The sequence below is a fragment of the Mesoplodon densirostris genome, chromosome 1 (genome assembly GCF_025265405.1).
Source record: "Mesoplodon densirostris isolate mMesDen1 chromosome 1, mMesDen1 primary haplotype, whole genome shotgun sequence".
Taxonomy (NCBI): Eukaryota; Metazoa; Chordata; class Mammalia; order Artiodactyla; family Ziphiidae; genus Mesoplodon; species Mesoplodon densirostris.
The window spans coordinates 37,207,067-37,351,245 of record NC_082661.1 but is presented as its reverse complement, the minus strand read 5'-3'; the positions used below and the strand labels follow the sequence as shown (position 1 = coordinate 37,351,245).

At 39.6% G+C, this 144,179-nt stretch overlaps 1 protein-coding gene and 1 pseudogene across 2 annotated transcripts; both read right to left on the bottom strand.

Annotated features, from left to right (window-relative positions):
* Window positions 1-28,208: 28,208 nt before the first annotated feature.
* Window positions 28,209-133,318, bottom strand: HTR7 (5-hydroxytryptamine receptor 7). Of its 2 annotated transcripts, XM_060114939.1 has the most exons (3): window positions 132,774-133,318; window positions 36,251-37,009; window positions 28,209-28,440 (listed from the first exon to the last, which is right to left on the bottom strand). In XM_060114939.1, exons 1-3 carry the CDS (start codon window positions 133,316-133,318, stop codon window positions 28,398-28,400), a joined length of 1,347 nt encoding a protein of 448 aa, XP_059970922.1. In that variant the 3' UTR covers window positions 28,209-28,397. The 2 variants fall into 2 exon arrangements, with proteins under 2 accessions (XP_059970922.1, XP_059970998.1); XM_060115015.1 differs by lacking the exon at window positions 28,209-28,440 and having other exon boundaries at window positions 36,247-37,009.
* Window positions 104,317-105,369, bottom strand: LOC132500008 (heterogeneous nuclear ribonucleoprotein A1-like; annotated as a pseudogene).
* Window positions 133,319-144,179: the final 10,861 nt, after the last annotated feature.

The window sequence follows — 144,179 nt, the reverse complement described above, 5'->3', positions numbered from 1 at the left end:
GTGTTAAAGTTAGGTTGATGAATCTAATCATAAGTGAGGAAATCCTTCCAGAAACTTTAGATACAGCATGAGTTTTCTAGAACACTGTGTCCTCAGTTGCAATAGGATGGCAAGAAAAGTTGTGTCGTATTCTTAGTGAGCCTTCAGTCGCTTATTTGCTTTTGGTCATGGTCAATTCAGATCTCAGTTTCAGTGGAAGCCATTCTTGGCCCCCTCTCTTTTATTTTTGTCTCTTTTCCTCCACACTGGGACGTCTCTTAACCTCCATGAAGCACCAGGCCACTAAGTTCTGCCCACATAAGTCAGTCAGGTCTTTATGAAATTGCCCATGGGGTTTTGCTGTTGCATGAAGACAAATTCTTTCATAGAGGGTTGGTTTGTCTTCTTGGTTTAGGAAAGAAAATGGGAAAATCTGGCATACAGATATTCATGTATCCCAAAAAGAAAGATAAAGACAATTTTTCTTTTTAATTTCCAAAAAGAGGAAAAGCTTTTTTGAACCCTGCATACCTTGGGCAATTCTTTTTTTTTTTTTCATCTACAGCATTACAGTTTATTGACCTATAATAACCAACTTTTAATAACACTTTATTTATTTATTTTTTATTTTTTTTATTTTTTTTTTTTTTGTAGAAATAAACATTTATTAAAAGAATACATGAATAAATGGGTGAATAAAACTACTATCAAATATGTGTCTAGTTTCCAGGAAATTCCCAACTCTACAGATTAAGCATATCTATGATCCCCAAGACCATAATCCAAAAACTGCCTGATGCTGATTCCTATTTACATTCTTTTTTTTTTTTTTTTTTTTTTTTTTTTATTAGTTTCTGCTTTATAACAAAGTGAATCAGTCATACATATACATCTGTTCCCACATCCCCTCCCTCATGCATCTCCCTCCCTCCCACCCTCCCTATCCCTCCCCTCCAGGCAGTCACAAAGCACCGAGCTGATCTCCCTGTGCTCTGCGGCTGCTTCCCACTATCTTTCTAGCCTACGTTTGGTAGTGTATATATGTCCATGCCTCTCTTTCGCTTTGTCACAGCTTACCCTTCCCCCTCCCCATAACCTCAAGTCCATTCTCAAGTAGGTCTGTGTCTTTATTCCCGTTTTACCCCTAGGTTCTTCATGACATTTTTTTTCTTATATTCCATATATATGTGTTAGCATACGGTATTTGTCTTTCTCTTTCTGACTTACTTCACTCTGTATGACAGACTCTAGGTCTATCCACCTCATTACAAAAAGCTCAGTTTCGTTTCTTTTTATGGCTGAGTAATATTCCATTGTATATATGTGCCACATCTTCTTTATCCATTCATCCGATGATGGACACTTAGGTTGTTTCCAGCTCCGGGCTATTGTGAATAGAGCTGCAATGAACATTTTGGTACATGTCTCTTTTTGAATTATGGTTTTCTCTGGGTATATGCCTAGTAGTGGGATTGCTGGATCATATGGTAGTTCTATTTTTAGTTTTTTAAGGAACCTCCATACTGTTCTCCATAGTGGCTGTACCAATTCACATTCCCACCAGCAGTGCAAGAGTGTTCCCTTTTCTCCACACCCTCTCCAGCATTTATTGTTTAATAACACTTTATCATTGTAAAGATCTCGCCCTTTTTTTTTTAACCATCTTTATTAGAGTATAATTGCTTTACAATGGTGTGTTAGTTTCTGCTTTATAACAAAGTGAATCAGTTATACATATACATATGTTCCCGTATCTCTTCCCTCTTGCATCTCCCTCCCTCCCACCCTCCCTATCCCACCCTTCTAGGTGGTCACAAAGCACGGAGCTGATCTCCCTGTGCTATGCAGCTGCTTCCCACTAGCTATCTATTTTACGTTTGGTAGTGTATATATGTCCATGCCACTCTCTCACTTTGTCACAGCTTACCCTTCCCCCTCCCCATGTCCGCAGGTCCATTCTCTAGTAGGTTTGTGTCTTTATTCCCATCTTGCCCCTAGGTTCTTTATGACCTTTTTTTTTTTTCTTAGATTCCATATATATGTGTTGGCATACGGTATTTGCTTTTCTCTTTCTGACATACTTCACTCTGTATGACAGACTCTAAATCCATCCACCTCACTACAAATAACTCAATTTAGTTTCTTTTCATGGCTGAGTAATATTCCATTGTATATATGTGCCACATCTTCTTTATCCATTCATCTGTCGATGGACACTTAGGTTGCTTCCATGTCCTGGCTATTGTAAATAGTGCTGCAATGAACATTGTGGTACATGACTCTTTTTGAATTATGGTTTCCTCAGGGTATATGCCCAGTAGTGGGACTGCTGGGTCGTATGGTAGTTATATTTTTAGTTTTTTAAGGAACCTCGTCTCATAGCGTTGTGGTCGGAAAAGATACTTGATAAGATTTCAATATTCTTAAATTTACCAAGGCTTCATTTGTGACCCAAGATATGATCTATCCTGGAGAATGTTCCATGAGCACTTGAGAAGAATGTGTATTCTGTTGTTTTTGGATGGAATGTCCTACAAATATCAATTAAGTCCATCTTGTTTAATGTATCATTTAAAGCTTGTGTTTCCTTATTTATTTTCATTTTGGATGATCTGTCCATTGGTGAAAGTGGGGTGTTAAAATCCCCTACTGTGATTGTATTACTGTTGATTTCCCCTTTTATGGCTGTTAGTATTTGCCTTATGTATTGAAGTGCTCCTATGTTGGGTGCATAAGTATTTACAATTGTTATATCTTCTTGGATCGATCCCTTGATCATTATGTAGTGTCCTTCTTTGTCTCTTGTAATAGTCTTTATTTTAAAGTCTATTTTATCTGATATGAGAATTGCTACTCCAGCTTTCTTTTGATTTCCATTTGCATGGAATATCTTTTTCCATCCCCTCACTTTTCAGTCTTTATATGTCCCTAGGTCTGAAGTGGGTCTCTTGTAGACAGCATATATATGGGTCTTGTTTTTGTATCCATTCAGCCAGTCTATGTCTTTTGGTTGGAGCATTTAATCCATTTACATTTAAGGTAATTATCAATATGTATGTTCCTATTACCATTTTCTTAATTGTTTTTGGTTTGTTATTGTAGGTCTTTTCCTTCTCTTGTGTTTCCTGCCTAGAGAAGGTCCTTTAGCATTTGTTGTAAAGCTGGTTTGGTGGTGCTGAATTCTCTTAGCTTTTGCTTGTCTGTAAAGGTTTTAATTTCTCCATCAAATCCGAATGAGATCTTTGCTGGATATAGTAATCTTGGTTGTAGGTTTTTCTCCATCACTTTAAATATGTCCTGCCACTCCCTTCTGGCTTGCAGAGTTTCTGCTGAAAGATCAGCTGTTAACCTTATGGGGATTCCCTTGTGTGTTATTTGTTGTTTTTCCCTTCCATTGGCAATTCTTATACAATAATATACAACTGTGAAATTGGAATAACTGTCACTGGGTAAAATTTACCTCAGGTGTGGCCAACTCAGCCAAGTATTTTGTTATTGTTGTCCAACTTGTGCTGTTTGAAATACATTCTTTATCAAAATGTTAGCATAAAATGTTTAATTAGTATTCAACCCAAAATATAATATAATATAAAATATATTTAAAGAAAAAGAGGCACAAAATTAACTAATGATAGAAAATTTTAACAAAGCAATACAAAAGTAAGAGTAAACACTTTTAATAAAATTAGACTGAAACAAGTCTTTCTTAACTTGAAACCAAAGCCAGAAGAAAATGAAAAAGATTTTAAAAGCCACTTATCAAAAAGATCTGGTAGAATAATTTTGTGAGCAAATTTTAAACATCTATACAGAATAAATTTTGTTACTGAGCCCTGGAACAGTTTAAAGAAAAAGGAAATATTCCAAATACATGGTACAAACAACATTACACTATTGCCAAATCTTACTAAACTAAAAGAAAGCTACTGACCAACCTCGCTTATGAATGTCAACCAAAAAATATCCTAAACAAAATGTTAGTAAATAGAATTGGATAAGACACTGAAAGGATAGTAGATCATGAATAAGTGTAATTCATTCTAGATTGCAAGGATAATTTGATATAAATAAATAAGTTAACATACTATTTTAGCTGCCAAAAACATTTAATTCCAAATCTTTTCCTGATTTTTTAAAAAATTTGTGAAGTAGGATGGAATGGATATTGCCTGAATATATAAGATAAATACATATTGAAAATTTAAGGCCAGTATTTAGTGGATAAATATTGGAAATGTTTCCATTAAAGTCAGAGATAAGGATTTCTTAGATCATCACAATTATTTAGTACTATTCTGAACATTTGAGATAATGCAATTAATCAAGGAAATGAAATAAGAGGTATACATCCTTGAAGGGAGGATGCAAAATTATCATAATTTCCAGCTAATATAATTTTATACTCATAAATGCCAGGAAAAGAAACTGTACAACTTTTGGAACTATTAAGAGTATCAGTAATGTAGCTAGTTTTAAAATAAATATACAAAAATGCAGTCAGTCTTTTCGTTTACCAGTGATAACTAGTGAGAAAACTACCACATTTACAACAACTAAAAACAAAGAAAATCAAATAGAAAAATAATTAAAAAGAAATATATAGTAATACAAGTTATAAAACTCTACCAGTGTACAAAAATTAACTCAAAGTGGATTGAAGACTTGAACATAAGACCTGAAACCATAAAGCTTCTAGAATAAAACATAGTCAGTAAGCTTCTTGAAATACATAGGTCTTGGCAATGACTTTTAAATCTCATACTAAAAGCAAGAGTAACAAAAGCAAAAATAAACTGGGACTACATTAAATTACAAAGCTTCCTCACAACAAATGCAGCAATCAACAAAATAAAAAGGCAACATACTGCATAAGAGAAAATATTTGCAAATCACACATCTGATAAGGGTTTAATATCCAAAATATATAAAGAATTCATACAACTGTGGTGATCATTTCACAATGTATACAAATATCAAATCATTATGTTGTACACCTGAAACTAATATAATGCTTTATCAATTATACCTCTATAAAATGAATTTAAAGACATACCTTGCTTCTGGACAAAAAGATTTGGTGTTGTAAAGATGTCAATTCTCTTTAAAATAGACTCCAAATTATATGAAATTTCAATAAAAATCCAACAGGATTATTTTACAACATGACAAAAATTACTTTCAAGTTCATCTGCAAAGACTGTAACAAAGGAGAGGTAGGGAGGGGACACGCACTTTCCGTATTAGATAGTAACATCTTGTATTTAGCAGTAATAGTAATAACAACAACAGCAACAACATGGATGGTATTGGCATAGGAAAATATAGACTGTGAAGTGATGGGGTGAGAGGGTAGAAAATCACAGAAACAGACTCAAGTATTATGAAAGCTTAGTGTTTTTGGTTTGCAAACTCAGGAATTTCCTGGGTGACATCTGAAACTGTCCCCCCCACCCCTCCATGCGGAGACAAGCCACTCCCTATTGGTGGGTGGCAGGTTTAATAAGGAAGGGAACTTAATGATGCTTGCCATGGGTGGATGCAAGATGAGTAGCTCTCTGCACCTGCCCCCCAGTTTATACAGAGTTTAAAAGTTTATACAGAGGCCTTAACTGGGTTCAGTCATGCATACAGTCCAAATGGTCTCAGCAACACAATACTCTCTCAAAGCTGTGTCCTTGAAGCACTTCTAGGTAGGCAGAGTAGGTGGTACATACATTCCGAGGATAGGGGAGGGGGCGAAGTCTCTGATTGCCCGGGGTCCAGCTTGCAGGTCAACTAGTAGTCATGTCCTCACTGTGACCTCCTCCAACAAGTGTATGATAAATGTGTTATTTCAAATCACAGGGGGAAGATTTGCTATTCACTAAATAATTTGGGGCAACTGGCACCTTAAGGGAAAAATTACATGTCATGAATTCAATTCCAGGTAGATTAAAATTTTTAATAAATGTCAAAAGTGAAACAAAAGTCTGAGTACACACTTTTAATAACAATAAAGTGGAACAAGTCTTTCCTAACTTGACACCAAAGCCAGAAACCATAAAAGAAAATGCACTTACATAGAAATTAAGTACTTCCTGGCAGCAAAAACAAAAACAAAATAACACAATTATAGAAGTGTAAAAAACTTAGAAAAAACTAGTAACACACAGGATGGACAAAGAATTACTACTACAGGATGAAGAGCTCTTACAAATCAACTGTAAAAAGAAAAATGGTCAAAGACTATGAATAATCAATTCATGAAAGAACAAATTAAAATGGATGAAAAGTATGAAAAGATGTTCAGTTTCATTATTTTCTAAAACAAACAAACAAAAAAATAATAAAAAACAAATCTTTTTAAACCATAAGATTGGCATCAGGTGAATCAAATGTTGGTGTAGAGGAGGCAAATTTTTACCTCCACCCTCTTACTATTGTTGGCTGGGCCTGAGGATTAAACTGACATAGACAGATTAACAGGAGAAAAGTATACACATTTAAATTAAGTTTTACATGACACAGCAGCCCTCATAAGGAATGAAGACCCAAAGAAATGGCAGAACCTACATGCTTTTATATTAGGTTGAAAAAAAGAAGCACTTGTGGAAAAGTAACTAAACACTGTAGAGAGGCTAAAGGAAGGTAAGAATTATTTGAAGAAGGTCTGTTTGTACAGAGTTCTTTCTGCCTCAGTTCCGTGTCTCTGGTGATAAGAACGTCTTCCTTTTTCCTGGCAGAGAGATCACACCTTTCACATGGGAGTTTTATCTCCTGCTTTCAGGAATAAAAAGGAGGGTCTGAATGCCCATCTTGCCTCTGCTGCTTCTCAAGTGTGTTTAATGCAAAATAAGCAATATGCCAAATCTGCGTATTTTGGGGTGACATGCTCTGAACTCCTTCACTGGCAAAGGAGAAAAAAACTGGCATTTTTCCAAAACTTTTGATAGGGGGTATGAATGGATACCTTTCTGGAAGGCGTTTTTATCAATCCATATAGCAATTATAATGGCACATCACATTCAATCCAAGATCTCATATGTAGAAATTCTCCAAAAAGACATAGTTATAGCATAGGGGGGAAAATGCGTAAATATGCCCGTTGTTTTAATAATGATAAAAGCAAAACTGAAAAAACAAAATACGACAAAATGTCCATCAGTAGGTGATTGGTCAAGTAAATGAGACACGTGGCTACCATTAAAATTTAAGGCTGTAGTTTTTTATCTTTTGAGGTGGAAACACGAAATCAGCACATTTCTGAGTGGGAAAAAATAGGCTGCAGTAAAGGATGAATTCACTTATAAAGCATATGTCCACATATCTATACATGTTTCCATGTACATTTAGAAATCTGGAAGTTTATCTCTGGCTGGTGAGATTTGGTGATTTTATGGTCTTAATTGGTTTTTTCTCATTTGATTTTTATTTATTTATTTACTTGCTAAATGAGCGTGTACCCTCTTAACTATAAAATATTAAGCTTTTCCAAAATAAGTCAGCTTGCCAACCAGTTCCCCAACCCTTTTGGTTCTGTCCCTCCCTCTACACCAACAGTACCACATTTCTTCAGTACTAAACTGCACATTTTTTTCTCACTAGGAGCCATCTTAAAGTATATGGCATCTCACAATTGCTGTTGGCCAGGAGGCTGACATGACATAGCTGTCAGTGCCTGTGTATGTGCAAACTTGGTTATAGTTATTCACATTGTCATCACTTCAGTTAATTGCAGACATCACTGGTACTACATCTGTTGAGTATAACTGGCATTTAAAATTGCTTTGGTTACTGTTGCTACATAACTAATCACGTCAAGACTTAATGGCTTAAAACAACCATCATTTTATTATCTCTCACAGCTTCTGTGGGCCAGGAATTCAGGAAGAACTTGACCGGATGCTTCTGGTTAAGAAATCTCTCATGAGACTGCAGTCCCATAGCGGCTGGAATCAGAACAGCAGAGGCTGAGGGTGCAGGAGCACCTGGAAACTGGCAAAGCATCTTTCTCTCTTTGCTAGTCTCAGGGCTTCTCCATGTGATCCTTCTGAGTTAGAATAGTTTGGGCTTCCTTGCAGCATGGCGGCCACAGACCAGCCAGACTGCTAACATGGAAGCTCTGGGCTCTAGAGCAAATATTCCAGCAAACAAGGTGGAATTTTTGTTGTTGTTGATGGGGGTAGGAGTTTATTAATTAATTAATTTATTTTTGGCTGTGTTGGGTCTTCGTTTCTGTGCGAGGGCTTTCTCTAGTTGTGGCAAGCGGGGACCACTCTTCATCACCATGCGCGGGCCTCTCACTATCGCGGCCTCTCTTGTTGTGGAGCACAGGCTCCAGACGCGCAGGCTCAGTAGTTGTGGCTCATGGGCCCAGTTACTCCGCGGCATGTGGGGATACTCCCAGACCAGGGCTCGAACCCGTGTCTCCTGCATTAGCAGGCAGATTCTCAACCACTGCGCCACCAGGGAAGGCCCAAGGTGGAATTTGTATCATCTTTTTCAGACCTGGCTTCAGAAGTCATGCAGTGCCACATCGGATGCTTTCCACTGGTTACACGCAAGTCACAAACTAGCCTAGATTCAAGGAATGAGAAACTAGACTTCCCCTCTTAATGCGGCAGTAGTAAGCTTCTAGAAGCACATGTGGGACAAGAGCTATTATTATGATCACCTTTGGGGAAAAAAATATCTGCCACAAAATGTTCTCAAAAAGATTATACTTGCGTTTAGCATTAAAACGTAAAGTTATCTTAAATCCAGAAAAGTACTACATGATAAAAACAAATCCCTTTCTTTATGTCTAACAGAACTCTTTCAATAGGTGTAAAATAAAACTTTCAAATGATAAGGGAGCAGTGTCTCATAGTTTAATTGGCAGAATTTATTCTGTTTTGGTGTCCATTGCAGAGATGTCTTCCATTTGCCCGTTCAGGTCTACTTCCCACACTTCTCCTTGTGAGGCGGATGGATGTGCTCCTGTGCCCACTGGCTTCAGGTTGGGTTGGACCAGTGGAGAGGCCCGGCAGGAGATGGGAGGGTGGGAGGGTGGGCAGGCAGACGGAGCATTCACTTACCTGTTCTCTGCCTGTGAGCTCCTGACTCAGGTTGTCTCTGTACAATTCGTTCCCCTTCCAGGTTTATGTAACATCCCCCATCCCTCTTTCTTTTATACTAAGGTAGTGACAGTTCCTCAGATGTTAGCCCTAGGTTTCTACACTTTCCTTTCTGGTTTCCCTACACCTTTGTAATTAGTGCCTTTGTAAATAAGTCCCTGACTGGTCAAGAGGTGTATAGAATAATGCTGCGTTTTACAACTAATGGCATCTTAGAATAGATTAAACACAGCCTTAGAAGTGACTTCACTTTACATGTTAACAGGATGAACAGAGACTGGCCTGTCCAAGGCCTTCCCACTGTGGGGAGGTAGGCTGGTGAAGCTGGAAGCTAAGGGGAGAGACATCAGGAAAATTCCCTCCTGTAAAGAGGCATGGCCACTGGGCTGTATGGGCGTGATCCACTGTAATATCTTCTGTTGTAATGCCCTCGTGCTACAAACACACTTTCAGTTATGTTTGCTTGGTGTTACAGCCTGATCTCATCTATGACGTAGGCAAGGCCCAAACCTACCCTTGTTGTGTAGCAGAAATACAAGAGCAGCAGGAAGGAGAGACTGTTGCCAAAGCAAGAAATGACCTAAGAAGGATGGAGAATGCTCACATAGAAACAGCTGACTGAAGGGATAAGTAAGAATCAGAATGGTTAGGACGTGGATGATTTCTTCGTGGAGTCTCAGATACCTGGGGAACCTCTGCTGCCGTATGTGACTCAGGGACTCAAAGGAGAGGGGAGCTCCCTGAAGTCTGGGGACACCTAGGTTTCATAGTTTTAAACCTATTTAGGTGAGCCTATTTGTTGAACACTTTTAGGCGTGAGCCCACTCTTAGCCATATCTCTGTGTCTTACTGGTGAGAAGCAAGCCAGAACCTCCTAAATCACCTTGAAATCTGCTTAAAAATTTTAGCCATTTCAATTCTGCCAGATACACCAGTGGTACACTGCACTGAAAATAAGGCATATTCTTTGCGAGTAGAAATGGGTAAAGGGACATGTGCTTGCTTTCATCTGACACATTACTGATTCTTCTGAAACTTACCAAAATAGAGCATGCAGACTCTAATTGGTTGTGGAAACTGCCTTATAAAAAATTCAGTTAACACTTTTTTGAGTAAAAAATTATTTCAAAGGTGACTGTCAAGTTAATTTCAACAATTACGAATCCTGTTTTTTCAATAATTCTAATTATTGAAATGTCAAGGAAAAATAGATTATATTCCCAAGAAAGGGATTAAAAGGATCATTAGGAGAGCCAGAGCTTTGGTGCACCACGTACTGTTTATACTGAAAGAGCTCTTGCAACTCCCTCTTTCTCCACTAACTTGTCTCTTTCCCATATTATAAGAATCCGCTATGTGCAGAGATCTCTGTTTCCACAACTGCAGCAGTTGTTACTTAACTTTCTTCCCTCAGGGTATTTATAGTGTCTCCTAAAGATTAGCTGTGATGTTCCATTTTGCCAAAGGTGCCCACCTCCCTCGAACAAGACCTCCTCCAGCAAGATAATTCTTTAACGTTTCAGAGTTTAAAAGAAAGTGTACTGAAAATGAGAATTATCTGTAAAACAATCCCATTCTGAGAGTTGTCTACTTTCATTTGTGAATGGATTAATAAACATGGAAGATTAAAAAATAGGTTTATCTTTATATCATTTGGCCCTGACTTAAGATCATTCAGGTCTAGAAAGCCTATCTGCAACAGTAACCCTGGGCAAATAGTCCCAGGAATTCCAATTGTCCACATATGCCATGTTTGATACATACATTCTATGTCATAATTAGTAGGTAGAGAAATATAAAATATTATACAATGTGGCTGGTGAGGCAAAATGTTTGCTTTCAAAAATCTGAACTTTGAGACCCTAGAAATAGACTGGGAGAGCCTCTGCAATATTCTTTCAGCAGAGGTTCTCTATAAGGCAGGATTATTCTAGGTGCTCATGTCAGAAACCCAATTCAAACTAACTTCTTTCAGAAACTCAAACTTGTCTAATAAGATCGTTCTAAAACTCTGGTTAAGATATTTTTCAAGAAAACATGTCTTTTTCTCAGCTGTCCTCACCAATGGTAGATAAATTAAATAAATTAGTGCCCTTTTTTATCTTTGCTGTGGTGAAATGGAAATGAAAACGTTTTACCTCAGCCTATATTAGGTTGTGTTTCTATAAAAGCTCACGCTCCACTACAGTTCATGTTATAATGTTGAAGAGATAGTTTACATCCAAAAGATCTGTGCTTTGCATGATCCAAATGGATGATTGGGAATTAGGCCAAATTTTCCCTTAATTGATTTAATTTACTAAATTTTTTACTTTTGCAGATAAGTTAAAAGCCAATATTTAAAAGCTTGCTACAATTAAATTTCTAAGAGCCAAGCAAACAAGTAAAAAGAGTAATCTTTGACTATGCACCCAGAAATAGTTTCAGGTGTTAATTTTATCTCCACGTCTAAAATATATTCTAACATTCCATTCAGAGCCATTGATGAGAAAGTCGATGGAGTAATGGGAATAAGAGGCAACATTCCTCACTGGAATTGCTCTCTTGAGCCAGAAAAAGGCAGTCAAAGGTGTCTCACAGGAGCAGATCTCCCAAAGACCAGGACTGGGGGCAACTGGCCAAATCTTCCTGACAAACCTCAGCTATTACCTAATTACCCTCATTTGTCTTTGCTTTAAAAAGCTAGGGAATTCCCTCAGTTCTCAGCTCCAATAGAGCGGGAGAGAGACCTAGCCCATGGCATAGGTGAATTTGGTTAACAGCTAGCTTTCAGCTGCAAGGGACCCTGGGGGGTCTGTAAGTAACTGAACAAGGTCAGAGTTGAGCTACTATTGCCAACACTGTCTGAAATTTCTATAAACACTCTCTCAGGTTCAGACATTGATCCAAGGAATGTATCCTGTAAGAAGGGGACATTGCCTCTGAATAATGGATTAGTGTATTTGATCAACTGGCTGACCATAAAGAGATGGCAAAAGATGAGAGAATGGGACATAGGTGAGTTAAGTTTTAATAAGGACACTATAGAAGGGCACACATTAAAGGGCAATAGCAGTTAGGACAGTGTATTAGGGTTCTCCAGAGAAACAGAACCAGTGTTATTTTATGTATATTATATATAGGTTTTTAATATACATACATCATATATATATATTTGCATACATATCAACCAATAGTCTATTGAGATATATATGTGCATATATATAGATATCTATGTCAATATCTATACATATATAGAGACAGTTTTATACATATACATATATAAAGAGATTTATTATAAGGAATTGCTCACGTGATTACGGAGGTGGAGAAGTCCCTCGATCTACCATCTGCAAGCTGGAAACCCAGAAAAGCTGGTGATGCAGTTCAGTCTGAGTCCAAAGGCCTGAAAACCAGAGGGCTGATGGTCCCATTTCAAATGCAGGAGAAGACTGATGTCTCAGCTCAAGTAGTCAGGCAGAGAGTGAATTTTCCCACCCACCATCTTTTTGTTCTATTTAGGCCCTCAATGGATTGGATGAAGCCCACCCACATTGGGGAGGGCAATCTGCTTTACTCAATCTATGGCTTCAAATTTCATCCAGAAACACCCTTACAGAAACACCCAGAAAAAACGTTCAGCCAAATATAGGGACACCCCGTGATCCAGTCAAATTAATACACAAAATTAACCATCACAGGCAGGCTGCAATAGAAAGGGATAACCAGAAGAAAGCACTGAGATACTAGGTACTTAGAAATGCAGGAATCCAAGAAAAGGATTTGGAAGCAGGAATCAGAACCTTTGTTCCCTTCACCATGATCTGGGATTTAACCTTGAACAACTGCTTTTGGGTATTCAGTGTAAGACGAAGTATTTGGAGAAGCAAGAGTGAGTCCCCTCTGAGTTCAGATGCATATTTCCAGGCCCACAAAAACAGTCAGTAACCAGTGAGATGCATTTTGTGGAAGGGAGAATGTCAGGAAAAGTACACATCAGCTGGAAAGCTCACATTTATTACTTACAAGTTAATGTCCTTGAGCTCCGTAAATCTCAGTCCCCTTACCCAAAAAATGGAGATAAGACCTTTTAGGTTGTTTTGAGGATTAGCAGAATGACTGGTGAGTAAAAAACACTCAATTAATGTAAGCTGTATCAATCGCTGCCATAACACACACACACACACACACACACACACACACACACACACACACATATGATGGTGAAAGCCTGGATCTTGGCCAAGGTCAACATCTCATTCTCAATGGCTAATATTCAACACATATTTGACAAAGATCAACTCTTTGTTTTGTTGACAACATTCTGATCAGCTGCTTGGCCATGGGGACAGAAATATGATGCACTGATTCTTAGCCGACCCTGTGCTAGCACCAATATTAATTAGTTTATGCCAGGAATTCCTCAATAATGTAGGAATTAGCCAGGTCTGCACTTAAACTTAAAACCCATATGTCTTTAAATATAACTGAAAACTATCTAAGATGACCTGTGGGTTATTTCCTTCCACAAGCTTGCTGGATTTTTGGTACCAACAGTAGCATGGAATCCTAAAGGGTACTTACAAGAGAGTTTGTGAGAATCTTGTGTATTCCTCTGACAAGATTCTGTAACCATATACAAATGATTTAAATATTATTTCACACTAATCATGCTTTCCATACTAATTGCACACAGAATCAGCTAGATGATTCAGTTTTCCAGCAGCTGTGGGAACAGCGATTCTCAACATCTGGAACCCGGCTGAGCTGTACCAGAATCACCTGTTAGGCACCCTCCACTGCATTCCAGGGCATAATGAATCAGAATTTCTGTAAATGGGGCCCAGGAATCTTTATGTTTAATAAGCTCCCTGGATCATTCTTATTCAGAGCGAAGTAAAGAAAACACTAGGTTTAAGATATAAGGTGGTATGGCTAATGTTAGAATTAACATTTCTAATATCAGAGCCCTTTGCCTTCAAACTCTGTGGCTGACATCCTATCAAAATTCAGTCTCTTTCTTTGCCTTATTTAAGAACAATTCAGTTAACAGAATCATTCAAAAAATTAAACACTTTTCTGTGCCTTTGGGTCAGCATTCTGGATTCAATTTAATTGTAGATAATTAAAGAGCAGAAACACGGGTGGTGGGGGGAAGTTCAGTTGTTTAAAGGCTGTGATTTGTGACCGTGGGTAACTTCTCTGCACTTCTACTACCCCAGGGGTAGTTCTCAGGGGTGAGCTGTTCCTCACCCGCCCCATCAGTACACTCTCCCTATATCATGCTCATCACATGTGCTGTGTCCTGCCTTGCATAGGTGCCTTGCACACTTGGTGTTCTGCACATGTCATGGTTATGCTACAGTCATTTCTCAGCTGGGGAAGTGCTAGGCTTTCCCTAACTGAGTAACTGCACACTCTCAGTGGATGATGGTCAGTTTTTGTGATTCATTTCTTTTCCTCCATGTGATGTTTGCTCTGACCATATTTATTGAAATGCAGTTTTACATCTATTGAACTTAATAAGGAAAAAATTGAACTTATATTTTGTAGGTTTTTTTCACTTCACTTTTCTTGTAATAATCATTTTTATTATATTTTTAAATGCATAGCTGTGTCACAGATTTAAAAAACATTCCTTCACCAAAGATAGTTTGCAAAGCACTGCTCTATATCACATTTTGTAAACAACTTCAGACAAAACAGCTCTAATTTACCATGTTCTCACTTGCTAACCAGGAGGGAGTTGTACTAGATCAGCCATGAGATTCTCTAGGTCTGTAATTCTCTGTGTATACAGTATATCTCATTTTCCTATGAGTGGATTATTCACTTATTCCATGACAAACTTTTATATCTACACTGACGTTTTGCTGCCTCTCCTCATAGCTCTGCACCATGTCTCCCACTGTGAGACTGTGTAGGTCTAAAGAATAAAGAACATTTAAATAATAGCCCAATCAAAATGTAATTAAGAAAGGTAATTTGGCACCAAAAATATCATATAATACATATCAAAAATGAATTCTAGGTAGTTCTTGCTATCTGCTATTTTGAATTACCACTTCTCTCCTCCACTGAGATTTAAATATTTATATCAATGTATTGAAGTATGCATTTCTTTTTGAACTCCCTGCATGTGCCTTATCATAGTAGACATCACATTTTATTATAATCATTTGTGTAACATTTCAGCTTCCTTGCTAAACATTTAGCTTCACAAGAATGGAATGCATTTCTGTCTTACTCACCACTTAGTTCTACTGTTTAGATAGCCTCTGACATATTAATAAATATTTATGTGATTGAAGGAGTGAATGGATGAATAAATGAATTTCATAGAGGAAGAAATATGGATTAGTCTTTCATTTCTTTATTGTCTCCTGAGCATTTCTTGTCCATTACCTTCCTTTTGTTCCATAATCTCTGAGCACAAATTATATAGTTTGAATAGAATCTAAGATTTCATGTGTCTGTTCAGGGAGCCATAGTTACAAGATGTCTTAATTCCTTCTCAGGTTTTTGTAAAGTGCCAAATGCCCAGAATAACTGTTATCTGTTAAGTCTACTTCTGATAAGTTATCAACCTCTCTCCCTTTCTGTTTTGGATTAGACATCATAAATTTTGCTTTTAGATTTTTATTGATGATCACATCACATCTCTCTTGCTTGCACTGCATAAGCAGGGCTTTGGTTTTGTCTTCCTTTTTTAATGTATTTAGCCAGCAGGAGCTTAAAAAGCAAAGTGTTTTAAGTTAAGAAATTACTTTTTTTCTCCAGAGAAAGTGTAGACAAAGCAAGTTGAAAGAGAGACCCAATTAAATAAACTTCTGTCTCTGGTCATGAGATCCCAAGGTCTGCATGCTTCACATGTAATACTAACAAGGTCTTCCTTTTTGGATTTACTCTGCTTAGAGTAAGGAACGACATCACAATATGCATTACTCCCAGTGCTTTCAAAATGTGCTGACTTGCTGAAAGTTTCCAAATGGCTTCTTTGTAAGCTGTTAGGGACCATCTGGCTAGCTGTAGATAGACAAGTTTCAACATATGGACCATAACACATACATGGCACTGCTTCACAAGTGCAGAAAATTAAGAAAAGGTCGCTCTCCTGACACGAGAAACTCATGCTAAAGATGCAGCACCATGTAGCGGAGGGCCTGCCCTAAGTTGCACATAGGAAAGCTTAATTCCACTTCCTGCCCACTCACTGCACGTGTCACTTGATCACACCAAGTCTCCTGGATTTCCTCATCTGAAAATTAAAAAGAATGCCAAGTCAACGTTGGCTTTCCTCCTTCTCTTTCCCTCCTTCTTTCCCTCTCTCCTTTTTTTCCTTCCTTCCTATTAAGAAATATTTATCAATGTTTTATAGTTCTCAGCACATGGGTCTTTTACCTCCTTTTTTAGGTTTATTCCTCGGTATTTTATTGTTTTTGAAGTGATTTTAAACAAGATTGTTTTTTACTTTCTGATATTTCATTGTTAGTGTAAAGAAATGCAACAGATTTCTGTATATTAATCTTGTATCCTGCTACCTTGCTGAATTCATTTATTATTTCTAATAGTTTTGTCCGGAGTCTTTAGGGTTTTCTCTATACAGTATCATGTCATCTTCAGATAATGACAACTTACCTCTTCCCTTCCAATTTGGATACCTTTGATTTCTTTTTCTTGCCTTATTGCTGTCACTAGCACTTCCAATACTATGTTGAATAGAAGTGGTAAGAGTGGACAGCCTTGTATTGTTTCAGATTTTAGCAGGAATGCTTTCAGCTTTTCACTGTTGAGTATTATGTTGCCTGTGAGTTTGCCATAAATAGCTTTTATTATGTTGAGATATGTTCCCTCTATACCTATTTTGGTGAGACTTTTTGTCATGAATAGATGTTGAATTTTATCAAATGCTTTTCCTGCATCTATTGAAATGATCATGTGGTTTTGTCTTTTTTTTGTTAATGTGATGTATCACACTGATTGATCTGTATATGTTGAACCATCCTTGCTGCCCTGAAATGAATCCAACTTGATAATGGTGTATGATCCTTTTTATGTATTGTTGGATTCGGTTTGCTAAAATTTTGTTGAGGATATTTACATCTATATTCATCAAACATATTGGCCTGTAATTTTCCTTTTTTGTAGTGTCTGTCTGGTTTTGGTATCAGGGTGATGGTGGCTTCATAAAATGACTTTGGAAGTGTTTCCTCCACTTCAATCTTTTGGAATAGTTTGAGAAGGATAAGTATAAGTTCTTCCATTGAAAAAGGAAACATTGATAAAGGAAGTTGAAGATGATTCAAAGAAATGGAAAGATATCCCATTCCCTTGGATTGAAAAATTTATATTGTTTAAATGGTCATACTACGGAAAGCAACCTATGGATTTAATGCAGTCCCTATCAAATCATCCATGACGTTTTTCACAAAACTAGAACAAATAATCCTAAAATTTATATGGAACCACAAAAGACCCAGAATTGCCAAAGCAATCCTGAGGGGGTGGGGAACAAAGCTAGAGCCATAACCCTCCCAGGCTTCAGACAATACTACAAAGCTACAGTAATCAAAGCAGTGTGGTACTAAAGGGCATATACTTAGAGAAAACAGTAATTCAAAAAGACACATGCACCCCAATGTTCATTGCAGCACTATTTGCAATAGCCAGGTCATGGAAGCAACCTAAATGCCCATCAACAGACAAATGGATAAAGAAGATGTGGTACATATATATAATGGAATATTACTCAGCCATAAAAAGGAACAAAATTGGGTCATTTGTAAAGACATGGATGGACCTAGAGACTGTCATACAGAGTGAAGTAAATCAGAAAGAGAAAAACAAATATGCTATATTAACACATATATGTGGAATCTAGAAAAATGGTACAGATGAACCAGTTTGCAAGGCAGAAATAGAGACACAGATGTAGAGAACAACTGTATGGACACCAAGGGGGGAAAGGGTGGGGTGGGATGAATTGGGAGATTGGGATTGACATATATGTACTAATATGTATAAAACAGATAACTAATGAGAACCTGCTGTATAGCACAGTGAACTCTACTTCATTTCGCTGTACACCAGAAACTAACACAACACTGTGAAACAACTATAACCCAATTAAAAAAAAAAAAAAAAACAGTGTGGTATTGGCACAAAAAAAAAGACATATATATTCAACAGAACAGAATAGAGAGCCCAGAAAGAAACCTATAAACCTATGGTCAATCAATCTTAGACAAAGAAGGCAAGAATATACAATAGAGAAAAGACTGTCTCTTCAGCAAGTGGTATTGGCAAAGCTGGAGAGCCACATGTAACTCAATGAAGTTAGTGCACACCCTCACACCATACACAAAAATAAACTCAAAATGGTTTAAAGACCTAAATATAATACATGATACCATAAAACTCCTAGAAGAGAATATAGGCAAAACTTTCTTGGACATAAATCATAGCAATATTTTCTTAGATCAGTCTCCAAGGAAAAGAAATAAAAACAAAAAAAAATACATGGTACCTATTCAAACTTAAAAGCTTTTGCACAGCAAAGAAAACTATCAACAAAAAGAAAAAACAACCTACAGAATGGGAGAAAGTACTTGCAAACAATACAACTGACAAGGGGTTAATTTCCAAAATATACTAATAACTTACACAACTCAATGTAAAAAAAAAAAAAAAAAAAACCCAAACAGCCCAGTCAAAAAATGGGCAGAAGACCTAACTAGACATTTCTCCAAGGAAGACATACAGATGGCCAGCAAGCACATGAAAAGATGCTCAACATTGCTAATTATTAGAGAAATGCAAATCAAAACCACAATGAGGTATCATCTCACACCAGTCAGAACGGCCATCATCAAAAAGTCTACAAAGAGGGACTTCCCTGGTGGCACAGCGGTTGAGAGTCCGCCTGCTGATGCAGGGGACACGGGTTCATGCCCCGGTCCGGGAAGATCCCACATGCCGCAGAGCGGCTAGGCCCGTGAGCGATGGCCACTGAGACTGTGCGTCCGGAGCCTGTACTCCGCAACGGGAGAGGCCACAACAGTGAGAGGCCCGCGTACTGAAAAAAAAAAAAAAAAAAAAAGAATCCGCCTGCCAATGCAGGGGACACAAGTTCGAGCCCACCCTGGTCCAAGAAGATCCCACATGTCACGGAGTAACTAAGCCCATGAGGCACAACTACTGAGCCTGCACTCTAGAGCTCACGAACCACAACTACTGAGCCTGTGTGCCACAACTGCTGAAGCCCAGACACCTAGAGCCCGTGTTCTGCAACAAGAGAAGCCACCACAGTCAGAAGCCAGTGCACAACAAAGAGTAGCCCCCACTCGCTGCAACTAGAGAAAGCCCACATGCAGCAATGAAGACCCGATGCAGCCAAAAATAAATAAATAAAATACATTAATTTAAAAAAAAGTCTACAAAGAATAAATGCTGGAGAGGGTGTGGAGAAAAGGAAATTCTCCTACACTGCTGGTGGAAATGTAAATTGATATAACCACTATGGAAAACAGTATGGAGATCCCTTAGGAAAGTAAAAATATAGCTACCAAAGTAAAAATAGAGCTACTATATGATCCACAAATCCCACTCCTAAGCACATAACTGGAAAAGACAAAAACTCTAATTTGAAAAGATACATCCACCCCAACGTTCACAGCAGCACTATTTAAAATAGCCAAGACATGGAAGCAACCTAAGTGTGCACCAACAAATGAATGTATAAAGATGTGATACACACCCACACACACTAGAATATTACTCAACCATAAAAAAGAATGAGATAATGCCATTTGCAGAGATTGGTTCAAGATGGCGGAGTAGAAGGATGTGTTCTCACTCCCTCTTGTGAGAGCACCGGAATCACAGCTAACTGCTGAACAATCATAGACAGGAAGATGCTGGAACTCACCAAAAAAGATAACCCACGCCCAAAGCCAAATGAGAATCCGCAATGAGATGGTAGCAGAGGCGCAATCACAATAAAATCAAATCCCATAACTGCCAGGTGGGTGACTCACAAACTGGAGAACACTTATACCACAGAAGTCCACCCACTGGAGTGAAGGTTCTGAGCCCTGCGTCAGGCTTCCCAACCTGGGGGTCCAGCAACGGGAGGAGGAATTCCTAGAGAATCAGACTTTGAAGGCTAGCGGGATTTGATTGCAGGACTTCGACAGGACTGAGGGAAACAGAGACTCCACTCTTGGAGGGCACACACAAAGTAGTGTGTGCATCGGGACCCAGAGGAAGGAGCAGTGACCCAATAGGAGACTGAACCAGACCTACCTGCTAGTGTTGGAGGGTCTCCTGCAGAGACAGGGGGTGGCTGTGTCTCATTGTGAGGACAAGGACACTGGCAGGAGAAGTTTTGGGAAGTACTCCTTGGTGTGAGCCCTCCCAGAGTCTGCCATTAGCCCCATCAAAGAGCCCAGGTAGGCTCCAGTGTTGGGTTGCCTCAGGCCAAAGAACCAAAAGAGAGGGAACCCAGCCCAACCCATCATCAGGCAAGAGGATTAAAGTTTTACTGAGCTCTGGCTACCAGAGCAACAGCCAGCTCTACCCACCACCAGTCCCTCCCATCAGGAAACCTGCACAAGGCTCTTAGATAGCCTAATCCACCAGAGGGCAGACAGCAGAAGCAAGAAGAACTACAATCCTGCAGCCTGTGGAACAATAGCCACATTCACAGAAACATAGACAAGATGAAAAGGCAAAGGGCTATGTACCAGATGGAGGAACAAGATAAAACCCCAGAAAAACAACTAAATGAAGTGGAGATAGGCAAACTTCCAGAAAAAGAATTCAGAATATGATAATGAAGATGATCCAGGACCTCGGAAAAAGAATGGAGGCAAAGATTGGGAAAATGCAAGAAATGTTTAACAAGGACCTAGAAGATTAAAGAACAAACAAACAGAGCTGAACAATACAATAACTGAAATGAAAAATACACTAGAGGGAATCAATAGCAGAATAACTGAGGCAGAAGAACGGATAAGTGACTTGGAATACAGAAAGGTGGAATTCACTGCCATGGAACAGAATAAAGAAAAAAGAATGGAAAGAAATGAAGACAGCCTAAGAGACCTCTGGGACAACACTAAATGCAACAAAATTCGCATTATAGGGGACCCAGAAGGAGAGGAGAGAGAGAAAGGACCCAAGAAAACATTTGAAGAGATTATAGACGAAAACTTCCCTAACATGGGAAAGGAAATAGCCACCCAAGTCCAGGAAGTGCAGAGAGTTCCAGGAAGGATAAACACAAGGAGAAACATGCCGAGACACATAGTAATCAAATTCACAAAAATTAAAGACCAAGAAAAATTATTGAAAGCAGCAAGGGAAAAATGACAAATAACATACAAGGGAACTCCCATAAGGTTAACAGCTTATTTCTCAGAAAAAAAGTCTACAGGCCAGAAGGGAGTGGCATGACATATTTAAAGTGATGAAAGGGAAGAACCTACAACCAAGATTACTCTAACCTGCAAGGATCTCATTAAGATTCGATGGAGAAATCAAAATCTTTACAGACAAGCAAAAGCTAAGAGAATTCAGCACCACCAAACCAGCTCTACAACAAATGCTAAAGGAACTTCTCTAAGTGGGTAACACAAGAGAAGAAAAGGACCTACAAAAACAACCCAAAACAATTAAGAAAATGGTAATAGGAACATACATATCGGTAATTACCTTAAACATGAATGGATTAAATGCTCCAACCAAAAGACACAGGCTTGCTGAATGGCTACAAAAACAAGACCCATCTATATGCTGTCTATAAGAGACCCACTTCAGACCTAGGGACACATACAGACTGAAAGTGAGGGGATGGAAAAGGATATTCCATGAAAATGGAAATCAAAAGAAAGCTGGAGTAGCCATACTCATATCAGATAAAATAGACTTTAAAATAAAAAATGTTACAAGAGACAAGGAAGGACACTACACAATGATCAAGGGATCAATCCAAGAAGAAAATGTAACAATTATAAATATATATGCACACAATATAGGAGCACCTCAATACATAAGGCAACTGCTAACAGCTATAAAAGAGGAAATCGACAGTAACACAATAATAGTGGGGGACCTTAACACCTCACCTACACCAATGGACAGATTATCCAAAAAGAAAATTAAGAAGCAAACACAAGCTTTAAATGACACAATGGACCAGATAGATTTAATGGATATTTATAGGACATTCCATCCAAAAAGAGCAGATTACACTTTCTTCTCAAGTGCGCAAGGAACATTCTCCAGGATAGATCACATCTTGGGTCACAAATCAAGCCTGAGTAAATTTAAGAAAATTGAAATCATATCAAGCATCTTTTCTGACCACAATGCTATGAGATTAGAAATCAATTACAGGGAAAAAAATGTAAAAAAACACAAACACACGGAGGCTAAGCAATACGATACTAAATAACCAAGAGATAACTGAAGAAATCAAAGGGAAATCAAAAGATACCTAGAGACAAATGACAATGAAAACCTGATGATCCAAAACCTATGGGACACAGCAAAAGCAGATCTAAGAGGGAAGTTTATAGCAATACAAGCCTACCTCAAGAAACAAGAAAAATTTCAAATAAACAATCTAACCTTACACCAAAAGGAACTAGAGAAAGAAGAACAAACAAAACCCAAAGTTAGCAGAAGGAAAGAAATCATGAATATCAGAGCAGAAATAAATGAAATAGAAACAAAGAAAACAATAGCAAAGATCAATAAAACTAAAAGCTGGTTCTTTGAGAAGATAAACAAAATTCATAAACCATTTACCAGACTCATAAAGAAAAAGAGGGAGAGGACTCAAATCAATAAAATTAGAAATGGAAAAGGAGAAGTTACAACAGACACCACAGAAATATAAAGCATCCTAAGAGACTACTACAAGCAACTCTATGCCAATAAAATGGACAACGTGGAAGAAATGGACAAATTCTTAGAAAACACAACCTTCTGAGACTGAACCAGGAAGAAATAGAAAATATAAACAGACCAATCACAAGCACTGAAATTGAAACTGTGATTAAAAATCTTCCAACAAACAAAAGTCGAGGACCAGATGGTTTCATGGGTGAATTCTATAAATCATTTAGAGAAGAGCTAGCTCCCATTCTTCTCAAACTCTTCAAAAAACTGCAGAGGAAGGAACACTACCAAACTCATTCTATGAGGCCACCATCACCCTGATACCAAAATCAGACAAAGATACTACAAAAAAAGAAAATTACAGACCCAAATCACTGATGAATGTAGATGCAAAAATGTTCAACAAAATACTAGCAAGCAGAATCCAACAACACATTAAAAGCATCATATACCATGATCATGTGGGATTTATCCCAGGGATGCAAGGATTCTTCAATATATGCAAATCAATGTGATACACCATATTAACAAATTGAAGAAGAAAAACCATATGATCATCTCAACAGATGCAGAAAAAGCTTTTGACAAAATTCAACACCCATTTATGATAAAAACTCTCCAGAAAGTGGGCAAAGAGGGAACCTACCTCAACATAATAAAGGCCATATACTACAAACCAACAGCAAACATCATTCTCAATGGTGAAAAATGGAAAGCATTTCCTCAAAGATCAGGAACAAGACAAGGATGTCCACTCTCACCACTGTTATTCAACATAGTTTTGGAAGTCCTAGCCCCAGCAATCAGAGAAGAAAAAGAAAGAAAAGGAATACAAATTGGAAAAGAAGAAGTAAAACTGTCACTGTTTGCAGATGACATGATACTATACATGGAGAATCCTAAAGATGCCACCAGAAAACTACTACAGCTAATCAATGAATTTGGTAAAGTTGAAGGATACAAAATTAATGCACAGAAATCCCTTGCATTTCTATACACTAATGATGAAAAATCTGAAAGAGAGGAAACACTCCCATTTACCATTGCAACAAAAGGAATAAAATACCTAGGAATAAACCTACCTAGGGAGACAAAAGACCTGTATACAGAAACCTATAAGACACTGATGAAAGAAATTAAAGATGATACAAACAGATGCAGAGATATACCATGTTCTTGGATTGGAAGAATCAACATTGTGAAAATGACTATACTACCCAAAGCAATCTACAGATTCAATGCAATCCCTATCAAACTACCACTGGCATTTTTCACAGAAGTAGAACAAAAAATTTCACAAATTGTATGGAAACACAAAAGACCCTGAATAGCCAAAGCAATCTTGAGAACGAAAAATGGAGCTGGAGGAATCAGACTCCCGGACTTCAGACTATACTACAAAGCTACAGTCATCAAAACAATATGGTACTGGCACAAAAACAGAAATATAGATCAATGGAACAGGACAGAAAGCCCAGAGATAAACCCACACACCTATGGTCCACTAATCTATGACAAAGGAGGCAAGGATATAAAATGGAGAAAAGACAGTCTCTTCAATAAGTGGTGCTGGGAAAACTGGACAGCTACATGTAAAAGAATGAAATTAGAACACTCCCTAACACCATACACAAAAATAAACTGAAAATGGATTAGAGACCTAAATGTAAGACCAGGCACTATAAAATTCTTAGAGGAAAACATAGGAAGAACACTCCTTGACATAAATCACAGCAAGATCTTTTTAATCCACCTCCTAGAGTAATGGAAATAAAAACAAAAATAAACAAATGGGACCTAATGAAACTTAAAAGCTTTTGCAAAGCAAAGGAAACTACAAACAAGACAAAAAGGCAACCCTCAGAATGGGAGAAAATATTTGCAAATGAATCAATGGACAAAGGATTAATCTCCAAAATATATAAACAGCTCATGCAGCTCAATATTAAAAAAACAAATAACCTAATCCAAAAATGGGTGGAAGACGTAAATAGACATTTCTCCGAAGAAGACATACAGATGGCCAAGAAGCACATGAAAAGCTGCTCAACATCACTAATTATTAGAGAAATGCAAATCAAAACTACAATGAGGTATCACCTCACACCAGTCAGAATGGGCATCATCAGAAAATCTACAAACAACAAATGTTGGAGAGGGTATGGAGAAAAGGGAACCGTCTTGCACTCTTGGTGGGAATGTAAATTGATATAGCCACTATGGAGAACAGTATGGAGGTTCCTTAAAAAACTAAAAATAGAGTTACCATATGACCCAGCAATCCCACTACTGGGCATATACTCAGAGAAAACCATAATTCAAAAAGACACATGCATCCCAATGTTCACGGCAGCACTATTTACAATAGCCAGGTCATGGAAGCAACCTAAATGCCCATCGACTGATGAATGGATAAAGAAGATGTGGTACATATATACTGTGGAATATTACTCAGACATAAAAAGGAATAAAATTGGGTCATTTGTAGAGACGTGGATGAATCTAGAGACTGTCATACAGAGTGAAGTAAGTCAGAAAGAGAAAAACAAATATCGTATATTAACGTATATATGTGGAACCTAGAAAAATGGTATAGATGAACCGGTTTGCAGGGCACTAATTGAGACACAGATGTAGAGAGCAAACATATGGACACCAAGGGGGGAAAGCGGTGGGGGGTAGCGGTGGTGGTGTGATGAATTGGGAGATTGGGATTGACATATATACACTAATATATATAAAATGGATAACTAATAAGAACCTGCTGTATAAAAAAATAAATAAAATATAATTCAAAAATTCAAAAAAAAATAAACCAAAAAAGAAAAACAGAAAAAAATAAAACCACATACAGGTATCTCAAGCACATGACACCATGGTAAACACTTTAAGAATTTATGAAACAATTTCCAGAAAACCTAGGCTCTATGAGTGCCTCCTGTTTAATATTTACAGAATCAAACTAAGGCAACAGTCACTATGTTATCTCTTACAAGTACATTACTGCTCAGTAATTCTTTCCCAACATTCAGTCTTACCAAAAGATGATAGCTGATATCCTAGAGTGAGAAGAGAGCTTAGAATAGTAATTCTTGCTGAACAGTCCAAAAATATATGTAAAATGTTTATCTCAGTGATCTTCCCAATTCTTAGTTAAAACAAAAGCTGTACCTTTGGCACAAATTATATCATAGGTGAAATAGTATAAATTGTTTGACATTTTTTTCTCATTCTCTCTCAATTTCTACCTTTTCCTTTCCTTTGGCTGCCATACATGGAAATCACAGTGTCCAATGTCCAGCCTCTGTAGCCAGAATGAAGCAGAGAATTCAAGGATCAGGCATTCAAGTCAGGCAGGATAAAGAGCCAATATGAAAATCTAAGGTCCTAATAAAAAAAATTAAACACATATGAAAACCTGCATCAACCCAATTAACCATAATGTCCTGTCTTAAACTACAGGAAAGAAAAATGTTGTTCCCTACAAACCTCTACAGCACTTACTATACTATATGGTGACAAGCTGAGAAATGTCTGCCTTCTGATGGCAAATTCCTCAAAAGGAAGGACTTACTTTATCCATTCTGGTTCCCTCGATGTCCACAGCGCTGAATGTAGCAGGAACCCAATAAATGCTCATTAATCAAATCAAGGAGTCACTATTTTTTTAAAAAAGTTACAAAATGGATGCAGTTAATTACAGAACTGTCTTAACTACCTGTTAGGATTGTAGCAGATATATAAAGTTTGCCCTTCTGTTATTCCATGTAGAGTGACATTTATAACATCAGACCTTCAATTAAAAGTCATTTAAGTTGCTTTATTACAGCTACAAATAAACTTTATTTGATGTAATGTAATAAAACATTTTCAAATTTAACAACATTTATCTGACCAGAAATAATCATTTAAATTATGAATATAAGTATTTACAGTTACTTTAGCAAATCTGCGGTTCAGGAATTTGTACAAGCTTTGTTGGAAAGGACAGTGCCCACCTCCCCTTTCAGAAAGGCTGACCCTTCCCCGTGTGTTGTAAGAAGCGATGTCAGTGAAAGTTGGAAGAAATCCACCATCCACATTGGAATTCCACATTATCCTGTGAGAGAACAGCTATATATATTATAGGAAAATAATATTCTCTTTCAGTTCTCTTTTGTCAAATGAAGGTTGGTATTCATTTTGTCCCCTTAGAGGTACTCTTCTCTGATCTACTGTCTTTCTGTCTCCCTAGCTCATACATATTACACAGAACCATTTAAAAAATATATACTATCTACAGAGGGATCTTTTCTGTTTCCTGACCTGCCCTGAATGTCTACCACTTTGGGGAGAGGGAGAGGAGAAGAACAGAACTGGCCAGGCGCACATTTGATTTAAGATACAGAGAACACAAAAACCAATCCTCCAGAAGGAACAGAATGGTATTCTGGAGGGTTCCTAACACCGGCCCAGGTGACCTCCGATGCACACAGTTTAATAAAACGCTGCTCAATGAGAATTAACATGTGGATGTTCCATCTCCAGAAGCGTCACAGTCTTCCATGGAAACCCCATTATTCCCATACTTCCTCCCCCAAACCTCACAGTTAGGGACCAGCCTGTGGGCCCACTGCGCCCAGGTGTAAACAACAGTCACAAGTTCTGTGCCAACAATCATGTTACTATATGGTGTGGTGACGTAGCCCCCACTCTTCATCCAGGGAAAACCCCTCACAGGAGGAATTGCCCTCACCTCTCAGGATCCCCCAGAAGAAGAGCAAGTGCGAGAAAAAGCTTTATTCAGGTTTTACTATTCTCTCCATCCTGAGATGTTCCTGAGTAAACACCATAACGAGAGAAGCGAGTTAACAAAGAAAGTACGCTGGTGGGGACGTCACAGGGACCCTGCAAAAAAGCCAAACCGTTTGACAGAAGCTGAACAGACACTGCTCTGGGAGATCACTTGTAGTAGCTGATGACGGGCTTCTGTTTTCTAACGTGGACATGCAACGTATTCATCACTATGCTTACGGCAGTTTGCTGGGGAAACCACCCTTCTGTCCCACAACAAAATACATGTCTCATAAATGATTCCTGAATATTCACAAGGCCTAGACTCAGAAACACGGGAACTTTCTTCACTTGCACCGACTTGGACAGAAGCAAAGCACCAGAAACTTTCCTTTCTGGAACTCAGTTCTGTGTGCATGCTTACTGCTGAGCTCATTGGGCTGCTTTCATCTGCACACGATAGCAGTGATCCACAGGTAAAAAAGCAGAGGTCACCAGCCCCCTCATAATATACTTTGAACACCAGGTATACTTTGCTGGTCATATTTTAGCCATCCCAAGAAAGGACAGAAGCCTCATTCCGTTCCGAAGTCTCAGCAAATGATTTCGTTCTGTCTCCACCTCTGTCTTGCCTTGTTTATTTCATCTCCATTATTCTGCTTTTGATCATGAATCATGACTTTTTTTTCTACAGTAGTCAGAGTTTTGTCTATAAAGAGAAAGAGAGAGAGAGAGAGAAAGGAGGCAAGAAAATGATTTAGCAGAACTGTAAATGTGAGTTTTCATTTTGTGGTGGGTGGATTTAATGTTTACTGCATTCAGTAATTTGAATTATTTGTGGTTTCTAAGGGGTTATGAGCATCTAAGGGGAAAGAAAAAGTGCTATGGCTCTTTTCATACATTTCATAGCTTCTACAAGTTGCCGGGGCCTTAATATATTTGCAAATCAGCTCCAGATAACCCTTTAGAAATTCACTTTTATAATATAGCTTTAGCCCCAAATGGCTCTACTCTCAATAATCCTTGCAAAATACTACTGCACTTGCCATACTTGAAAATAATAATGTTGACTACAGTGCGAGTGTTCTCCCCGTCAAACCTAGGAGGGTGCACTATAGTAAACCCTGTGTGCAGAGACTGGGAAACCCCACCTCCCTGACTTCCTTCCTCCTAGATTCACAGAAGTGCCATGAATCATGGAGAAGTTTTGGCCAACAGCTGAGGAAGTCTCTTTCTCCTTAGTGCAGAGCCACAGTCCCTCTAGATACACACTCTCCTACCTCTGTACCATCACAGGACTCAATTTACTGAACTATATCCATGTGCATGAGAGCCAGGTCTAAGAGGGTCCAGGGCCTCTGCCTTCCCATCCCATTGAAAGTGCTCCTCTCACTTGGCTGTCAAGACTTGTCAGATGGGTTTCCCTGGTGACAGGATCAGTTTCTCCAAGACACCACCTCTCGCTTTGTGCCTTACCCCACATGATGGTGCCTGAGGAGAAGCACCGCACTTCAGTTCGGACCCGTGGCTCCAGGCTGCTGGGTATGTAGGAGAAGGCACTGGAAAAAGGCTGTGTCCCCAGTGGGGCTCCACACTTCTTCTTAGCCTGCGGTCTCTGCCTCTTCTCCCATAGAGGAGACTGCACTTCCTCTGTAGCTCACAACGGCTCATGAACTTTACTGAATCTCTCCAGGCTCCAGCACCATCTCTGAAGTCTCCCTTTCCTCACCACCCACCTGCTAGTCAACTTCCAAATGTCCAGACATCCTTGGCCTCTTTCGTAGTCTCAATGCCACCCTCCTCGTGCAGGCCCTCCTGACAGGAGGCCTCACTTTTACATTGGTCTCTAACCCATTTCCTTTCTTCTGCTGTGAACCCCTATTTACACTGCATACCTTGTCTCACTCCAGCTCAAAAACCTTCCTCTCTCCCCACACCCACTTTGCCTACCTGCCCTCCAAGCTGACCCCAATCTACCCAGCTTCTAGGTCCTGCTGAAGACATACCCCAGGTTCTTTATGTACCTCCATCCATTTCTGTGTCCCTCTGTCCATACTGTCCCCTCTGCTTTGAGTAGCCCCAAACCCACCTCCACCCCTGCCATCCTTTAATCCTACTTTTTATTTAAGACCCACCCCAAATATCACCTCCTTCATGATTTCTACCATGGATATTTTCTTTCTAAGACATCCCCCCCGAGGCTTATTTTTCTCGTAGGTATGTTTGTATTGCTTCATTTTATTTTGTGCTATGTGTATTTACTGTCTACTAAGAAAACAAACAAGAATATTAGAAAAAGCAAGAGAGGTCAATTGCCTGCATTTCCTACTTTAAAGAGACACTGCAAAGTTAAAATGTAGGCAACTACAAAGCATGAAGCAAACAAGCTATTATTAGTACTAATTGATGATTTAATAAAAATAAAGAGCTGAATTCCAGCTAGTTAATGATGAGGAAAATACTACTCTGGGGAAACAGCCAAATTTTTGTTTGTTTCTGTCTTTAAGACAACATCCCACCACAGATATCCAGGTGCTTGATGCTTCTTCCTAATTTCCACTGGGACCCGTTTCATGTTTTTTTTTTTAATCACTGGTTTCTGTAAAGAAAAGGTAGAATCACCCTGAACTCCAAAGCTTCAGTACAAACCAGGGAGCAGCATATTGACTACATTCATGGCAGGAACTCAAGGTTATTCCACTAGAACTGCAATTGACAGGGATTATAAGAGGCTCATTGACGAAAAGAAGGGAGAAGGGAAGGCACAGCTACTTCAAAACAATTTCATGAAATTCTTTTATATGGAAGTATTTTAGAAACTGCTATTCAATATTGTTCACAGTAATGGTGTCAAAGAACAAAAGTCATCTAAATGTGACACTTAAAAGCCATTTATGGTGATTCAAAGCAAATCCATAAATAAAGCCATCAAATTAAAAAAAAAATCCCTGCTTCTATCACATTATCACATTTGGTTTTATATTACCAGTATTTGAATACTTGTGAAAAGATGACAAAGACTGTAATTTAGACTAGTGAATTACAATTACCAGTGAAGTATTTATAGCCTTTTCCCTCTATTCACTCCCTACCCAAGGAAGACTCCTGAGTGCCTGCCAGACTCCTGAGCCTCTCATTACGTTGATCAAGAAAATGGGGAAATATTTGGAAGTAGCAATACACAATCCAGTAGATTGTTTTTACAGGAAAGGAGGAAAACTATTATATAGGAGAAAAAATAGAGCCAAGAAGGTGGAATTAGGGACAAAAGTAAAAGAGACTAGAACCTAAGCAGCCAGAGGGGAAGAAAAGAGCTAGAGAGATTGGAGGGAGCAGCCCGGAGTCTCTAGGTTGACCAAGAAGTGTGAGCGCAAGAGAGATAGGGAGGGGAACAAAGGGTTCTAAGGTTTGCTGTGAGCTATGGACTGGATGCCACATTATTCTTCCAGAGACTCCAGGAGAGTTAGGATTGCTTGGGGTTATCCAACTGGTGTTTACCTGAATGCAGCTGTGGAGAGCAGGGACCATGGTGGGAGTTCTGGTTACTAGTCTTTTACCAGCCACCACCACATCTACAGCTACCCAGCCCACTGGACTGTGAGCTTCCAGAGGCAAGGACTGTCACTTATTCATCCTTATATCCCAGACATTCCTGGGGCCATGCCTTGTACACAACAAGCCCTCAAATGTTTCTGGAGAAAACAAGCCAATGAAGAGATGCCTTACTTCCAGCCTCTAGCTTCTAATTCATTCCACATGATGCCACTAAATCAGTCTTCATGGCTTTGGTGATTCCATTTTCCTACTTGCAGAGATTCAGTTAATGGCTTCCTTCTGCCCACACTAGGGTTTCTCAACCTTAGCATTATGGACATTTGGGGCTGGGTGATTCTTTGCTCTGGGGGCTGCCTGTGTAAGCCAGGATGTTTAGCAACATCCTCAGCCTCTACTCACCAGATGCCAGGAGGTCTTCCCCTCCCCCAGTTGTGACAACCAAAATGTCTCCAGACATTGTCAAATGTCCCCTGGGGGCAAAATCACCCCAGGTTGAGAACCACTTATCTACACTAAAAATCCCAAATTTCTGGGGCTGGAATGGAAGATCCTTCATAATTTAATTTATTTGACCTTTCCATTATGATCTCTAAATCTCCCCTACAACAATGCTTAGCTTTGGGCAGCCTGTCCTTTGCATAAGATCCCACACTGACGCCTCTATAGCAAATGTCTCCTTCATGTGGAATGGCATCTCTAGTCTCCTTTAGTTATAAATGCTTTAACTTTCATAGATATACTCAAGCCCATAGCCTTCCGGAAGTCTTCTCTGATCAGAGTTAGGGAAATCACTGAGTTACTTTCCTCTCCTTTGAATCCTATAGCTTTTCCTGTCTCCACTTTTCCTGTGTTCTCAACACCAAAAGAGTGAATGAGCATGTGCGTGTTTAATGTACAGTCTGTGCAATAGAAATACATGCACTAAGGCAGGAAAGACATCATGTGTTTTCTGGATCCTCCTCAATGCCTGACACAGTTAATAAACAAGAATTTAGAAAGGAGTCCTCCCACATTGGAACTGAAAAGAAAGCAGCCTGGTATAGAATTTTTTTAAATAGCAGCTGTTCCAACTCTCTAATTAGAAACTTCCTAGAGTTAATAAATATTTAGGCCATTCATCCCAAATGATTTTAACATTCCATAATTATAAATAAGATCAATAATTATAAATTCAAACAGAGAGATGTAATGAGGACACAGTCATTTTCTGAGGCCAGGGGAGAGCAAACTATGACCCGTGGGCCAAACCCAGCTGGCTACTTGTTTTTGTAAATAAAGTTTTATTGGTACACCACCATACTCATTTGGTTACTTGTGTCTGGGACTGCTTGCTCACTACAAAGCCAGAAATAAGTAGTTTCAGTGGAGACCGTATGGCTAGCAAAGCCTAAAATATTTACCATCTGGTCCTTCACAGTAAAAGTTTGCTGACCCCTGTCTTAGATTAACAGGAAAATAATACCCAAAACTCCGCATTAGCTAAAGACACGGAGGCAAATATCCTTGGATGTTATGTTGGCTGATTTACTTTTATACAAGTCATAGTAGTGTGGAAGTTAAAAGTACATTTAAACACAGATGTCCTGTGCTCAAATTCAGCTCCACATGGATGACTGAAAAAATTATTTGACCTCCCCAACAGAATGGAGATGAAGGAACCCAACCTCTCATAAAGTCATAAGGATTAAGTGACATAATTCACATGGAGTGCTCAGCATAATACGTGATAGTGAATCATCAATATATGTGGGTGACTATTATTTCAAACTGGAAAGCCTGTTTGTGTGACATTTGAAAATTAGCATTTTCTACACTATCTGAATTATGTGTGAGTTATTAGCTAAAATAATCAATAAAATTATTCTCAAGTTCTTTGACTGTATAGGAGGAAAACTAACAGAGTGGTGTTTCCTAGTTCAGGATTTCAATGGTTCTTTCCTAGTTTCTATACTGGCTACTTAACTGGACCCCCTGCCACCAGTCTTTCTATTTTATCAGCCCTTCCCACTGCTGCCAGGGAGACTCTCTTCAAACGCATCTTTCAGCATGTTACTCCTGGGAACTGAAACCAACATGCTTTTCAGCTCCTGTGCTAAACAACTCTGGGGCCAGGCAAAATCACCCAGTACTTGTTCCAGGAAATAGTTGTTTCCAAAAGATAAGACTGGGCACCAACTAAACAAGCTTACTCATCAATAGTAAGACTATTAGACTTACTGATAGTTTGCTCATTCATACTGGCATCGAGGTGCCTGGATGGGAGGGGAGTTTGGGGGGAGAATGGATACATGTATATGTATGGCTGAGTCCCTTTGCTGTGCACCCAAAACTATCACAACAATGTTAATCGGCTATAATCCAATATAAAATAAAAAGTTAAAAAAAAAGGCCCTCACTTAGTTATACCCACCAATCCAAAGCTATCATGTCATAATCTCTGCCCAGTCCTTACCAGTTCCCTACCTTAACATGACCCAGCCCAAGCTCTAAAACTCTATCAATATCCTTTGCTTATTCCCTCCATCTGAGAAGCTATCAAGTCTCTGTCAAGGAGGTGTCCTTCTAAGCTACAGTAAGTCTAATAAACTTAACTTACTTCTGTTAACAAATTTTTTCTAAATGTCTTCTTAGAGAGCTGATGGCTAAAATCCACAGCTCAAAACATTCAATAGCTCTTCACTCCTACAGACTCAAGTCATTTGACAAGTAGTGTTGCATAATAGCTAAGAGCACATGCATTGGAGTGATTCATACCATACCTACCACTTAGGGGCTATTTGATCTAAGTTACTTTACGTCTCTGAGCCTCAGTTATTCTTCTTAAAATTGGGGATGCCAGAAGCACCTACTTTACAGGTAGAATGATGTACATCATGATAGCATGTAGTAGGTGTTCAATAATTGTTAGAAATTATTACTTTTATTATCTAGTACAGTGTCAGGCACCGTACTAGATTCTGCAAACAGAAATTTGACTAAAACATAGCTCCTTCCCTGAAGGAATTTAGAATCTGGTCCTGGTGAACAAACACTAGTGGTCAATTCAGTAAGAATCTTATAGGCCTGGAAAGATCCCTGGGGATATAGGTTGCTCATTGCATATATTCTGAAACCTAAGATTGTATTCTTTCTTAAAAAAAAAACTCTTAATTTTTTACTACGAACAATTTCATATGTACCAGAGAGTGTATGTAATAGAAGTAAAAATAAATACCTGTGAAGCTATTTCACAGCTCAAGAATTAGCATATCTGTAGTCTTACAACTTTGAGTTCCTAGGACAAGAAATGATGATCTCTGGTTTCCCTTATCCATATTAAGGAGATGTTTCTGCCTCCTTCATCCTGGTGATGAGTTAGAGAACAAGCTGAGTTCCTTGAGGTTTTCAGAGTCATTTGGGGTGTATCCTAGGTTGGGAGCCCCTAGAGTCTACTGTAATCTATGAGGGCACTTCGGGACCCTGTTCCCCTGAGACAGCTGAGAGCACAGAGGTCTCCCTGGCCATCTTGATCACAAATAAAGGCAGGCTAGTATATGTATGGTATATAGAGGCAAGACTCACATGATGTGGGATCTAGACCCAGTGGTAACGCTAATCACTGTGGGATATCTCACTTGCCAGGACTCAGTTACCTCTTCTGTCAAATGAAAGGATTGGGCAAGATGACTGAGGAGGTCCCTCTAAGCTACCACCGTCCATGGTTCTCTGGTCTATTCCAGAGAACCATGTTCAGTGAAGAGGGATAACTCTTCTCTCACATCCAACACTGATCTGCTCTCTCTCTCACCAACACCTTCTATTTCCTAAATCCAGTTTCTTCCCCTCAGCTTTCAAACATGAAGATGTCTACTCTACCTCAAATTTAAAACAAAGTCTTCACTGGACCTGCCAACTTTGCTATATTGTCTCCTTCCTTCTTTACAATGCCAAATTGAGTCATATGTGCGTTACATGTAAAACCCATTTCCTTATCGCCACTGGCCCTTTGTGGTCCTTTTTTGGATCCCAATGCCCACTGTAATTGCTTCTTGGAAAGCTACTAGTGCTTCCCAGAGAAACTCAGCAACTCTCTATCAATTCCCAACCCCTAAAGATGGGTAGTACTTTCTAAAAGCTCTGTAGTTTTCAAGACTTTGCTCCATCCTGGCATCTCCCCACACAAACCACTCCATACTGCCCTATTCGGGCCCTTCTCCCACCCTCCTTGTGCAGGCCCTCCTGACAGGAGACCTCTCTTTTACATTGGTCTCCTACCCATTTCCCTTCTCCTACTGTGAGCCCCTATTTATACTGCATACCTTGTCTCACTCTGGCTCAAAAACCTTCAGCTCTCCCCGCACCCACTTTGCCTACCTGCCCTCCAAGCTGACCCCAATCTACCCAGCTTCTAGGTCCTGCTGAAGACATGCCCCAGATTCTTTATGTACCTCCATCCATTTTTGTGTTCCTCTGTTCATGCTGTCCCCTCTGCTTTGAGTAGCCCCAAACCCACCTCCACCCCTGCCATCCCTTAATCCTACTCTTTATTCAAGGCCCACCCCAAATATCACCTCCTTCATGATTTCCACCAGTGAAGGATGAGGTCATCAAAACAGTTTTACTGGATCTAAGAGTAATAGCAACTAAAATGATAATGTTACAAGAATCAGAGCTATAAGGACCTAATGTGGATGTTATTTATGGAGAAAGGATGAAAAACATCACCTTCCTTGTCAGCACTGACATCAATTGCAATTCATCAGCGAATCAGTCTCTTCTTCCAATCCAACTAAAAACCTATCTTTGGCTTTTGGGATTCTGTTGGGTGGAATACTGGAGTCTACAGTATTCTAAATTCAAATCTGATATGCTTAGTAGAAAATAAGCTTGCTACTGATTCCGGAAGCTTTCTACGATGTGCTTCAAAAAGGAGTCCCATATAAGGGTTGGGGGGGTAGAAGGAAAACAGTGATAAATGACCTTACAGCACAAGCTCAGGTCTCTCAGGCCTCTCGGCAAGCTTCAGGGCCTCGTGCATGCCTGCAGCCGAGAGCTTCCGGTTGATATTCCGGTACTGGCACTGGAGCAGGCTGCGGTAGGTGGTCCTCAGGTCCCGGTTGAAGAAGGCATATATAAAGGGGTTAATGAGAGAGTTTGCATAGCCCAGCCACAGAAATGTCCTCTCCACCCACAGCGGGATGCAACTGCACGCGGTGCCACAGATGAAGGGTCTGGCCGTCGAGAGGAGGAAAAATGGCAGCCAGCACACAGTGAAGGCCCCGACGATGATCCCCAAGGTGGTGGCTGCTTTCTGTTCCCTCTTAAAGATGGAGATGTTTTTCCGTTCATGTTTGAGGAGTCTCGAAAGGTTTGCACACTCCTCCACCTCCTTCTGGAGCTTCACCATGCCGTTCAGGGAGACGATGCTGTCGGGCTCCTCGGGACGCGGGAAGCCGGGGAACTTGTGTTTGGCGGCGCTCTTCCTGGCGGCCTTGTAAATCTGGTAGTACATGAAAAGCATGACGGACATGGGGATATAAAATGCCACTGCGGTGGAGTAGATCGTGTAGCCAAAATCCTGGCTGATCAAGCACACCTTGTCATCATTTACGTTCTGAGCCCAGCCGAAGAGTGGTGGTAAAGTGATGGAGGCGGACAGGAGCCAGACAGAGAGGATCATCTTGGCCATGCACTTCCCATTCTGTCTCACAGGGTACGTCAGCGGCCTCGTGATCCCAAGGTACCTGGGAGAGAAATGGAAAGAGAACACGTGACTGCCGTGATCACAGCAGATCAACTGGGGAGTACCACCAGCCAGGGACTAGGCTGTGTACCTAGTAGCTCTCTTCTTCACACAGCCCTTCCTGGTAGGCATCATTATTCCCATTTCATAGAAAGGTAAACTAAGACTCTGAGAGGTTACCTATTTTTTTCCAGGTCACACAGTCAGTCAAAGGCACTGCCAGCATTCAGCCTAAGAGCCCTCTGCCTGTAATGCTAGTCCATGCTCTTTTCATACCTTGTAGCTTCTCACAGACTGTGTAGTCAATGAACTATAGATTCAATATATGCCTTCCCCCCCATGACCACTGCCACTGAAATCAGCCAGGAACAAAATGTCAAGCCTGATGGGATGTTGCGATGCATCCTCACGAGTTAGCCAAGCTCCACCACACTCAGATATTACACACCCACTGATCTCCTCTGTTGTCTTAATTCAGGCCAGCTCTGAATTCATTTTCACTTCCCCTTTGCACTGAAATGAAAGCACTTCTTTAAGATCAGAGAGAGCTGTGAGACATTTAGGAAATCCTAGGGTTTTGGAATGGAAAGTAGCAAGTGATCATTTTTTTATCCCCAGAAAATTCTCACGCAAGAGTAATGTCCGAGGAACAATCTATAAAATAAAAGCAGCCTGCCTCGTCTCTCCAGTTCTAAGGAGGATCACAAGGAAGGGCATAATTCTGAAAAATATTAGGCAAATTCTGTGCTTAGTTCTATATAGAGAATAGATATTTCTCTGTCTCTGTTATCAAGGATTTATAATGCAAAAGAGACTCAGCAAACAGAGAAAACATAGTAAGCAAGATGTTCTGTCAAATGCTTGGTAGTGTTCCGCTTTCCAAATCTGTTTTCTCCTCTGTATTTAATAGTCTTAGCTTCTATTTCAGGGAGGATTCAAAGAGCACTTGAGAAGCTAAGACAGGTAAAAGCTGGCCATTTTGTTGGTTTTCTACTTCATTTATGTACATAAAAGATATACTCGTGAAACATGAAAAGTTATTTTCTGAAAGTAGGTCACTTGGTGGTTTGGAATTTAAAAAATAATTATTTTGTGATAGAAATAGCCTCACATGTTACGTTTGAATTATTTCACAAAAGTTGCAAATCATGCTTTCACAATGAAAATTAGCATCAATGGAACACTTACAAGGCAAAATTGAAATACAGTAAAAAACGAATAAGCCAGATTTGCTTATTCAGTGAGAATATTCATTCCATCCTTCAACGTATATCAATAGAGTTCCTTCTATATGCCAGATGCCGTTTTAAATGTTGGGAATATGAACAAAAGAAGCAAAAATCGTGAATGCAGGCACATGGGGAAATCATGCAGGGGGTGAATGGGAGGACTGAGCCTCGTGGTAATGTTGAAGGGACTTCTGATCCCTCCTCCCAAGGGTGCAGGCGTTAGTGGCACCAGTTCTTCATTTCACCTCTGCCTTCCCTTGTCCTCGATAAAGCTGACTCACAAGCACTATCTCTAGGTTTTTCAGCTGTAACTAGGATTATGTTTTGGTTCCTGGATAGAATGAAGGATGAGAAAGAGGGAGGTTCTCCTGAGAACTCAAGAGTAAGAGCTGAAAAGGAAGGGAAAAGAGAAAAGGAAGTGGGAAGGAGGGAGCAAGGGAAGAAGAGGGGAAAGAGAGAGGGAAGGGAAGTGTGAAGTAGCCTCGACCTTATGTGGAATTGTCAAATTATCTGAGTTTTAAGCTATGGGGAAAGAAAAATTTAAGGAAAAGAAAAAAAAAATAGGTAGATGAGGAAAGCCCTGAAGAAAGGGGTTAGAACTGACTGCACGCTCACAATTAAGCTCATCCCTGCCCTGAGGCTGAATGCAGAGTTTCCCCGGGGGTGGGGGGTGGGGGGCAGGGGCTGGAATCTCCCCTTCTTTGCTTTGGTTCAGGAGCTCTCTCCAAGTTTTTCCTGCTGGAACTCCTTTGCAAACCTCTCTTTTTGGACCTAGTCCTTGCTCTCTATCAACTCCTGTGAATGGAGCCTTTGGGCTCCTTCCCAGATTCCCCAGGCAGCCTTCGCCAGGGCTTGGACTTTGATTATTTTCTCCCTTTGCCTGTAGCCACAGGCATAAGCTGTTTGCTCCCAAGCCTGGACCTGGCTTCCAGGATATTGTACCAACCCAGGTTGGAGGTCCAATGACAGGGATTAGTTCATATAGTTTCCAAGGTGGCCACCAGATGGCATTGTCAGACCATCTTACATCTACTTACTGGGGGGTTGGGATGGTAGGTAGTTAGAGCAATACTGTAGGTGTTTGTTGGAAGGAGGAAGAAGGAGGATTACTCATGACAAGAAAAGAAATTATATTGTATTTGGGGGGGTCATACAAAAAATTAGCAAGCCTGGAACTCACAACCTGGTAAACTCCAATTCTTGAGGAAGTCAGTTCCGTTTTCCCTTCCATCCTTCACATTTTCATTACTTAAATAGGGACTTATATCTTCAGGCTTAATTAAATCTAGCCTCTCTCCTGCTCACATAAGTAATATCAAATCTACAAAGATTAATCCTGAGAGGTTAATTAATTGAGTATCAAAGGACATCTCAGAGTATTAAATAATCTCATAGGAACAACATACTTATTCATCCTAATATATTTAGTCTGACTTACATTTCAGTGATGAGGACTCAGTCCTTCCTGGATATACAAATTATATTCCATAAACTTCCCTATTTTAGGCTCCATTCTCTAACGGCCTCAAGTAATGTCTTACAGTAAAGGAATTATATTTTCTTCTTTAGTCTCCTGGGTACCACCTGGGACTTTGAAAGGCTAAAATCAACCAAAAGATGATCAGAAAAAAAAATGAGTGCTCATTAAAGTGTCTGGAAATAAAATAAATAAACAAAAGTCAACAACTTTCTAAAAAAGGATTAACAATCAGAAAATTGCATGGAAGAAAATAATTTCATTCACAGCAACAAGCAAAAAATTAAAATATCTAGAAAAATCTTTTAAAATGACCAGAGCCTATACGAAGAAAACATAAAATGATACCGAGAGACCTAAGGGAATGCCTGAATCCATGAGAAAAAAAACTTTTTAATAAGAAAATATAGTATTATAAAAGTGCCAATTTTCCTTAATATAAAAATATATAACTCTAGCTGAAAATCTTAGCATTTCTTTTGTTAGTTCAACCAAATGATTTTTAAGTTCATCAAGTAAATAAGCAAAAATAGACAAAATCTGAAAAAGATGAAAAATGAAGGGATACTTATAAAAAAAGTATGAAGCCACAGAAATAAAAATTCAATAATAATTATTCAGAAATAGACAGATCAATAGAACAAAATAGATCCCAGAAGTATATTCAAATATATAAGGGAATTTAATATCAGAAAGTAAGTCATTTTAAATCAGAGTAAAAGATTAGATATTCATGAAGTCTGACAACTGGCCAGCAATTGGGGTAAAAATAAATCTGAATTATCCTTCTCCTTATTCAAAAATAAATCCCAGATGGATCAAAGATTATCATGTAAAAAAATTAAACCCTAAGACTACTAAGACTACTATGAAGAAATATAGGTATTTCTGCAATCTGGCCAAACCATGATACAGAAGCTTGAAACTATCAAATGATGCATTGATAAATTTTTGACAAAAATTTTATTAAATAAATAAATGACATTTAGTTTAATTTAAAAATCACTACATACAGAATTAAGTCAAATGACAAACTTGCAGTCCAAATAACAATATCTCAATGTTCACAGATCTCTTACAAGTCAGTAAGAAAAAGACAACCATCTCAACAAAAATAGTGAAGCAATTAAACAAAAAAGAAAAAAGAATATCCAATAAGCACTCAGGAATATGTACAACTTCATTAATAATTAAAGATATACAAATTTTAAAATAAGGACAAGTGCTCTATCATTTTGCTGACGGGAGTTTCAACTGAGATAACGGTTTTGGAGGGCAGTTTGGTAATTAATATACATTAACATTTGCCTTTTGGCTCAGTCAGCTTTCTAGGAATTTGTCTTGGAAATATAATTGTACAGGTGCAAAATGATTAACGTGCAAGGAAGGATGTTAACTAAACATAAAATAGAGGAGAAAAGAGATGCAATCTAAATATCTATCAGCAGATTAAAGTATAGTGTGTGTGTGTGTGTATATATATATCATGTAACCATTAAAAATTATGATGTATATATCTATTTACTGATATGAAAACAACCCAACCAAAAGTAGATAGAAAACAATGACTAGCCCTAAAGGACAAGTAACAGAATATCATATACTCTATTAACCTGTTTATGTAAAACTAGGTGTTTGTATGAGTGTGTGCGTATGTATATATACTGAGATGTCTCGAAAAATATCCACCAAAATATTAATAGCAATTTTATCTGAGTTGTAGAGATTTGATTAGTTTAAAATTTTTTCTCTTTGCTTTTTTATGCATAATTTTTAAACTGTATATAATTTTTAAAAAGCCATGTTAATTCTAAGAACAAAATGAAAGGTTTAAGAGAATTCTGTGATTCCTAAGTCACGTAAGTGATTTTGGCAACACAGATGATCTGGTGCATAAAATCTGTAAGAAACTGATAATTAAATCTTAGATAGTTTTATTCGATTAGCTTTTCAAAAGTGTTTTATTACATTCACAAGTTCACACAAAGAAAACAGAACTCATTGGCATTTAAAATCCCATAATTACTACATAAAGTAATATTGGTTATTCAGGGAAGTGTTTGTCCAAATTACAAATTCATTCTCCCCAATCTTGGATAGTATAAATCTGACCTTTTGGGGCGAGGCAGGGGGAAGCAACTTAGATTGATTCTAAATATTCCCTAATATGCATGGTTAACATTTGTCACACTAGCATTTTATGCTCACTGTTAATTAGAAAGTGGTGTGCTTATAAAGCCTTCAGAATTTTACTTTAAAATGCATACAAATGTAAAAGTACAGTAAATCTCAGAGACAAAGGCACCAAAGTATTATATAATTGAAAAAATGTATGCAGCTCACATTAGGGGTTCCATTATAGTGGGGGTTTAGAGAAAAAGAGGATTAGGGAGTTAAAATACACATGGAGAGGGATTTGAAAGCAGATTAACTCGCTGCCTGTCTTCTATCCTAACTGTATAGAAATTATAGATAATGGTTCTTTAATTAAATGGCTTCTCCTGAGTTTTGTTGCTATAGAATAATACTTTATAGGGTAAAGGAATATGGGTAGAATTACTCTGAAATACAGTGTTTTGGGGAATGTTAGGCTTAATAAAGGTTTGCACACTTAGAATCTCTCTTCCATGAGACCTCCTCCCTTACAGTAGGTGAAATTCACTGCAAGCTCCAGCCTCCATCAGTGGTTCCCGAAATTATCAGATTATCAGACTCACCAAGAATCTTCTGAAACATACAGACTCTGGGGCCACCATCCACAGATTCTCTTTCGAGGTCTGGAGACTCAGGGTTCTGCATTTAGGACTGATAATTCTGGTTCTTTACCCCATGCACTTTTAGGGTAACTTTCCTTCATTCAATTACAAAGACTTTACACTTACTGTATGAAGGACTTTACTTTTACTTTTCATATTTCATCTTAATGGTGTGCTTCCAGTTTGGCCTAACAAAATTGTCACAAATCATATTTCCAATATCTCAGTTATGAGTTCTATCTTTCAGAACTGTGCTAAATGCAAATGAGGTAAGCATGGTGTTTGTCTTCATTGAGTTGTAGATTTGTTTAAATGTGTAATACACAGCAGGGTTTCATAAACCTTTCTGACAATAAGAAATAAGAATATTTTTACAACAAGAAATACATTTCCCACAGTCGCTCAGTGCAAATATATATATTTATATATACAAATAAGAAATTGATACATACATATGGGTATACATCTATGAAGGTATATAGATAGAGATGCATATATTTATACATATGAAACTGAAACAAAGTTTCATATGTATAAATATATACCATACTTACCATTACAACTTGCAATTCACTCTCTTCTACTGCATGCTATTCTACTTCAGATTTTTTAAATGCTGGTCTTAATGCACTAATTTGATTTCATGACCCAATAATGGAGCATGACCCAAAGTTTGAAAAGTACTGGCTTTCAATAAACACATGGAAAGGTATTAAACATCATGAGTCATGAGGGAAATGCAAATTAAAAACACACTGAGATAATACCAACATACATCAGACTGGTTAAAATTTTAATAATGATGATGCTGACAATAATAGTAAGAAAAATAAATTATAATGCCAAGTGTTTTGTAAAGATACAGAGCAACTGTAATTGTCATGCACTGCTGGTGGGAGTGTAACCTGATGTAACTTTGGGAAACCATTTCTTAACACCTACTAAAGCTGAAAAAAAAACCCCACTACATATATATTTTTTTCTGTGACCCAGCAATTCTTCTACGTATACAATGAACATTCATCAGAATACATGTATAAGAATGTTCAAAGCAGTGCTAATGGTAATAACCCCAAAGAAAACCAACCCATTCTACAAGAGTAAAATAAGTACAATTCTGCAACAGTAGAATGGGTACATAAATTGTGGTATGTTTACACAGCAAATTCTATAAAATAACAAGAATGAACCAACTACTGCATCAACATGGATGACTCTCACAAACATAACACTGAGCTAAAGAAGCCAAAACCAAAAGAGAACACAATGCCCCAAAACAGGCAAAACTAACCTATGGTGATAGAAGCCAGAAGAGTCATTGCCTTGAGGGGGGAGGGCATGTTCTGGAAATGTTCTATTTCTTTATCTGGGTGTGTACATAGGTATGTTCACTTTGTAGAAGTTAAGTGAGCTGTGCAGTTAGGACTTGTGTAGTGTTCAGAATATATATAAATAAAGTTAATTTTTAAAATAAAATTTTAAAAAACACCATGGACTTAACATATGCCACTGAACTGGATGTTGACCTGTTCTCTAAAGCTATTTTTTAAAAAATTTTATTGGAGTATAGTTGATTTACAATGTCGTGTTAGTTTCAGTTGCACAGTAAAGTGAATCAGTTATACATATACATATATCCACTCTTTTTTAGATTATTTTTCCATATAGGTCATTACAGAGTATTGAGTAGAGTTCCCTGTGCTATACAGTAGGTCCTTATAAGTTATCTATTTCATCACCCGGATACCAAAACCAGACAAAGATACCACAAAAAAAGAAAATTACAGGTCAATGTCACTGATGAACATTGAAGCAAAAATCCTCAACGAAGTGCTAGCAAACAGAACCCAAGAATACATTAAAAGGATCATACAGCATGATCAAGTAGGATAAAACTATTTTCAAAATGGGGTTCCACTATACTTTTTTTTTTTTTTTTTTTTTTTTTTGCTGTACGCGGGCCTCTCACTGCTGTGGCCTCTCCCGTTGCGGAGCACAGGCTCCGGACACACAGGCTCCGCGGCCATGGCTTGCGGGCCCAGCCGCTCCGCGGCATGTGGGATCTTCCGGGATCGGGGCACGAACCCGTGTCCCCTGCATCGGCAGGCGGACTCTCAACCACTGCGCCACCAGGGAAGCCCTCCACTATACTTTTAAACCATTTTCATCAGTGTGTCCAAGCTGTAATTATAGTTAAAACCAGTAAACAATCTAAAATCCCTATTCTGACCTCAGTATTGAGGTAGAAAAGTGGGCAGAGGAGCGGGGACAAAAAAGTAACAAAATTTGGAAAGCATAACAAAAGCTTCCTCTTTGAAAAAGTAAATTATGAAACAAGAAATGAGCTTTTCCCTTTAGGGAGAGAATCAGAATTAATTAAAATAAAGCAAATCGCTTAAAAGTACTTTTAAAATATTCATATATTGTTCCTACCTAATTAATTACCACAATTTAGTGACTTGACACCAATCCTGTAGGTGTCCTCACAGTTCTGTAGGTCAAAAGTATGGACACAGCACAACTGAGTTCTCTACTCAGGGTCTCACCAGGCTGAAATCAAAGCGTTGGCCAGGGTTGAGGTGTCACATGAGGCTCAGAGTACTCTTCCAAGCACGTGTGTTTGTTGGCAGAATTCATTTTCCTGTAGCTACAGAACTCACAGAGGTTACCACCTTCAAGCATCGGCTGCAGTTCTCAACCTCTCTGATCTTTAGACTCTCTTTGAAAAGCACTCACCTGATTAGATCAGGCCTATTGACATTCAAGGGGAAGGAAGCATACAGAGCATGCACACTCGGGAAGGGGAATCTCGGGGCCATCTTAGAACTCTGCCTACCACAGACACTTGGTTATAACAGAAGCTAAGGAGACAAAAAATATCCCACCAAGGGAGCTCAGCAAAGACCTATTTGCTACCTACTCAAGTTGAGACAAGCCTTCCAGTGAGACTAATGTTGTCTGCACTCTATCATAAGGCAATGGTTTTTCTGCTGAATTTTTCTGTCATTTTATGCAAAAACATAAGGGTCCTCTTACTGTCCACTTGGTTTTTTAGTCACCTATTACGTAAAACTCTTTATGTCTATTAAAAACTACCAAAGTAATGTTTTTAGGTAATTAGAGAAAGTCATGAAAATGAACAATATAGGAGATCACTAGTGACCGCTACATTATGCCTGGTGTTAATCACTGCAGTTGTATCTGAACTTACAACAGACCCTGAATTTTCCCACCACAGAATTTTTCCACTCAGAGAAACAGAGAAATGGCAAGGCAAAGAGTGAGCCCCAAACTTACCAACAACAATAAAAAAAAATGAATGGCATAAAAGCTTAGCTAAAAAGTTCAAAGATTACAGGAAGGGATAAATATATATATATATATATATATATATATATATATTCTGTTGTATGATTGTACTAAGGGGCTTCTAATCCCACCTCACCCCCAGAAGCAGTACTGAAGAAAGAGGGTAAGTGAATAAAATCCTTAAAATTCGGACTAGTACCCTCTTATTTGGAGAGAAGCAAACTGAGGTGGTAAGAAGCCAGCCTGAAAAAAAGTAATGAAAAACCATCGTGAACAGAAGCCCCAACATACCATTTCAGCAAAGGTAAGAAGGGCCACCAGAATTTGCTCTCTTTTAGGACACTGGGCTGAACTGGGATACACCAAGGTCCACAAGGGGTAACCCTCAGCTTAGTGGAAAGTACTCCGGTACAGGACATTGAATGAGAATTCAGAAAAAAGAACAGTCCTCCATTAAAGGTTACACTCAGCTGCAGTGAAGTCTACTCCCTTCCCTTCCTCCAGCCCTGCACCTTCAGGCTACGGAGAAGTAGATACAATAAAAGGTAGTCTAAAGAATAAAACTAACCGATATCAAATAGGGCTGAATATCAAGAAGAAGTCAACCACACTATGTCAGAACAAACATTAAGCTTTAAATAACTCATGAATGAGCAAGATGGGAATAAAATGATATAGTAACTATACCAACATGCTACAAAAATAACCCTGGTGAAAGAAGCAACTGAATATGCATAAGACTGTTGAAGAACAAAGTTCAAAAAGAAAACACAACCCTCAGAAGAGAAGCAGTTTTCCTACAAATACTTTTCACTGTGAAGGAGCTTAACAAGTATATGTTATCACTACAGTAGAGGCTCAAAGATGAGATGTTAAAACAACAGAACAAGACACAAAAAGGGACTGTAGGGACTTCCCTGGCGGCGCAGTGGTTAAAAATCTGCCTGCTAATCACAGGTTTGAGCCCTGGTCCTGGTCCGGGAAGATCCCACAGGCCGCGGAGCAACTAAGCCTGGGAGCCACAATCACTGAAGCCCACGCGCCTAGAGCCTGTGCTCCGCAGCAAGAGAAGCCATCACAGTGAGAGGCCCGCGCACCACAACGAAGAGTAGCCTCCACTCTCTGCAACTAGAGAAAACCCGCTTGCAGTGACAAAGACCCAACGCAGCCAAACATAAATAAATAAAAGAAAAAAAAAAGGGGGACTGTAGAGTTAAGGAAATAAACTGAGGCCAAAACACCACCAGTGCAGATTTAACAGATAAATTAGAAGCAGCTTGGAATAGAACAGACACACCTGAAAAGCAAATCAATGTCATGAAGTAAAGGCTTGAGGTAATAACAATAAATAAAACACAGAGGGAAAAATGCATTCAAGCAATTAAAAAGAAGATAACAGTCATACAAAGAGAATGCAACATAAACATCACTGGTGTTCCCAAAGAAAAGAAAGAACCCAACAAACATAAACAACAAAATCAAAAACAGAGGTGCAGAGGTAAACAGAGGTACAATACATAAAAAGTATAATATAGGATATTTTCCTTAATGAAAGAGCTGAATGTTATGATCCAAGGGACACATAACATAGTGGGGGAAAGAATGACAGAATTATCATCAACGAGATCTATCCAGGTAAAGTCACTGAACTTCAGAACGTGGAAAGGTGTACGCAGACATCTGAAATGAAAAAAGAAATCAAGGAATATGAAAGGGGGAAAAAAATCGAGCTGGTTCTCAACAGCATCAATCCGTATCAGGACAAACTTAAAAAGTCTTAAAAAAAGACGTGAGTGTACAATAACATTATACCTGCTATTTAAGGTTATGAAATCAACAAGGAGACTTTTTCAAACATGAAAGAATTTGGGGGGGGTATAGTGCCCTTTATGGGTTTATCCCTTTAGGGGGGCAGAAACCAAAATTCATCCAACCAAAAGATGAATCAAATTGAAGAATTTAGAACCATGATTCTAAACCAAGGTTATCACTGAACCTGTTTAAATGTAGAAACTAACACCTGTGGGAATGATATTAGAAAAACAGAATGTAAATTTCACAAAGTAAAAACAATATAAACCACAAGAATCAGGAGCTGAGGGAAACAGTGTAGGACACAGTGTTAGAATTCTAACCATGTAAACTTTCACAGTGGGGAACAACTGATACTGTCTAAAATTTTAATATATAGTTTATGTAAATCCAATTTCTCACCAGTTTTCATATTTTCCCCATGACCTTCATACAATCTTTTAGGAACTACTAGCTCTAAAATTAATAGCTCTTACTTGAAGTTCTTCCTTCTTTTTCAATTTTCTTCTTTTAAATTCAAGTAAATTCAGTTTCAATATTTCATGAAAATAACATGTATAGTGTGATCGTATTCTTATAAGTTTTTATCTATCAACTTTCTATCTACCTGCCTGTAGAGTCAGCCAACCAGACAGCCAGCCATCCTTCTAAATGGACATAAGCACAAAGAGACAACTAAAATGATGCTCACCAAATGCTATCATGGATTTTTTTCTCTGCACAGGGAGAGTTTAGATGATTTGTGGTTTTATTTGTATTTTTTACAATTGCTTGAAATTTTTTAAATGAGCACATTTAATTTTCATAAAAATTAAATTATTTCTCTAAAATATAGCAAGGTCTTTTTAAAAATAATTATTTCAACCAGTCATTTAACTCACCTGCCAGTTGGTTCCTTACAAATCTCTCCATGAACTTGGCAAGTGTGGAATTAACTGTTAATTTAACCATATTCAATTCCTCAGAAAATTTTGCAAATTATCTGTGCTCTCTGAATTCTCACTAACTTCTTGGATTGCAAAGTAAATTGGGAGAGAAAGCCAGTTCTAAGCATCCTAACAATATAATCTCCTAATGAGATGCGGTGGACTAAAGATGGCTATGTATTCTTTGTCCCCTCTCTCTTTGAGAGGTAAACTCTTCCCCTCTCCTTTATTCTAAACTCAACTTGTGACTTATCTTTACCAACAGAGAGTGGGGCAAGTGATACTGTGTAACTTCTGAGGCTGAGCCTTAAGAGATCTGCAGCTTCCACCTTCACTGCTTGGAAAACTCCCTCTTAGGAGTCCACCATGCTGCAAGGAAGCCCAAGCTAACCCTGTTAAGAAAGACAGTGCCACGTGGGGAAGCACTGAGGAGTCAGACATATAAATGAAGCCTTCTTGGACCTTTCAGTCCAGCCTAGATACCAGCTGAGTGCAGCCAAGTGAGTAATCCCACATGATGCCTTTTGGAGTCAACAAACCACCCACATGAATTCTGCCCAAGTTCCTGACCCAGGAAATTAGAAGCAATAATAAATAAAGTTACAGGGTGGTTTATGAGGCAACAGTAGATAATTGAGACAGCGTAACAAGGCCTTATTCTCCTAACTAGCACGTGACCTTAGAAATTGGATTCGCTGGCAAGTACTTCACCACACCACTAGGAATGAGTCTGTCCAACCCTACTGTTTTAACTTGACACCTGCATCCTCTAAAAAGTGAGCCACAAACACTAGTGTTTGAAGCAACTCTAAAATCCATTCCATGCCTACACTGGGACTTTGACTCCATCTTGACTGATTAATTTATTCATTCAAAGACTATATCTTCAGTATCTGCAGTACTGCTTTAAGGACTGGGGAGATACAGTAGTGAATGAAACAGACAAAAATCTATGAATCTGACAAACTGGTGTGGGGTGGAGAGAAAACTCATAAATAAATAAGTAAAAGCATATAGTAGGGTCAGATAATTATGAGTGCAATGGAGGAAAATAAGGCAGGGGAGGGGACTAGGGAGTTCAGGGTGGAGTTGGGGGCAAGCTGCAACACAGATTTGCATTATGATCACAATCTCTTTCACCTCTACCTGCCAGGCTAGGTGTCTGGACCTCAACTTTTCCTTGAAATTTGAGATTGGCATGTCCCTTTGGGTTGAAGATCCCCATTATGTCAAGCAGGAGTTTCCTACACAAGTTTTATTCAACAGAATCTAAACCTTCCCCGTGCAAGGACGTATTGAAAGAACACTGACTGTGGGCCTGTGCTTTCTTCCCTCCTCTAAGGCTCAGCTTCTAAATTATTTCTCTTCCTCTCTCTCTAACTTTCCATGTCTACAGGCTTATTCTGTTCCACCTAAAGGTATAAATGTATGGGTGCGTGCATGTGTTTCTACTGTGTGTCTATATTATATTCCATTCAATCCTCCATAGTTCTCATTCCTTTTCACCCCAATTTTATGGAACACCTTGTCTATCTCAGCTGCTTTTATTTCCTACCCACCCACTTCCTTCTGATTCTCCCAATAATCTGGTTTCCACCCCCATCACTCAAAAGCAGTTTACTCTAAAAGGTTACCTCCCTTTTAGTCAATTCTAATTGTTTTTTTTCTCATTTTTGGTAACTCTTGACTTTTGTCCTCCCTGAAGTGTGATTGCAGACTGCCCAGTCTTTCTCAAAATGCTCTCCACCCTCAACTTCTGTGGCACTGCCTTCCCCCCTTCCTTATCTTAGGCTGCATGGAGAGGTGCCATCTCTGGAGTGGCTAGATGATATTTAACCTCAAGAGAAAATGAAAACAATCTAAACCTTGCACTGGGCAGATCTGGTTTGCATTCTAGCTCTGTCCTTTTAACTAACTAAAGTATTCTGAAAAAGATCCTCAACCTTCCTGAGCTTTCTCTGACTCACACAGAAAGCAACAGGAAAGGAATATCTATCTTGTGATTCACTATGATGATTACATGAGAACATGTATGTAATTAAAGCTTTTGCCCCACTCTCTACCTAACAGCCACTCAAAATATATAGCTGACTTCCTTTCCTCCAAACCCCCTTTTAAAGAAAGGAATGGGCAAATAAAACTGTAACCTGAGTCGATCCAATAAGAGAGTAAGAGGGCTGTAATACAAAGCATCTGAGAAAGGAAGTAAGACTAGAGGGGAGTTATCTCTACATACAACAGAGTATAGCAGCACACAGTAGGTGTTTGTAGAATTCACTGCTGTGACTGCTGGCTGGATCTGAATTGGTGAAGTGGCAGTACGAATGGTGAAAAGAAGACGGAAGCAAGAGGTAATGTTGAAACAGAGTAAACAGAACTTGAAAATGGTTTAGTAAGGATGAGGGATAGGGATAAAGATACAGGAGGAATTGAAGAAGCTCATCTGTTTTCAAGCCAGGATGACAGGGAAGATGGTGCGCCAGTATCTGAAGTAAGCAGTTCTCAATCCACTGTAATCCACCTTTCTCCCAAGAGGCCTCTGAGACGGATCTCGCTGGGATGACTGATGCCCGCTCTAGATCCCGAGGACATTCCTCCATCCCCATCATACCCGATAGCCCTGCAGCTCTCAGTATGCACTCACTGCCTCCTTCCTGAAACTCTTTCCTTGGTCCAATATTGCCACACTCTCCCAGTTTTCCCACCCCTCTGCCCACTCTTGCCCAGTCTTCTTTGCTGCCTTGTCCTCCACTAGCGGGCCTTGATGTTTTGGAATTCCTCAAGGCTGGGTCCCAACGCCACTTTTCTTCTATTTCTAATTTCCTAGTTGTCCTCCACAATTGCCAGTGCTTCAAAAACCTCTATGGGCTGATGACCCCAAAATTCGAATCCCTAGCCCGGACCTCCCCTTGGAGCCCCGGACTGACAAACCCAACTGCCTCCTTCACGTCTCTACTTTGCTATCTCTAAAACATTTTATTCACTCCTTTGTTCAACAGACTTCTATTAAACACCTTGTATGGGTCTGGCCCCATCTCGACATGTGCAAATGTATCATCATCCCCACCAACTGAGCCTTCTTCTATTCCCCTGATTCGTGAATCCATCTAAGGGTGTGGTCCAGAAACCTGGGAGTCATCCTTGACTCCTCCTCTTTCATCATTCCCCTCCCCGTTATCGACACAGCCCTGCCTATTTTACCTCCTCAGTGCCTCTAAAACCTACCCGCTTCTGTCTGTCTCCACTGCTACCACTCTAGAATCACTCTCTCTCCATGGATCACCACAACAGCCTCTAAATCGGCCCTCCATATCTCTTCTTCTCCTTCCTAATCCATTCGCTTCATGCATCCAGGGTGATATTTTCTTTTTAAAATTTTTAATGTTAACTTATTTCATTGGATAAGTAACATCTTCACATACTTCAAAATTTTACATATAATTAGGTGTATATTGAGAAGTCTTACTTCAAATCCCATTTCCATCCTCCTCACCCCCACCTCATATATGTATCCCTTTTATTAGAATCCTGTGCACTCCTCCAGCTTTTCTTTATACAAAGGCAAGCAAATAGAAATACGTGTTCACGTCCACTGTCTTACACATGAGACAGCATCCTGGACACACTATTTTGCATTTTTCACTTAACAATATATCCTGGAGATACTTTTACACTAGTGCATTGAGAGCTCCCTCGTGCTTTTTCAGAGCTGCATAGCATTCCATTGCAGGGCTTTGCCATCGTTTATTTATCCAGTAATCCATAAATAATAGGATAAATAAATTCAAATGGTATCAACAACATTTTTACCTATGCCATCCACCAATCAAGGACATCCACACTTCAGATGTGAACACCCAGACGTATAAAGGATGAAACAATTCCAACACCTTGGTGATATGAACCCTAAAACTTAGGAGCCACCTGTCCTTCAGTTGGCCTTTGAAGAAAAGGAAGGATGTGGTTGGCAAAGGCTGGTGTTCAGCCACTCAAGGTCCCACTGACACACAGCACAGAACTGATGTTTCTTCTGATTAGCCAAGAACACTCCCATTATCTGGAGCCCAGGGCCCAGTTCACAAAAATCCTGCAACGGCTGAAGGTGTGTGTACTTGAGCCATCCTTGCAGAAAAGACAAGAAGGCAAGTTTCCTTAATGTACCCCAAGTTGCTGCACCGTTGGAATATGAACATCATTTTACTCCTACGTTAAGAATATCATGCATAGCAGTCTAAATTCATCAATATTCAAGTTATTAAAAAGCATAGAAAAATATGGCATATATAGCTTTGGGAAAGACACATGTCTTTCTATTTAATATTTTGAAAACACCATTTCCCCTTAAATGAATTGTATGGAAAGTTACAAATGAAATTTACTCTATGCTCTCTTTTTTATTCATGATTGTTGATCATTAATTTGCCCATTTCCATTAATCTTCCCCCAAAGCAATCAACTAGCAAGTATATTTAATCTTCAAAAGCATATTATGTATGCATATGAATGCATAATTCCAACGTATTTTCTTTCTGAACTGATTTGCTTATCTGACCTAGGCCCATCACAAATGTTCACATATTTCCACTGAAATAGAGTAGAATATAAATCAGCATGTACTTACCAAAATGCATTTTCTCGTTTAAAGTTTTAAACATACTCAGCTTTATACCTCACGACTAACTATAACCAAATACATACTTTAAATAATTATGAGAACAATGAACAAAACATGTTTTACAATTAGAAAATCAATGATATAATATATTCTAACCTACAAAAGGAATTTTAAAAATTAGGTTCTAAAAACCAAAGCAAAAATACAACAGTAACATCAGAACCAGTTGGCAAAACACCAAATGCCAAGAGTCAGTGCTTTGAACAAAATGAGTAAAATTGAAAATCCCTTTTGTGGACTGTGAGATGAGAAAGAAATTAAAAGAGGAAAGAAACGAAAAGAGAAAGAAAATATCATATAGAAAGACCAATAATTTTCAAAGTAAATTAAAACATACAACAAAGAATTAAGAAAAACCTCTTGGGAAGAACCATAAATCAGTATATCTTTAAAAATAGTATTTAGGAAGGCATCTCAATTGAAAACTGATGACAAAATTACCATCAAATAATTCAATAACCTCCTAAGTTCAGAGGATATTAAGACAAATTCCTAAAAACAAAACCTCCACATCATAGCAGCACAATTTTATTCTTATCTATGTAATACTTTAAAACAGCAAATAGGCATCAGGTATTTGGTTACTTATTCTTGTCTTTCATTTTAATCCTTTATTCTCGCATTTTTAAAAACTATTTCCCCATAAAATGGCACTACTTATCAGTTTGAAATAATATGCAGTATTAGTAGTCTATATGAGCCATCGCAGAGTCTAATAGCTTAGCTGTCTTCCTCTCCTAGGACACACGACCTACATCAGTAAGAGAGAGATGTTCCCCTCCTCTTCCTTCCTCCTTTGGCACACTAATCACTAAAAAACCACTACAACTTTAATTTAAAGGTTATCTGGCAATGAAAGGGACATTTATCCCCCAAGGAGAGAGGGGAACTACTTCAAAGGAATAAGACTTTTATTAATATTTTTCAATCAAATGTTGCAATCTCTTTATCCTTTTTCCTTTTGTAATTTTCATGTTGGCTTATGTAAGTGCTTTGTCCATGTAATACTCACCCTTTCTAGGAAAGTCATCAGATGGGATGAGTTAATTGAAAAAGAAACAGAATTAAAAATTCAATGACCAAAAAAACACTACAACTTTAGTGCAGAGGCTATTTCTATTCTTCCCTTCCTTCCCTTTGTCCTGTTTCACAACATGTGTCTTTACACTAAAGCAAAAACCTTCCAGAATTAAAAATCATAGCTGATAAAATTACTTTCTACATGTATGGGGGGAAAAATTGTGTTCTTTTTATACATTTGTCTACCCATAAACCCACCCTCCATTGTGTAAGTTTAATGAAATATGGCTTATTTTTTCCTTTTATCCCTAGAATGATTATGCTAAAAGAACAAGAAGAGCAAAAATAGTTCTGCCTCATGTTTTAATAGCATTTGAATAATACCGGCTGATATCTACTGAGCATACAGCATGCCAGGCTCTGTGATAAATGCTTATACACAGCATTGGATTCAGTCCTTACAACCCTAAATGGTAGGTATTATCCCCATTTTACAAATGGGGAATTTAAGGCTCAGAGAGGTTAACTTACTCTCCCAATGTCACATAGTTAATAAAGCTCAAAACTGGGTTTCAAACATGGGTTTTTCTCCAGAGCCTCCCCTTAACCAATACACACTTTTCTACTGAATCAGTTACAAAGCACATCCATATACCTGGTCTAGTATAATCCCTGTCTCCCATTTATATTGGAGAATCATTGAACATATAGCTGGAAAGAGCTTAGAAGCCCTGACTCTAACTCAATATGGAAATTCCCACTTAGAGCATGACTAGCTTTTAGTTAAATTCATACACTGACAGAGAAGTCACAGCTGCTTGAAGCAAACAGCTACACTGTTGGATCGTCACAAATGTTTAAAAAGTTCTACGCTAAGTCCAGGACAACTGAACCTTTTAATGGATTCCCTTCCATGGGTGTTATTCTTTTAAAGCAACTGAGACTAATTCTTAATCTTTTCCATGTGACAACTATTCAAATGACTGCGGTCATTTGTGATCTTTTCACATCTGTTCAGTTAGGTCCTTTCCATTGGAAATGACAGAACTCCACACTCAGACAAGATTAAGCAAGAAGGCAAGTGTAAGGGCTCACAAATAAAAAAAGTTGAGGTTACACTTCAGGCACGTCTCAATCCAGGGGCCCAAAATGATGTCACCAGAATCTGGGTTCTCTCCAATTCTCATCTCTATTCCCATCAACGTGGCTTAATTCTCAAGCTCAGCGAATGGCAATATGGTGTCCAGCAGCTCCAGAGTTATATTTTGCAAGGTTCAATCTGATTCAAAAGTGTATGCTTTCCCCCAGCACAGCCAGAAAATGTCTTATCGTGTTTTGTTGGCTCTGATCAGTTCACACATCCATCCCTGAACAAATCATGCAGGCCAGGAAAAACAACCAACACCCCGGACTGGGGCATCCACTTCACCAAAACACATGGAGTAAGAATAGGGGTAGGGATAGTTTCTCAGACAAAAATAGTAGTTCTACTGAGAACAAATCATCCTTCTTTTCAGTAGAATTTGTCAGTGATCTTATAACATGACTACAGACTTGAACTCAGGACTCCAAATGTGCCTGAACCAGCATAGATTATGTGAAAAGCAGAATCATTTTTTTCACATTTGTGTGTTAGATTTATAATTCAAGCTTATATGATTATATTGGTAATTCAAGGTGTTTCTTCTTTGTTGGAGTTGTTCTTCTCTCAAGTACTGAGCGCTCATTTTGTGCTAATTGTGTCCCTAGCCTATTCCTTAGGGAGACTCTACAACCGTATCTCTTATTATGACCTCTGCACTTTTGTCTGACAGGGTTATAATTTGGAGGCTGCTTCACTTGAATTTTGTTATAACAGAGGATCAGTTAGATACATTTGGCTAGGAAAAAAATTTTTTTCAGAAAAACCAGCTTAAAATGGCCTAAACACTGAGAATGATTTATTATCTCCCCAAACATGAAGTCACAAAGTTGGCTGGCTCTGAGATACTTAATTTGCCAGCCCAAGAACATCATGCAGGACTGGGTTTCCTTCCACCTTTTCACTCTGACATCCTCAGTGTTGGGGCCGGCAGCTCCATGGACAGGATATGGCAACTGCCATTCCAAGCATCACACACAAACCAAACCCAGTGGGACTCTGACATACCGTCTCTTCATGAGCATCTCTTTTTAAGCAATAAAACCCTCCCAGATGGCCTTCTCCACAGCCTTCTGCTCAAAGCTCTCCAGCTGTGCATGACATCATATATTTATCCCTAAACCAATCACAGATAGAAACACGAGATAACCATGAGTGGTTGAGTGAAACATGACCACATGTAGAAGAGGGGGTTCCTGAACAAAATAAGGTTCTTTTAACAAGGAAGAAGAGGGGACATACGTGGGGAGGTAGCAGAAAAGAGTTAAAATCAATCATACTCTCACCACCCCAGAAACAGATCTGATTTATACTGTGGTGTATTTCCTTCCAAACTTTTTTTCCATCTTTTTTGGTTGCTTCTCTTAAAATGTTTTCATTCATTCATTTGCTTGACAAATATTTATTGAGAACCTAACTGCTTCCCACTACTGTTCTAGGCAATGGAGATATGGTGGTGATAAAGGCAAGGAAATAATTGGATATGGCTTTTCAAGGCAGTGTTAGGTGCCGGGTAGATGAATTAAAAAGGGATTGAGAGCGAGGACAGTGCAGTGGGCGAGGAGAGGTGGTGAGGTGAGGGCAGGCCTATCTGAGCAGAGTCCTGAGACAGGTGAGAGTGAGTCACAGGAGGATCCAGAGAAAGTGAATCCTATATGCAGAGGCCCTGAGAGCAGCACATGGCCATGTCCAAAAGCCAGCTGAAGGGCCAGAGTGGCCAGCATCATCGGGTGAGCAAGAAAGGGAGATGTAAGTGACACATCTGGCCAGGAGCCGGACCTTGTGGGGCCTGGCAGGCCCTTATGAGTCCGTCAGTTTTATTCTCAATGAGATGAGAAGCCCTTGGAGGGCTGAGCAGGGGAGACAGGGCCTGACTTACATTTTGTGACATTCACTCAAGCTGCTCTATGCATGAGAGACTGTGGACACAAAATTCTAGTAAGCAGACTTCTTTCAAGAATTTCTGACAGCTTTTTTTTTTTTTTTTTTTTTTTTTTTTTTTTTGTGGTACGTGGGCCTCTCACTGCTGTGGCCTCTCCTGCTGTGGAGCACAGGCTCCGGACGTGCAGGCCCAGCGGCCATGGCTCACGGGCCCAGCCGCTCCGCGGCATGTGGGATCCTCCTGGACCAGGGCACGAACCTGTGTCCCCTGCATCTGCAGGCGGACTCTCAACCACTGCGCCACCAGGGAAGCCGACTGACAGCTTTTTAATGTCATTTTTTCCTCATTTATAAGAACAATGCTGTCTATTCACTAGCTTTCTCCTACGTCTCTGAGAGTCTGTTTCAATTCCTTATTGTAGACAGGCACTGGCCAAGAGAAATATATAATGAGAGCCACAGATTTAAAGTTTCTAGTAAAAAAAAGAAGTAAAAAGAAATAGGTGAGCTTGAATTTAATATTTTATTTAACCCATATTTCCTAAATATAATTTCCACATATAACCAATATAAAAATTTTAATGAGATATTGTACAGTCTTTTCCTTGTATAAAAGCCTTTGAAATCTAATGTATATTTTACACATACAGCACCATCACAATTCTCACTAACCACATGTAGTTACTGCTTACCATACTGGACCTGGAAGTTTGGGACAATAGTTTCCACTTGTTCTGTATTCCTTCTAATGTGTCCCTTATGCTATATCATACCTTTAATATTTGAGGACTTAACTTCATAAATATTTTAATTTTAAAAGGTCTGGCTAACTTTAATATCCAGTATCACTCAGATCTGTTGGGTGGAACTTGTCTCATTCTATTATCTCTTTAGATTAACTTTTTAGTCTCAAATACTTTCATTAAAAAACACACTCATATAGTTGTAGGCTGGCTAGCTCTAGTTCAGGATATTTACTTGAGAAAAGTAGAATACTGGCAATCTTTATGTCCTGTAATAAACTGGATATATTTTATTAACCTTAGAAAAGATGTAAAGCAGAATTATTTTTTCTTTCTTTTAAGTTCATGACCTAAATTAGATTTAGTCAAGTAAGTAATTTCATAAACTTCACACCTCATAGGTTGAAAGAACTTCTCATAGGTTGAAAGAACATAACATCGTTTTTTAATTTTAAAAGCAGCATTTAATCAGAGTAAAATAAAATTATCAGGTATAAAAATGCTGATTAACCAGAATACTTAGGGAATAAGATGGTTTTGCTAATTGAATTCTAAAGTTACTGTTTGTTCCTTATTGTGAAAAATCTTTCTAAAATATATTAGGCAGACTTCCACTTATATAAGTATAGTCTACTTACTATAACATAATTTTGTTTGATGATTCCAGAAGTTGTGCAGCTTCGGTGTTATTATTCTGAATAACAGCCATTCTTGCACAGTGATATAAAGAAAATCCAATTATTTAAGGTCTTAGTTTAGCTGAGGTCTGGCCAGAATTCCCTACAGCATGGCAAAATGAGAATAACTATTATTTTATAGAGTAAGTGAGAGTGTACCAGTTAGGAATGCTTTGGGCTGAACACAATAACCTCTCCAAAGTGGGGTTTGTTTTCCCATGGCGGTCAGGGGTCCCAAACAGGTATGGTGACTCTGCAATGTCATCAGGGACCTATCCTTCTAAATTCCCATTCTTAACAGACTTATTTTGTGACCTTAAGATAGCTCCTACAAAGAGAGGCATAACTTCCACATTCCAGGCAAAAAGACAGGAGAAAGGTCAAAAGGCAAAAGATTAAGCCAACCAAGACTGTCCAGTTGTAAGCCCTTCTCCAGGAGCTGCCCCCAAGAACTTCCATCTCAGTCTCTTTGGCCAGGACTGTGTAAAATGAGCGCTCTAGTGCCAAGAGAGGCTGGGAGGCTAGTAGTTCAAGTGGAAGCATTGCCATCCAAACCAACCAGCGTCTTGTTAATAAAGAAAAATGGTAGAATGTGTTGGAAAAGACAACCGGCAGTTGCACACAAGGAATTCCCACTGTGGGAAACAGGGAGTTGGCTCCTGAATCCCCTATGTTTTGTGGCAGCTGAACAGGAAGTGAGAAGCAAATAGGATCAGTAATGAGAGGACACAGTTTGTTTCGACAAGTAACAATGCCACCTCACGTCCACACATGCCTCTTCATCAATTCCTCCTCACTTGATGTTGGAAATTCCTCTGAGGACAGACACTCCCAAGTGTACAATTCCTACTTGTTCTTTCCTCCTCTGATTCCCCTGAAGGTGATTCTAAGTAGCTGAACCACGGATCCCAAAGGATGTGGACAATGGCATGACTCTTTCTACGCCAGCCGTGTCAGCCAGCAGGCTAGACCACTGGACATGCTGAGGCTCCTGACTATCCTAAAAACAGAGACTGTAATATTAAAATGAAAGAGAAGTCTCACGGCTCCGGATGCTCAAACATGACCCCTTTAAATGAACTGGGGTCCCCCCACAGAAACATATGCTAGATATTCGCCTTCTACCTCTATAATTAATCCAGGCCACTTCCCACTTGCCCGCACCCACTGCCTCTCACACAGGGCTTTCCTGTTTCTTCCACCGTCTAAACATGGCTCAAATCTGAACCTGATTTTTCAGCTTTGACTGCAACATCCCTCCAGACTTCAGAACACTCTCCCTCCAGCCCCAGGCAACCTGACCTTTGCCTTGTTCCTGGGTGACCCGCAGCTGGTGTTGTCCCACCTGTCAGAGAGGAGATCAGGCACCCCTAAATTTCTACTTGGAAGTGGGAGAGCTGCCACCCCAATCCTGGCTGGGAACATTGGTGAAGTGCCAGTGGGAGGGAGGATTTTACACGGGCCACTTGACGGCGCTGTTGTCTTGCACAGCCCCCAAGCATGGTCCCTGGGGAAATGTGTGTGCCCCCTGAAGATTCATAAAAAGAATTCCAGGGACTTCCCTAGAGGTGCAGTGGTTAAGAATCCACCTGCCAATGCAGGGTACATGGGTTTGACCCCTGGTCTGGGAAGATCCTGTGGAGCAACTAAGCCCATGCACCGCAACTACTGAGCCTGCGCTCTAGAGCCCACGAGCCACAACTACTAAAGCCTGCATGCTCTAGGGCTTGCGTGCCGCAACTACTGAGCCCGCGTACTTCAACTACTGAAGATTGCGTGCCTAGAGCCTGTTCCCCGCAACAAGAGAAGCCACTGCAATGAGAAGCCCGCGCACAGCAACGAAGACCCAAGACAGCCAAAACAGTAAATAATCATAATAATAATAATTTAAAAACCCAGAATTCCAGCAAGCTCTCTTCCTCTTCCTTCCCCTTTGGAGCAGAGAATGCTGGAACAGAAGAGGGTTACAATTGACAGGGGCAGAGGGACTAACATCATCAGAAAGGACAAAACGAAACTCTCTACGTTTCTGAGTCTGCTAAGAAATAAAATCTGCTGTGACTTTGGAAAGTGGCCAGTGTTACATCCCAGCTAGGAAATAGCAAGCGACAGCCAAGGCCCTCTGTGATCTGACCCCTGCCTTCTGCTCCAACCTCACCACAGGTTACTCCTGCCCTCTACCTGCTTTTTGTTTCTCACATACTGTGTTGGTTGAAAGAAGCTGGGTTATGTTCTGAGCAAAAGCAGCCCTAAGATCACAACAGTTGTTTATTTTTCACTCATGTCACATCTTCTATGAGTCCAGGCCAGCTCTCCTCCTTAGTGGTGGCTAAGCGGTGCATCTCTGTGTCAAGGCATGCTTCCACCATCCCCGTGGCAGGGGAAGTGTGCTCTGGAGCCCCACACCCACAGATGAGTGTTCCCACCCAGAAGGAATGCTTGTCACTTCCACCCACATTCCACTGGCTATGGCATATTATGTAGCCTTAACTAACCATAGTGGGACAGGAAGTCAATCCACCACGTGTCCAAAAGGAGGACAATGGAAACACTGGTGAGCAAGGCTAATCCCTGCCACACAGTCCATGTTCTCTTCCACCTCCACACTCTAAGTCCTCAGAGTGGACCTTGGTTAACTTCCGTTCCCATCACTTATTCCTCACCTTCCAGCCCAGTACCCAGGCTAAGTGAAACTGTGCTGATATCATTATATTTGTCACAGCATGTTATTATTCGTCTTACTCACAAACTTGCATGCTTCCAAAGGTATTTTACTTGTCTTTTAAAAATTCAAGTATGGAATTCAGTACATGGTATAGAAGGGGCACATAGTAGGGGATTCATCAATGTGTGATAAAGGGTTAAGTGAATAAACACAGAGCAGCTCGGGGGTATGAAGGAATAGTGAGAGGCACAATGCCGCAGGGAAATGGAACAGACTCATGTCTAGTGTGAAGGTCAATCATCACTAAGACTGACGAAATCAAGCTCCCTACATTTGTAAATCTAAGAAGTAAAATCCAATGGAATTATGGGAAGTTATCTGATTTTTTTTGTTAGTTTTTTAGGTGGTGCTGTAGTTGTTTGTCCCAGCGAGAGACAGACAGAGCCCAGTGCCTAGAACATTGTGGGATTCCGTGTGTCTGAAGTTTCTCCCTCTTTCCTAAGAGTACCACTGGTACTCTTGAAGAAGAAAACAAGGACAATCAAAACTCCCTTACAAGGAATAAATATTTACATCTATGACATATATGACTTGAAATTTTAAATTTTGAAACCTTTTTCAGTTTTTATATTAGAAAGTAATATGAGACCCATAGCAAAAATTTTGAATAATATGAAAAGGTATGAATTCAAAAGTGAAAGTCTCCTTGCCCATTTCTACCCTAGATTCCCAATACTACGCTCAGAAGAAATCGCTATAATAGCGTATTCTTCTAGAAAGTCTCTGCACATACTGCATTCAGACGTGTTGATATGTAATCTTTTCACATAAATGAGATCATACCCTACAAATTCTACAACCTACTTTTTTCTCTTCACTGTATATATCAGACATGTCTCTATTATGTCTCCTTTATTTAAAGCTGAATAGTGAGAATAAGGAATTTAAGCCAAACCAATGAGCCACAATTTTTTGGAGTTTTGCTTTAAAATATATCTTTCAAAGAGAAGAAGAGCTTAAGACATTCTCCTATGGAAACAATGAGAAAACTGAGCTCATATTCCACAGAAAATCCAGAAGACATCAGAAGAGTACTATATGGTCAATACAATGCATCTATTCATCTTTTAACTGAAAATAAGAATCTGAGAAAATAAGTATTTTACTTTCCTAGAAAGCGTGTGTGATTCTACCAGGAAAAAAAAATCTGATTTCAAACGTCCTTATTTCAAACATTCTGTCTTGTTATATAACAAGGCCTCTTCTTTTATTTTCTCATAAGCAGAGAATCAGAATTAAATTCTCTCTCCATCAACTTAAAAGCAATATTTATGCGTCAAGTTTTCTCCATCAAAATCAGCATTTCGCTTGGAAAAGCCCTCTCTCTGCTGTTCTTTGACCACTATAATGTTCCTGGCATAACTTTGCCTGCAGCCACAGTGAGTGCACACAGCAGTCAAGCCGCAATCTGCACCTTACTCAAGAATTACTCCCCCAGCCAGGCTCCTTGCTCTGGGCACACTCTCCTTTGGTGCCAGACCTTGGCTCTCTCACTCCTCTGCCTGAGTTGGATCAGACTGCACTCCGGGACCAAGCATTGACCTCTGGCTCTGCTCTGATTCCCCCATGGGAGGCTGATTTCCTGTCATTCATGGGACATCACAAATACAGCAAGGACTGATTCTCCCATATCCTGGAGAGGCTCCTGGATACTGGCACTAGCTGATTCATGGCACCTCAAATTCCACAGTCATTGTCTCTTGGGTGCAAGAGACAATGCACCCAATGCCCCAGCCTCCTCGGGATACCACAGTGGCTACTCTACTTCTCCAAGAAGACACTGAGCAGCTTCTAGAAGCAGTCAAGTCAGGAATGTGAGTTCAGAAGTCAGTCTGACTGGGGTCACACCCGACTTCTATTCATAAGCTTGAGTGAGCCATTTAACCTATGACTTCATTATCTCACTGATAACATTGGGTTAATGACAGCATTTCTATAATATGGTTAAGTAAGGTAAAATCTTACTTAACAAGACTAAATAATCCCTATTATTTATTGTGCTCAGTTAAAGTTCAGTTAAGTCATAATAGTATTACTGTGCTTAGCACAATGCATGAAGCTCAGTATGTGCTTAAGGTTAGTGGACATGTGATGCTGAGAGTGATGATAATGATGCTAGACCTCTCCAAAAGTCTTTAGAATTACTGACTTCCTAAGTAATTAACTCCCTAGAATCATGCCCCATTACCTTTCCTAGATATTAAGGAATGAGATGCCTGGATCCTTCCAGAGGAAAGGCACTCTGACAAAGCTATGACAGTGCCCTGGAATGGCCAAGTAGACTCAACCAGGATCCTCCAAAACAAGGCAAACCCTTGCCCCTTTCCATGTTCTTGAGGCTCCCAAGAGCTCATCTGAGGCTCGGACAATTTTCTAATACTCATCCTGGAGCCTTTTATTTCCTTTTCCCGCAAATCTGCCTGGTCATTTTTGATCGTTTTTGTTCCTTGCTCATACTTTTGATTCCATCTTTTACTTCTTTAAAAACAGTAGGACCCGGAGGAAGATGGCGGAAGAGTAAGACGCGGAGATCACCTTCCTCCCCACAGATACATCAGAAATTCATCTACACGTGGAACAACTCCTACAGAACACCTACTGAACGCTGACAGAAGACCTCAGACCCCCCAAAAGCCGGGTGGATGAAAGGCTCTTGGTGCTGCAGCCAGGAGCCAGTGCTGTGCCTCTGAAGTGGGAGAGCCAACTTCAGGACACGGGTCCACAAGAGACCTCCCAGCTCCACATAATATCAAGCAGCGAAAATCTCCCAGAGATCTCCATCCCAACACCAGCACCCAGCTTCAGTCAACGACCAGCAAGCTACAGTGCTGGTCACCCTATGCCAAGCAACTAGCAAGGCAGGAACACAACCCCATCCATTAGCAGAGAAGCTACCTAAAAACATAATAAGGCCATAGGCACCCCAAAACACACCACCAGACGTGGACCTGTCCACCAGAAAGACAAGATCGAGCCTCAACCACCAGAACACAGGCATTAGTCCCCCCCACCAGGAAGCCTACACAACCTACTGAAACAACCTTAGCCACTGGGGTCAGACACGAAAAACAACGGGAACTACGAATCTGCAGCCTGCAAAAAGGAGACCCCAAACACAGTAACATAAGCAAAATGAGAAGACAGAAAAACACACAGCAGGTGAAGGAGCAAGATAAAAACTCACCAGACCTAACAAATGAAGAGATAATAGGCAGTCTACCTGAAAAAGAATTCAGAATAATGATGGTAAAGATGATCCAAAATCTTGGAAATAGAATAGACAAAATGCAAGAAACAGTTAACAAGGACCTAGAAGAACTAAAGACGAATCAAGCATCGATTAAAAACACAATAAATGAAATGAAAAATACTCTAGATGGGATCAATAGCAGAATAACTGAGGCAGAAGAACGGATAAGTGAGGTGGAAGATAAACTAGTGGAAATAACTGATGCAGAGCAAAATAAAGAAAAAAGAATGAAAAGAACAGAGGACAGTCTCAGAGACCTCTGGGACATCATTAAACGCACCAACATTCGAATTATAGGGGTTCCAGAAGAAGAAGAGAAAAAGAAAGGGACTGAGAAAATATTTGAAGAGATTATAGTTGAAAACTTCCCCAATATGGGAAAGGAAATAGTTAATCAAGTCCAGGAGGCACAGAGAGTCCCATACAGAATAAATCCAAGGAGAAATACACCAAGACACATATTAATCAAACTGTCAAAAATTAAACACAAAGAAATCATATTAAAAGCAGCAAGGGAAAAACAACAAATAACACACAAGGGAATCCCCATCAGGTTAACAGCTGATATCTCAGCAGAAACTCTACAAGCCAGAAGGGAGTGGCAGGACATAATTAAAGTGATGAAGGAGAGAAACCTGCAGCCAAGATTACTCTACCCAGCAAGGATCTCATTCAGATTTGATGGAGAAATTAAAACCTTTACAGACAAGCAAAAGCTGAGAGAGTTCAGCACCACCAAACCAGCTTTACAACAAATGCTAAAGGAACTTCTCTAGGCAAGAAACACAACAGAAGGAATATACCTACAATAACGAACCCAAAGCAATTAAGGAAATGGGAATAGGAACATACATATCAATAATTACCTTAGGGCCTCCCTGGTGGCGCAGTGGTTGAGAGTCCGCCTGCCGATGCAGGGGATACGGGTTCGTGCCCCGATCTGGGAGGATCCCATATGCCGCGGAGCGGCTGGGCCCGTGAGCCATGGCCGCTGGGCCTGCGCGTCCGGAGCCTGTGCTCCGCAACGGGAGAGGCCACAACAGTGAGAGGCCCGCATACCGCAAAAAGAAAAAAAATAATAATAATAATTACCTTAAATGTAAATGGACTAAATGCTCCCACCAAAAGACACAGATTGGCTGAATGGATACAAAAACAAGACCCATATATATGCTGTCTACAAGAGACCCACTTCAGACCTAGAGACACATACAGATTGAAAGTAAGGGGATGGAAAAAGATATTCCATGCAAATGGAAATCAAAAGAAAGCTGGAGTAGCAATTCTTATATCAGACAAAATAGACTTTAAAATAAAGACTATTAGAAGAGACAAAGAAGGACACTACATAATGATAAAGGGATCGATCCAAGAAGAAGATATAACAATTGTAAATATTTACGCACCCAACATAGGAGCACCTCAATACATAAGGCAAATACTAACAGCCATAAAAGGGGAAATGGACAGTAACACAGTCATAGTAGGGGACTTTAACACCCCACTTTCACCAATGGACAAATCATCCAAAATGAAAATAAATAAGGAAACACAAGCTTTAAATAATACATTAAACAAGATGGACTTAATTGATATTTATAGGACATTCCATCCAAACACAACAGAATACACATTTTTCTCAAGTGCTCATGGAACATTCTCCAGGATAGATCATATCTTGGGTCACAAATCAAGCCTTGGTAAATTTAAGAAAATTGAAATTGTATCAAATATCTTTTCCGACCGCAATGCTATGAGACTAGACATCAATTACAGGAAAAGATCTGTAAAAAATACAAACACATGGAGGCTAAACAATACACTACTCAATAACGAAGTGATCACTGAAGAAATCAAAGAGGAAATTAAAAAATACCTAGAAACAAATGACAATGGAGACACGACAACCCAAAACCTATGGGATGCAGCAAAAGCAGTTCTAAGGGGGAAGTTTATAGCAATACAATCCCACCTTAAGAAACAGGAAACATCTCGAGTAAACAACCTGACCCTGCACCTAAAGCAATTAGAGAAAGAAGAACAAAAAACCCCCAAAGCTAGCAGAAGGAAAGAAATCATAAAGATCAGATCAGAAATAAATGAAAAAGAAATGAAGGAAACGATAGCAAAGATCAACCAAACTAAAAGCTGGTTCTTTGAGAAGATAAATAAAATTGACAAACCATTAGCCAGACTCATCAAGAAAAGAAGAGAGAAGACTCAAATCAATAGAATTAGAAATGAAAAAGGAGAAGTAACAACTGACACTGCAGAAATACAAAAGATCATGAGAGATTACTACAAGCAACTCTATGCCAATAAAATGGACAACCTGGAAGAAATGGACAAATTCTTAGAAATGCACAACCTGCCAAGACTGACTCAGGAAGAAATAGAAAATATGAATAGACCAATCACAAGCACTGAAATTGAAACTGTGATTAAAAATCTTCCATCAAACTAAAGCCCAGGACCAGATGGCTTCACAGGCAAATTCAATCAAACATTTAGAGAAGAGCTAACACCCATCCTTCTCAAACTCTTCCAAACAATTTCAGAGGAAGGAACACTCCCAAACTCATTCTACGAGGCCACCATCACCTTGATACCAAAACCAGGCAAGGATGTCACAAAGAAAGAAAACTACAGGCCAATATCACTGATGAACATAGATGCAAAAATCCTCAACAAAATACTAGCAAACAGAATCCAACAGCACATTAAAAGGATCATACACCATGATCAAGTGGGGTTTATCCCAGGAATGCAAGGATTCTTCAATATACGCAAATCAATCAATGTGATACACCATATTAACAAGTTGAAGGAGAAAAACCATATGATCATCTCAATAGATGCAGAGAAAGCTTTCGACAAAATTCAACACCCATTTATGATAAAAACCCTGCAGAAAGTAGGCATAGAGGGATCTTTCCTCAACATAATAAAGGCCATATATGACAAACCCACAGCCAACATTGTCCTCAATGGTGAAAAACTGAAACCATTTCCACTAAGATCAGGAACAAGACAAGGCTGCCCACTCTCACCACTCTTATTCAACCTAGTTTTGGAAGTTTTAGCCACAGCAATCAGAGAAGAAAAGGAAATAAAAGGAATCCAAATCGGAAAAGAAGAAGTAAAGCTGTCACTGTTTGCAGATGACATGATACTATACATAGAGAATCCTAAAGATGCTACCAGAAAACTACTAGAGCTAATCAATGAATTTGGTAAAGTAGCAGGATACAAAATTAATGCACAGAAATCTCTGGCATTCCTATACACTAATGATGAAAAATCTGAAAATGAAATCAAGAAAACACTCCCATTTACCATTGCAACAGAAAGAATAAAATATCTAGGAATAAACCTACCTAAGGAGACAAAAGACCTGTATGCAGAAAATTATAAGACACTGATGAAAGAAATTAAAGATGATACAAATAGATGGAGAGATATACCATGCTCCTGGATTGGAAGAATCAATATTGTGAAAATGACTCTACTACCCAAAGCAATCTACAGATTCAATGCAATCCCTATCAAACTACCACTGGCATTTTTCACAGAACTTGAACAAAAAATTTCAAAATTTGTTTGGAAAAACAAAAGACCCCGAATAGCCAAAGCAATCTTGAGAACGAAAAAAGGAGCTGGAGGAATCAGGCTCCCTGACTTCAGACTATACTACAAAGCTACAGTAATTAAGACAGTGTGGTACTGGCATAAAAACAGAAAGATAGATCAGTGGATCAGGATAGAAAGCCCAGAGATAAACCCACGCACATATGGCCAACTTATGTTTGATAAAGGAGGCAGGAATGTACAGTGGAGAAAGGACAGCCTCTTCAATAAGTGGTGCTGGGAAAACTGGACAGGGACATGTAAAAGTATGAGATTAGATCATTCCCTAACACCATACACAAAAATAAGCTCAAAATGGATTAAAGACTTAAATGTAAGGCCAGAAACTATCAAACTCTTAGAGGAAAACATAGGTAGAACACTCTATGACATAAATCACAGCAAGATCCTTTTGGACCCACCTCCTAGAGAAAGGGAAATAAAAACAAAGATAAACACATGGGACCTAATGAAACTTCAAAGCTTTTGCACAGCAAAGGAAACCATAAACAACACCAAAAGACAACCCTCAGAATGGGAGAAAATATTTGCAAATGAAGCAACTGACAAAGGATTAATCTCCAAAATTTATAAACAGCTCATGCAGCTCAATAGCAAAAAAACAAACAACCCAATCCAAAAATGGGCAGAAGACTTAAATAGGCATTTCTCCAAAGAAGATATACAGACTGCCAACAAACACATGAAAGAATGCTCAACATCATTAATCATTAGAGAAATGCAAATCAAAACTACAATGAGATATCATCTCACACCAGTCAGAATGGCCATCATCAAGAAATCTAGAAACAATAAATGCTGGAGAGGGTGTGGAGAAAAGGGAACACTCTTGCACTGCTGGTGGGAATGTGAATTGGTACAGCCACTATGGAGAACAGTATGGAGGTTCCTTAAAAAACTAAAAATAGAACTACCATATGATCCAGCAATCCCACTACTAGGCATATACCCTGAGAAAACCATAATTCAAAAAGAGACATGTACCAAAATGTTCATTGCAGCTCTATTCACAATAGCCCAGAGCTGGAAACAACCTAAGTGTCCATCATCGGATGAATGGATAAAGAAGATGTGGCACATATATACAATGGAATATTACTCAGCCATAAAAAGAAACGAAACTGAGCTATTTGTAATGAGGTGGATAGACCTAGAGTCTGTCATACAGAGTGAAGTAAGTCAGAAAGAGAAAGACAAATACCGTATGCTAACACATATATATGGAATATAAGAAAAAAAATGTCATGAAGAACCTAGGGGTAAAACGGGAATAAAGACACAGACCTACTTGAGAATGGACTTGAGGATATGGGGAGGGGGAAGGGTAAGCTGTGACAAAGCGAAAGAGAGGCATGGACATATATACACTACCAAACGTAGGGTAGATAGATAGTGGGAAGCAGCCGCAGAGCACAGGGAGATCAGCTCGGTGCTTTGTGACCGCCTGGAGGGGAGGGATGGGGAGGGTGGGAGGGAGGGAGATGCATGAGGGAGGGGATGTGGGAACAGATGTATATGTTTGACTGATTCACTTTGTTATAAAGCAGAAACTAATAAAAAAAATAGAAAAAAAAATTTAGCTGAAAGGTACTGAGCTCTTCATTAAGATTAAATCAGGAAAAAGATTATTTTCAAAAATATCTCAATTTGGTGGCCCCTTGTCAGAGTCACAATAAAACTCCAAAAGCTGGAAAAAAAAAAAAAAAACAGTAAACATGGGTATCTGAGGTTCAGTATTTTATAATTACATCTAAAGTCTACAGACCCAATTGGCTGTGAGTAGTGTCTGATAGTAGTGCCTGGTTTCCTGAGGAGTTTTATGATGTGGTGATTGTGAGCCTGGGCTTACTGGGACTTTAACTGCAGGGACTCTCTGAGGCCTATAATGAACGTGTGTTTCTCCAGAGACCATTTGCATCCATTTCTCCCAGGCCGGGCAGCATTGTTAATCCATAATCCCTTTATACCAAATTCTAGTTTGGGGTTTTTTGTTTGTTTTCCTTACACCTCAAGAGTAGTATGAACTTGAACCTAAACCTCATCAGTGCCTGCTTCTGGTTACAAATCCTTAAGAGAGATTTTGCACCATACAGTGCCAGGGTTAAGAAAAGCAAATTTCCCTGCTAACTCCCTGCAAGTCCCCACACCTACAGGGCATCCTTGCAAGGGTCCTGAATTCGAGTGGCAGCTTCAGTCTCATTCCCCATTTTGTAAAAACCCAGGGTTTATCTCTTGCCTACAGATTGCAGTCTTTGCAGTCAAGGTTCTAGGTCGCCAAAAATCAGCAGCTCTCCCAAGGGAGGCCACCAGCTTCCATGCTGGTTTTCCCCTCTGACTGCTTGCTTTCTCTCCATTTCAGGCTTATAAGGATTCCTCTCACTTTCCTGCCAGATCAGCCATGCAATTTAAATGACATATTTTCCTTTTAATTTTATCCGGCATTCTAGGGTTTTGCATTAGATAGGCTTAACAGAATAACTAGTCCATCCATAATACTACCAGAGATAGCCTGGATTTTAATCTGATGCTAAAATTTACTCAGTATTTTGTTCACCCCATTATTTGAATGGTTTGTTTGCCTCTCCTTGTCATCTGCTTCAATAATCATGATGTTCCTGCTATACTATGGTGCCCCCTCAAACTCACCTCTGCCTGAGTTGTCTCTTATTATCTCCTCTCATTTTCCATTAAGCTCTGGCTCTTCACCATGGATTTTTCCAACCAGGTCTGCCCAGAGGAGAAAGGTTACTGTATAATCATTATTTTTATTATGTGACTTCAAGCAAGAGTTCTAGAAAATTTAGTTCTTGACAGGTACAATAAAATTACACACAGAAAGATGGGGATTAATTACATTCTCACTAAGACAAGTCTTATTGTAGAGATGATGTGGAATAGTATGGCATTTTATACATTATCTGTCATAAAATACACCACACACAAAACCATCTAATTATGTTGCCAACCACCTCAGGGGATATAACCATCTACATCCTATAATGCTTTCATTATCTTAAAATTAATCACAAAGGACTCTGAAAAGATCCATTAATAGCCCCCGCAAAACAGACTAAATACCTCCATGTTGTTCTTTCTTTGAAGCTCAAGCATTGGGATTCCAAGCCCAGCCTCTGAGATAAACAACCTGAGTTTGAATCCCTGCTCTAATCCTTATAGGTGAGAGCCTGGAGCAGGTCACTTCATCTCTATGAGCCTCTGGTCCTCATCTGCACAACAGGGATAACAGCTCCTCCCTTACAGGACCACATCAGGGTTTAAATAAGAACATCTGTAAAATCCTTGGTACAGTTCCTGGCACATAGGTTGTCTTCAATAAACAGCAGCTAAAAGAATGAATTCTATTAATACATAGTTTTTTTAAAAATACCCAGAATTCTCACAAATGGAGTAGTGAGCACAACTGGGCCAATATCCATAAAGTGTAAGGAAGCCCAGAGGTTTGTTTAAGGAATGGGAATTCATGTGTGCTGACCTGACCACTCTTCTACTTGGTCCTCTGTGGAACTAACCCACTCTCCAAGATGATCAGTCAGGATAAAGCCTCAATTCAGAATCTGTAATAGCTGGTTGTGTGACTCAGCATCATTAGCACAAGTACATACAGTTCTATTCTACTGCCCAGCTCATTTGTCAGCTGTTCGTGCTCTTGACCACTCTGGGGAACACTCACGCTCCCAGCTACTGCACTGGATGCTACTCTGCCTGGAATACTCCACAGTCTTTCTTAGGCTAAGCCCTACTCACTCTCTACATACCAGCTCGGATGCAGCTTCCTCCAGACTCTCCAGTGTTACTGAGAGCCCTGCTCTGAGTTCCCAGAGCACCTCCTCATCACAGCATCAACTACCCTGGACTCTGACTACACACTTATTTGTTTGGATCCTCAGTAAGGTAAGATGCATTAGGATAGCAACCATGTTCTTCCTTGATCAGCACGAAATCCAAACCCTAGTACAATGGCTGACAGGCATTAAATATTGGTTGGTTGGATGAATGAATGAATGAATGAATGAAACATACAAACAACTGTAGCAAAAGACTTATTTGTCCCATAGACATCACTTAGAGGTATAAGAAATATCAAAGGTGTTTTTGATCACTCAGACAGACCTAAATATCTAATTGAGGTAATCGAACTGAAGAAGTGGAAGACATACACATTGAATGCTGTCTTCTTGGTGAAAGCCAAGAAGAGTCTAAGGGATTTTTAAATCCTAGATGCAAATTCCTTTTCACCTATATAAGGTCCCCCATCTGTCTGTCTGTTTCCTTCTCTCTTTTTTCTCTCTCTGATACACACACACACCTCCATATGGTACATGACTTGTTACCTGGTACATAGCCACTAAATAAATATTATCTGAATAACTGAATGGCACCCCTATATTTTCCCCCCATCAATCCTAACACTTTGCCTGTGGTTAAAGTGTTAACTTCCAGCAATCCACCTCCAGCCTCCATTTTTGTGATGTATTTTAAATAATATTTACTATAGTTGATCCTTTTGTTTTTCAATGAACATACACAGTATTTTATTAATATCATTTAAGAACTTTTAAAAATAATACATGTTATATCAGGCAATCACTAATATTTCACTAGTATATGGCAAGGTGTCTTTTCCTTTCATTAATTTTGGGATTTGGGCATTTTTTAAATTTATTGTTTTATTGAAGTATAGTTGACTTACAATGTTGTGTTAGTTTCTGGGGTACAGCAAAGTGATTCAGTTACATATTTTTTTAAATTATAGTTATTACAAGATATTGAATATAGTTCCCTATGTTATACAGTAAGACCTTGTTGTTCATCTATTTTATATATAGTAGTTTGTATCTGCTCATCCCAAACTCCTAATTTATCCCTCCCCACCAACTTTCCCCTTTGGTAACCATAAGTTTGTTTTCTATGACTGTGAGTCTGTTTCTGTTTCATAGATAAGTTCATTTTTGTCATACTTTACATTCCACATATAGGTGATATCATATGATATTTGTCTTTCTCTGACTTACTTCACTTGGTATCATAATCTCCAGGTCCATCCATGTTGCTGCAAATGACATTATTTCATTCTTTTTTATGGCTGAGTAATATTACGTTGTATATATAGACCACATCTTCTTTATCCATTCATCTGTTGATGGACATTTAGGTTGTTTCCATGTCTTGGCTATTGTAAATAGTGTTGCTATATGAATATAGGGGTGCATGTATCTTTTTGAGTTATAGTTGTTTTTCTGGATATATGCCCAGGAGTGGGATTGCTGGATCATATGGCAAGTCTATTTTTAGGTTTTTTGGGGGAACCCCCATAGTGTTTTCACAAATGAACTTATCTATTAAACAGAAACAGACACAGATATAAAGAACAGACTTGTGGTTGCCAAGGGGAGGGGGGAGGGATGGATTGTGAATTTAGGATTAGCAGATGCAAACTATTATATATAGAATGGATAACTCTCCATAGTAGCTGCACCAATTTACATTCCCACCAACAGTGTAGGAGGGCTCCCTTTTCTCCACACCCTCTCCAGCATTTATTGTTTGTAGACTTTTTTTATAGTTGATCCTTATTCTTTATGCAGTCTTAAAATCGTGGGTTTTTTTCCCCAATATTTCTTACTGCTCTTCAAAGTGCACTGTAATGCCTGATGATAAGGACTGAGCCCTGAATACAGAGATCCACAAAGTCCTCCAACCCTCAGCAGCACTTCTCAGGAGAGCTAGGAAATAGTCACTGCGTGGCCTGCTAAGCAACCCAACATGAGAATGTACCTGCCCCTGGAGTGTGCTTCCCAACCTAGATTCATGTGACCATGGGGATGTGGCCTTTCTGTGAGGAGCTTTCATACCACCCGGCTTTCAGCTAAAATACTGCTCCCAGGACTTTCTGGGGAGGAACTTCCTCAGCACATTCTGCCCAGGTTTATCTCCAACCTGAACCAACCTGTGTTTTCATTAAAAACACAATTTAGAAAAGCAGCTGGAGGATCACCAGCGCAGCGTTTGCCCACACACCCAACAAGCAGGATAAACGCCTTGGGGGCTTTCACACTCTGTCAACACCAAGTGGCCAAGGGTAGGCCTCAGCTAAGAAAGGTTCATCCGCTTCAGCTGCAGGAAAAAGCTGGGTATACTTGCCTGCTGCTAGAGACCTGTTCATATTTCTCTACACAGGTCAGTGATTTTTTTTCTTCCCACACACATTCTCGTGGGAACTTTGAAGCTAATAAAGAGGACAGCTGTGATGCTTGGGTTAACACTCCCATGTGTGTTTGTTCCTGACATCAGGGTACGTGACATAAGAACATGATAAGAAATGCTTAAAAAATGGAAAAGTGATGAGACGGGGAAAGAGTGAGAAACCCTGACAGAGTCTAACTTTCCTTACTCTCAGTTATTATCTGAACTTTTATTTTTAAAACCACAAAGACTTGAAATTCATGAATAATACAGGAAATCTGTAAAATGCCACTTTTCTGGAATAAGCAGGACATTAAAATGCAAAGTGCAGTTCCACACACAGCTGTACTCAATGTGACAAACTAAGCTCTTCTTATTCCTAGTCTTGACATTTACCTTCAAGATGTTTGTTCAATGTAGAGAGAAAGAGCAGGGAAGAAGCAGATGAGAGGAGTGGCCACAACAACCCCCAGGAGGCCAGCCCCCCGTAAGATGCCCTCAGGGGGCGAAAGGTTACCCTGGGAGCCCTCCTTCCCCTCCAGCAGAGGACACGAGAAGAACCATCTTCTGCGCTGTTGCATTGTCTCAGGAAGACTTTCTCATAAAAACGGCATTCTTTAATCATAACGATCTCTCTTCCGAATGAGCAGGACAGAAATCCAGAAACGGAGTAAACTAGAAAGTTTCTGACTCCCTGTTGGACCCATAACTCCACCCTTTACTCATTCAGCTAGACTCACAAAGCCCATCCTCACACCCTCCCTTATTATTCAACGTATTTATTCAGGAGGAGTGCCTACTATGTGCCTGGCATGCTTAGGATCCCTCAGTAAATAGTGCAGACCAAGCTCACTGCCCTCCGCCGGCAGCTGGGGATGGGCATGAAGAGCCAACCTTCCATCAGCTGCAGTAATAAGTGCTTCACACATTAGCTTACCCAATCCCCATTGCAGCCCTGTGAGGGAGGTACTATTATTATTCGCATTTTACAGATGAGGAAACTGAGGCACAGAGAGGGCATCTGGCTGGCGAACTAGTAAGCAGACGAGCTGGGATGTGAACCCATGCACCCTGGCTCTAGAATCAGCATGCTTTAACCACTTCACTAGTTTACCTCTCGCTATGGCCTCCTCCACTTGCTGCCTTATTATTTGTTTACAACAATGAGCGCACCCTCCCAAGGGCAGGGTCCACACCCTAGTTATTTGGGAAACCACGACTCACAACCCCTATAGAGTTTGGGTCATGGGTACTCAATAAATATTTACTGAATAAATGATTCACCTTCTATCACTATTAAATTACCCTGGAGCTACAACAGCCAGTTGTAGTGGAGAGAGGCCTGGCACAGGAAAGACTACTGATATTACCGAGTGGTTGACAGCATAGTCAAAGGCAGCCAAAGGTTATAGCAATTACCTGGCATGCTTAGGGTCCATCAGTAAACAGTGCAGACCAAGCTCACTGCCTTCCGCCGGCAGCTGGGGATGAGGATGAAGAACCAACACTTCTGTCGGCTGCAGGGCTAAGTGTTTTACACATTAGCTCCCCCAATTTCCATTGCAGCCCTGTGAGGGAGGTACCATTAATATTCACATTTTACAGACGAGGAAAATGAAAATGTCAGGAAAATGTCTCCATGTAGGTGTCTTGCCATCATGCTGCACACCTCATGCTTGATTTGATAACCAACGCTAGTTGCCTAGTATATAAATAACATTCCAAACCCAAAACCAGTCAATCCGTGGTATTCTTAAGGGGTCAACAAATCAGAACATTTTAAACAGAGCTCTTCTGAAAAATCCATGATCATGGACACAACATAACAAGGAAGATCTCAGATTCTTAGAGGAAAAACCTACACATATGTAGCTACAAAAGACTGTACTAATCTTGTGAAAAGCAGATAAAACCAATCATTTGGAGACCAAGAATTCAATTGGGTCCAGATATAAAGCCCAAAAGAAAATGACTGCTCCTGATGTCTACTTCTGCAGGAACCCAATTCTCTTTGCACATTTTTTTTACTAATACATTGGGATATCAATGTATTAGTATGAGATTAGAATAAAGGCACTATCTAAACCAAACAAACTGAATTAACTGCTTTTTTAAGACCTCTTATCAAAAATAATAGAAAAAAATAAGAGTATCTTATTTCAGTTAGTCACTTTTGGTTGCCTTTCCCCTCTGACATAAAGTGAAGATAAAGAAAGAGAAGAAGTCAATGAAAAATGCTGGGAAACACTGTCATAGGCCAAAATGCAAATGTCAGGAAGAGTCTGTACACTTCTAATCCCCACTTCCTAACCTAGTAAACTCCTATTCATCTTTCAAGACCTTGCTCAAGTGTCACCTCCACTGTGAAGCTCTTCCCTTCTGTGCCCTACCTCCAGCTGCTCACTCTCATTACTGAGATCCTATAGCACCTGAGAAGTAACACTATCATATCATATCATATCATACTATAACTATGCACTGACATCCTTCTCCCACAAAGAATATGAGGCCTTCCTTATGAAGTTTCTCAGTACATCCACCAGCTAAATAACTACTGAAACGAGAAGTAAACAATGATCATTTAAACAAATATTATTTCCTTCTTTCTAAGCTATTTGTATTATTGCACAACAAAAAGCTCTTCAAAGCAGCATAAAGACCCAGCAATTCTCAAGGCCTTTACTTTGACTCTCCTTTTGTGATTTTTTTTTTTTCCTGTATGGTCTTCAAAACTAGTCCTGCTGAGCTACAAAATCAACCATCACTGAAATGTAAAGTAGAAGAAATAACCAAGGACTTTGGATTTCAGTGCTATTTTTGTCTGTTCTGCCCACGATAAAACTGTCAGTAAGGACACCCCACACACATCAGTGCATCTGCCTGAACTGAAAAGAATGCGGAAAGGCTCACTGGGAACATCAAACCTACTTTATAAATCCAAGTGCCCAGACATGATCTCTTTCTTTAAATACTCTTGGCAAATGTATGGCTGAAGGTTAACAGACAATTAAGAATCACTGTAGTTCAATGAAAATGATGAATAAAACAGAAAGATCAGCCTTGCATGGTTGCATAAAATCAGCTACAATTAAACAAAAATAAGCCACTAGAGAAAGCACTGTGCTTGCTAAATGCGTCTTGCTGGTATAGTGCCATGGTTAAATGTTTGGATTTAGGGAGATCACAGAGCCAGAATTTAAATCCATGCTCCGCCATGTATAAGCTGGGCAACATTGAATGTGTTACTTGATCTCTTTATGCCTCAGTTTTCTTATCTGTAAAATGGGAATAATAATAGTACAATCCCAGGTTTGTTATAAGCACTTAGCAGAGTGTCTGGCATATGGTAAACATTCAATAAGTATTAACACTTACCATTCTTTCTCTTATCTCATTTATTTATTCATTAGTTCAAGAAAATAAACATTTAATGCAGACACTAAACATTGTGCTGGAGACTTTCACACACTATTGTGATTCCTATCTGGAAAAATGAAAGGGTTAGACACGATGAAACTTTCCAATGCCAACATCTTTTATCCTAGTTGTGTGAGTAGTCAAACATGGCTACCAGGGTTCTGCAAATATTTGATTCAAATTTCATTGTTAAAATATATCAATCATTTTTTTGGAACTGTGCTATAAAGCATCAGCCACACTCACTTGTATTCTCTATCAAATTTTAACAAAAAGCAGACCCCAAATGATTTAATTTGTGCTGCCTGGTTACCTCTGCTTTTTTCTGGAGCCCTCATGATAAAGTTTCCTTGTGGATATATTTGAACTTCTTGGGAATGTGATGCTGATTAAGAAGACTGCAGGTCTTTTCTTGTTTCGTTTTGCTAAAGTTCAGACCTACCCATGTCTACTCACATAAAATCATACAAGCCAATACAGCACAACATACGTGTGCTCCACTCAATTAAATGACAAGATACATTCTTATGGTATTGTCTACTAAATGGCGACAAATTAAGATGGCCAAGGAACACATTAATTGACTCTTTAAACTGAACACTTAACAATTAATAATTGCATGAACTTGTTACTTGCTGTGATATTAATTTGAAATGAGCATTTCCTACTCTTTTGAGCTACTGTAACAGTTAAATTGAAGAGCAAGCTATTAAAAAATACTACCATGTGCAGCTACTCGTCTGTGTGAACCCAGATTTTCTTGATACCATGTAAAGAGAGAGTGTGTGTGTATATGAGAGAGAGAAAGAGATACAGAGAGACAGAATGAAAAGAGAGAGAAAATTAAATTGGATGTGACTAGAACTGTTTTCTATAAACACAAATTTCATTGGAAGTTTATTAAATCAGCCTCATTGACTTTTATTTATTTATTTATTTTTGCGGTACGAGGGCCTCTCACTGTTGTGGCCTGTCCCATTATTGTGGAGCACAGGTTCCGGACGCGCAGGCTCAGCGGCCATGGCTCACGGGCCTAGCCGCTCTGCGGCACGTGGGATCTTCCCGGACCGGGGCACAAACCCGTGTCCCCTGCATCGGCAGGCGGACTCTCAACAACTGAGCCACCAGGGAAGCCCCTCATTGATCTTTTGAATGACTTTATAGTAATCGAATGTCGCAAATTCAAACTAACAGCTTATACTAACAAAACGTCCCTTTAATCTCTTCTTCAGATTTGAATCTTACATATTTCATTTAAAAGTGGAGGTTCAGAAAACTTTGTTCCAAGCTATTCTCTTTAGTGAGCAATTACCATAGGCCAGTAACTATTATGATTCCTAGGTGGGACACAAAGAAAAATATTACCAAGTACCTGTCCACAAGCTTTAAATCTAGAAAAGACAGACATATGCACATTTACAATAAGGCAGTACATGGGAAGTGCCATCAAAGTGTGTGTGTGTGTGTGTGTGTGTGTGTGTGTGTGTGTAATTATATATAATACCTGAAGGAATGAGGAGGTAGATTGGGGGATGATCAATTTGAACTGGGAAGTTAAAGGAAAAGTTATATAAATAATTAGTATTTAAGTTGCACATTGAATACTGAACAGAATTCAATAGGAGGGTTAAATGGAAAGATTCAAAGGTAGAAGATTCAGGAAATGTTCAAGAAAAATGTGTGGTCCAGTGTGTGTATATACTTTTTTGTTCACGTGCACTGAAGGGGGGAGGGGAGAAGAGAGAACAACCTGAGATAAGGCTAGCTTAAATTAAAATATGTTGTAGCCCCTAAAACTGCACCTAGAATAAAGATGTACATTTGGTATTTACCCTATATCTAATGAGCCCAAAGAGAAAATGTTTAAAGTGAACTGTTGATATTCCCTTCCAGTTTTTTTCTTTCAGTCAAGATATCATTATAATTTCCAGTAAACTGAAGCTTGATAATCCTCCTGTTTCTTGATCTTTCCTCACAAATGTGAAAATTATTCCAGTATTTGACAAGAGTTTTAATTCTTCAAATGTGAAGTATCTGGTCACAGCTGCTCCCTATAATTCTTTGGTATTTACCTGAGAAATCTCCAAGTCTGCTTTCGGTATAGTCTACAAAAAAATACATCATGAAATTAAAGAACTTTGAAGAGGGAAGGAACCATAAAATCATGTAACTCAGATTCCTCATTTTCAAAGGCAACTATGACCCATAAAGGTTAGACGACTCTGTTGAAAGGATGAAATGAAACGGAGCATGAAACCATTTTTTAACTCAAAAACCACTAAAAAAAAAAATTTTTTTTAAGTGTCAAACAAGTTCATCACACAAGTTCTCAGCGCTAGGACTATAAACATGATAGCATGATTCCAATTTTTAAGTTTCTTGACTTCCGAGCCAAGCTTATCGTCTTGCAGGGTCCAGTGGGGGATTAAAAATAAGGCAACACCAAGTCCCTGGTTCCAAGACTTCTATGTCTAATTGGAGAGATAACAGATAAAGTCTATAAATAGAAGACTTTTTTTTGGCTACAGCCATACCAGATGGAAATAATCATAATTCTTCGTTTATAACACATTATCAACATTGCTCCATGTATGACTCTCTTTTTCATTTATTTTATTTATCTTTACAAATACAGTGAACACCATGAATGCCCCATCCATCCCAAGAACCACGATGAAGATGATCATATCTACCCATGGGCACCTTCCTGTCCCTTTTTCTGCCTTCCCTCACACAGGAGGGGAAGCCCACTTCCTGCTGTTAATAAGGGAAGACTCAGTGGAGTCAGTCCAACTTGAGCCGAGGATGATCACTAGCATTTGGATACATGGAAAATAATATCCAAACATGAATAAAATCTTGAACAAAGTTCAAACACAAAAAACTACAAGGCAGGTTTGTGGAGGGAGTAGGAAGGATACAAAGACTGATTCAGTGGAATAATAATTTGTGAACGGGCTTAATGAGAAACAATAGAAGATACACCTTATGGGTAGAGGGCTCTAAACACCACCTAAAGGGTCTTAAGTTTATTCTGAAGACAATGGGGAGATTCTCAAAGGGGAAGTGAATGATCAAAGTAGTGTTTGGGGAAAATCAGCAGGATGGATATAACCAAAACAGTCTGAAGGGAAGGAAACCAAAGTCAGAAAGTTCAGAGTTGTACAAGAAAATGTCACAGAAAATGACAACTGGCCAACATTCCAGTAGCAGCCACTCCCTGCTTCCCACAAAAATAACCACCCGTCATGAAAAACAAAGATGTAAGACTTATAAAATCACTTAAGTAAATAATCTAACTATTACCAAGAACCCTCAGATGATCTTTAAAAATATTCAACAAGAGATAGCTTAAAATAAACACATCTATTAAAATCACAGAGAGTTAAAGGATAAACAGAGTCACTGGGCAAACGCTAATTTAAAAAAAGCAGATAGCCATATTAATTTCAGTGAAGTAGGGTATACAATTCAGCTGACCTGAAATGTGTATAGGAAAATATAAATTTCACAGGTAAACCCCCCAAAGAAGTACACAGTGTAAAGAGACTAATTAGTAGTGAAAGAAACTGAAAAATTAAAGGGAAGAAAAAGGCTCCAGAACCAGATGTTCTAATATGGACAAAAAGATGTAAAACCAACCAATTCATTTTATAAATCTAATATAATTCTAATATTTGAGAAACTAGCTCCCATTAAAAACAAATTGCTGAAATTAACTATGGACCAGTCCCATGTCTTTATTTATTTATTTATTTATTTTTTTGTGTGGTACACGGGCCTCTCACTGTTGTTGCCTCTCCCATTGCGGAGCATAGGCTCCGGACACGTAGGCTCAGCGGCCATGGCTCACAGGCCCAGCCGCCCCGCCACATGTGGGATCTTCCCAGACCAGGGCACGAACCCGCGTCCCCTGCATCGACAGGCGGACTCTCAACCACTGAGCCACCAGGGAAGCCCCCCATGTCTTTAATTTTAATACGTATTACATAGGGTCCCGTATCTACCAGGCACTATGCTAAAACATAAGAAAAAATATGTTCTCTTTCTTCCTGGTACTTACAGTCTAGCCATTAAACAAGTAATTATTAGTGTCATGGGGTAGATATGTGAAAATCACAACAAAATATTGACAAACATTTTTAAAATAAACTAAAAGAATCATTCATAATGACCAGAGAGGAGGTTAATCCCAGGAATGCAAGTATAGTTTAATGTTAAGAAATTTATTTATGAAAATGACTATACTACCCAAAGGAATCTACAGATTCAATGCAATCCCTATCAAATTACCAATGGCATTTTTCACAGAATTAGAACAAAAAAATGTACAATTTATACAGAAACACAAAAGACCCTGAATAGCCAAATCAATCTTGAGAAAGAAAACTGGAGCTGGAGGAATCAGGGTCCCTGACTTCAGACTATACTACAAAGCTACAGTAATCAAAACAGTATGGTACTGGCACAAAAACAGAATATAGATTAGTGGAACAGAATTAAAAGTCCAGATATAAACCACCAACCCTATGGCCACCTAATCTATGACAAAGGAGGCAAGAATATACAGTGGAGAAAAGAGAGCCTTTTCAATAAGTGGTGCTGGGAAAGCCGGACAGCTATATGTAAAATAATGAAATTAGAACACTCCCTAAGGCAATGCACAAAAATAAACTCAAAATGGATTAAAGACCTAAATGTAGGAACAGACACTATAAAACTCTTAGAGGAAAACATAGGCAGAAGAACATTCCTTGACATAAATCACAGCAAGATCTTTTTTGATCCACCTCCTAGAGTAATGAAAATAAAAACAAAAATAAACAAACGGGACCTAATTAAACATAAAAGCTGTTGCACAGCAAAGGAAACCATAAACAAAATGAAAAGACAACCCTCAGAATGGGAGAAAATATTTGCAAACAAAGCAACCGACAAAGGATTACTCTCCAAAATATACGAACAGCTCATGCAGCTCAATATGAAAAAAAACAAGCAACTCAATCAAAACATGGGCAGAAGATCTAAGTAGACATTTCTCCAAAGAAGACATACAGATGGCCAAAAAGCACATGAAAAGATGCTCAACATCACTAATTATTAGAGAAATGCAAATCAAAACTACAATGAGGGCTTCCCTGGTGGCGCAGTGGTTGAGAATCTGCCTGCCAATGCAGGGAACACGTGTTTGAGCCCTGGTCTGGGAAGATCCCACATGCCATGGAGCAACTAGGCCTGTAAGCCACAACTAATGAGCTTGCAGGTCTGCAGCCTGTGCTCTGCAACAAGAGAGGCCGCGATAGTGAGAGGCCCTAGCACCGCGATGAAGAGTGACCCCCGCTTGCCGCAACTAGAGAAAGCCCTCGCACAGAAACGAAGACCCAACACAGCCAAAAATAAATAAATAATTAACTAATTAATTAAAAAAAAAAACTACAATGAGCTATCACCTCACACAGGCCAGAATGGCCATCATCAAAAAATCTACAAACAATAAATGCTAGAGAGGGTGTGGAGAAAAGGGAACCCTCCTACACTGTTGGTGGGAATGTAAGTTGGTACAGCCACTATGGAGAACGATATGGAGGTTCCTTAAAAAACTAAAAATAGAATTACCATATGACCCAGCAATCCCACTCCTGGGCATATATCTGGAGAAAACATTAATTTGAAAAGATACATGCACTCCAATGTTCACTGCAGCCCTATTTACAATAGCCAGGACATGGAAGCAACCTAAATGTCCATCAACAGAGGAATAGATAAAGAAGATGTGGTACATATATACAATGGAACATTACTCAGCCATAAAAAAGAATAATATAATGCCATTTGCAGCCACATGGATGAAACTAGAGATTGTCATACTGAGTGAAATAAGTCAAACAGAGAAAGACAAATATCATATGATATCGCTTATATGTGGACTCTAAAAAGGGGGTACAAATGAACTTATCTACAAAACAGAAATACAGTCAAAGACATAGAAAACAAAGTGGATATATGTATATATATATAACTGATTCACTTTGCTGTACACCTGAAAATAACACAACATTGTATATCAACTATACTCCAATAAAAATTTTAAAAAATAAAATAAAGTTCTGGGGCATGGATTCGGGTACGTGAATCAATAAAAAAAGAAATTTATTTATATAATATAGTTGTATATCAACATAGCTAATATATATATACATATATGCTAATATATAGCTAGTGAAAAGTTTAATTATATTAAAAACAAATTTTTTTAAAAAACAACAAAAAATAAGATCATCTCAGAATTGCAGACCAGTGTAAACTGTGGCCTTAACCCTTATATGCCAATTCCTTGATGTATAGAAAAGTATTTTTTAAAAACCCATAACAGTGTTGGAAAGCAAGAAGGGGAACCTTCAGTGAACCAAAACTCATATGGAATCCCTTAAAGATAGAAAGTAGACTGGATCAGATGAAAAGAGGAACCACACTCCAAAATACTCAGAGAAAATGACTGCTGAACAATGTGGTAGAGCTTCTGGGGGTGTTCTAAGATAAGAAGTAGGATGGATATAGGAGAGGGATCCAGGGCAACCAATAGTGTGATCTGAGTGGAGATAGTTATCACAGTAGGAACAGACAGGCAAAACCTGTCACTCCCCACTCACCCCTGTGCCCCAAACACTGACCAGTAGAACAGCCCACATGGAAATGCATCCTCCCTCTCTTATCATTACTGGTCTGCTTCAGTGAAAGAGACACCATTAGCAGACAGGCAAGATGAGTCCACAACCAAGAACTCCAAAACATTTGGGGACAACCAAAATCACCAAACTCAACAAGACCTAACACCAGAGGAAGAATTATTGGAACAAACAGGGAGAGACTTTAAAATAAGTATAATTTTTAAAAGCATAATTAATAATCCCAAAATGATCAGGCAAGATATTAGTCATTAAAAAGTAAAAGTATATAAAGAAATTGTATCTTTGAAATATAATAGGATATTTGTTTTCTCAAAATGAGTCAAGTAATTCTAAAGCTCATCTAGAAGAATACCTAGATGATACTAGCCAAGAAAGTTCGGAAAGGAAATAAATGGTCTTATCAGATAATAAAAAATTAAAACAGCAAGATAGTGGTATAAGAATTGATAATTAATCAGGTAGAATAATAGCCCAGAAACAGACCTCGGTATGTATTAAACCTTACTACAACAACGAAAATAATGAAACTGACTGTAAAAAAAAAAAAATCCACAAAATAGCTAAAATAATTCACAAATATTTAAATTATCAAAGGATAAAGACATCCTAAGCAAAAATGCAATCTATGAAATAAAAGAAGATAGTTTTGACTGTATTAAAAATACTACACAAAAATAAAAAGCAAACGATAAATCAGAAAAATATATCTGCAAAATATATGACAAAAAAGGGATTAGCCTCCAAATATAGAGAGCTCCTATGACTTAATTTTTAATTAGTACAGATATTGAGATACAAAGATTCTTTGAATATTCACCATTTTAATGATATTTATCTCTAAGTCGTAAAAGTAAAAATTTTACTTCCTTTATATTTTTTGTATACCCCAAATTTTCTACAATGAACAAAGTATTTTTATAATCAGAAATAAAAGTTATTTCCAAATCAGTAAAATGAAGATGAACACACAGGCAAAGACAATTCACAATAGAAGAAATAGAAGGCCAGTTAAGATATGATAAAAGGTGGACATCTCTAATCAAAACTACAAAATAAAATAGGAGGCCATGTTTGTTTCTTAAATTGTCGAAGTTTAAAAAACAATTTTTTTAAAATGATACTACCAAGTGTTGGCAAGAATTCAATGAAACAGATACTCTCACATACTCTTGGTGGTGGAAACTAAACTGGTATTATCTTTCCAAAGAACGTGGCAGTATAAACTGTAAGTATTAAAAATGACAAACTCTTATAATTTCTACTAACAGGAGATTACCCTGAGAAAATAAGCATAGCAGCAAACAAGTATTTTCTAATTTTATTTTATTTTTTTATACAGCAGGTTCTTATTATATCTATGTTATACATGTTAGTGCACATATGTCAATCCCAATCTCCCAATTCATCCCACCACCACCACCATCACCACCCCTGCTTTCCCCACTTAGTGTCCATCCATTTGTTCTCTACATCTGTGTCTCTATTTCTGCCTTGCAAACTGGTTCATCTGTAACATTTTTCTAGATTCCACATATATGCATTAATATACGATATTTGTTTTTCTCTTTCTGAATTACTTCACTCTGTATGACAGTTTCTAGGTCCATCCACGTCTCTACAAATGACCCAATTTCGTTCCTTTTCATGGCTGAGTAACATTCCATTATATATACATACCGCACCATCTTTATCCATTCATCTGTCGATAGGCATTTAGATTGCTTCCATGACCTGGCTATTGTAAATAGTGCTGCAATGAACATTGGAGTGCATGTGTCTTTTTGAATTATGGTTTTCTCTGGGTATATGCCCGGTAGTGGGACTGCTGGGTCATATGGTAATTCTATTTTTAGTTTTTTAAGGAACCTCCATACTGTTCTCCATAGTGGCTGTATCAATTTACATTCGCACCTACAGTGCAAGAGGGTTCCCTTTTCTCCACACCCTCACCAGCATTTGTTGTTTGTAGACTTTCTGATGATGCCCATTCTAACAGGTGTGAGGTAATACATCATTGTAGTTTTGATTTGCATTTCTCTAATAATTAATGATGTTGAGCAGCTTTTCATGTGCCTCTTGGCCATCTGTATGTCTTCTTTGGAGAAATGTCTATTTAGATCTTCTGCCCATTTTTTGATTGGGTTGTTCATTTTTTTAATATTGAGCTGCATGAGCTATTTATATATTTTAGAGATTAATCCTTTGTCTGTTGATTCGTTTGCAAATATTTTCTGCCATTCTGGGGGTGGTCTTTTTGTCTTGTTTGTAGTTTCCTTTGTTGTGCAAAATCTTTTAAGTTTCATTAGATCCCATTTGTTCACTTTTTTACTTCCGTTACTCTAGGAGGTGGATCAAAAAAGATCTTGCTGTGATTTATGATGATGAGTGTTCTTCCTATGTTTTCCTCTAAGAGTTTTATAGTGTCCGTTCTTACATTTAAGTCTTTAATCCATTTTGAGTTTATTTTTTTATTTTTTATTTTTGGTGATACGTGGGCCTCTCACTATTGTGGCCTCTCCCATCGCGGAGCACAGGCTCCAGATGCACAGGCTCAGCAGCCATGGCTCATGGGCCTAGTCACTCCGCGGCATGTGGGATCCTCCCAGACCGGGGCATAAACTCGTGTACCCTGCATCAGCATGCAGGCTCTCAACCACTGTGCCACCAGGGAAGCCCCATTTTTACTTTATTTTTGTGTATGGTGTTAGGGAGTGTTCTAATTTCATTCTTTTACATGTAGCTGTCCAGTTTTCCCAACATGACTTATTGAAGAGACTGTTTTTTCTCCTTTGTATATCCTTGCCTCGTTTGTCATAGATTAGTTGACCATAGGTGTGTGGGTTTATCTCTGGGCTTTCTATCCTGTTCCATTAATCTATATTTTTGTTTTTGTGCCAGTACCATATTGTCTTGATTACTGTAGCTTTGTAGTATAGTCTGAAGTCAGGGACCCTGATTCCTCCAGCTCCGTTTTTTTCCATCAGGATTGCTTTGGCTATTCAGGGTCTTTTTTGTCTCCATACAAATTTTAAGATTTTTTGTTCTAGTTCTGTGAAATATACCATTGGTGATTTGATTAGGGATTGCATTGAATCTGTAAATTGCTTTGGGTAGTATAGTTATTTTCACAATATTGATTCTTCCCATCCAAGAACATGGTATATCTCTCCATCTGTTTGTGTCATCTTTGACTTCTTTCATCAGTGTCTTATATTCTGAGTACAGGTCCTTTACCTCCATAGATAGGTTTATTCCTAAGTATATTATTCTTTTTGTTTCAATGGTGAATGGGATTATTTCCTTAGTTTCTCTTTCTGATCTTTCATTGTTAGTGTATAGGAATGCAAGAGATTTCTGTGCATTGATTTTGTATCCTGCAACTTTACCAAATTCATTGGTTAGCTCTAGTAGTTTTCTGGTGGCATCTTTAGGATTCTCTATGTATAGTATCATGTCATGTGCAAACAGTGACAGTTTTACTTCTTCTTTTCCAATTTGTATTCCTTTTCTTTCTTTTTCTTCTCTGATTGCCATGGCTAGGACTTCCAAAACTATGTTAAGTAACAGTGGTGAGAGTGTACATACTTGTCTTGTTCCTGATCTTAGAGGAAATGTTTTAGGTTTTTCACCATTGAGTATGATGTTTGCTTTGGGTTTCTAGTATATAGCCTTTATTATGTTGAGGTAGGTTCCCTCTATGCCCACTTTCTGGAGAGTTTTTATCATAAATGGGTGTTGAATTTTGTCAAAAGCTTTTTCTGCATCTATTGAGATGATGATATGGTTTTTATTCTTCAATTTATTGATGTGGTTTATCACATTGATTGATTTCCATATATTGAAGAATCTTTGCATCCCTGGGATAAATCCCACTTGATCATGGTATATGATGCTTTTAATGTGTTGTTGGATTCTGTTTGCTAGTATTTTGTTGAGGATTTTTGCATCTATATTCATCAGTGATATTGGTCTGTAATTTTTTTTTTGTAGTATCTTTGTCTGGTTTTGGTATCAGGGAGATGGTGGCCTCATAGAATGAGTTTGGGAGTGTGCCTTCCTCTGCAGTTTTTTGGAAGAGTTTGAGAAGGATGGGTCTTAGCTCCTCTCTAAATGTTTGATAGAATTCACCTGTGAAGCCATCTGCTCCTGGACTTCTGCTTGTTGGAACAGTTTTAATCACAGTTTCAATTTCAGTGCTTGTGATTGGTCTGTTTATATTTTCTATTTCTTCCTGGTTCAGTCTTGGAAGGTTATACCTTTCTAAGAATTGTCCATTTCTTCCAGGTTGTCCATTTTATTGGCATAGAGTTGCTTGTAGTAGTCTCTTAGGATGCTTTGCATTTCTTCCATGTCCGTTGTAACTTCTCCTTTTTCATTTCTAATTTTATTGATTTGAGCCCTCTCCCTCCTTTTCTTGAGAGTTTGTCTGAAGGTTTATCAATTTTGTTTATCTTCTCAAGGAACCAGCTTTTAGTTTTATTGATCTTTGCTATAGTTTTCTTTGTTTCTATTTAATTTATTTCTGCTGTATTTCTGCTGTATTAATTTATTTTCCCTGTAATTTATTTATAATCTCATAGTGTTGTGGTCAGAAAAGATGCTTGATATGATTTCAATTTTCTTAAATTTACTGAGGCTTGACTTGTGACCCAAGATGTAATCTATCCTGTAGAATGTTCTGGGTGTACTTGAGAAGAAATTGTAATCTGCTGTTTTCGGATGGAATGTCCTATAAATATCAATTAAATCTATCTGGTCTGTTGTGTCATTTAAAGCTTGTGTTTCCTTATTTATTTTCTGTTTGGATGATCTGTCCCTTGGTGTAAGTGGGGTGTTAAAGTCCCCTATTATTGTGTTACTGTCGATTTCCCCTTTCATGGTTTTTAGCATTTTCCTTATGTATTGAGGTGCTCATATGTTGGGTGCATAAACATTTAAAATTATTATATCTTTTTCTTGGATTGATCCCTTGATCATTATGTAGTGTCCTGCCTTGTCTTTTGTAACATTCTTTATACTGACATCTATTTTATTTGATATGAGTATTGCTACCCCAGCTTTCTTTTGATTTCCATTTGCATGGCATATCTTTTTCCGTCCCCTCACTTTCTGTCTGTATGTGTCCCTAGGCCTGAAGTGGGTCTCTTGTAGACAGCATATATATGGATCTTGTTTTTGTATCCATTCAGTAAGTCTGTGTTTTGGTTGGAGCATTTAATCCATTCACATGTAAGGTAATTATCAATATGTAAGTTCCTATTACCATTTTCTTAATTTTTTGAGGTTTGTTTTTGTAGGTCCTTTTCTTCTCTTGTGTTTCCCACTTAGAGAAGTTCCTTTAGCATTTGTTGTAGAACTGTTTTGGTGGTGCTGAATTCTCTTAGCTTTTGCTTGTCTGTAAAGCTTTTGATTTTTCCATCAAATCTGAATGAGATCCTTGTCAGGTAGAGTAATCTTGGTTGTAGGTTCTTCCCTTTCATCACTTTAAATATATTGTGCCACTCCCTTCTGGCTTGTAGTGTTTCTGCTGAGAAATCAGCTGTTAACCATATGGGAATTCCCTTGTATGTTATTTGTTGTTTTTTCCTTGTTGCTTTTAATAATTTTTCTTTGTCTTTAATTTTTTTCAGTTTGATTACTATGTGTCTTGTTGTGTTTCTCTTTGGGTTTATCCTACCTGGGACTCTCTGTAATTCCTGGACTTGGGTGGCTATTTCCTTTCCCATGTTAGAGAAGTTTTCAACTCTAATGTCTTCAAATATTTTCTTGGGTCCTTTTTCTCTCTCTTCTCCTTCTGGGACCCCTATAATGTGAATGTTGTTGAGTTTAATGTTGCCCCAGAATTCTCTTACACTGTCTTCATTTCTTTTCATTGTTTTTTTCTTTATTCTGTTCTGCAGCAGTGAAATCCACCATTCTGTCTTCCAGGTCATTTATCAGTTCTTCTGCCTTAGTTATTCTGCTATTGATTCTTTCTAGTGTATTTTTCATTTCAGTTACTGTATTGTTCATCTCTGTTTGTTTGTTCTTTAGTTCTTCTAGGTCTTTGTTAAACATTTCTTGCGTCTTCTCAATCTTTGCCTCCATTCTTTTTGCGAGGTCCTGGATCATCTTTACTATCATTATTCTGAATTCTTTTTCTGGAAGGTTGCCTATCTCCACTTCATTTAGTTGCTTTTCTGGGGTTTTATCATGTTCCTTCATCTGGTACGTGGTCCTGTGCCTTTTCATTTTCTCTGTCTTTCTGTGAAAGTGGTTTTTGTTCCACAGGCTGCAGGACTGTAGTTCTTCTTGCTTCTGCTGTCTGCCCTTTGGTGGATCAGAGGCTGTCATTCTTTAAGTACAGATCAATAATTTCCCCTAAATACATTTTCTTGTATTTGCTCACACTGAGGCTCATTTGCCACTTCTCTACCCACGTAATTTTGTGAGAGCCTTCTATAATTTATTCCCAAGTCTTGTTACTTTTTAAATATACCTTCTTTCTTTTAATAAGTGTATGGGAATCACTGAATTATAAAGCTGGAAAAGACCACAGACTCATTAACAAATTCATCCTTCTCAGTATTATAGTACAGCTTGGAGGTATTAAAACACTTGTCTAAAGCAAATGCTCTCCACCTCGCTGCCTTTCTTGGCAGTCGCCGCATTCCCCATGACTGAGACGATGAAAGGAAGGGGTTAGGGAGGGAAAGGGGAGCCGGTGCCATCCCCGCTGCTCCACAGGCTGAGGCAGCTCCTGCTTCTGCACCGGTCAGAGCAGTAAGTGCTCCCGGCGCTGGTTCCTGTAGTGCGGGCAGTAAGACTGGGCTGTTTCTGAGGACCGGGCTTCAGCAAACTCCTCAGCCTCAGCAGCAGCAGTGGTGGCAGCGGCAGTGACAGTGGCGGCAGTGGTGGCGGGCAGACACCAACAAGTATTTTCATCATATTCTTTAATAACCGTCAAAACCCAGAAATAACCTGAATATATCAATAAGTAGGGAAATAACTACATAAATTATGGTACACAATTATGCTGTCTCCAAAAGACATACTTTTGAAAAATGACTTAATTGTGGGGTAACTGCACCCAAAATAATTTTAAATGAAAACAGCAAGACATAAAATTCTATCTACAGTGAGAATTTAAAATGGTGCAGCTGCTGTGGAAAACAGTATGGTGGTTCCTCAGAAATTTAAAAATAGAATTACCATATAACCCAGCAATTTCACTTCTGGATATACACCCAAAAGAACAGAAAGCAGGGTGTTGAAGAGACATGTGTACACCCATGTTCAAAGCAGTATTATTCACAATAGCCAAAAGGTGGAAGCAACCCAAGTGTCCATCAACAGATGGATGCATCATCAAGATGTGATATATCCATACAATGAAATATTATTCAGCCTTAAAGAGGAAGGTTATACCGGCACAAGTTACAACATGGATGTAACTTGAGGACATAATGCTGAGACAGATAAAACATTCCCAAAAAGACAAATGCTGTCTGATTTCCACACAGATGTGTTACCTGCAGTTGTCAAATTCATAGATAGAAAATAGACTGGTGGTTGCCAGGGGCTGAGGAGAGAGAATAATGGAGAGTTATTTAATGGGTACAGAATTTCAGTTTTGCAAGATGAAGAGAAGTGTACAGTTAATAATGGTCAAGATCGTAAATTTTATGTGTATCCTACCACAGTTTTTTAAATGGGGGGAGAAAAATAAGCATGAACCCACTTTTGGAAGACATTGATATGTAAGAGAAAAAAATTATCACCTCCCTCAACCACCTCCACTACCACAATTTTCTAAGGAAACTGATGGTATGAGCGCAAAAGCTTAGAAGTTCTCTGAATAATAAATAATAAAATAGTATCTTCCATAAGATAGTAGAAGTCTAGGAAAGAGGTAGGTGGAAGAAGGCAGGATCTAATAAGATGGGAGCCCACAAAAGGGAGAGGAGGATTAAAAGGAAAACAAAAACTCCACTGCCAAAGAAAATTTACAATACATTAGAAATGGCTTAAAAATACTTCTGTGCAAGTGGATTCTTCTGGGGAATCTCAAGAGACGAGGCTGAGTGGCAGCTGACACCTGGGTTATATAAGAAATGTCTAGGAAAAAAGACTGGAAGGATATCCCCTAATGGTCAGTGATGGTTATTTCTGGATAACAGGACTCCTGGTGATTTTTTTTTTCCTTTTCACGTGTATTCATTTATGTATTTTCTAAACTTTCTACAACCAGCATGTGGGGATTTATTTTTCAGTGGTTGTTTTGGAGTGCAGTAAAAAAAAAAAGGGGGGGGGAGGGGTGATGGGCATGAAAGAAAGGTAAACAAGAGACACTGCCTTGTGAAAGACAAATCTACAGGATTTAGGGGCAGGGCCACTGAGGAACTTTATCCTTTTGCAGTTCATTCATTCGCTGATTCGCTGATCTAACACACATTTATCGATATTCAAAGGAAACTAAAATGAAGAAGACCCAGTCCTTGCCCTCAAGTAGCCGTGAGTCTAACAGACTCATAGTCAGCTCACCATAAAGCCATGTGAGAAGCACTGAATGAATGCTTCGTACCAAGCATACACTATGAGAAGAACTAGAAATCTTGTCAAAGTACCAACTAGAATCTAGGATGGAAAAATACTTTGAATTAGTATAAACCAGTAGATGCAAGATATTGTCGTAACTATCTGAATTATTCCACTGAGGAACAAAACCCCCATAAAACCATGGAAAATATATCAAGGAAGATGTCCCACTGAGCAGATAGCTCAAACAGTGCACGTTTGGGCAGCAAACATTTTGATAAGAATTTTTGAATTAAATCTTTCAAAAGTAATGTGCTTTCTTTGCATCCTGAAACAGCATCTTCAGAACAAAATCTAATGCTTTCCTGATGACTCAGTGCCATCATCCAAAGAATCAAGTATTATGCTGCCTGTGACACAGCTCTCACATGCTCTCAAGAGCTATTGGTTTCTCTAGGATTATTTCCTCCAGACTGGGTCCAGATTTCTAGGTTTTTCTCATTCTTGTATGTGTTTTTGGCAGCTCTTTATAAATTTTATCTTAAATACATTGAATTTTAGAGCTGGAAGGGAACTCAGAGATTAACCAGTTCAACGCACTCATCTCAGAGGAGGAAGCTGTTTCCTCCTTCACTCTGAAGTTCTGCCTCTAACTTAGTGCCATTTTAATGCTACTGCCTTGATGAACTCCTCTCCATTTTCTGATTTCCTGCCTCTAATCTGACAACTGCGAAACCAGATAAGCCATCTTGTTAGAACTACACCAAAAATAACAATAATCAAAATAGAAAAAAATATTCTAAGAATACAAAGTATGACTTTTAACGTTGTTCTCTTGGGCCATACATTGTGGGAACATGGAAGCCTCTTTTCCAAACTTCAGGTTTTGCAAATCTGTTTGCAATAAGAAACTGAAGGTTTCCAGGACTGTCACATGAAGAACGCTCATCCTCTGAGAAGCAGGACTTCTTCCCCTTATGAACTGTGTGATCTTGAGTAATCACACATGTAATCATGTGATTCTGAGCCTCAGTTTGCTCACGTGTATAAAGGGAACAAAGTCTACCAGGATAATAATTAATGGATTACATGAAGTCATGTGTTTTAATGAGTGCTCAAAAAATGGGAGTTGCTGCTGCTGCTTCTCTCTGCTTTTCCTCAAGCAGCACAAGAAGGTGTGTTTGCAGATGCTCCATAGTATCTTCATTTTACTTATCTCCTTCAGGACTGGATGCAATCCTGCTCAAAGCAAAATGGGTTATCCCTAGGGCTTCTCAATGTAGATACCATTAGAATCATCTGGGTGCTTTTAAAATGCTTGCTACCTAAGCCCCGCCTGCAGATATTCTGATTTGACTGGCCTGGATTGGGACCCAGGTGCAGACACTTTTTAAAAGGTCTCCAGATGATTCTCATAGGAGCCCAGGTTGTGAGTTAATACTCCAGAGAAAGACCTCGAGCCGTGCTGAGCCTCCATGCCTGTCTGCATCAGATCGGGACCCCTAAAAGTCCCCTGTCCACAGGCCAGACTCTGGGTTGGTTTCTTCTTGGTGCTTCCACACTGATACTTTGAGACCCCCCCCTGACTCAACTCCTCTTTCCCTCAACTTGCATGACAATGTCTGGTGTAAGTCTGATCTCATACCAGGTATATACACTGGTATGACTGTACCACTTGTTAATATAATACTTCCATTTTAGCTGGCAAACAGCCACTGCCCCATGCTCTCTGAGTGGCCCCCACTATCTCCATCATCCAGCCCTAATACCCACATCCACTGTGACTGGTCAGTGGTCATAGTTAAATATCTTGAATATCATCCCTGGTGTTCATGACCTAGGACTTTGCCCCAGAGCAATGAAATTTAGAGTCATGATTTGTAAAGATTACGAGTGGGACCCTTTGCATAGACAGCCATGCAGCTTACCGCCTAATTTTATTCAGGTCTTTGTTCAAATGTCCAAATATTGGAGAAAATGTGTCCCAGACCACTCACTCTTAAAAGGCACTTCTCTACTCACCTCACCATGTTTTAATTTGCTGCAAAGCACAAATTACTTACTATTACACTTCTTAGTTTATGTGTTATTTGAGTCCCTCCACTAGATCCAAGGTTCTGTGAGAATGAGGATTTGGTCTGGTTTGTTTGCTCTCTATTGCCAATGTGTTGAACAGAATCCATTCCATAGTAAGTGCTAATCAATATTTGCCAGTAATAAATGAATAAAATAATTCACATACTACCAAGAAAATATATGGATGAAAGAAAATATCTGCAAATCATATATCTGATAAAGGACTTGTGTCCAGAATATATAAAGAACTCCTACAATTCAATAATAAAACCACAAACAATTCAACTAAAAAGAGGGGGGTGGAGTTTTGAATAGACAACTCACCAAAGAAAATACACGATTGGCTAATAAATTGCTCAAAATCAGGAATGGATAGGAAAATGCAAATTTAATGACAACGAAATTCCACTGTACACCCACTAAAGTGGCTATAAGCAAAAAAGACGTGTGAACATAAAGAAACTGGACTCCCACACATTGCTTTTGGGAATGTACAACCAATTTGGAAAATAGTTCGATAGTTTCTTAGAAAGTTAAACATATTCTTACTAGTAATTCCACTCATAGTTATCTGCCCAAGAAAAATAAAAACAATATCCACATAAGGACTTAGAACTATTCATAATAGCCAAAAAAGTAGAAACATTCCAGATGTCCTTCAGTTGTTGAGTGGATAAACAAAACACGGTATATCCATACAACAGAATACTATTCTGCAAATGTGTGTGTGTGTGTGTGTGTGTGTGTGTAAAAGGAATGATCTACTGATACATACTACAGTACGGATGAACCTCAAAAATATTATGCCAACTGAAAGAAGCAAGACACAAAAGACCACATATTGTATGATTCTATTTACATGAAATTTCAAAAAAAATGGCAAATCTATGGATACTGAAAGCAGAAGACTGGTTGCCTAGGAATGGTAAATGGGAAATAAGGGCACAGGGAATTTCGGGATGTACTGATAATTTTCCAGAACTGGATCAAGGTAATATATACACAACTCCATAAATTCACTCAAAATCACCGATCTGTGTACTTTACATGTAAATTTTATGGTATGTAAATTATCCTCACTAAAGCTGTTAAACAACAATGAAAAGATGAAATAAAAACCACTATGGAAATATGTGTTCATTGCACTCCCTCCCAGAAAATCTCTCCTACTCCCTTTTCACTAATACTGCTTCTTTATCCACTATGGCAAGCAGACATGTCTAGGGCTGGGAACCAAGTCAAGAGGGAGCTGCTGGGTTTGGGACATTGTCTTTGAACAGCATACCCCATTCCCCCATAACTTCTCCCAAACAGCCAATGATTTGTGGATAATTTGGAGTCACAACCCCAAATTGCCCCATGAAGGCTTAACCTGATATGTGGTTTCTACTTCTGTGGCCCACCTGCTTCGAACTGTGCTCATGGTTCCCAAGCTCACTTGTGTCCTGGATACTAGCTTTGGTTCAGCCTTATTCTTCAGTGTATAAACCTGAAACAAAACCCCTCAATTTCATCCTAGATCCTGCGCAAAGAACCTCATTTAGACTGGCACCAGCTAGCTTCCCACTAGTTCTGGGGAGGAACAGAGTTCAGGCAGTATCTCACAATCTAAAAGGTATATCCCAGGGATTCCTATCCTCCTTCAAAAATGAGGACCCCTTTTAAATGTCAAAACATTTTTCAAGCCCACACTTAGTAGTAATTGTACTTTTAGTATCGGTTGTCTGAAAAAAATACAGAATGATGAAAAGCTATGATAGCTTAAATGCTCTTAAGTAAATTTGCATTTTATTAATCATAACTACATCTATATTTATCAGGAAGGAAAATCTCCTATTTTGAAAAAGGGGGAAACACTTACTCCAGCTGCTTCTGTGTTCTGAGAAAGTGAAGAATTCACCTCTGGGGGAAAAAGTCATTCTGTTGCTTAGGATGACATGGCCCCTAGGTCGTGAAAGGGAAGGTTCTAGGCTAATCTGATGAGAGAGAAAGGGGCTGAAGGGAAACAAATTGTTCTACATAATAAAATAATACAGATCTTTTAAGTTGTTCCCAGGCAGCTTAAAAGAGTAATGGCTTTTAGGTTTTGTTTTTGTTGTTGGAGGGTGTGGGTAAAGAGGGAAGGAAGGACCTCAACACACTGAAAGAGATGTTGGGGAGGAAAAGAGTTGATGAGAAGAGGAACTGAACATGAATTCAGACCATTATTATTTGGAGCAAGGACCTGGAGGCTCTTAGAACAACCCAACCCACAAAAGGGGGATATCCACTATAGGAAATGTGGTTTGATCATTTTCTTGAGTTATTTCTTTAGAATCATAAGAACTACAAGTGACTTTTACAGATACCGGGAGAAGATCCCAAGCATCTGAACTAGTACACACAAGGATTAAAACATCAACACAGACCCCACAGTCCTGCCAAGTCTGTTGTTTCAAAGGACAGCTGTAACACCCTAATACTACAGTAAAAAGCAACATCTCCACAACTTACAAAAAAAAGCACTCTTGCATATACATTTTTATTTTTACCACCAAAATACCCTAGGAGAAAGGTATTACCAACCCAACTTCACAATGGGGAGAGTGAAATGATACCTTACAGTTAATAAGGAAGTCACAGAATGAGAACTAAAAGCAGGGCCTTTCCATTCTGAAAGCAGTGTTCTTTCTACATCAACACAGGTATGGAAAAGGAACAAGAAAAAAAAGGGCATCAATAAAATTTTAATTAATTTTATCAGATTTCAATAGCCAATGGAGAACACCTGAGAGGTCAAAGAACGAAGCACTGGTCTAGACAGATTAGGTGCTGCTGCTAACTTTAAACCATCTCCCACTAAACAATATGAATATTCATTCATTCAATAATTCAACAGACTTTTATTTATTGACTGTTTATCTTGTGCTAGTGGATTGACAAAAGCCGAGTTTCAGTAATTACAACTTGAATACAGTTCAATAATTGTTATCAATAAACAGTGTAATGATATTCTTCCCTTGATGGTAAGGACCTGATTCACTGCCATATTGGTTTGTGGATGTTATTAAGCTGATGAAAATCCTGCCTTTCCTAAAGAACAAAAAGCATTTACCCTGAAAGACATTAATTACACTCGCACACAAACCATCTGCCTACATTGCTTTAAAATTTGTAACCAGATAAACACAGAAGACTATTCACGATTTTTTTTATTCTAGAGCACCCAAGGTAAGGCAAAAGTCATAGCTGAGAAGTTGCCCAAGTGCAGTTGAGCAATGACATGGCCCAAAGTCATCACAGGAAGATGTGACCCAGAAAAGTTGCTCTACAAAAAAGGGAAATAAATGAACAACTTCCTCAACTTATGTTGTGCCAGTCACTGTCTTTTGTCACTGGAGTCACTGGACAAGTCAATCCAGTGTGCCTTCCAAGTTCTGGTTCTGCCACTTAGTTGTTTCAACAGGTACTTACTTTCTCTGTGCTTCAGTTTTCTCTTTATAGAATGTAAAGGTTGGACTACATAATCTCTAGAATTCTCTATCAATCAGGGTCTCAGCAAGAAATAGACTCAAATTAGGATAATTCAAGGCAACTATTTACGGAGGTATGGGCAGGAGGTACGGAAACTACAAAGGACAGGGCAGCCACAGAAGAATAATCACCATCCCAGGTCCAAAGGCAGGAGGGAAGGAGGCAGTTACAGAACACAAAAGGAAGGAGTCATGTAGCAAGGGCCACCTTGAGAGGAGCAGCGACTTCCCATCAAGGGGCACAGTCAGTGCAAGGTGATCACCTTGCAGGAAGGGCTGGATCTCCCTTTGATATCCTTCCCTGGACTTGCCATTGGTTGAACTCAACAAGAAGCCAAAGAACATATCAGTTTCCCAGGGAAGAGAACAGAGTGGAGAAGGGTAGAGGGTAAGACCTGGAGATGGAAACTACCACAGGTCCCTTCCAGTTTTAACACTCACTGATTCTGTTTGTCTGTTAATGTGACCACTAACATGCCAAACCTGGAACTTCTGGGCAGTTAGGAATGGGTATGGAGCAACATACACACCAAGGTCGGCCCCTATGCTATCACTGTACAGAATATTTCAAGGTGCTGATATCATGCTCTTAGGTGAACCTCCAAGGTCTAGATATGTTATCTGATTTTTATCTTTAAAAGAGGATACACGACCTAAAAAGAATAGACCATATTTTCTATCCACTTCTCTGTGAAGCATAAGAGTTAAGACGCCAGCGCTGAAATCAGATACACCCAAGTTTGATTCCAGGTTCTGACCCTGGGTAACCTGATTAAACTCTCTAAGCCTCTCCTCGTTTGTAAAATGGAGATAATAGAACCTACCGCATGGGGCTGTTGGGAAGATTCAAAGAGACGGTCAGCATGTAGCCCAGAGTCTGACTGATATAAGGCAACATTTAATCCTTCACTGGGCATTTACCCAACAAAAGTTTCTTGGGGAGTTGTTAATGACTATTACCTGAGTTACCTGAGTTACCTTCATCCTGACTCTGAAGGACTCCTTCATATGACTGACTTTCTAGGGTTCCCAAAATGCCAACAATCAATCATAGATTTTTACCGAAGCTACACATTGAACGAATTTGTTTGAAGAGTTATCACCTTAGACAAGATGAAATTAATAGCTTTCAGTGGAAAAAATTGTTCATTTTGAAAATATAAACCTTCCACATTGAAAATAAAATCAAATCCAAAGAAAATATAAATTAATCATCACGTAATGCCATTTGAAAACTATAATTTAGAAAAAGGAAACTTGGATTCCATCAAAAGGATTTATTCCGGCAGTATCTTTTATGACTATATAATCCTATTTTTAAAAAACCTGGGGGACTTTATTATCTATAGATACACAAAGATAGGATAAGGATGGGTAAAAGACCACCATAACTATAAAAGAGAATGTGAAAATACAAAATGTCACAAGTATAGCAAACATCAGGTTTTGGATACCTAGCTGGGGAGTGGGGAATAAATAAGTGAAGAGACTGTTGGTGACACAGAAGCCAAGATCCAAAGACATCACAACTAAGCTGCACATTCTCATCTGGCCCGTCCACATTTCCAGAGTGCATTCTTGGTCCAGGCACTGGGATAGGCACTGGGATAGGATGAGCAAATCCTATTAGCCCTCCAGACACCACTGCTGCTTTTGGAGTATCCAAGGTCTACTGGGAAGGTAGACTTATGAACAGCCATCCAGAGAACATTATGGACATTGTGCTATAACACAAACAAATCAACATGGGAACATAAATTCAGGGGAAAGGAGGGTCAAAACACTAAAGGCTTGCTGTCGGTTAGCCTTTGTTGTGTAAAAACTAATCTAAAACCGTGTGGTTTAAACGCCAGCCATTTATTCAGCTCCCTATTTGGCAGGTTAGGGGGGCCAGGCAACATCAGTCCATCTCGAGTGGGTTTTCTTACGTCTGTGGTCAGGTGGTAGACCTGCTGGTGCCTGAGTAGTTTAGGATGGCTTCATTCACCTGACTGGTAACTGGCAGCCAGGGAAATCAGAGGACTAAGCCCTGAGTCTCTCGTTGTCCAGCCTGGGCTTCCTCACATGATAGCAGTCACAGGGTTCCCAAAAGCAGCAAAAGAAGGCAAATTCCAAGTCTCTGCCTACATCATGTTTGCTAAAGTCCCATCAGCCAAAGCAAGTTAGACGGCCATGCCAAGAGTCAATATGGGAAGGGCTGTAAAGTCACACTTGAAAGGCATAACAGACATGGGAAGAATTGGGAGCCATTTCCATAATCTATCACAAGGCTACACATAAATGATATCTGAGGGGAATGTAACAGTCTCCTAGGAATTTACCAGGGTAGGAGCTATTCCCTGGAAGATGAAGCAAGACAGGAACGAGCATGTAAATGGAAAAATGCCTCGGACTTACCAAAGATGGAGCAATGAGAGGTTCTGGAGGCAAGGTTAGATTTCATCACATGATTTCTTTTTGTACAAGTATATTTGAAATATCTGTGGCTGTAGTGCATCCCATCATACTGTCTCCAGTGTCTAGTCTTGCCCCTGGGGCTTGGAAGCTAACCCAATAAGGCTGCTGGGGATGCTCATATAATACACTCTGCAGATAAAAACACTATTATACTGACCATCCTTACAGGGAGACCTTGATGACAGGACATCCTGGAAATGAAATCCACAGCATCTTCATAAGCCATGAGAAGCAGAACTGTGCCTTCAAAGATATAGAAAAAAGGCTCTGGCAGCTATGATGAGGTACCCATGCAAGGGAGTAAGGAAACAAGACCCACCAAAGCAGAAGTGTGTCATAAATGGTGTGGCTTCTATGTCCCTCTTTCATTTTCCCTTCCTGTTTCTTTTTTTTTTATTAGTTTCTGCTTTATAACAAAGTGAATCAGTCATACATATACATCTGTTCCCACATCCCTTCCCTCATGCATCTCCCTCCCTCCCACCCTCCTCATCCCACCCCTCCAGGCGGTCACAAAGCACCGAGCTGATCTCCCTGTGCTCTGCGGCTGCTTCCCACTATATATCTACCTTACATTTGGTAGTGTATATATGTCCATGCCTCTCTTTCGCTTTGTCACAGCTTACCCTTCCCCCTCCCCATATCCTCAAGTCCATTCTCAAGTAGGTCTGTGTCTTTATTCTCGTTTTACCCCTAGGTTCTTCATACTCAAGATACAATTAAATAGTCAATTGTTGCCAGTTTCATTCATTCATTCATTCATTCATTTACTTCTCCAGCCAATATGTATTGAGACTTTCCACATACCAAAAGAAGCTGGAAGCAAACAGAGGTGAATAAGATGTCTCTGTCCCCACGAACCTCAGCACTTGATGTGTGGGGGACAAAGAAATATAATCAACTACATTTCAGCCTGATGGTAATAGAGAAGGAAGCTCAGAGTGGTCAGGGAGAGCCTGGGAGGAGTACCTAAGCCAGACCAAGGTGTCAGGGACAGCCTCCTGGAGACCATGGCACTTTCGCTGCATCATGAAGAATGCTTGGGAAATAGGCAGAAAAGAGGAGGGCATTCTAGGCAGAGGAAACAGAATGTACTGGGACATGGAAGCAAAGGAGGACATGGTATATGCAGGAAAACAGAAGCAGCCCCTATACTTCCTGTGACACATAGGAAGTACACAGAGGAAAGGGCAAAAGCAGGAGACAGCTAGGATGTTATCTGAGGAGTGACAGTGTACCACAAACCCTCCCCTCCCCATTCTCTACAACATCATACAAGGTACCAATCATTCATCCTTCCCGACTGACCCACTGAGCGCACCTCAGCATGAATGAACTCAAGTCCCTGATGTGCCTCAAGCAGCATCTGAAGTAAATCATGGAACTGACCTTGGCCCCTATTTCTGGCATCATTGGACAGGTAGGGTGGTTTGCAGGCAGGCTGGCATTCCCTGAAGCCTCATCAAGACCCCATATAGACTTTTCCTAAAGGCAAACTTGATTTATGGATACTTTTTCCTTTTAGGATGAAAGAAGAAAAGACTCAGAAAGGGCATCAGTGAACCTTCCCATTCAAACAACTCTCCAGTACCAGAGAGCTGCCCTGACTAGCTGGCAAAACTAGCTGGTAGAATTCCCTGGCACAGCTATTATTAATATTAATATTAATATTAGTAATAATAACAATGCTCTCAATCAGTGGTTGTTTTATATGAGTCAGGCCCTTGGCTAAACTCCTCATGTATATAATCTCATTTATGCCTCATATTAACTTCATGGAGATATTTCTACCATGCATGAGGAACGAGGTTTAGAAATTAAGGTACAGTGACCTACGCAAGGTCACAGTTAGGAGTCACAGAAACAGAATCTGTATCCTGTCCCCTGGCTTCTGTCTTAACAGAGCTTTCTGTGCCCTTCCCCAATCCTACGGGAATCCTGGTCTAAACAGCCCCGATCCCTGACCTTTCCACACCAAGCTCCCCTACTCTACTGCCAAGTTTACCAGACTCATTTATTCATTCAGGGATATTTTTGCATCCCCACTAGTGTACATGAGCCTGAAGAAGATGAATCAGACATAGTCTTGAGCCTAAAGTGTTTCTACTCTAGTAGGATATTCCTTAATCCATTGATCCATTCATTCAACAAATATGATTCAGCGCCTACTGTGTGCCAGGAACTCTGCAAATGCTAGGAAAATCGAAGTCAACGTTCTTGCCCATTCTAATGGCATTTAAGACAGGCACATAAATAATTATCACGAAGGTACAATGCAGCAGATACAGGGTTGGAATGCAGGTTTCACGACTCCCAGGTGAGTAGCTAGACTTCTTGAAAGAGCTGTTTCTAGTCAATGCCTCTCCTTCCTTCCTCCCAATCTCTCCTCACCTCTCTCCACCGGGGCTTCCATTCCACTGTTTCACTGAAACCTCTCTTCTCAAGATCACCAGTGACTTCAAGGCCACCCAATTCATTGGCCATTTTTCTAGCTTTATCTTACAACAGCATTTGACACAGTTGATATTCTATCCTTGTCAAAACATTTCCCTTAATTTCCGTGATAGCACTCTCTAGGTGTTCCTATTTCACTGCCCATTCCTTTTTAAACTTTGCTGGCTCTTCTTCTTCTCTTGACCTCTAAACATTTTATCTTGCTAAGGACAGGTAGCTGGACCCCACCCTATGGCTTTAAATATCATTTCCAATGATGCCCAAATTTGTATCTCCAGTCCTGACTTCTCTCTGGAATCCGAGGCTCTTATATCCAAATGTCTAATGATATCAAACTTAGCATTCAAAATAGAACTCTTGGAAATGCAAATCAAAACAACAATGAGGTATCACCTCACACCAGTCAGAATGGCCATCATTTCTTTTTTTTAAAAGACATATTTATTCAGCGTCATGATCAGACGATTACATTTAACAATCAACACCGTGGGTGCAAAAAAAAAAAATCTACATTAAGACCCTTTGTTGGAATGCTTTACACTTTCCACAGAACAGAAACTAAAATAACCTGTTATACAGTTAGTCACAAATACAGTCCTCGAGTGTTTTTGCCCATACACATGAGTATTGTCTCAAACATGTCTTCTTTTGTAGCAGCTAGGCCCTGCCACCATTGTGCTTGGCTGAGTTCACAAACCTGTAGCTTCCCTGTCACTTCTCTGGCTCTCCTCTCCTGCTAAGCTTTGTTTCCTGGTGGTAATCAAAACCTCCTGCCACTGCCATAGCTCCTGCTGCTGCTGGAACAGCCATAGCCACCTTGGTTTCATGGTTTGGCAAAGTACTGACCTCCACCACCACAGGGGCCAGCACTTCTGCCTCCAAAGTTTCCTCCTTTTATGGGTTCAAAATTTGAAGATTGATTGTTGTAAATGCCAAAATCATTGCAGCCTCCACCACCTCCAAAAGTGCTCCCATCATTACCAAAGCCATTAGAGCCGTCCCCACTGCCACCATAGACACCACCACCATGAATGTCACCAAAGCCAGCTCGACCACTGAAGTTTCCTTCACGACCAAAGCTGTCATTCCCACCAAAACCCCCTCCACGACCACCACCAAAGCTTCCAGAACCACTTTGACCTCTCTGGCTGGATGAGGCGCTAGCCATCTCTTGCTGAGATAGGGCTTTCCTTACTTCACAGTTGTGGCCATTCACAGTGTGGTATTTCTGAATGACAGTCCTGTCTACGGAGTCATGGTCATCAAAGGTTACGAAAGCAAAGCCTCGCTTTTTGCCACTGCCTTGGTCAGTCATGATTTCAGTCACTTCCATACTGTTCAAAATAATCTCTTAGGTGATGTTCTTCAGTGTCTTCTTTAATGCCACCAACAAAAATCTTTTTCACAGTTAAGTGGGCACCAGGTCTTTGAGAATCACCAATAAGAATCTTTTTCACAGTTAAGGGGGCACCAGGTCTTTGAGAATCTTCCCTTGAGACGGCCCTCTTTTGTTCCCCAACTCTTCCATCCACCTCGTGTGGCCTTGCCTTCATGGCCGCATCCACCTGCACCACAGTGACATACGTGACAACCTGGAAGCCTCTGGAGTGCCTGGTGCTTGGATCCCTCACTACCGCACAGTCTGTGAGTGCTCCCCACTGCTCACAATGGCTCCTCAGACTGTCATTGCTTGTTTCAAAGCTCAAACCTCTGATGAAGAGCTTCCGCAGCTGTTCAGGCTCTTTGGGAGACTCTGACTTAGACATGACGGCAGTGGAGCGGGTGGTGGGGGGAGATGTCAACGATGCTTACTCGGCAGCATCCATGGGCAGAAAGCAGAATGGCCATCATTAAAAAGTCTACAAATAACAAATACTGGAGAGGGTGTGGAGAAAAGGGAACCCTCTTACACTGTTGGTAGGAATGTAAATTGGTGCAGCCATTATGGAGAACAGTATGGAGTTTCCTCAAAAATAAAACTAAAAATAGAGTTGCCACATGATCCAGCAATCCCACTCCTGGGCATATATCCAGACAAAATTATAATTCAAAAAGATAGGTGCACCCCTATATTCAGAGCAGCACTATTCACAATAGCCAAGACATGGAAGCAACCTAAATGTCTATCAACAGATGAATGGATACAGAAGATGTGGTACATATATACAATGGAATGTAGTGCTCAGCCATAAAAAAAGAATGAAATAATGCCATATGCAGCAACATGGATGGACCTAGAGATTAGCATACTAAGTGAAGTAAGAAAGAGAAAGACAAATACCAAATGATATCACTTATAGGTGGAATCTAAAATATGACACAAATGAATTTATCTACAAAACAGACATAGAGAACAGACTTGTGGTTGCCAAGGGTGGGGGGAGGGAAGGATTGAGAGTTTGGGGTTAGCAGATACAAACTACTATATATAGAATTGATAAATGACAAAGTTCCACTGTATAGCACAGGGAACTATATTCAATATCCTGTGATAAACCATAATGGAAAAGAATGTGTGTGTGTGTATGTATTATATATATATATATATAAATGAATTATTTTGCTGTACAGCAGAAATTAATATGACATTGTAAATCAACTATATATCAATAAAATAAAATTTTAAAAAAAAACAAGATAGAACTCTTGATTTTCACCACCAGTTCTGCTACTCTCTTATTTGATCAACAGCCTAACCATCAACTGAGTTGCTTGAGCCCAAAGCATATAGTCATCCTTTTTTCTTCTCTGTCCCTCACCCCCCAGATCCAATCCCTCAGTTAGTCCTGCCAGTGTGCCTCCCAGAAGTATCTTGAACCCCTCCACTTTGCTCCATCTTCACTCCTCTCAATCATCTTCTATCTTAACAACAACAGAAGCCTTCCCATCGGTCTCCCAGCTTTCACTCACACTCCTCTCGATTTCATTCGCCACAAAGTAACCACAAGGAACTATTAAGATTACAAACCAGATCATGTCACCCAAGACTTCAAACTCTCCAAGGCCTCCACCATTTAGAATAAAATTCAATCTCTTTACCTGCCCCAAATCCCAAAATGAGTTGTGACCACTGCTCTTGTCTCATCTCCTTCTGGGCTTTCCTTTTATCTCTCTACTCCAATCACACTGGCCCAGGGCCTTTGCACCAGCTGCTGCCTTTGCCTGGAATGTTCTTCCTCCTAATCTTCACATAGCCAGCTCCATCATGTTATTTACATCATGATGTATATGTCACCTCCTCAGACAGGCCTTCCATGATCAACCACTCTAACACATCACTCTGTTTTAATTCTCCATGTGGCACTTATTACTAATAAATCAGTATGTGTGTGTGTGTGTGTGTGTTTAGTTTATATGTTTCTTGCCTGTTTATTCTTACTAGAATGTAAGATTCAAGACAGCAGAGGCCTTATTTGCTTTTGCTGAGGATATAAAAGAGTAACAAATGAAGATTAAGTAATCAATAAATACTGAAGATCTGAATAGATGAATCCCCTAGGACTCCCATAATAAGAAAAGGCAATTTTTCTATGTCAAGAAATTGCTAACATTCACAGGAAGACAGACAAAATGAAAAGGCAGAGGGCTATGTACCAGATGAAGGAGCAAGGTAAAACCCCAGAAAAAACAACTAAATGAAGTGGAGATAAGCAACCTTCTAGAAAAAGAATTCAGAATAATGATAGTAAAGATGATCCAGGACCTCACAAAAAGAATGGAGGCAAAGACCGAGAAGATGCAAGAAATGTTTAACAAAGACTTGACGAATTAAAGAACAAACAGAGATGAACAATACAATGACTGAAATTAAAAACATATTAGAAGGAAACAACAGCAGAATAAGTGAGGCAGAAGAACGGATAAGTGACCTGGAAGACAGAATGGTGGAATTCACTGCTGCAAAACAGAATAAAGAAAAAAGAATGAAAAGAAATGAAGACAGCCTAAGAGACCTCTGGGACAACATTAAATGCAATAACATTCGCGTTATAGGGGTCCCAGAAGGAGAACAGACAGAGAAAGGACCCAAGAAAATATTTGAAGAGATTATAGTCGAAAACTTCCCTAAGATGGGAAAGGAAATAGCTACCCAAGCGCAGAGAGTCCCATACAGGATAAACCCAAGGAGAAACATGCTGAGATACACAGTAATCACACTGGCAAAAATTAAAGACAAAGAAAAATTATTGAAAGCAGCAAAGGAAAAATGACAAATAACATACAAGGGAACTCCCATGAGGTTAACAGCTGGTTTCTCAGCAGAAATTCTACAAGCCAGAAGGGAGTGGCATGACATATTTAAAGTGATGAAAGGGAAGAACCTACAACAAAGATTACTCTACCTGGCAAAGATCTCATTCAGATTCGATGGAAAAATCAAAAGCTTTAAAGACAAGTAAAAGCTAAGAGAATTCAGCACCACCAAACCAGCTCTACAACAAATGCTAAAGGAACTTCTCTAAGTGGGAAACACAAGAGAAGAAAAGGACCTACAAAAAGAAACCCAAAACAACTAAGAAAATGGTAAGAGGAGCATACATATCAATAATTACCTTAGGGCTTCCCTGGTGGTGCAGTGGTTGGGGGTCCGCCTGCCGATGCAGGGGACGCGGGTTCGTGCCCCGGTCTGGGAGGATCCCACGTGCCATGGAGTGGCTGGGCCCGTGAGCCATGGCCGCTGGGCCTGCGCATCTGGGGCCTGTGCTCCGCAGCGGGAGAGGCCACAGCAGTGAGAAGCCCGCGTACCCCCCCAAAAAAAAAATTACCTTAAACATGAATGGATTAAATGTTCCAACCAAAAGACACGGACTCACTAAATGGATACAAAAACAAGATCCATATATATGCTGTCTACAAGAGACCCACTTCTGACCTAGGAACACATACAGACAGAAAGTGAGGGTATGGAAAAAGATATTCCATGAAAATGGAAATCAAAAGAAAGCTGGAGTAGCAATACTCATATTAGATAAAATAGACTTTAAAATAAAGAATGTTACAAGATACAAGGAAGGACTTTACGTAATGATCAAGGGATTGATCCAAGAAAAAGATGTAAACATTATATATATATATATGCACCCAACATATGAACACCTCAATACATAAGGCAACTGCTAACAGCTATGAAAGAGGAAATCGACAGTAACACAATAATAGTGGGGGACCTTAACACCTCACTTACACCAATGGACAGATCATCCAAAATGAAAATTAATGAGGAAACAAGGTTTAAATGACACAACAGACCAGATAGATTTAATTGATATTTATAGGGCATTCCATCCAAAAACAACAGATTACACTTTCTTCTCAAGTGTCCACGAAACATTCTCCAGGATAGATGACATCCTGAGTCACAAATAAAGCCTCAGTAAATTTAAGAAAACTGAAATCATATCAAGCATCTTTTCTGACCACAATGCTAGGAGATTAGAAATCAATTACAGGGGAAAAAATGTAAGAAACACAAACACATGGAGGCTAAACAATATGTTACTAAATAAGCAAGAGATCACTGAAGAAACCAAAGAGAAAATCAAAAAATACCTAGAGACAAATGACAGTGGAAACACAATGATCCAAAACATATGGGATGCAGTAAAAGCAGTTCTAAGAGGGAAGTTTATAGCAGTACAAGCCTACCTCAAGAAACAAGAAAAATCTCAAATAAACAATCTAACATTACACCTAAGGGAACTAGAGAAAGAAGAACAAACAAAACCCAAAGTTATCAGAAGGAAAGAAATCATAAAGATCAGAGCAGAAATAAATGACTAGAAACAAAGAAAACAATAGCAAAGATCAATAAAACTAAAAGCTGGTTCCTTGAGAAGATAAACAAAATTGATAAACCATTATCCAGACTCATCAAGAAAAGAGGGAGAAGACTCAAATCAATAAAATCAGAAATGGATTTCCGGGGAAGATGGCGGAAGAGTAAGACGCGGAGATCACCTTCCTCCCCACAGATACACCAGAAATACAGCTACACGTGGAACAACTCCTACAGAACACCTACTGAATGCTGGCAGAAGACCTCAGACCTCCCAAAAGGCAAGAAACTCCCCACGTACCTGGGTAGGGCAAAGCGGAGAGATTCCTGCACAGAGGATCGGTGCCGACCGGCACTCACCAGCCTGAGAGGCTTGTCTGCTCACCTGCCGGGGCGGGCGGCACTGGGAGCTGAGGCTCGGGCTTCAGTCGGAGCACAGGGAGAGGACTGGGGCTGGCGGCGTGAACACAGCCTCAAGGGGCTCATGTGCCACAGCTAGCTGGGAGGGAGTCCGGGAAAAAGTCTGGACCTGCCGAAGAGGCAAGATACTTTTTCTTCCCTCTTTGTTTCCTGGTGCACGAGGAGAGGGGATTAAGAGCACTGCTTAAAGGAGCTCCAGAGACGGGCGCGAGCTGCGGCTGAAAGCGCGGACCCCAGAGACAGGCTTGGGACTCTGGGGCTGCTGCCACCGCCACGAGGCCTGTGTGCGAGCGCAGGTCACTGTCCACGCCCCCCTTCCGGGGAGCCTGTGCAGCCCGTCACTGCCGGGGTCCCGGGATCCAGGGACGGCTTCCCTAGGAGAATGCACGGCACGGCTCGGGCTGGTGCAACGTCACGCTGGCCTCTGCCGCCGCAGGCTGGCCCAGCTCTCCGTGCCCCTCCTTCCCCTCAGCCTGAGTGAGCCAGAGCCCACGAATCAGCTGCACCTTTAACCCTGTCCTGTCTGAGCGAAGAACAGTTGCCCTCCAGCGACCTACATGCAGGGGCGGGGCCAAATCCAAAGCTGAGACACGGGAGCTGTGAGAACAAAGAAGAGAAAGGGAAATCTCTCCCAGCAGCCTCAGAAGCAGCGGATTAAAGCTCCACAATCAACTTGATGTACCCTGCATCTGTGGAATACATGAATAGACAACAAATCATCCCAAATTGAGGAGCCAGGAGTCAGTGCTGTGCCTCTGAGGTGGGAGAGCCAACTTCAGAACACTGGTCCACAAGAGACCTCCCAGCTCCACATAATATCAAATGGCAAAAATTTTCCAGAGATCTCCATCTCAACACCAGCACCCAGCTTCACTCAACAACCAGCAAGCTACAGTGCTGGACACCCTATGCCAAACAACTAGCAAGACAGGAACACAACCCCACCCATTAGCAGAGAGGCTGCCTAAAATCATAAAAAGTCCACAGACACCCCAAAACATATCACCAGACGTGGACCTGCCCACCAGAAAGACAAGATCCAGCCTCATTCACCAGAACACAGGCACTAGTCCCCTCCACCAGGAAGCCTACACAACCCACTGAACCAACCTTAGCCACTGGGGACAGACACCAAAAACAACAGGAATTACGAACCTGCAGCCTGCAAAAAGGAGACCCCAAACACAGTAACATAAGCAAAATGAGAAGACAGAAAAACACACAGCAGGAGAAGGAGCAAGATAAAAACCCACCAGACCTAACAAATGAAGAGGAAATAGGCAGTCTACCTGGAAAAGAATTCAGAATAATGATAGTAAAGATGATCCAAAATCTTGGAAATAGAATAGACAAAATGCAAGAAACAGTTAACAAGGACCTAGAAGAACTAAAGATGAATCGAGCAATGATTAAAAACACAATAAGTGAAATGAAAAATACTCTAGATGCGATCAATGGCAGAAAAACTGAGGGAGAAGAACAGATAAGTGACGTGGAAGATAAAATAGTGGAAATAACTACTGCAGAGCAGAAGAAAGGAAAAAGAATGAAAAGAACTAAGGACAGTCTCAGAGACCTCTGGGACAACATTAAACGCACCAATATTCGAATTATAGGGGTTCCAGAAGAAGAAGACAAAAAGAAAGGGACTGAGAAAATATTTGAAGAGATTATAGTTGAAAACTTCCCTAATATGGGAAAGGAAATAGTCAGTCAAGTCCAGGAGGCACAGAGAGTCCCATACAGGATAAATCCAAGGAGAAATACGCCAATACACATATTAACCAAACTGTCAAAAATTAAATACAAAGAAAACATATTAAAAGCAGCAAGGGAAAAACAACAAATAACACAAAAGGGAATCCCCATAAGGTTAACGGCTGACCTTTCGGCAGAAACTCTGCAAGCCAGAAGGGACTGGAGGGACATATTTAAAGTGATGAAGGAGAAAAACCTGCAACCAAGATTACTCTACCCAGCAAGAATCTCATTCAGATTTGATGGAGAAATTAAAACGTTTACAGACAAGCAAAAGCTGAGAGAGTTCAGCACCACCAAACCAGCTTTACAACAAATGCTAAACGAACTTCTCTAGGCAAGAAACACAACAGAAGGAAAAGACCTACAATAACGAACCCAAAACAATTAAGAAAATGGTCATAGGAACATACATATCGATAATTACCTTAAATGTAAATGGACTAAATGCTCCCACCAAAAGACACAGATTGGCTGAATGGATACAAAAACAAGACCCATATATATGCTGTCTAAAAGAGACCCACTACAGATCTAGAGACACATACAGACTGAAAGTAAGGGGATGGAAAAAGATATTCCATGCAAATGGAAACCAAAAGAAAGCTGGAGTAGCAATTCTCATATCAGACAAAATAGACTTTAAAATAAAGACTACTAGAAGAGACAAAGAAGGACACTACATAATGATCAAGGGATCAATCCAAGAAGAAGATATAACAATTGTAAATATTTATGCACCCAACATAGGAGCACCTCAATACATAAGGTAAATACTAACAGCCATAAAAGGGGAAATCGACAGTAACACATTCATAGTAGGGGACATTAACACTCCACTTTCACCAATGGACAGATCATCCAAAATGAAAATAAATAAGGAAACACAAGCTTTAAATGATACATTAAACAAGATGGCTTAATTGATATTTATAGGACATTCCATCCAAAAACAACAGAATACACCTTTTTCTCAAATGCTCATGGAATATTCTCCAGGATAGATCATATCTTGGGTCACAAATCAAGCCTTGGTAAATTTAAGAATATTGAAATTGTATCAAGTATCTTTTCCGACCACAATGCTATGAGACTAGATATCAATTACAAGAAAAGATCTGTAAAAAATACAAACACATGGAGGCTAAACAATACACTACTTAATAACGAAGTGATCACTGAAGAAATCAAAGAGGAAATTTAAAAATACCTAAAAACAAATGACAATGGAGACATGATGACCCAAAACCTATGGGATGCAGCAAAAGCAGTTCTAAAAGGGAAGTTTATAGCAATACAATCCCACCTTAAGAAACAGGCAACATCTCAAATAAACAACCTAACCTTGCACCTAAAGCAATTAGAGAAAGAAGAACAAAAACATCCCAAAGTTAGCAGAAGGAAAGAAATCATAAAAGTCAGATCAGAAAGAAATGAAAAAGAAATGAAGGAAATGATAGCAAAGATCAATAAAACTAAAAGCTGGTTCTTTGAGAAGATAAACAAAATTGATAAACCATTAGCCAGACTCATCAAGAAAAAAAGGGAGAAGACTCAAATCAATAGAATTAGAAATGAAAAAGGAGAAGTAACAACTGGCACTGCAGAAATACAAAAGATCATGAGAGATTACTACAAGCAACTCTATGCCAATAAAATGGACAACCTGGAAGAAATGGACAAATTCTTAGAAAAGCACAACCTTCCGAGACTGAACCAGGAAGAAATAGAAAATAAGAGCAGACCAATCACAAGCACTGAAATTGAAACTGTGATAAAAAAAATCTTCCAACAAACAAAAGCCCAGGATCAGATGGCTTCACAGGCGAATTCTATCAAACATTTAGAGAAGAGCTAACACCTATACTTCTCAAACTCTTCCAAAATATAGCACAGGGAGGAACACTCCCAAACTCATTCTACGAGGCCACCATCACCTTGATACCAAAACCAGAAAAGGATGTCACAAAGAAAGAAAACTACAGGCCAATATCACTGATGAACATAGATGCAAAAATCCTCAACAAAATACTAGCAAACAGAATCCAACAGCACATTAAAAGGATCATACACCATGATCAAGTGGGGTTTATTCCAGGAATGCAAGGATTCTTCAATATACGCAAATCGATCAACATGATACACCATATTAACAAATTGAAGGAGAAAAACCATATGATCATCTCAATAGATGCAGAGAAAGCTTTCGACAAAATTCAACACCCATTTATGATAAAAACCCTGCAGAAAGTAGGCATAGAGGGAACTTTCCTCAACATAATAAAGGCCATATATGACAAACCCACAGCCAGCATTGTCCTCAGTGGTGAAAAACTGAAACCATTTCCACTAAGATCAGGAACAAGACAAGGTTGCCCACTCTCACCACTCTTATTCAACATACTTCTGGAAGTTTTAGCCACAGCAATCAGAGAAGAAAAGGAAATAAAAGGAATCCAAATCGGAAAAGAAGAAGTAAAGCTTTCACTGTTTGCAGATGACATGATAGTATACGTAGAGAATCCTAAAGATGCTACCAGAAAACTACTAGAGCTAATCAATGAATTTGGTAAAGTAGCAGGATACAAAATTAATGCACAGAAATCTCTGGCATTCCTATATACTAATGATGAAAAATCTGAAAGTGAAATCAAGGAAACACTCCCATTTACCATTGCAACAAAAAGAATAAAATATCTAGGAATAAACCTACCTAAGGAGACAAAAGACCTGTATGCAGAAAATTATAAGACACTGATGAAAGAAATTAAAGATGATACAAATAGATGGAGAGATGTACCATGTTCTTGGATTGGAAGAATCAACATTGTGAAAATGACTCTACTACCCAAAGCAATCTACAGATTCAATGCAATCCCTATCAAACTACCACTGGCATTTTTCACAGAACTAGAACAAAAAATTTCACAATTTGTATGGAAACACAAAAGACCCCGAATAGCCAAAGCAATCTTGAGAACGAAAAATGGAGCTGGAGGAATCAGGCTCCCTGACTTCAGAATATACTACAAAGCTACAGGAATCAAGACGGTATGGTACTGGCACAAAAACAGAAAGATAGATCAATGGAACAGGATAGAAAGCCCAGAGATAAACCCACGCACATATGGTCACCTTATCTTTGATAAAGGAGGCAGGAATGTACAGTGTAGAAAGGACAGCCTCTTCAATAAGTGGTGCTGGGAAAACTGGACAGGGACATGTAAAAGTACGAGATTAGATCACTCCCTAACACCATATACAAAAATAAGCTCAAAATGGATTAAAGACCTAAATGTAAGGCCAGACACTATCAAACTCTTAGAGGTAAATATAGGCAGAACACTCTATGACATAAATCACAGCAAGATCCTTTTTGACCCACCTCCTAGAGAAATGGAAATAAAGACAAAAATAAACACATGGGACCTAATGAAACTTAAAAGCTTTTGTACAGCAAAGTAAACCATAAATAAGACCAAAAGACAACCCTTAGAATGGGAGAAAATATTTGCAAATGAAGCAACTGACAAAGGATTAATCTCCAAACTTTAAAAGCAGCTCATGCAGCTCAATAACAAAAAAAACAAACAACCCAATCCAAAAATGGGCAGAAGACCTAAATAGATGTTTCTCCACAGAAGATATACAGACTGCCAACAAACACATGAAAGAATGCTCAACATCTTTACTCATTAGAGAAATGCAAATCAAAACTACAATAAGGTATCACCTCACACCAGTCAGAATGGCCATCATCAAAAATCTAGAAACAATAAATGCTGGAGAGGGTGTGCAAAAAAGGGAACACTCTTGCACTGCTGGTGGGAATGTGAATTGGTACAGCCACTATGGAGAACAGTATATGGAGGTTCCTTAAAAAACTACAAATAGAACTACCATATGACCCAGCAATCCCACTACTGGGCATATACCCTGAGAAAACCATAATTCAAAAAGAGTCATGTACCAAAATGTTCATAGCGGCCCTATTTATAATAGCCCAGAGATGGATACAACCTAAGTGTCCATCATCGGATGAATGCATAAAGAAGATGTGGCACATATATACAATGGAATATTACTCAGCCATAAAAAGAAACGAAATTGAGCTATTTGTAATGAGGTGGATGGACCTAGAGTCTGTCATACAGAGTGAAGTAAGGCAGAAAGAGAAAGACAAATCCTGTATGCTGACACATATATATGGAATTTAAGGAAAAAAAATGTCATGGAGAACATAGGGGTAAGACAGGAATAAAGACACAGACTTACTAGAGAATGGACTTGAGGATATGGGGAGGGGGAAGGGTAAGCTGTGACAAAGTGAAAGAGAGGCATGGACATGTATCCACTACCAAACGTAAGGTAGATAGCTAGTGGGAAGCAGCTGCATGGCACAGGGAGATCAGCTCGGTGCTTTGTGACTGCCTGGAGGGGTGGGATAGGGAGGGTGGGAGGCAGATGCAAGAGGGAGGGGATATGGGAACATACATATATATATATATATATAACTGATTAAATTTGTTATAAAGCAGAAACTAACACACCAGTGTTAAGAAATTATACTCCAAAAAATAAAATAATATAAAATAAAATCTGAAATGAAAAAGGAGAAGTTACAACAGACACCACAGAAATACAAAGCATCCTAAGAGACTACTACAAGTAACTCTATGTCAATACTCTATGGCAATAAAATGGACAACCTGGACGAAATGGACAAATTCTTAGAAAGGTATAACCTTCCAAGACTGAACCAGGAAGAAATAGAAAATATGAACAGACCAATCACAAGCACTGAAATTGAAACTGTGATTAAAAATTTTCCAACAAACAAAAGTCCAGGACCAGATGGCTTCAAAGGTGATTTCTATCAAACATTTAGAGAAGAGCTAACACCCATCCTTCTCAAACTCTTCCAAAAAACTGCAGAGGAAGGAACACTCCCAAACTCATTCTATGAGGCCACCATCACCCTGATACCAAAACCAGACAAAGATACTACAAAAAAAGAAAACTACAGACCAATATCACTGATAAATATAGATGCAAAAATCCTCAACAATATACTAGCAAACAGAATCCAACAACACATTAAAAGGATCATACACCATGAACGATCAAGTGGAATTTATCCCAGGGATGCAAGGATTCTTCAATATACGCAAATCAATCAATATGAAACACCATATTAACAAACTGAAGAAGAGAAACCATATCATCATCTCAGTAGATGCAGAAAAAGCTTTTGACAAAATTCAACACCCATTTATGATAAAAACTCTCCAGAAAGTGGGCATAGAGGGAACCTACCTCAACATAATAAAGGCCATATATGACAAACCCAGAGCAAACATCATTCTCAGTGTTGAAAAACTGAAAGCATTTCCTCTAAGATCAGGAACAAGACAAGGATGTCCAGTCTCACCACTGTTATTCAACATACTTTTGGAAGTCCTAGCCATGGCAGTAAGAGAAGAAAAAGAAATAAAAGGAATACAAATTGGAAAAGAAGAAGTAAAACTGTCTCTGTTTGCAGGTGACATGATACTATACATAGAGAATCCTAAAGATGCCACCAGAAAACTACTAGAGCTAACCAATGAATTTGGTAAAGCTGCAGGATACAAAATTAATACACAGAAATCTCTTGTATTCGTATACACTAATGATGAAAAATCTGAAAGAGAAATTAAGGAAACACTCCCATTTACCACTGCAACAGAAAGAATAAAATACCTAGGAATAAACCTACCTAGGGAGACAAAAGACCTGTATGCAGAAAACTATAAGACACTGATGAAACAAATTAAAGATGATACAAACAGATGGAGAGATATACCATGTTGTTGGATTGGAAGAATCAATATTGTAAAAATGACTATACTACCCAAAGCAATCTACAGATTCAATGCAATCCCTATCAAATTACCAATGGCATTTTTTACAGAACTAGAACAAAAAAATCTTAAAATTTGTATGGAGACACAAAAGACCCCGAATAGCAAAAGTAGTCTTGAGGGAAAAAAATGGAGCTTCAAGAATCAGACGCCCTGACTTCAGACTATACTACAAGGCTACAGCAATTAAAACAATATGGTACTGGCACAAAAACAGAAATATAGATCAATGGAACAGGATAGAAAGCCCAGAGATAATCCCATGCACCTATGGTCAACTAATGTATGACAAAGGAGGTAAGGACATACAAAGGAGAAAAGACAGTCTCTTCAATAAGTCATGCTGAGAAAACTGGACAGCTATATGTAAAAGAATGAAATTAGAACACTCCCTAATGCCATACACAAAAATAAACTCAAAATGGATTAGAGACCTAAATGTAAGACTGGACACTATAAAACTCTTAAAGGAAAACATAAGAAGAACAATGTTCAACATAAATCACAGCAAGATCTCTTTTGATCCACCTCTAGAGTAATGGAAATAAAAACAAAAATAAACAAATGGGACCTAATGTAACTTAAAAGCTTTTGCAAAGCAAAGGAAACTACAAACAAGACGAAAAGACAACCCTCAGAATGGGAGAAAATATTTGCAAACGGGGCTTCCCTGGTGGCGCAGTGGTTGAGCGTCCGCCTGCCAATACAGGGGACACGGGTTCATGCCCCGGTCCGGGAAGATTCCACATGCCGTGGAGCGGCTAGGCCCGTGAGCCATGGCCGCTGAGCCTGCGCTTCTGGAGCCTGTGCTCTGCAGTGGGAGAGGCCACAACAGTGAGAGGCCCGCATACTGCAAAAAAATTTTTGTTTTAAATATTTGCAAACGAATCAACGGACAAATGATTAATCTCCAGAATATATAAACAGCTCATGCAGCTCAATATTTAAAAAAACAAACAACCCAATCCAAAAATGGGCAGAAGACCTAAATAGACATTTCTCCAAAGAAGTCATACACATGGCCAAGAGGCACATGAAAAGCTGCTCAACATCATTAATTATTAGAGAAATGCAAATCAAAACTACAATGAGGGGCTTTCCTCGTGGCGCAGTGGTTGAGAGTCCGCCTGCCGATGCAGGGGACACGGGTTCGTGCCCCGGTCCAGGAGGATCCCACATGCCACAGAGCGGCTGGGCCCGTGAGCCATGGCCGCTAAGCCTGCACATCCGGAGCCTGTGCTCCACAATGGGAGGTGCCACAGCGGTGAGAGGCCCACATACCGCAAGAAAAAAAAAAACTACAATGAGGTATCACCCCACACTAGTTATAATGGTCATCATCAGAAAATCTACAAACAACAAATGTTGGTGAGGGTGTGAAGGGAACCCTCTTGTACTTCTGGTGGGAATGTAAATTGATATAGCCACTATGGAGAACAGTATGGAGGCTCCTTAAAAAACTAAAAATAGACTTACCATATGACCCAGCAATCCCACTACTAGGCATATACCCAGAGAAAACCATAATTCAAAAAGACACATGCACTCCAATGTTCATTGCAGCACTATTTACAATAGCCAGGTCCTGGAAGCAACCTAAATGCCCATCGACAGATGAATGGATAAAGAAGACGTGGTCCATGTATACAATGGAATATTACTCAGGCATAAAAAGGAACGAAATTGGGTTATTTGTAGAGACGTGGATGAATCTAGACTGTCACACAGAGTGAAGTGAGTCAGAAAGGGAAAAACAAATATTGTATTTAATGCATATATGTGGAACCTATAAAAATGGTACAGATGAACTTGTTTGCAGGGCAGAATTAGAGACACAGATGTAGAGAACAAACATATAGACACCAAGGGGGGAAAGCAGCAGAGGAGGGGTGTTGTGATGAATTGGGAGATTGGGATTGACATATATACACTAATATGTGTAAAATGGATAACTAATAAGAACCTGCTGTATAAAAACATAAATAAAATAAAATACAAAAAAAAAAGAAGGAGAAATTGCTAACAAAGGACTATCACCTTTGTGACCCAGAAAGGAAGCCAGAGTGGTAGGAACCTGGCAGTATTCAGAAAACTATCAAGTATAAAACCATGAGGCAATCTATTTATTAAACGGGAGAATCTGCAAAGACTTCTCTTGAGAATATCAGAGACTTTTTCAAACCTAACGTATAGAACATACATCTCCCAAAATACAATTCTGAAATATTCAGGCAGCTGGGCTGGATTGATTATAGATGGAGTGAAGCATGCCATTTAAGTCTCCCCATGATAGACTATAAATATTGATAGCCCCCTTTAGGTGGACAGTTCTGCCTGATGTTCCAGATGAAAGAACCATTTGGAAGGAAGAAAGCTATCCAGCTGCCTCTCTTTGAAAGATTGGGAAATATTATCAGAATGCCCAGAAATACAGAATTTGAATCAGAACAGAGGCCAGGATGAAAGTGAGAATACAAACCAGCTAAATGGGCAAAAATAAAGCTCCCCAAATAGATGCACTGGAGATGTTCCCCCAAAGTCCCACAGCTGCTCGGCCCCCAGAGGCTGGCATCCTGTACTTCAAGTGGCAACATCAGAAGCATGAGTGCTTAGTTCTGACCTAGCAGTCCTTGTTTTGCAGCAGGCCTTAACAAGAATTCTCCAGGCACAGAAAGGCTGTTCAAAAACAGAGCATAGAGTACTGGGGGTTTTATTGATGGAAGTGCTCAAACTAGCCAATTGTTTGCAACCAGAAGCTAAATGACTCATAAACTCTTTCAGGAAAGGTCATATTGCACAGGGATTGACTGCAAAGCAATATGTACACCCTAACTTTTTAAAGGTCCAAGTTTTCTGGTGTGTGAATAAAATAATCTTAATTTAGGCTCAACTAGATAACCTCTTGAGGACGAGGCTGTGTCTTTATTCAGCTTTGTATCCCCACAGTACTTCAATATCCAGTAGGCAAACAACAAGGGTTTGCTTAGCAAATAAATCTCACCCCCGCCATCTCCTCTAGCTTGCTTGCCCATGAATCCTCTCGCTCCCTCTCCCCTCCCCTCCCTCTCTTTCTCTCTCTCTCCATCCATATCCCCACCACCTACCTAACCCTCTCTCCACCCCTCTTCTCTCTCTCTCTCTCTCTCTCTCTCCCTCTCTCTCTTTCTCTCTCTCTCACTCACACACACACACATGTATATACACTTGGGCTGTTTGTTAGGGCCTCCTGCTCATCTAACTTAAAACTATGAAGATGTGGATCTTAATATTCCACAGTGACCTCACCTTAACCATAACCCCAAAGCTAACAGATGGACTGGAGTGGGAGATACCACGGATCAACACTAGAGAAAAATGTGACAAAACACATCTGGCCCCAAGGATATTAGATAAGAGACTATGGACTGATATGAATATAATAATAATTATTATTAACATCATCACTGTCCTGTCTGAACAGCAGGAGAAAACACTTATCACCTGACATGGTTCAGAGATGATGTTCACGAAGCCAATACCCCTCTGAGCTGGAGTCAGACCTTCCCTCAGCCAAGCAGGATTCACTGCTTTCCTCCTGTGTGCTCTTAGGCAAGTTACTTAACCTCTTTCAGCCTCCCTTTCCTCATCCTGCAGGAGTGGTAGGGATGAGAGTAACCACAGAGTGGTCATGGGGATGAAATGAGATGCATCACATAAATCCCATGGCACTCGGCCCGGCACATAGTATGTGCTCAATAAATGATATTGTGACTGTCAGTTACTGTGCTTCCCTACTTGGGTATCTCCTTCATGCCTGACACTTATGGCTTTCCTTCTGGGATGCATGAGCTTGGCTGAAATATGTTTTGTTCATTGAAATGAAAAGGATCTGGGATTTTTGCTTAATTTTTCCTGCCTTTTCACCCTGCTTCATGGCACAGCAATGATGACAATCAAGAGCTGACTCCTGGCTCTAAGCTGCTAAATCTTTTGCATCACTAGGGCTTTGTTTATGTCAGTGTTCCACACAGGCATGGAGAGCAGAAAGGGACTCACCAGCCTACTATGCCTTGATGGGATGACCCCCTGGGACTGTCCCATTGCCTCCATGCTGCTTCTGTTTCATTATACAATCTCCTGGCTCTAATTTGGTTTCCCAAAAAAACTTCACCAAGAAGAATATTTCATAAGAAGCTGGAGAATAAGAAGGCAAGGCCAAGGCTTCCCTGGTGGCACAGTGGTTGAGAGTCCGCCTGCCGATGCAGGGGATACGGGTTCGTGTCCCGGTCCAGGAAGATCCCACATGCCGTGGAGCGGCTGGGCCCGTGAGCCATGGCCGCTAAGCCTGCGCGTCCGGAGCCTGTGCTCCGCAACGGGAGAGGCCACAACAGTGAGAGGCCCGCGTACCGCAAAAAAAAAAAAAAGAAGGCAAGGGCAGACATTTGGGAATCAGAGACACCCACCTTCCCTCTCTTCCTTCCTTCCTTCCTCAGTCAATCCACACAGATTAACTGAACACCTACTATGTGCCAAGTACTATGCTGGGGGCTGGGGATTCAGTCTCCAACAAGACAGACCCTGGTCCTACCATGCCTGCTGTATGGATGACCCCACAAATCATGAATCCATTACAATTAATTTCACAAACCAGTAATTACAAATTGAGGTGAGCACAAGAAAGAAAAAATGCAGGGAGTTATAAGTCTGTCTAAGATAGTCCGGGGATTCTCGAAATGCTTCCATGAGGCAGTAACATCTAGTTGAGGACCTGTCTGAAGAGTGATAAGAATTAACCAGCCCAAGAGGCACATGAGTGTGTCAGGGGGGTGAGGTGGGGAGTAGGCAATAAAAAGACTTGTGAAGTCCCTGAATTGCAAAATCTCAAGGAATGGAAAGAAGCTCAGAGTTGCCAGAATATTGGGCGGGGGGGGGGGGGAAGGGGGGGCAGGGCAGGAAGAGAGATGATCTACACGATAGAGAATTGAATTGACTTGAACAGAATCTTTGGCAGAAGTCGGCAAACTCCAGCAGGGTTAAATCTGGTCCCTTCCTGTTTTTGTATAGCCTCCCCACACACACCAGCTAAGAATGTTTGTTTTCATATTTTTAAATAGTTGAAAAAAATAAAAAAGACTAATATTTAATAACATTGTGAAAATCTTATGAAGTTCAAATTACAGTAGCCATAAATAAAGTTTTACTGGAACACAGCCATGCCCGTACATTTACATATTGTCTATAGCTGCTTTCACACTACAGTGGCAGAGCTGGGTAGCTGCGACAGAGACTATATGGCATACAAGTCTAAAATATTTACTATCTAGCTCTTTATGGAAAAAAATTGTCAACCCCTGATCTAGTGAGATAGGCAGAAGTCAGATTATAAAATCTGTTAAATCATATTAAAATTTTAGGATCTTATCCCAAGAGCAGGGGAACTCATTAACCCATTAAAGAGTTTGAAGAGGAGAACAGCATAATTCAGCAGTGCCCAGACCTGTCTGCACATTGGGTTAACCTAGGGAGCTTCCAGAATATAATGCATGAGTCTCACCCCCGGAGACTGTGCATCAGTTGGGTTTGTGTATGGCCTGGGTATGGGCTTTGGAATTTTTTGAAGATTCCTAGGTGATGCTAATGTGCAAGATAACTTTGGGAACCACGGATAGAATCGCATTTGCATTTTTACAAGATCACGCTAACTCAGGGCTTCTCCCTCTGGCTGAATACACATTAGAATCACCTGGGGGATATTTTCAAAGATACTGATGCCAAGGCCCACCCAGACCAATTACATCAGGATCTCTAGAGATGGGCTCCGAGCATTGCCCAGGTGATTCTAACGCGCAGCTCAGGTTACACACTCTGCATTAATGTGCAGCAAGGGTAGATACACGAAAGCCCTGGGAGGCTACTTCGCATGGTCCAAGTGAAAGATGGCAGAGGCTTGGCTTGAGTGTCTGGCGCTGGGACTGGGGAGAAGAGAAGTGAAGGGACAGTGAGCAGGACTTGGCGATGCACTGGTGACAGTGGGGGGCTGGGTGGAAAGTTTCAAAAGTGATACCTAAATGTCTAGCAAAGCAAATGGGTGCAGCCTGATGTCATTTATTGGGATGGGAACCTTAGAAGAGGAAGAAGTTTGGGGGGTAAGAACATTAGTTCTGTTCTGACATCTTGTTAAAAGGGAGGATGCCTATGATGGGATTAGTCAGATTGAGGCTATAAAGAAGGCTGGGGTCAAGTCACAAGAGGCCTTGAATGCTATCTTAACAATGCTCTCTTTATATAGCAGACAATGGCTACAATGATGTAGAGGAACACATATGGGCTTTTGATTCAGATGGTGTTCCTGCCACACACAGTGTGTGTGTTCCCTCAGCTTCCTCATCTACAGAATGGAATGTAAAATGTTCACACTCTGTCTCCTATGCCTTTGGCCAGCCGACCTCAATGACAGCACAGGCCTCAATAAAGACGCTTACAAAGGTGTTGTGAAGATTAAATGAGATATTATGTGAATCTCTAGAAATTTATGTAGCACAAAAGACCCTCAAAAATGGTAGCTGTTATTCCTAAAGGAGAATGACACAGTGACACCTCACAATGATGTTTTAGGAAGTGTATATGGACAATGGTGTGAAGGATAAGCACATAAGATTAGAAACTGGCACTTAGGTTTAGCAGTTATGACAGACAACATGATGGTATCTGTTCATCTATCAGTAAGAAGTCAGAGTCCCGCAATCCTGTGGAGTCCACAGTCCTCCAGAATCCCGGCTACTCTCCCAGTGCACTGCTGCTCCTTCCCAAGTGTGGCTCTGGTTGTCTGTCTTGACCAAGGTGAAGGCCAGATCTCTAGCCACCATACTCACAGTCCAGGCGACAAGATGGAGAAAAAGACAAAAAGAAGAGGATTCTATCAACTCTTAAAGTGTATATACAAGCTGAAAATTAACTTTAGAGATGAGCAAGAATGACTTCCTTCAAAGAGAAAGGGGATCCAGAGAAACCAGAATGCACCCTGCACTGCTGATCACAGCAGAATTAAAGCCAAGAGCAGAACTCAGATCATCGAAGCAAATGAGTCATAGTACCTGGCAAGGAAGCGAGGCTTCAGCCAGACACCAGTCAGAACTAAAGATTATGGCTCTTGCAAGTTAGCCAGAGGAGTTCCTATAACTGTGGACAACCCAAAAATGACCTCTGCCCTCAAACATGAGGCTAAAAACTAATAGATGCTGAGAGCATTAAAACAATAACTGTATCTGCTCAGATTAACCATACATCTGATGTAAATCCATATACACCTCACAAGATGTCATCAAATAAATACTTCTGTCCCTTTAATGTAAAACAAAATACGTATGTAGGAAGGTGCCTAAAATATACATGAATAGTTTAATAGTAATTTTTAAAGTGAACCCTCATGTAACTACCTCTACAGGCAAGAGATAAAACATTACACCACCTCAAAAGCATACCTCTCTGGTCACAACACCCCTCCTTCCCACCCAGAAGTAATTAACTACTATCCTTGTTCTCATGATGTATACTTCCTTCCTTTTCTTTATGATATTTACACTTATGTATGTCTCTAAACAATGTTGTTTCTTTCAGTTTTATATGAATGGAATCATGTGTTCTTCTGGACTCCACTTCTTCTGCTCAGCATTATGTTTGTGGCCCCAAAGAATTTATGGGTGAAATTACATGATGTCTGACATCTGAGTTAAAATACTGTGAGGAAGGAGGAGTTGCAAAGTATACTTTGAATACGGTGGTCATAAATTCATCACTGTTGAAGCTAGGCGATGGATAGATTAGGCTCTTTATACCATACTCTTGACTCTTAAATAAGTTTCAAAATTTTATAATAAAAAATTGTTTAAATTACTTTGTGAGATTCATTTTACGACAACAATTTTCATTGCCGTATAGCAACAGTTTTCTAAGTAAGGTCCCAAAACCAGGAGCATCAGAATCATTGGGGAATTTGTTTAAATGCAAATATGCAAATAATTGGGCTCTACCCCAGACTTACTGAACCAGAAACTCTTGGAATGGGGCCCAGTAATCTGTGTTTTAATAAGTCCTCCACATAGTTCTGATGCATGCTCAAGTTTGATAACCACTACTCAATAGTATTCTATTCTGTGAATGTTCCACAATTGATTTATCCATTCTACTATGGATACACTTATATATTATTTCAAGTTTGGGAGTTTCAAGTTTGTGGATATTATAAATATTCTTGTACAAAACTTTTGGTGACAAGAGTCTCTATGACATATACCTAGTGGTAAAATAATAGAATCCCAGAATCATAGGGTGTATGTATCATCAACACTACATGATAATGGCAAACTATTTTCAAAGTAGTTTACCAATTCACAGTCCCACTAGTAACGTACGAAAGTTCCCTCTGCTCTACATCCTTGCCAATATTTGGTATTTTTCAGACATTTTAATTGTTGTCATCTTAGAGGGTTAAACACTTTTAAGCTATCCAACTTGGGATCAAAAAACATGTATTAGGGAACAGAACTCCAGACATGAAATCATAGTATTGCAAATATATTAGTTGGTGGGTTTACATGGAATAGGCCTGATGTAAGAAGAATTTGGCATGATGGAGAAACTGAAAAAGGTCAATATGACTATACCATGGAAAGCAAGGTGAAATACAATACAAAATGCTGTTGGGAAGTAAGGGAGGAATAAATCAGGGACCTTGTAGGTGTGCTAAAGACTTTTAATTGTATTCCTAGTGAAATGAAAAGCCAATGAAGGGTTTTAAGCACAAAATTTACATCATTATATTTCTATATCTGCATACATTTAAAATCTTTCAGGCACACATCCACTTCTACCTATGATGGGGTTGCTTAATGCTTCAGACTAATGCTTCTGCTGAAAACAACTAGAAAATCTGGATAAAGCACAAATACATACACACACACACACACACACACACACACACACACACACCTGCTTAAAGACATAACAGAGTTTTTGAGAAAACCAGGAGTTGAGCGGACAAAACCCTAGAAATGAGAGAACCACAAAGAGATGAGCCAAAATTCTGCAGCCACTCTTTCCCTTGGGACATTTGCCTAAACTAGGTGAGGGGTAAGGAGCTGAGGATCCAGGCAAAGAGCCTCAACAGAAATGCTATTAAGAGGCAAAAATACCAGAAGAAATTTTGGTAGTCTCTTGAGGAAAGAAAAACAAAAATTAGAGACCTGAGATGCCAATATCCAAATAAGAAGGAAGGAACAGAAAACTATGCCCAACACTTGGCTGGTATTCCTCTCAAGACATTTGCTGAATTCTGAAGCTGTAAAGGGCAGGAGGCTAAGAAGCCAAGGAGAAAGCCCCCAAAAAAACTTTCAGTGAGAGTTTTGATAGTCTCACACTGCTAAGGAGAGAAAAAAACAGAGTTCTGAACTAACCAAGGAGAGAAGTCATTGAGAACCCACTCTGCTCTTAGCTGAAGTTCCAAGAAAGCTACACCCTAGAAAGAGGCATTGGCCAGTGGCAGACACAGCTTTATCAAAACTAAAACAAAGCCTACAGTCAGCTAAGTCCCTAACTGGATTACAATAATCAGTCCCCCAATATGCCTGCCTAGAAGCTATTTTCTCTGGAGTAGAATAACATCATATACAACATCCACAGTTTTTCATATAAAATGTTGAGTATACAATTAAAGTTTATTAAGCATGCCAAGACACAAAGCCAAAACCCAGAGCTGGGGGGGTGGGGGGAGAGATCACACACAAAGAAACCACAAGTGATTCAGATATTAGAGTTGGTAGAAAAAGAGTCTAACTATGATTAATATGCTCAGAAGTATAATAACAAGTTGGAGAAATTCAGTGAAAAGGCAAAGAATTTCACCAGAGAGTTAGAATCAATAAAAAGGATCAAATGCAAAAAAATAAAAAATAAAAATCAAATATAATTTCTAGTACTCTAAAATTAAGAACTCAATAGATAAGACCAAACAACATATTAAACAGAGCGGAAGAGATGATTAATAAATTGGAAGGTAGGTCAAAATTCTTCAAAGCTGAAGAACAGAGAAAAACATAAAACGGAAAAGAAAGAAAAGAGTATAAGATACATACGTGATAAAGTAAAACAATCTAAATTATGTAACATTGAAGACAGAGAAGAAGAGAGAAAGAAGAGGACAGTAAAAGTATTTAAAGAGATACTAGCAAACTGATTAGAGATATCAATACACAAATACAAAAGTTACTAAGAACTTCAGCAGGGTTGACAGCAAATAAACAACAGAAAATAATCAATAATGCCAAACCTAGGGACATCACAGAAAAATGTATAAAAACTAAAGACAAAAAGAAAATCCTGAAAGCAGCCAGAGGAAAAAAGACACATTATCTTCAAAGAATTAATAACAATGTTGGTAAATGACTAATATTTCAACAGAAATGATGGAAGCCTGAAGACAATGGAATAATGTGTTAAAGTGCTGAACAAAAACTCAAACATAGAATTCCATACTTAGAGAAAATATCATTCAAAATGATAGTAAAATTAAGACATTTTTAGATAAGTAAAAACTGAGAGGATCTGTCACCAGCAAACCCTCACTTTAAAAAATGCTAATGAAAGTCTAACAGGCATAAGAAAATGATCCCAGATGAAGGCATGATAATATAGGAAAAAATAAAGAGCAATGGAAAAGGTAAACATGTGGGTAAATAAGAATGAATACTGACTGCTTAAAATAACAATAAAGATAATATCTAATAGGTTTTTTAAATATGTAGATTAAAATGCTTGACAATAACACAAAAGACGTCAGGGGGGGTATATAGAATTATATATATATAGAATTCAATAAGGTACCTTATTATCCAGTGTTATATTTACCCAAAAGGAATGACAATATGTACACAGGATGACTTATAAATAAATATTTATAGAAGCACTGTTAGCGACATATAGAAAATGGAAACAATGAAAATGTCCATCTACAGGTGAACTGATAAGCAAATTAAATGGAATACTACTCAGCAAAAAAAAAATGAATAAATCATTGACAGGCTAAAAACTATGGATGAATCGCACAGCAGACATTATTATTGAGCAAAAGATGCCAGATTTAAGAGTACACACTATATGATGCCATTTTATGAGGTTTTGTCCAAGAAAAACTAATCTATGATGCTAACAGTCAGGACAATGGTTATCTTTGGGAGTATTAGAAACTGGAGAAGAGCAAGAGGGGACCTCTAGGAGGTTGGTGATGTTCAATTTCTTGATCTAGCTGCAGATTACCTCCATGGGTTCACTTAGTGGAAATGCATCAAGCTCTACATTTAGGATTGCTCACTTTTCTATATGTATTTCCAAAAATCATTTTAAAAATATATTTCATAAGTACAGAAAGTTATATGCAGGATAACAAGACTGTATCAAGCATCAAGATTAAGAAACAAAGTACGGCCGATATCATTGATATGTATGTTACTCCCTGATTACGCCTCCACCCACCCCACCAGAGATAACTACTCTCATGATTTTGGAGCTCACCATTCCTCTGAACTATTTTATACTTTGATGCCTTATATAAGTTCACCTAAACAATATATAGAACTGTTTTGCATGTTTTTAAACTGTATATAAAAGATAATTTGACTTCTATTTTTTAAAGATCATTCTAAAAAGGGCACAAAGAAACTCTCCGGGATGACAAAATATTCTGTATCTTATTTGGAGTGTTGGTTACATGGGTACATACATTTGTCAAAACTCATCAAAATGTACATTTAATATCTGTGCATTTCACTATAGGAAAATGTTATCTCACTTAAAACCATTTTTAAAAAATAGATCATTCTAGCTGCTTTATAGGCAATGGATGAGGACTAGACAGAAGTGGAATCGGGAAGGCCATTTAAAGTATTACAGCAGACCTGGTGAGGGTCAAACTCACCTATCTGAGGAGTAAGGAAATAAAGTCAGGTTGTGGTCACAGTTCTTTGAGCAGCTTAACTGTGAAGTGGAGCAGTAACTGGAGGGAGAAGTGAAGCCAAAGAAGGAGTTCTTAAAAATGGAATATCAAGCTTGACCCTGTTGAGAGGCAACACTGAAGGCAAAAAAGAGATGAGGACTCAAGGGAAAAACCAAGTCTTCCAGAATGTGAGAGGGAATAGGATGTGAAGTGCAGGTGGTTTGGTCTTTGCTGGGACACAATGTCTTCTTGTTTTTTAACTGGAAGGAAATAAAAAGGGTAGAGATGTAGGAAAAATCGTTTGGTGGTGGAAAGACAAAGTAGTTTCCATCCAATGGCTGCTACTTTTTCAATGATCATGGGTCATTATCTATAAAGGGTGGGGATCAGCGTGTTGAAGCCTGTGAAGAAGAAGAGTACGAAATTCCATTGGAAAAGGCTGGAAAAGCATCCCAGCATGGTGGGGAGGGGTTAAGAAAAATCAAAGTTTCCATTTTAGACAGGTTAAATGCCCAACAGGTAACCAAATTCTTGTAACATAGCATGGGCTCAGAATATTATTATTCATCTTTGCTTATGCTGCACAAAGCATGGCATAACACATATTAGGTACCTGAGAGAGAATGGATAAATGAATGAATGAAGATTAAATTTTTTTCATATTTTCTTAGCACATTTTTATATCGTTGGCCATATTCCACAATGGAACTGAAGAAAAAATAGAAATAATGCACCTTATCAATCAACTGATAACAACTGCATGTTCCTTTTTCTCATTTTTAGTTCTGTGTGTTCTTGGAAGAAAGGCAATCTGTGTCTTCCGATGCTATAAATTCTTCATTTTATCTAAATAAATGACACGTTCATCTTCTAAAATAACTGTTAAGCAGAATTCACTAATGGGGCAATTCTCATAAAAAACTAAGAGACAGAATATTTATCCCTATGTTAACACAATTTGTGACAATCATAAGGATATAGTTGACAAAGAAATTAGAAGCTCTTGCCAAGGTGGATGGACCTAGAGTCTGTCATACATAGTGAAGTAAGTCAGAAAGAGAAAAACAAATACCACATGCTAACACATATATATGGAATCTAAAAAAAAAAAAAAAAAAGGTTCTGAAGAACCTAGGAGCGGGACAGGAATAAAGACGCAGACGTAGAGAATGGACTTGAGGACACGGGGAGGGGGAAGGGTAAGCTGGGACTGGAATGAAGTGAGAGAGTGGCATTGACATATATATACTACCAAATGTAAAACAGCTGGTGGGAAGCAGCTGCATAGCACAGGGAGATCAGCTTGGTGCTTTGTGACCACCTAGAGGGGTGGGATAGGGAGGGTGGGAGGGAGATGCAAGAGGGAGGAGATATGGGGATATATGTATATGTATAGCTGATTCACTTTGTGATACAGCAGAAACTAACACACCATTGTAAAGCAATTATTCTCCAATAAAGATGTTAAAAAAAAAGAAAGGATTAACCTCATCTCTGTATTGGAGATGTTCCTGCTGCTGCTAAGTCACATGTGCATCATGAGCAAAGAAAACCTTTAGCTCACGTACAGGAATCTCAGCTGGTCCCACCCAAACCTGGTCATCCTAGGAGACAAATTAGCACACTGTGCTGTTTGTTTATCATTTATCAATTATGAAATGAAAAAAGCTTATAAATGCATTACCTGCAGCAGAAATTGTTATTCACTTTATTACACTAAGTTCCATTTAAAAGGACTCCATTCATGCAAGAAGCACCATTTTCGTTGGATGAACAGTCGGATTTTTACGCTTATAATTCAAGCATATACTTACTATGTATATTGAGTGCACTCTCCCAGTTCCTGTTGCCACAGCCAGACTGCAGCCAGACTGTAAATGCATGTCTGTGGTCATGCTTAACTACAATCATTCAGAACTTCAGCTGTCAAGTTTGGAGCTAATATTCTCACATATGCAGTTCATGCTCTACTCTTAAAAATAATTCCTTGTTTGCTATTAGAAGCTCCTAACATAACATACAAAATGGCAGGATCCATTTTTTTAAAATAATCTAGATCTTTAACTAAATGCAAATACAATGTATTTTTCTTCCCTGAAAATATCCCCTTTCTTCAGTAACTATAAACCCTGGCCAAGCAGTAAAATAGCACAACATGTTAAATATTAAAAAAAAAAACCCACACACAATATAGCAGTGTTTACAGGGAGGAAAAGGAGGAAACCTCAGTTTTGTGCTACACCATCCTTTGAGACACTCTCATTTTAAGTGTGGAGGCATCAATTATTTCTCCTTTACTGTAAGGTCTACACATTTAAAGGTTCTGTAGGTCCACTAAGAAAATAAGCAACTGTTTTTCTGTATCATTAAACACAACAGGATACCAGCCTGTGCTGGTTTTAAAACACTAGCAGTATTCCAACTGTGAATATTAAGGTTTACTATTTCAGTCTCCAGAGAAGCAGAGAGTTTTGTTGCCAGAGCATCACAACCGTACTTCAAGTTGTCAACTGCACAATATTTCTAGGACCAACGACCACCTCCACTGCAGAATCTTGTAATCCTAGAGTCTGAAGAAACATTGCAGGTCTCCTATTCCAATCTGACATCCAAGACAGGAATTTTTTCCCCCAGCATCCCTGACAGACGGTCAGCCTCTGTTTCAATTACTCCAGTGGGGGAGTTCTCAAGAGAAGATTCCCAAGGGATATGATGAAATGCTAGAACCAACCATTCAGACAGGGAATAAGGCTCCAGTAAGCCTGGAGGATACAGACAGCCTTGCCAGACAGTAAAACCAGACTTCCAAAAGAATGTGACTCAGAATCAGCAATCATAGAGGTGCAACGTTAAAACATGTAGACCCCCCAATTTGGGGGCATTCTAGGTCTTTTTATTGGCCTGAGAAGTAGCTCGTGCAATCAGGAAAGCAAGGTGGCTTTTCTCCCGCTGATTTCTTAAAGTAAGAACTGATTCTTTCAGGCTCACAGCAAGGGTTTGTCAGGCTCAGAGAGGATCAAATCCCTTCCTTCTGAAAACCAAGACAAGGGACCCCCTGGTGGAACTTCTAACGCTTAAAATACTCTTAACTTTGGTCTTAAAATTCTCACTACCGTAAACCAGAACATTTCGAGCTCTTCTTTTAAAGGTGTATATAGGCTACGCTGTAACTGAAGTTGTTTGGTTGGTGTCGGGTTGATGTGTGTGGGGGGGGGGGCGGGGGGGTTAAGCGCAGCCCTTCCTCCCGCAGGGGAGTCTGGTTTATCCGACCAGGAAAGGCAAGTGTTTGGGGCTGAGCTGCCAGCACATCCTCAGGCGGACCCCGGGACGGGGCAGCCCGGCCCTTACCTGTCGATGCTGATCACGCACAGGGTCATGATCGAGGCCGTGCAGCACATGACATCCATGGCGATAAAGACGTTGCAGAAGAAGTGGCCAAAGATCCACTTGCCCCCGATGAGGTCGGTGACGCTGACGAAGGGCATGACCGCCACGGCCACCGAGAGGTCGGCGAGCGCCAGGGACACGATCAGGTAGTTGGAGGGCTGGCGGAGCTTCTTGACGAAGCACACAGAGATCACCACCAGGCAGTTGCCGGCGATCGTCAGCAGCGTGATGAGCGTCAGGATGGAGCCGATCACAACTTTCTCGGCTCTGCCGTAGTTGATCTGCTCCCCGCAGCCGGAGGCATTGTCCGGGAGTGCGTCCCAGGTGGGCACGGGGCTGGCCGTCACCTCAGGGACCCCGTGCAGCAGGTGCGGCGCCCAGGAGCCCGCGACCGGGCCGGCGCCGTCGGGGCTCAGGTCGGGCAGACCGCGTCCCACCTCTGGCAGGAGGAAAGAGCGGAGGTGCCCGTAGAGGTCCGGGCGGCCGCTGCTGTTAACGTCCATCATCGTGCCGCTGTGCGTCGCTGCCCATGAAGCCGGCGCCCCCGCCACGCGCTCCGGCTGCCGGCCCGGGGGCTTCACCTCGTCGGTTCCGCTCCGCTCGGCCCAGCCATGGGGCCCGCGCAGTCCGCTGGGGGGCGCCCCTGCTCGGCCTTGAGGCCCGCACGTCCCGGTCCCCCAACAGCAGCGGACGACGCGGGAGCGCGGCCACCCGGGGACTCCCTGTGGGAGGCGCCTCCTGCACCCGACGGACCCCCGGGACGCGCGGGATCGCGGGCCGGCGGGCCGGGCTCGGCTGGCGGCACAGCACCGCACCGCTCGCACCGCTCGCAGCCTTCAGCCGCCGAGTGGCTCGGCCGAGAGCGCCCGGGAGGCAGCGGCAGAAGTTGCGGAGAGCGCCCCGCCCCTCGCGCCCGCCGCCGCCGCCGCCGCCGCCGCCGCCGCCGCTCCCCTGCGGCAACCGCGCCGCGTCCCCGCCGCCGCTGCCGCCGCCGCCGCCGCCGCGTCCGGTCGCTGCCCGCGCGCCCCGGGCTCCGGGACGGGTTCCCCCGGCTGGGCAGGGGCCGCCGTCTCTCCCGCGCCCCCCGGCACTGGGCGGGGGACGGTGCTCCACGTGCCTCCCGGGATCCCGAGCCGCTTTGCCCGGGGAGCTTCCGCAGGAGGCTCACACTCCCTCCGACAGACCCGAACCTCCTCACTAGTAAACGACAGTTTGGTGGGGGAGGACTAGGGAGCCCGCGGACGCTCGGACTCATTGCAAAATGAAGAACCCGGGGAGGGATTTTTTTTTTTTAATCTTAATTAAAAATGAACCTTTCTTAGCACTCCACCAAGCAACAAACAGATACTTCCGTTTTCTATTTTGACCACTGATGGGAGAAAGGGAAGATGGAAAAAGAGAAGCGGCTGAATGGGGGTGGGGGTGGGAGCTCAGAAGAAGGAGAAAAGGGAGAGGGAGGGACGCCCGGGTCCAGACACCTAGGAGGAGATGGGGGCTCTGGGGAAGGGGCCTCCAGAGGGCTTAAACCCATTGTGACCAACCCTCCAGGCGTCTAGAAACAGGCCTCTCAGCTCTGAAAATAGACCTTGGCTGCTTTTACATTCAGACTTCAGTGCCTAATATATTAAAATGAGGATTAATTCTCCCATGGCATTCTGGAAATCTTTCACGTAAGAGAAGAAATGACCGGTTATAAATGTTCTGCAGAATCCTGGATGTGTATGTTGATTTAATTAATGCGTATTGCCTAAAATCCCCTTGGTACTGAAACCCTGTCAGAGTGGTTGATTTTTATTATTTGTGAGACTTATTTCACTCCATTTTGTTTAAAGATTTTATCGGAAGCCAGCAGTGATTTCTTTAGTTTAAAGACTAAGAATAATCAAATCTGTTTTCTTTTCTAGTTAGACCCTAGCGGATCATAAATAAGAAAAGGAACAGAAACCTCAAAATGTATTGATGTGAGTGCTGGGTAACACTCTTCATTCTTCAGGGTGGGTGTTAGCCCTGTTTTTCCAGATGAGGAAACACAGTTGCTATTGCAATCAGCTGGTAAGTAAGAGGTTTCAAACCCAGGTTTATCTGATTACTATGTTCATATTCTTCCCTCTACACATTCCAAAAAAAAATTTTTTTTAAGTAGAAAAAATAAATCCCTAAATCATGGGCCAATGCTGACAGCTCTTTCACTACTGTGAACATGTCAGCGGCTCTCCTGTGTCTGGGGTAAGCGGATCAATACATTCAGAGGAAGAGTGGAGCGTAACATGTAGACCACAAAACAATACTATTTCATGGTTAAGAGGATGGGTGAGGAAATTTCTTCAACTTTACTTAAGTTCGTATTAAACATAATTCCAGACAAAAGAAAACTAGTTTGTAGCTGGAAGGCATCTGAGAAACCATTTGTTCACCCTGCAATACAGAGAGGGAAATAGAGGCTGGGACAAGTTTAATGACTTGTCCAAGATCACTCATGACTACATTGAAACGTCTCAGGTTTTTGGTTTTTGAGGTTTAGAATTGTCTCAAGGCCTCTTAAAAATTCCTTAAGGTAGTAAATTTCACAAGCTACTTGGGACTTTTCTCATTTTAACTTTTTTTTTTTTTTTTTCGGTTTGCGGGCCTCTCACTGTTGCGGCCTCTCCCGCTGCGGAGCACAGGCTCCGGACGCGCAGGCTCAGCGGCCATGGCTCACGGGCCCAGCCGCTCTGCGGCATGTGGGATCTTCCCGGACCGGGGCACGAACCCGCGTTCCCTGCATCGGCAGGCGGACTCCCAATCACTGCGCCACCAGGGAAGCCCTCATTTTAACTTTTTAACTTATTTTAACTCATTTTGACTTTTCTCATTTTTTTATCCCCCTTGAGTACTCTAATCAGGGTCAGCTTACTTTATATCTTGGCTCTTTTAAGTAATATTCCACATTAATTAATTATACAAAGAATTTGAAAAGTAATATTTTTTATTTGAGTTTACAGTCAATTAATTTGCCCCCTACACTCTGGTCAGCCCTTACCCAGCCCACTTATGTTTCATCGCTGCTTCTGATGTTTTTTGCTTTTGTTTTTTCATTGTAGACATATAAGTGCACCAAATAATCAGTAAAATACTACTTTCAAATTTACTTCCTCTTCCATTTTCAGTATAGCACCAGGTCCAAGCTCCCCTTTTTATACAGAAGTCACTTATATTATCCCTGGTGATGGCTGAGTGTATTTCCTAAGATTTGCTAGGTTTTTAATTTATAAGCTATCACAGTGCATAAACACGGTTATTGAAAATCTCGGCTTCTGCAGCATTACCTTGCTTATGCTGAGTTTAAATTTCATCTATCATTGTATCATTCCAAAATCCAGACAGAACAATTTGGAATTCTTTCTGATTCCCTCTAACCTTGAATAACAAATAATCATATCTTAATAAAAATATTAAAATCTCATTTATCCTTTTCCATAATTTTCTCACACAAAAAAGCTAAAGATACAGCTTAACAAAATATTCATAAAAATACCTAAATATTCACCTAAATGTGTTGTTTTGCCCTTGGTTTCCTGGGGTTTTAAAATCCATATCAGGGTGTTGCTGCCTTTCCCCTCCCCCTGCCAGCCTACTCTGGATCTTATATTGGAGATAATAAGAGAGGGCTTGGCATCTAAGTCAAATCACATCTTTAGTTTTTAATCCCTTTGATTTATTTCATTGAAAAAATAACTCTGCTACTTTAAAAAGTATCAAACCTTGTGTAGACTCTCATTTCCTGTAACAGCATTTTCCTAAAATTGTCAATAAGGGTACCTGAAACGACAGCTTTCTGAGGTTTCCAACTGGCCATCTCCTGCACTCAAAACTGCTCTGGGGGAGTACAGAAGAATAACCGCATCCTACAATAAAAATTATCGTCTTTTTATAAGCTCTTCTTCCTGTAGGTACACATCTGGCTCATCTAAATGCATGTGCTGAATCATATCTCTGCAGACCCACACATACCCATCCGGAGGACATAAGCTTAGGAGAGTTTATTTTCCCATAAACCAGCATACTCTGACAGTCTAGATTTACTTTAAGAAACACAAGTAAAATATAGCTTTCTATGCCATAGGAGTCATTGGCAACACACTGGTCAGTTAAGCATACTAACGTCATGCTGACTGGGGCTCTAGTAATTTCCAATGCCCAACGAGGCTGACTTTCTACAGAACTACTCTTGTACTTCTCCAAAGTTTTTCAGCTACTTACTTGTACACCCCATTGGCTCACTCAACTAAACTAATTGCCTGGGTGTTGACCCCAGAATTGGATGAGAAAAGACTAGGAAAACAATGCTTATATAGGTATAGTGCTAAGATTAGTGTATATAAATATCCAAATCCTACCCTGTGTACCAGTCGGGTTGTAGAGCAGTAGCACAGAGCCAGAACACACATCCTAGCAACCGTCAACACAGATATTGGGAGGCCCAGTTGGGATAAAAGGTAGTCTGGGACACAAGAATGTCCCCATCTCTGTGACAATCCCCCTCACCATGGCTAGTTTCATCCTTTCTAGGCTCTGAAGGTTCTTAAAGCACTTTTTTCATATCTTTATTATAGCACTTACTGGTGCATTACGCTTTATATTTACATGACTGTCTTTTCCAGCAGACTGTTAACTCCCCAAAGGCAAGGATATTTTCTTATTCCCGCTACATACTAGGTGCTCAATAAATGTTTGTCAAAGTGTAGAAAAATGCCTACAACCAAGAGTCGTTCATGATTTAAAATAATTCCTCAGCTTAAAAGTGAATGGTGAGTTTTGTTTTGATTCAGATGTATGTGTCCTTTAATTGTGATACTTTCACTTGCATTTTCCCTTAATGCTAACTAGAAAAAATGTATTTTTTTTCCTTTGGTTCCATTTAGAAAATGTTCATTCTCTTTACAAAGTAAATGTATCCTTTAAAATTTTTCCTCAACAGCAAGAAAATATGAACAGAAAATCAGAGAATGGATAGACCTAAGAACGCTTATTTTTCTAATTACTCCATTTTTTCTTACCGTGACCATCTCGAAATATAAGTGGTATATGCTCACCCTCTAGTGGTGAATCTATTCCTCATACAACTTCCACACAGAGAGAACTTCATGGAAAGCTCTTTTCAGGGAACAAATTGGACAATGTCAGCTTCCATGGTCCAAACCTGAAGGACTAATTGAAAGAAAAGTTGTCCTTCACCTTAAAGAAAAACAGATAATATGAGCATTCACTCGATTGAGTCAATATTTATTGAGTGTCTAATACATACCAGGTATTGTTTTAGGAGTTCTTTTTAAAAAGGACACGTTAAGTTGGAGATCCTATTGGACATCCAAGTGGAGATGTCATATAGTCAGATACAAGTTCAGGAGAAGATTTCTCAAGAAGAAGAGCAGATAGAGAAGAAGCCTGAGGAATTAACCCTAGGATGCGCCAACATCCTGAGGTTGGGGAGAGGAAGAGAGACCAACAAAGACTGAGGAGAGACCATTGAGTTAGGAGGAAAACCAAGAGAGATTGGATGCTCAAAGGCAAGGGAGGAAGACGTTTCAAGGAGAAGAAATTGATGAACTCGGGCAAATGCCAAGTAAGGAAAGAACTATTCCAGTGAAGTGGCAGGAATAAAAGTAGACTAGAATGGGTTCAAGAGATCACGAGGAGAGAGAAAATGGCAACTGGGAGGGCAGACAACTTTTGGAGTAGTTTTATTCAAAAGAGTAGCAGAGAATTGGGCAGAAGCTAGAGGGACATGTGGTATTTAAAGATAAGTAGAATAGAAAGAAGAAAGTCTTTCACTGAAGAATTGATAGGCTGCATCTTATACGACATTTTCTAATCCCCTGTAGAATTTTAGGAAGCCTCCTACAGTCTTCAAAATAATATGTGATATGAAAATTGCCATTATGTTCATGTCCCCATTTCCAGGCAAAATTATCCCTCATCCAGTCATTCAATAAACATGTACCAGCGGGCTTCCCTGGTGGCGCAGTGGTTGAGAATCTGCCTGCTAATGCAGGGGACATGGGTTCGAGCCCTGGTCTGGGAGGATCCCATATGCCGCGGAGCAACTAGGCCTGTGAGCCACAAATATTGAGCCTGTGCGTCTGGAGCCTGTGCTCCGCAAGAAGAGAGGCCGCGATAGTGAGAGGCCCGCGCACTACAATGAAGAGTGGCCCCGGCACCGCGATGAAGTGGCTCCCACTTGCCACAACTAGAGAAAGCCCTCGCACAGAAATGAAGACCCAACACAGCCAAAATAAATAAATTAATTAATAAACTCCTACCCCCAACATCTTAAAAAAAAAAACAAAAACATGTACCAGCTATATATTAATAGGCACTGTGCTATGTGCTAGGGATGAACAAATAAGGCAAAATTCTCCACTCTGCAGGTGTTCATTACCTGGTGAAAGAGACAGACTAGATGCAGTGCAATATGAAAAACCTCCTAATATAAGTATGAAACAAAGATGTGGGAGTCCAGAGGAAAGGCGCATTGGCTCTTCCTGGGGAGGCCAAGGAATTCACAGGAGCTAACACTTCCTCTCAGGCAGAAGTTTCATCAGCAGACTGGAGGAAAGGGGAGTGCAATGCCAACAGGGGTCCATTAACATGTGGAACACTTGCCATAACTGTATCACATAAAATGCATTGGAAACGGCGAGGGTAGACTTCTTGGGGGCCAATCATAAAGAATCACGTGTGCCATGCAAGGTACGTATGAACTTTACTCTGTAAGAAGTGTCATATTTTTCTAAAATTAAATATGATTCTGAGCCCCCATCCTATTTATCTGATGGGCAATTCAACTCGTCATTATTGTGGCTCCCTCTTCCCCTGCTCTACCCTGAGGCTCCACTGATGGACCTGGAGTCTTGTACCCAAAGCAGACCATTCCACAAGGCTGCTCTGTCTCTCCCTGTTGTCTAAGCCCACATAATCCCACGAAGCAGTACTGCTGCTCCTGTGTGCTTCAGGAGCATGGGAACCTTGGCTGAGGCTGTACACCCAGAGTCTAAGGGTCCATGGCCCTCGGTGAACAGAGCACCCATCCCACAATAGGTCCGCCCGCTCCCCTGAGGGTCCCTACTACGTGAGGAAAAGCAAACCACATCTTCCCTATAGTCAGGAAATGTATTCCTTTCACTTTCTAAAACCACCCTCCCCAAAAAACAGACACTGACCCTACAATTACCTGGCATGAACACCTTAATGTTACTGGCCTGGGATTTTGCCCTTCGGGATACATTTGGCAATGTGTGGAGATATCTACTGTTATTACAACCAGACGGATGCTGCTGGCATCAGTAGTTAGAGGCACAGGACAACCTCCCACAACAAAGGATTATCTGGCCCAAAATGGCAACAGTGCTAAGGTTGGGAAACTATGTTATTGACTACATTTTAAATTGAAAATGCACAACTTGAGAAATAAAAATAATAGATTTTTAAAAATCAGTATTCCTTTGATTTATAAATTTAAAAAATTTATTTATTTATTTATTTATTTTTGGCTGCGTTGGGTCTTTATTGCTGTGCACAGTCTTTCTCTAGTTGTGGCGAGTGGGGGCCGCTCTTCGTTGCAGTGCTCGGGCTTCTCATCACGGTGGCCTCTCCTGCTGTGGAGCACGTGGGCTCTAGGTGTGCGGGCTTCAGTAGTTGTGGTGCACAGGCTCAGCAGTTGTGGCTTGTGGGCTCTAGAGCGCAGGCTCAGTAGTTGTGGTGCATGGGCTTATTTGCTCCACAACATGTGGGATCTTCCTGGACCAGGGATTGAACCTGTGTCCCCTGCATTGGCAGGTGGATTCTTAACCACTGTGCCACCAGGGAAGTCCCTATTCCTTTGATTTAGACTGGAAACTTGATGAAATTCTTTTTCCTGAACCAAAATAAAGTACAGAGTTAGTTTCAGGTATTATTAGTATTAGTATTAGTATTAGTATTTTGCATCGTTGTCTACAGTACAGAATCCAACCTTGATTCCTCCAACTGGAAGCAATATTTAGTTTTATCCATTTTTATAACTAAAGACTATTGTGCAGAAATAAAAATACTTCTGAACATAGATAAATTCTTTGCACAATGGATTTTATATTCGAGGCAATAATTCTCAACTTATGATATTCAGAAGCCCCTGTTTTAGTCAGTTCAGACTGCTATGACACATTACCAAAGACTGGGTGTCTTAAATTTCTCACAGTTCTGGAGCTGGGAAGTCAGGTTCTGGTGAGGACCCTCTTCCTGGTTTGCAGATGGTCATCTTCTTGCTATGGGTTCATATGGCAGAGATCAAAGAGAGAAGAAGCAAGCTTTCTTATGTCTCTTCTTATAAGGGCACTAATCCCATCATGAGGGTTCCACCCTCATGACCTAACTATCTCTCAAAGGCCCCATCTCTAAGTACCATTACATTTGGGGTTAGAATTTTAGCAGATGAATTTGGGGGTACAAAACATTCAGTCCATAGCACCTGCTTTTTAAATAAAATATTTTGTAGTGATAGAGGAGAGAATAAATAAATATGTATTTAAGTATATGAATGCTTGGGCACCACTGTATCAAAAATATAGCAGATGCCTATATCTACTTATAACAAATATGTTTATATTTTAAAATATTTAAATAGACTTAAGATAACTAACTGAATATTGTCAATAGTTCTAACTTACACATAATATTTTGAAGTAATGGCTAAATACATATATATATTTACTTATTTAACATATATCAGATAGTCTATAAGATGATGTATGTATGTATGTGTGGGTATGTCTTGTAATATGTACATATATGAATCACCATGTTTGTGACTGCTGTAAATGCAGAGTGATACAGGTGTGCTGCATTGTCAACTCGAATAACAAAATTAGTGTTGCTGCAATGATATAATTTTTTGAAATGGGGAACAACTCTTATAGTTCTCTTATATATGTAGTTCCAACCAACTCTCATAGTTCCAAGCAAAGAAAAGTACAATCTTCCCTCTATTTACTCAATAGTTATACTCCTAGAAAGTTCTGTGCCTATAAAAATTGTGAAAAAATTGCCATGCTTTTATATGTAAAACCTATTTAGGTTCTAGGCTCAGGTAGTGATAAGCAAGCTCTACCCCATGTGAATGTCTGGCTTGATATTCAAAAGTCACACAAGATGAGGGACAAGTGTTCATTGTATGAGACTTTCTCATTCACTGCAGCATAGTTAACACTTCTGGCCCCTTCCTACTAAAAGCTAGTGTCAACCACCTCACTTCTCAATTATAGTGACAATGATAAGATTAAAACAACAAATTACTATGACAAGCGAAAAAAAAAACATACCCACACAAATTTTCAAATGCCCCCCTAGGGTTAGCTGAGAGGTAGAATACAGGGTCTGAACACTGTTGTGGACCTCTGATTTAAAAAGGGTTGAGCAGATAAAAACAAGGTCCTACTGTACAGCACAGGGAACTACATTCAATGTCCTGTGATAAACCATAATGGAAAAGGATATGAAAAAGAATGTATATATATATGTGTATATATATGTATATATATATGTATATATATGTGTATATATATGTATATGTATATATATGTATATATATGTATATATATATGTATATATATGTATATGTATATATATGTGTATATATGTATATATATGTATATATATATGTATATATATGTATAACTGAATCACTTTGCTGTACAGCAGAAATTAACACAGCTGTAATTTTACAGCTGTAAATCAACTATACTGCAATAAAATAATTTAAAAAAAATAATGAAGGGTTCAGTAAATGTTTTCTGTAGTTTACAACAGATAGTAGATATTTTAGGTTTTGTGGGCCAAGATGCAAAATTGAGGCTATTATGTAGGTGTTTAAATAGAAAAACTTCCTTTTGTAATCTTTAATCACATTAGTGATATTAATTGAGAAGGGCAAATTAAGCAGATTGTCATAAAGTTTCAAGGTTTAAATCACAGTATCTTTTTTGGATCATAGTCTTCAACTCCACATTGGTGCTGCACTATGAGGTTAGACCATAATTTTCACATCTGGAAACCAGTTTCTATGCCAAAAATGAGCTAGATTATTCCTAGCCAGATTAGTTTCCCAAAGACACAATTTTGCTATATATGAACAAATCAGTTTATATGCTTTTTCAAAAGGTGGGGAGAGAGAGTATTTAAAGGGGTTATAGCCTCAACAAAAGAAGCAAATCTGGTCCAGCCTCCACTGGTGAGCTGAGGTGGATATTTTTTTCCTTGATAGCATCAGTAAGTAAATTTCTTTCAGCAGTTCAAAATTTTCTCAGCATCCACTATATGCACTACAGCTATTTTGAGCACAGACTGTGTGGGTCATGGTCAATTATGATGGCTATTATTTGTATGGGTTTTCAGTTCAAAATTTTCTCAGCATCCACTATATGCACTACAGCTATTTTGAGCACAGACTGTGTGGGTCATGGTCAATTATGATGGCTATTATTTGTATAGTTTTTCAGTTCAAAATTTTCTCAGCATCCACTATATGCACTACAGCTATTTTGAGCACAGACTGTGTGGGTCCTGGTCAATTATGATGACTATTATTTGTATAGTTTTTAAGTTTAAAGCTCAAAGTGGTTCTGGCCTATAGTATAATAAATTGGCTAAAATTCTGTGTCTTGACAAAATGTCGCATTGTGCTTATGTTTCATGAGTCTGATGTTAATACTGACCGCTGCAGGAGTCCCATCTGTAGTCATGGTTACCAATTCTAACACGTCTACTTTAAAATGCTCAAAATTTTTCTCCATACACAAAAATAAGCCACTTCCTAATGATGTGCCTTGTTTGAGCACCATTTCCAAAAGATATTTAGTCATATCAAAATTCTCAACACAACTTTTATATATCTACTTGCTTATCAGCTGTAATAGAAAATGCCAGAAATAACCTAGTTTTTTCATGCAATTTACCCTGCAAGTTCTAAGCTATATTTCCAACATACTGAGAATAGAGTTTGCAGATGCTAGTTTCTGTTTAGGACCTGTTCTTTCTTTTGCCTTCTATAAATATTCTTTGCAAACTAGTCTTCAGTAAAAAAAAAAAAAAAAAAAAAAAAAAGTTTTAGTTGCCTGAGCAGTTTTTTTCTTCACTTAATACACAACAATTTCCCACTATGGGGCATATACCTAGAGAAAAACATAACTCAAAAAGACACATGCACCCCAATGTTCATTGCAGCACTATTTACAATAGCCAGGTCATGGAAGCAACCTAAATGTCCATTGACAAATGAATGAAGAAGATGTGGTACATATATACAATGGAATATTACTCAGCCATAAAAAGGAACAAAATTGGGTCATTTGTAGA

What these genes read in the sequence shown, in the direction of transcription:
- HTR7 (XM_060114939.1), bottom strand. Translation starts at nt 133,318, where the DNA reads ATGATGGACGTTAACAGCAGCGGCCGCCCGGACCTCTACGGGCACCTC. An exon ending in TGCGTGATCAGCATCGACAG is followed by an intron (nt 37,010 to 132,773) that starts GTAAGGGCCGGG and finishes TTTCTCTCCCAG; the next exon opens with GTACCTTGGGATCACGAGGC. An exon ending in GAGAGACCTGAGCTTGTGCT is followed by an intron (nt 28,441 to 36,250) that starts GTAAGGTCATTT and finishes TTCTCTTTATAG; the next exon opens with ACAAAACTCTGACTACTGTA.